Source organism: Nothobranchius furzeri, chromosome 14, assembly GCF_043380555.1.
Source record: "Nothobranchius furzeri strain GRZ-AD chromosome 14, NfurGRZ-RIMD1, whole genome shotgun sequence".
In the NCBI taxonomy this organism is placed as follows: domain Eukaryota; kingdom Metazoa; phylum Chordata; class Actinopteri; order Cyprinodontiformes; family Nothobranchiidae; genus Nothobranchius; species Nothobranchius furzeri.
In genome coordinates this window covers 32110946-32253731 of record NC_091754.1, presented here as the reverse complement: position 1 = coordinate 32253731, position 142786 = coordinate 32110946, and the positions used below count along the sequence as shown (strand labels likewise).

Genomic DNA, 142786 nt, shown 5'->3' with positions numbered 1-142786 from the left:
TTTTCTTATCAGTAACAGAAACAACGTTTTGATAAAAGAAGATGGTAATTTGATTGTTACTGAAAAAAAATTCTTTTAGTAACGCGGTTATTTTAAACGGCGTTATTCCCATCACTGCTCTGTTGCGTCTACAGCGGGCAGTGATTGAGACAGTGAGAACACTGAGGGTCTCCGCCCACCCGGCCAATCATCATTGTGTTTGTAAGTGCGTTACCGACACCTCTCTCTCCCTGGCTGCAGCTGAAGTGTGGCGTCAGAAAGCCTCACACTGTTGATCAACGTTCGACAAGCACATAGTAACGCACAACCTTCCATTCCCAGTAACGGTAACGGCGTTGCAACAGTGGGAAAAGTAATTAATTAGATTATTCCGTTACCCAAAGGCGTTATTCCCGTCACTGGCCGCGACTGTTTACAACATACATTACTACGCGGAACAGCTTTACGGCACAAACCCAGCCACAGTATTGATAACTTTAAAGCATTATTGATCTTACAATATTGTAATAAATAGCATACTTACCCATTGTTAATGAATTAGTCTCACAAAACAAGATAGCAAGTCTGATCACGTGTAAACAATAGTCACTTCCCGCTTCCTGTTCTCAAGTCCTGCGTGATGTTGTGATTATCAAGCGATTTCCAAGAAGGACTCAGCGGCGGGGCACGTCCTGTGTGACCTCTTGACTCCTCAAAACCGCAGGCGCGGCGTCTGCCTCCGGTGTGCCCCAGGCTTTAGGGCCACTCCTGAAATAGCCCTGTCACCCCTGATCTTACACCTCGTTCTAAAGACATTCAGGAGCAGCCTGTCAAAATCCTCATCTCCCTCTGCTCCTCCAAATGGCAGTCCACATTCCCATCATCTTGCCAACTGGGACACCATCCCTACATCATCACACTAGTCTATAAATAGAAGACAAGACCATCTGCCTTCATTCAGTCATCGATTTAACCATCCATGTCTAGAGTTCTGAGCTTTCAAGCTGCATCAACCAACCCTCTTCTGACCAGTAAGTCAGCTTTCTTTCTTTCCAGAACACCCATACATTCTTGTTTCCCTTCGAGATATGTACAGGTGTCCGTAGATTAAACTGCATGCCTGCAGCTCCCCAAAGCTTGCTTTACCATGCTTTCGTTACACTGCAAGCTACAACTGAATTCCCTATTACTTAGTTTATTCCTCTGTTAGGTGTGATGCATCATGACAGGAGTGAACCAATAGCTCAGAGAGATAACTTGAAGCAAAGCTGTGCAGAGACTTGAACACCCATAAAAGTACCTTTAACTGGATTTCTAAAATGAACAGGCAACCAGTGCAGTGAAGCCAAAACTGGAGTAAAATGCTCCATCTTTCTTGTCCCAGTGATCAGACGTGCAGCCGCATTCTGCACCAACTGAAGCCAAGAAAGACAAGACTGGGAAACAACAAATTACAGTAATCAGGTTTTGATGTAATAAAAGCATGAATTGCTGACATTGGTGAACCTTCTGAGTTCATAAAAACTAGATTTAGTCACTGCACTGATTTGCCTGTCCAAGATAAGATCCCTGTCCAACACAACACCCATAGATGTCACCTTATGTTTCAAAGAAGAATCCAGCTAACGAAAGTCAACTGCACAGTCTCCAGACAAAGCACTAGGACCAAAAAACTACAACCTCCATCTTCTTTTCATTAAAAAGAAGGAAGTTCAAGAACATCCATTGTTTAACCTTACCAAGACATTCTGAGAGAGAATTCCATCACTGATGGTGGTCTCTCTTAAAGGGGATGTATACCTGGATATCATCTGCATAGCAGTGAAAATGACACCCCTATTTCCTGAAAATCTGACCCAAAGGTAACAGATACAATGAAAACAATACAGAACCTTGAGGAACCCCACAAATTAATCAAACATTAGAAGAAGTAAAATCACCCGAGACACTGAAGGATCTATCTGCCAGGTGATACAAACCAGTCCACAGCAACTCCACGAACACCCACAATATAAAAGCATTACAGCTGCTTTTGTCAAATCAAAACCAGAAATTATGACACGCAAAATCTCATGTGATCTTGCGTGATCTGATAGAACGCAGCGACTACCATGTCAATTTAGCTCAATATTTGTAAAACTGATGGAAGCCGTATCTTCTCAGTGCTGGGACCAAGGCACCGGTACAAGCTATCAGCCGACGTGAAGCAGGCCCAATCGCTTGACAGTTCTAAGAGGCGACAAAAAGGACACTTGCTTTCTCTGGCATTTGGATATGTAGGCCAAGATAAGATAGGCAGCCTTGGTTTGATTGTTTATTGTATCTGATGGTGGAAACAAGGCTTGTTTGGGATTTTTTTTTTATCTCTTAACTGTACTTGAGAGATTTTAGTGGTATTTTAATTCTGATTTTTGTTGTTTTTGAGTTGGTGTACAGTGCTTTGCTCGTCCTCCCAGGCATGTGAAAGCACTTTATAAAAGAAGTTAAACTTGAACTTGAATTTTTGTACCTGCTAACGTGACGGCCATCTTGAATGGGATTGTAGATATACATCTAGTGATTACCGTCAAAACCTTTCATGTAAGTCCGTCTGGTGGTTTGTGGGAAATGTGTAACCCCCCCCCCCCCCCCCCCCCCCACACACACACACATACAAAAAATTTGCTTGTCTTTGCCCTTCACCCCCTGATGAAAAACCAGCACAGACCAGCATAGGTGTTACCACCTTTGTTTTGGTGCTCGTACCCTGGACTGCCATACTGGACCAGTATCTTATGAAACCAGCTAAATCAGCACTAAAACACTACAAGAGCTGGCCTATGCTGTTTTTTTTTCAGCAGGGCTGACAGCCAGCAATAGCTATATTTGATTGATTGATTTAATTTATTTAAGTGTCATACACCATTAAGGGTGCCCAGCCCACACGGGCTGTTTGTTGTTTTCAAACAACCAATACATAATTTCAGCTTCCTGCTTCCAAAATAAATCGGGATTTTTCGACTGGATAAATTCAAATAAGGACTTTGTCAAATTACAATACAAGGAACAATGAAAGATAAAATGGAATTCATTCTCAACCACATTGGAATCACAAAACTCGCATAGACGTCGAGAATCCCAAGGTATTCCTTTAAATCGTCCCACTTCCACTGCCAAAGGGAGGGTGCCCTTATTTGAGCACAGAGAGATCTTTGTCTTCTTGTTAATTTACATTTGAGATATAATTCTGTATATAATCCCTTTTAAATTGTACATAATTTCTAAGTTTTGGTTTATTCCAAATATCCTTCTTCCATTGTTCCCTGTATTTAACATCCAACTCCTGTCTGACACAAGTAATGTCACATTTTAAGTTATTTTGAAGAATTATGCCCATGTCTAAATTTACTAAAATAACTGAAATATCTCTAAACCTTGGATGAAAATTTGTTTTATCCCAGGTTTATGTTTTACCAAAGCAGCAATAAAATGTCAGGGCCATCTTAAGTCAAAAAGAAGCATCTATTCCTGTTTTTGTGTGGAAACATGCTGTTCCTCCTCTCAAAACCTTGAGTCACTCCTTAGGGGCAGATACAAGCCCCCCCCACCCCACCCCCCCACCCCCCCACCCCCACCCCCACCCCCCTAATCGTGCCTGATGGCTCAGAGCATCAGGGTGAGATATTCATTCAGTTCCTGGCTGTGGTTTACTAATTCACAGTCAGCCAGTGACTCATGACACATTACAACACAGTCAATCTTTGCTTCCTGAGCAGTGGCAACAGCTTCCAAGAATCAGCAGAGCTGTGGGTGTTTTAGGAATTTTACTGGATGGGCAAAAAGTATATCCAGAAAATCCCTTTGACTCAAACCTTATAGATACAAATAAATGCTGTGAATATAAACGTAGAAAAGAAAAATCACAAACTTATCTGAAACTTGCTGAAATACCTTACCTGTGTGTTCTCTGGATGCTTTCAGAATGACAATAAACATTTAAAATGCAACATTAGAGCAAAAATGAAGTTTGAAAAATGATGATTTATCTATCCATCCATTTTACCCCTGGAGTATCCCCCCCTCCGGAGGGGACATGGTTGAACACTTTCTTATGATTTATGGACAATCCTTTGGCGAGCACAGTAGTCCAATAACAAAGCACCACTTGGGTTCAGATGGGGGGGGGGGGGGGGGGGGGGGGCAGTCCTCGCTACCACACCTCTCCACGGCTCACTGAGTGTTGAAGTCCCCCAGCCAAATATGGGAGTACCATAAAGGAGCGCTCTCCAGAACCCTCTTCCAAGGACTCAAAGAGGGTTGGTACAGGTACCAAGATGGAGAACAACAAGTATGCCTTCCATGTTTCTTCTTAGGAGCAACTCCAGATTGGAAGAGTGTCCGTCTCCTCCTTAGGAAACTTGCTCCGAAGCCAGAGCCATGCTTCGAGGTGAGTCCAAATATGTATACCTATATTTAGACCCGGTGCTTAAAGCTTTGGCGGACTCAGTCTGCACAGCAATCCAGCACAGCAAGACCCAGGCAGCTCCCCAACAAACTATCACCTTTGTTAAAGCAGGTTGTAGGCACAATACCGCCGGCCCAGCTCCCAAGGGGGGTTTCTCTCTACCGCTCGCGATTAGCAGTTTCAAGTTGATGTAGGTAGACAGCTCAAGTTCCCAGAAAACATCATAGCTACGTCTCTCTACCCAAATATGGTGATAACATCTGAGTCCACCAAGCAAGTGGTCATCCTAGAACTGACAGTCCCTTGGGAAGACTGTATCGAAGTGGCCCATGAGCGAAAGAGGGCCAAGTATGCAGAGCTGAGCTCAGAGTGCCGGAACAATGGCTGGAAAGTTTGTTGTGAGCCTGTCGACATTGGGTGCTGAGGCTTTGCTGGCCACTCACTGCTGCAAAACCTCAAACTCCTTGGAGTAAGAGGACTGCAACTGAAGAAAGCCACCTAAACCATCCTCAAGGCCGCAGAGAGGGCCTTGGGGTGGCTGTGGATCCACAGGGGGGATCCATGGAGCTATAGGCCACTTGGACACAAGCTTGGGACTGATCAACCCCAGCTGGGTCATCTGGGTGAGGGTGTATGAAGATTACAGACCGGACACACCCTATGACCCCGGGTACTTCACTGATGGCATGTCCAAGTAGTACTGGAAGGTGTATTCAAATTCATACCTGGAAACTCTCAATCTCACACACCAGTTCAGACTCTTTCCAGACACGAGAGGTGACATTTTACATCCCAAGAGTGAGCTCGTAGCCAAGGATCAAACCGCCTTCAGCCACCGCCTTTTTTATAATTCACCCAATCCCATTGGCTCCTCCCAGGAATGGTGCACTCATTTGAAAGGGGACTTACATCTCCTCTTCGGGCTGTACTCAGCCAGGCTCCATGGGTGAAAGCCCAGCCACCAGGCGCTCGCCAGCATTCCCCACCTCCAGGCCTGACTCGGGGGGGGGGGGGGGGGGGGGGGGGGTGAGAGAAGGAACACTGTTTCCATTTATTGTGATCATCATAAATTGTCATAAATTGTCTTTGTGCTGCACTTTTCCTGATCCCTCGTCTAGGACCAGTTTGCCATGGGTGACCCTTCTAAGGTATGAAGCTCCACACAGCTAAACTCCTTGGATCATTGGAACACTCAGAGCCCTCCAACAGAAAGGGTGGCAGCCCAGGGAGGGGGATGATTCAAAATTTTTTGAGTTACAAACATGTTAACTCGGTATTCTCAGTAGAAACTGGATTTAACCAATAATGACACATTCTTCATGTGCAATATTAAAATTACATTTCCAGATTTAGAAATATAAAAATAATAGAAATCCAAAACAATCAACAGGTATACTTAACAAGTTCAGCTTTATTTTTATCACATAAAAAAGGCAATGTATGTAATCCATCTAAATCTGTTTTGGCAAATGGGTTTTGAACACAAACACTCAGCCCACCCATCAGGTCTCTTCCCTGAGATGCTTCTGCTGGAACCCGAAATCAGCGATGCCGGCCGAACCAAGATTATGCTAAACTGCTTTCACAATTTTCTATGTCCAAATGTCTTTTGTTGTCCGTAACTTCAAATTGTGTTTATCTTTTTAGGACTCTGGTAGTTTGTCCTAAAGCTGAAGTGGTAGCAGCCGGCTGTTTCTCCTTCACTGATATTGCTGAGCAGAGGACCTCTCACATCAGTGGTGTTCTGTTGATAAATACGTGGGTGTGTAATTAACGGAGTACCCAGGAAAGTATGGAAGTGTGTCATTATATATTCAATTCAATTCAATTCAAGTTTATTTATATAGCGCCAAATCATGTCAAGAGTCGTCTCAAGGCACTTCGCATAGTAAACATTCCAATACAGGTCAGTTCATTAAGCCAATCAGTGAAAAGTTTCCTATATAAGGAACCCAGCAAAGCATCAAGTCACTGACTAGTGTCAGTGACTTTACAGCAATCCTCATACTAAGCAAGCATGCAGCGACAGTGGAGAGGAAAACTCCCTTTTAACAGGAAGAAACCTCCAGAGGATCCTGGCTCAGCATAAGCGCCATGACTCACTGGGGATCGAGAAGACAGAGCAGACACACACACACGCCAACACCAACACCAACCCACCCACACACACACAACATATATACCAAGTAGTGTTTCTATGGTTACATTGTGGTTTCTTAGTAAATATTCTATTTGGCGAGAGATAAACTTTATTGTATTTATCCTAGTGAATCCATAATTAAACAGGTAAACTAGTAGTAGCACATTCAATGTCAAAGAATGTAAAATGTTATTATCAGGAGAGGGAGAATGTTTAAGTGGTTAGCAGCAGTGTTCATGCTGATGGCCCCCTCCACAAGGCTACCACGGCTCAGCAGAGCATCATTGTAGCTTCTTCTGGGGAGAATAACACTTAGAGAAAAAATAAAGTTAACAGCTGAAATTGCAGGTTTACTGGTGGTTCCCTGTATTATTTCCTGCTGTTCGAGAGTGAAGTGCTCAGTTGGGAACATATGGAACAATCAGGTGATTATTAAGAGTTTTATATCTGAGAAGGAGGATCTTAAAATCTATTCTGAATTTAACAGGCAACCAATGTAAGAAGCTAAGACAGGAGAGATATGATCTCTCTGTCAGGTTGAGAGGATGGTTAGGACCCAAAATGCAGAAACCAGGATGACACAAGGCAGGAGTAGATGTAAAGAAAAAAATCCTTTTATTTGTAGGATGATTCTAAAAAAAAACTTAAATCCAAAAGGGCAGGAAGCCAAAGTCCAAAAAACCCAGGGACTGATCAGGGGATCAAAGGTACAAAACAGAAGCTCAAAAACTGAGCACAGACACAGGCAAAACTCTGGGGAGGAACAGACCAACGCAGACACAAAACAACACTGACAAACAACAATGGACCGACAAGAACAATGAGACAAGGAGAGGCTTTATACACTGGGGCTGGAGTGATAGGAGACGAGGAGCAGGTGTGTGGAGAACTGGCACAGGTGAAAACACTAATGAGGAGAGGAGCAGAGCAGGACACCAGACCTGACTGGGAAGGACAAACAAACACACACACACACACACACACACACACACACACACACATACACATACTGACACACACATAAACTCACACACACATATACTGATCTGGAGAACAAGAGGCTGGAGCTACAACTAGAGGGGCTGAGGATGACTGGATGACACAGGACCTGGGAGAAATGATTTTAAAGGGCTACAACATAAGACACACAACAGAGATGCCGACAAAGGACACATGAGGGCGCTAAGAGAACACAAAAGGGAATCTAGAGAGGGATGGAGAAACATTAGGAGACACATGAGGAAAGACGCAGACAAAGGACACATGAGGGCGCTATCAAACACAAAAGGAGAACCTGGAGTGGGAGCTGGAGGGGCTGGGGAACAAAGGGACACAGAACATGACAGCCTCTTTTTAATTCTCATCAGAACTCTAGCTGCAGCATTTTGGACAAGCTGAAGACTTTTAACTACACTCTGTGGACTTCCTGAGAGTAATGAATTACAGTAATCCACTCTTGATGTAATAAATGCATTAACTAGTTTTTCAGCATCACTCCTGGAAAGGATGCTTCTAATCTTAGCAATATTCCGAAGGTGGACAAAGGAAACCCTACAAACCAGTTTAACATGGAATTTGAATGACATGTCTTGGTCAAAGATCACACCAAGGTTCCTTACTTTGTTCTTGGAGACTAATTTAATGCCATTCAGGTCAGGTGATTGACTCAGCAATTTCCTTTTCTGAATTGCAGGTCCAAAGGTGAGAACTTCAGTCTTGTCTTGATTTAAAAGCAGAAAGTTTTGAGTCATCCACTTTTTATGTCTTCAAGACAAGCCTGTAATCTAACTAACCGATTAGGTTCATCAGGGTTAATGGATAGATATAACTGAGTATCGTCAGCATAACAGTGGAAGTTTATCCCATGCTGTGAAATGATTTCACCAATTGGAAGCTTATATATATTGTAAAAAGAATTGGTCCAAGCACTGAACCCTATGGTACTCAACAAGTAACCCTGGAGTATAAAGATTTGCCATGTGCATTTACAAAATGAAATCTATCAGACAGGTAGGGTTTAAACCAGCCTAGCACTGTTCCTTTGATCCCTACACCATGTTCAAGCCTTTCTGAAAGAACATTGTGATCAACTGTGTCAAAAGCAGCACTGAGATCTAGCAAGACTACAACAGACACAAGATTCTTATCTGAGGCCATGAGAATATCATTTGTAACTCTCACTAATGCAGTTTCAGTGCTGTGATACTCTCTAAAACCAGACTGAAATTCCTCAAACAGATCATTAGTGTTTAGATGCTCAATACTTGGTTGGCCACTATTTTCTCAAGGACTTTGGATAAAAATGGAAAGTTAGATATTAGTCTATAATTCATTGGGTCATCTGGATCCAGAGAAGGCTTCTTAAGTGAAGGTTTGATTACAGCAACCTTAAAATCCTGTGGTACATATCCATTTACTAAGAATACATTACTTATATCTAGAATGGGGGCAGTAACCAAGGAAATGCATCTTAAAAGAATTCGTTTGGGATTGGATCTAAAATGCAAGTGGAAGGTTTAGATTAAGCTAATAATTTTGATAACTCAGAAAGCTCAAATGGATCAAAACGGTTCAAACACAGATGAGGTTCTACAGTTACCTCTGATGCTGCCTCACTTACTGAGGAAGAAGAAATAACATTAGGGAGGATGCTAATGATTTTATTTCTAATAGAATTAATTTTACTCATGAAAAATCCCATAAAGTCGTTCCTGCTGAGGGCTAAGGGAATAGATGGTTCAGAGCTATGATTCTGTGTAAATTTGGCAACTGTACTGAAAAGTAATTTAGGATTATGCTTATTCTCCCCAATTAGCGATGAAAAATAAGCAGTTCTAGCTTGTCGAAGCTTATTTTTTTATAAAGCACAAGACTATTTTTCCAGGATAAGTAGGACTCCTGGTTGTAGAGCACCATGTTCTCTCCAATTTTCTAGAGTTTTGTTTTAAAGTTCATAAATGAGAATTAAACCAGGAAGCCAACTTCCTGTGCTTGATTACCTTCTTTTTCAAAGGGACAACATCATCTAATGCCACACGTAAAGAAGTAGTAACACTATGAACTAGATCATCAATTTGTGAAGGTCTAGAAATGAAAATATTTCCCTCTGCTATGCACGTTCCTCTGAGATACTGAAGACAATAAAGATGGAACAGTTGATTTAAAAGATGCAACAGCATTGTCAGATAGAGACTGACTATTAACCCCTTGCGTGTGACGTAGTGCTCTTTGGCATGTGCCATGACGGACGGCGGAAGTGGACTGCATAAACAGTGTGGGCGGCAGTAAACGACCTGTGGGAGAGCATTTTAGTTTAATTCGCATGATTTTCTGGAAAAAATTGTCATATCTTGCTGTGCAGTGGGTTGCTCTAACAGGCAAGGTTATAAAACTAATTTAGCATTTTACCGTATTCCTGCCGATGAAGATAAAAGGTGGCTATGGCTAGCAGCTATCAATCGGAAGGAGCGGCAGCCCTCCAAGTACACACGGATTTGCAGTGAACATGTTTTGATAGGCAAAAGTCTTGTTTTCTTTTTAGAATATCGTCCGTCTTTCATGACACGCTTACTAAAGCTGTCATTGACGTGAGTAGTCACCATCTACCACCATACAGTGCTAATCCCTCAAACTTTTTGGTGTGTATGTGACAGAATAGTCTGGTATACAGCTATACCTTTCTGGATCAGTACCTAATAATATGCGTTGATATTTCTGATATCTTTTATCTGGGTAGAAGTGTGATGACCCCTTGTCACCTAATTATGTGCCATCTGTATTTGCACATAATAAATCCCCTGCTAAAAGGCGAGCTCTGGGAAGTCTAAAGAAGTATGAGGTGAGACAGGCCACGAAGAAAAAGAAGAGGGAGGAGTCTTCCAGACATGACGCTGCCAGATCTCTTCTCAGTCTCTCAGCTGAGGTCTCTGGGTCAGTGTTCGTTGCAGACGGAGAGGAGACTGAAAAGGAGCCTGCTAATACTTATATAGTTGACAACTCAAAATGTGATGCTATGTGCCAAACAGCACTAACTTTAGAGAACATCAGACCCCTTCAGTTTGAGTGTCACTAACTCTGGGACAAGACTTTTGCTCTACAAGAGAAGCTCAACTCAGACATTCTTGATCAGGCAAGCTGGGATGACATGAAGTTCAGTTTTAGAGAGGTTGAGTTGGAGATGGTGGGATTTCATCCATTTTGATATGTCAGAGAGACCGTTTGAAATTCGTGCAGAGACAGTGTGGTTGTCCGGTGGAAATGACAGATAGAGCTGGGTATCATCTGCATAGTGTCACCACGTGCCGGTGAACGCAGCCGAGGTGAGGCGAGGATCCAGACGAGGTGAGGAAGACAGGCAGACAGGTAGGAACGTTTAACACTGACTTTAATTTGGAGCACGCAGGACATAGAAACAATGATCCGACACAAGACACAGAACAGAAGGGGTTTAAATACACGAGGGTCGGGAGATAAGGTGATTGGGAAACGAAAGGCAGGTGGGAGCAATTAACGGAGACACAAGGCAGAACCAAACGGGGAGACAGGACAGGGTGTGACACATAGCAGTGGTAGGAGAAGTCATGTGATCGAACGATCTCACCCAGTGAGGTGGTGTATATGGCAAAGAGAAGAGGTCCTGGTACAGAGCCCTGGGGGACTCCTGTGGCAAGATGGTGCACGGTAGAGGATTGCCCAAGCCAAGATACACTGAATGATCGTCCTGTGAGGTACGATTGAAACCAGGCGTGTGCTTTCTCTGTGATGCCCATGCTAGAGAGCGTAGACAAAAGGAAGCCATGGTTGACACTGTCAAATGCAGCCGATAAGTCGAGCAGGATAAGCACTGAGGATTTGGTAGTCGGTCTAGCTTCTTTTGAGGATTCGGTCACTGCTGACAGAGCAGTTTCAGTGGAGTGGCCCTTTTTGAAGCCAGATTGGTAAGGGTCAAGCAGACAGTCAGTAGTTCAGTTTTAGAGAGGTTGAGTTGGAGATGGTGGGATTTCATCCATTTTGATATGTCAGACAGACAGTTTGATATTCGTGCAGAGACAGTGTGGTTGTCCGGTAGAAATGACAGATAGAGCTGGGTGTCGTCTGCATAGCAGTGTTTGCAGAAGCCATGTGAGCGAATGATCTCACCCAGTGAGGTGTTGTATATGGCAAATGATATCAGCCACTTCTCTTTTGTGTCAGTACACACACACACACACACACACACACACACACACACACACACACATATATATATATATGAATTTGCTCTAATTTCTTTATCAGATAACGTAATGGATTATTTTAATCTGAATCCCCTCGTGAAGTTTTGTATTGAGTCTGTTATTCTCTTTTTATTCCCTAAAAGAAAACTTCAGACATGAATATCTTTAAAAGATTAAAGTTACAAATCATACACAACAACAGTTATATTGTAGCACTTACATCAATGCATGCATAAGGTGGGGGGTAATACCACAGTGTTTTTTTGTTCCTCATCCTTCTGCTGCATGGAGATTGTGCCTGTCACTGCTCATGTTTACACCTCCCTTCACCAGTGGAGGGTGTTGCTATCCTGTGACTCACACTGACTGAACACTGGTCACCGTGCGTTAATATGGGATGGTTTCCACCACAGAGCTGACTGGATATTGAGTCGTGCCAGAATGTTTACTCTTCTGTTACAGTAGAGTAATGATGAGGTATGCATTCACTAATACTTGAAGTCACTTAGACAACAATAACAATAATAATAATAACAATAATTATAGTAATAATAATAATAATAATAATAATAATAATAATAATAATAATAATAATAACAATAATAATAATAATAATAATAATAATAATAATAATAATACTTTGATTTGTTAGTAATAGCTGTTTCTAACACCTCCAAATCTGGACTCACTAACAATGAACTAAGAAATTACATAAATGTGAATTAACACTCTCACCTAAGAGTTATGAAAACAACTGATTTTATTATCATTTTTGCTTTAACATCTTACATTTTTACATCCTAAGACTAAAGTTAAAGCTCTGTCCTTTGCCACCCGTAGCTTTAACAGTGGTCTTTGTGTCGGCTCCCACTAGAATCAAACCACAACCCCTAGATGAAAGGGTGAAATTATTATTGGTATTGTCATATGAACCCCCTCAGCCCGTCAAAACAGGAAACCCGTAATTGGATGACAGTGTTTTGAGCAATCTCCTAAGAGCTGAAAGCGCTGTGAGCTCCCCGAACAACTTGAGCCTCATCGACCCTGTGAGATGTGTCACAGCGGGTCATTTTAAAGGTGAGGTCAGCCAGAGTTATGGGTTAATAAGGGGAGGAACATCGATGAGTCTCTGCAACAAAGTAATGGCGGACCTGCCCATTAGTGTCTTGTGAAAACTCCCAACAATCCTTTTTTGCTGTTTAAGTTAACATGTTATTTTGTTAGTTTCAGTCTTCTTAAGTTAATATTTAGGTTATTTTCTATTATTTAAAATCTTCCAAAGTTGTAATGAGGCTCTAATCTTGTTTCAGCATTGTGTTTAGACATTCTATTTGTTCTTTGATGTTTGATTTCTAGCTTTGTTGGTGTGAGATTGCTGTTCTTCATTATAGTCTCACCTGTTGCTCATTCCTGATCAGATCATTCTGTTTCTCTGTCTCAGATCCAGTTATCCTGTGACCTTCCAGCGTTTGGTTTTCTGTTTATTTGCTCTATTGCCAGCTAATTATTCATTATTGAACAGCCTTCCAAGTCCACAGTTGGGTCTGCAAATTCCTACTGCACTTCACAAATTTCTGGTATGGCTTTGAAACAGAACTTAATTGATACATGATTGATTTTGTTTACATATTTGATGATAAAATATCCACCTATGTTTATGTTTTGCTCTTCGCATTGTGTTTCAACATTTCTGGACCTGATTTTGTCATCAAGGCTGAATCTAAAGAAAACTCAGAGAAGTAAACCCAATCCATAAAATAAAAACACCCCTGTGCAAACTGGGAATCTTGGAATGAGACTCGGAATTTACCCATAGCCAAAGACTTAAAAAAAATCACCTGCTGTGTCCGACAATCAAGTGCAGCAGGAATTTATAAATATTTCTGTCAAAATTACTATTTAATGGTGAAACGATGGCACACTAAAGAAATATATCGTAATGATATATGGCAAGCAGTGAAATTTATGACAGGCATAGCCTCTGGTGTTGGCTGTGCTCACACTCGCCTTCGGCTCATCAGTCGAGGCCCTGCAAGAACCTACAAACATGATAGATATTTTTGACTTTTACACAGAAAAATTCTTCAAAATAGCCAAAATACCATTCTAAATTGAAATTTTCATTTAATTACAAAATAATTAATTGATCCCAGAAATAAAATAGATTAATGTAATTCATGACGTTTAAAGTGACAGTGTGTAGTTTCCCTGGTGACAGGGGGCAGTACATAACTAAATCACGGCAAGCAAGCATTATTTTTGTGTTCGAGTAAGACCTTATCAACAGATGGCCATTAGGGTCAAAAATCCCTGGGAGTGCAACCTCCAGCTAAATGACAAACACATCAGACTCCCTTTCATCCCTGGCAACAAGTTAAGAGGTAAATGTGTAAAAAAAACAACTTTTAATATTGGTGAAAGTTTTGTAACCATTTGTTACAAATCAGTAAATGTGTTTTGACCTCATGGGCATCCGTAGAATGAAACATAGAATCCAATATGGCATCGCCTAGAGACTTAGACCCATAGATATGTATACTGTATAAACACTAGATAGAGAAAACGGAAGTCGAGGGCGTAGCTAAACGGCGGCCATCTTACCTCAGACAGAAGACCCGCTCGCTCTCAATGGTAGCAGCTGGAAGGTGAGACATCAGCTTAAACAAAAACACTCTTAACTCGATGAAATATTAACAAATTTACAAGCGGTTTGCCTTGTTACAACCCTTAGAACACATGGGCTTGAGACGACATACTTGCACATGTTGAAATTAATGCTTTTGCTTTTGAAAGTGACTTAATTGTGAACCATGTGTCCCACCTGGGCTATTTGCATGTTACTCAGGTTGAGACCACAATCGATATTTTACGTGGTTCTACAAAACCATTACCGACTTTACGACAGCCCAATTGTTGTCTAAATGGCTGTTTGTGGATGTTTCTGTATTTATTAGCTGTCTATCTTGGCTTAGAAATGACGAGGCTATGGTGGGTGCACTGCTTAGCAAAACAAAGTTGACTATTTACTTCAGTGGGAGTCGCTTGTTTTATTTTAAATAAATTAATGCTAAATTGCCCATGATTTTCAATTGTCTTACATTGAGATAGATTAAAACAGGACATTTCTGGATTTACGTTTGCAGAAATACACCTTTATTAATTGGGAAGCTTGAGGGTCAACATGCCTGAATTTCGTGCAGCCTACGGATGCTCGAATCGCTGCTGTGACAAACTGAGACAAAGTGGGATCACCGTTCATCTGTACCTGTTGCAAAGAAAACCTATACTTGTACATTATTCAGTGTCTTAATTGTTTTTATGTCAATAAAAGAATTTGAAACTGCTGTTCCATTGCTGCTGCTACCTTCTTCTATTCGTTGTTTATCTGGTTTCATGAATGTTAAAAATCTCCTTCACAAGATCAATCCATTCTCCATCTATCTTATTTATTACTGTAATCCATCTTATTCATTAACCTAATCTTTCTTTTGATTATTTCCTAACTTTTTCAGAAAGCATTTCCAAAGAGCCTATAATTAATAAACAAAAGTCAATAAATAAGAAAACAAAAGTTAAGAAATAGTGAAAATACAAAATAATTTGCTGGGTTAAATTTTATGGCTGGCGGGCCGGTTCTGGCTGACAGAATTAATTTGGGTGTCAGTTGTCTTTTTTGTTGGGGTGCACATTTTATATCTGTGTTCTGTTTATGTGGGCTTTACCTCAAAAGAACCTTGAAATCTTGTCTCTAAACAAATCCTATTTCACAAACCAGGAATATATGTATATATATATATATATATATATATATATATATATATATATATAGAGAGAGAGAGAGAGAGAGAGAGAGAGAGAGAGAGAGAGAGAGAGAGAGAGAGAGAGAGAGAGAGAGAGAGAGAGGGGGAGATAATAGATGATAGATGATAGATAAATCCATATAATTTAATAATAGGCTTTGTAAACTTTAAGTGACTGTAGCTTACAACTAAATGTGTTATGTGGAGTGAAAGAACAGGAATTTCTGGGCCAAACCCATCTTGTTTCATAGACACATCTCTGGCATTTATAACAAATCAAACCTTTAGAAAATCGCTTGAAAATTGAGCAAGTTAGAGTTATTTAAATAGTACATGCACCATACACCCTAATGTCACGAAAGGGGGCAGCTGTCTGAGGTAAGATGGCCGCTACGTTCCTACGTCACATCCCATTAGCGAACAGCGGGGACGAGGCATCTAGTGTTTGTCAACATGTCTATGCTTAGACCCACAACATTTTAATGGATATTTCCAGAGATTAATGGTAAAACCTACACATTGTCACTTTAAAGTAAATAAAATATTAAAAATCCCTCCTAGCTACAGTTAAAAGCTGGGTAGTATCACAGCTGTCTGACACAAATCCTGGATATTAAAACAAAAAACAACAAGCAGTTTGGGAAGAACATTTCCTACGACTCAACCTAGATGTGTGTGCAGACATGGACAAAAGTGTTTGTACCCTTTGGTCAATTAGAAAAAAGAAAAAACACAGTAGCCACAGAAATACTTTCAATCTGACAAAAGTAATAATAAATAACAATTCTAGGAAATTTAAACAATGAAAGTCAGGCATTAATTTTCAGTCATGCTTCAACTGAATTATTAAAAACTATTAACTCATGGAACAGGCCTGGAAAATAATGATGGTACCCCCAACTGATTCGGCCAAATCGGTGGAAAAAGCATTTTGAAACCATCTTCTCTTTTGAACTCGAGGTCAAAGCCTATCTTCAATGCTGCGAGTGATTTCAGACACAACGACTCTTTTAAGAGCCACCCAACACCTCAGACAGACATCTAACCTGCAGGCCCAGGTTGCATCTCATGGCCGGTGAAAGCTGAATTCAAGGGGAGCTACGACTCTTTGGGTTCTCGTGGTCTCGACGTCCGGTGACTCACCACTCAGGTCGCCCTTCCTCCGGACCGCCAGGAGTGACACATACAAAGGGTATCGTAGACTCTGCACTAGGGGTGCTCCGATTGATCAGCCACAGATAATTTTCAGCCGATTTTCCTGCAAAAGTGAGTGATCTGTGATCGTCAATCACTGCCTTTCATTCCCATCTGGCACTTGCCCTCACTCTTCCCGGCCGGTAGAGGCGCTGTAGTTTACCCTTCTGCTTCTCCCCGCTTAGTGCGTATGCGCGTGGTGGCAAATCAGCAAAGACAAACATGTCTGCCGTGTGGAACTTCTTTACGGTGTGTGAGAGTGATATTAAGTTTGCGTCTTGCAACACTTGCAACGAAAACATACTCCGCGGAAGGCTCACGACTCCGCCATCTCCGGTTCGCCACTTTTCACAAAATCTTCTGGTTGCCACTGGTCCTGGTGGTTTTTCTTCTAGTTCGACGAGTTTTCTTTTGAAAGGCTGGCGGACTCTAGTTAAAAACCGCCACATTTCACCGCTAGTTTTAACACGAAGCTAACTGCTAACTTGATAAACTGATTGAATGGGATAGGTGGAAATGACGTTGGATGCGGCGTTCACGTTTCGCGTACGTTTGTGTACGTTGCATGCAGGCGGGAGGAGTATCAGAAATCCATGGAAGATGACTGATAAACATAACTAATTTGGTGCAAACGTTTACTCGCCAGGTGGCAGGTAGAGCTCAAAAATTTACTCGCCAAACGGAGCCATTTGCTCGCATTTGGCAAGTGTTAATTTCGGACCCTGTATATATATGCTCCCAACTGGTAAAATCATTAGACAGCATGGGATAAACTTCCACTGTTATGCTGACGATACTCAGTTATATTTATCCATTAACCCTGATGAACCTAATCGGTTGGATAGATTACAGGCTTATCTTGAGGACATAAAAAATTGGATGACTCTAAACTTTTTGCTTTTAAATCAAGACAAGACGGAAGTTCTCATCTTTGGACCAGAAATCCAGAAAAGGAAATTGCTTAGGCAATCATCTGACCTGAATGGCATTACCTTAATCTCCGAGAACAAAGTAAGAAACCTTGGTGTTATCTTTGACCAGGACATGTCATTCAAATCCCAGGTTAAACAGGTTTGTAGGATTTCCTTTTTCCACCTTCGGAATATTGCTAAGATTAGAAGCATCCTTTCCAGGAGTGATGCTGAAAAACTAGTTCACGCATTTATTACATCAAGACTGGATTACTGTAATTCATTACTCTCAGGAAGTCCACAGAATGTAGTTAAAAGTCTTCAGCTTGTCCAAAATGCTGCAGCTAGAGTTCTGATGAGAATTACAAAGATAGATCATATCTCTCCTGTCTTAGCTTCTCTACATTGGCTACCTGTTAAATTCAGAATAGATTTTAAGATCCTTCTTCTCACATATAAAGCTCTTAATAATCAAGCTCCATCATACATCAGTGATCTGATTGTTCCATATGTTCCTAACCGAGCACTTCGCTCTCAGACTGCAGGTCTACTGGTGGTTCCCAGAATATCTAAAATTAGGATGGGAGGCAGATCTTTTAGTTATCAGGCTCCTCTCCTGTGGAACCAGCTCCCAGCCTTAGTCCGTGAGGCAGACACTTTGTCTACTTTTAAGAATAGGCTTAAAACATTTTTATTTGATAGGGCCTATGGTTAAAATCTGATGTTAGCCTAAATCTGGACAAGTGGGGGAGTACAGGGAGGTGGAGTGTACAGTCGGTAAAGACGGCTCTCCCTTGCCCTGACTCCAACATGCCTCCATCTAAATAGGATGGATTATCCTGAGTTATCTCTGTAGTTATGCTGCTATAGGCTTAGACTGCTGGAGGATACACTGACCACTTTTCACACTCTACTGCTTTCTTCTACAGTCTGCTCTTTAACTGTATTATTTTCTGCAATTTCAGCTGTTAACTTTATTTTCTCTCTAAGTGTTTTTCTCCCCAGAAGACGCTACAATGATGTTCTGCTGAGCTGTGGTGGCCTCATGGAGGGGGCCATCGTCTAGCACACTACAGCTAACCACTAAAACATTCTCCCTCTCCTGATAATAACTTTTTGCTTTCCTTGACATTGGATGTGCTACTACTAGTTTATCCATTTAATTATAGATCCACTAGGATAAATGCAATAGTTCATCTCTCACCAAATAGAATATTTACTAAGACGTCACAATATAACTATAGACACATTACTTGTCTTTGTGTGTGCGCGTGTGTGTGTGTGTGTGTGTGCGTGTGTGTGTGTGTGTGTGTGTGCGTGCGCACGCGCCTGCTCTGTCTTCTCGATCCCCAGTGAGTCGTGGAGGATGGCTGCTTATACTGAGCCAGGATTCTCTGGAGGTTTCTTCCTGTTAAAAGGGAGTTTTCCTCTCCACAGTCGCCTTATGCTTGCTTAGTATGAGGATTGCTGAATAATCACTGACACTAGTCAGTGACTTGATGCAATTTGCTGGGTTTCTTATATAGGAAACATTATTTCTGATTGGCTTAATGAACTGATCTGAATTGGAATGTTTATTATGTGAAGTGCCTTGAGACGACTCTTGTCGTGATTTGGTGCTATATAAATAAAATTGAGTTGAATTGAATTGAAATAATAAATTTCTTCTTCATACATTCTTCTGCAATGCCCTGGTCCTGTAGAATGAGCCCTGGCATTTTTACTGTGATTGCCTGTTTTTCTGTAAAATCACAGAAAAAGAGAGCTGCTCGGGTCGAGCAGGCTGCTTCATGCGCGTTCACGCTCAGGCGTAGCCCGTAGCATTTGCTATCCATAGCTTTAGCAGCAGAGAGAGAGGTAGTGCCATTTTGTCGCTGTTCCTAATGCCTAGTGACAAACCTAGCTACATTTCTGAGGACCCTTAGCTACTTTCTGTGGAACTTTCTTCTAGATATTTCCTGCAAATTAGCAACAAAATAGCCATTTTCGCTCCGAACCATTCTTTGAACGTTGTTTCAGCTGTCATCAAGGATGTAAATGTTACAGATACAAAAGATGTCACTATAGTGCTTTAGCTCACCTAGTAGGACGTCAGAATCTCATGCAGAAGACCTGTGTTCAATTCTGGGTGTGAACATTGTTTAGAGTTTCTTTTTTACATTAATGGTATATTTTTTTTACAATAAGATGCCCAAATTCTTATTTGAGATTCGCCGAACGGCATTGAATTCACAGATAAAAAAAGATGTGGGTTCAACTTTCATTTTGGAACAATTTTTCAAGCAAGGGAAGGGAATGATCTGAGCATGCAGGAGGACTGACCCATCATAAACCTTTGTCGGCTGTGCTGAAGAGAAAGGTACAGAACCAAATTATTTAATTAATTAGCTCTTAATTAATTCTCCTGTCCTCTGTCCTCCAGGACACACACACACACACACACGGGACTGTCTCAGCTGTTATTTTCGTTAAGGAGTGTGCACGTACAGCAGGTGCGCCTCGTGCATGAGCCTACTATTGAAGCTGCCGTTACGCTTTTGGCCTGAGGGGGCATTCGCGAGCATAAAAAATTCAAAACTCCGTAAAGTCCCTTTAAGAACAGTTTTACATCTAGCTTCCATTACATTTTACGCATCACATTAAATCACTTCATATCCATTACATTACATCATCATTCATACCTTGTCTTGTATAATCTTTAGTTTAGGAAAATAGAAATAAATTCATTTTTATAAACTAAACTTGACTCTGTCTGAATTAATATGAAGTGTGTTTATGGTCCCTGAATAAGTCAAAGAAACTAAAGTCTTCTGATTAAACATAAAAGATCAATCAGGTTGATCTTTCATAATTAAATGGAATATCACATCTTATTAATCATTTGTTACATATGTAGCCACTCCTTAACGCAACACCAGTCTAGGTATATCTTTTGCACGTTCTTGTTGTGTTTGTCTTCAAATTCCATTTTTGGTTCATTTTTCAAACACAGATAAGGTTTTTTCTTTACCTTGCTGACGTTTCATTTGCAGCTGCAAATAGACACCTGTGCTGCTAATTAGTGGACATACCTTGAATGAACATGTCCCTTTGGTTACATTATTTCAATCTTTTCTTCAGGTACCATAATTTTTGTCCATGTCTGTAAAAATGTTGTGTGTGTTTCTTTAGCTTCAGAACTTGAAAATCAGATTTTTCTCAGTTTGCCTGCTTGGTTTTCTATAATCCCTTAAGTGGGAATGGGGGGTAAGGGGTATCGATTTGGTTATCATGTTTTTACGTAATCAAATAGCAGCACCTCCACCTTTAGGGAAAACATGGCTCCAGCTCTAATAGGCCTAAACAAGCGGAGGCAGCAATCAAGAAGAATTCAGCATCTGAACATCACAATACGTTTGTAAGGATGAGGCAGCTGTTTCCACCAACCAATCAGTCTAAAAGGCTGTACTGGAAGCCACCACACTGCAGGACGCTTTCCCATCATGGCACCAAACATCTGCACAGACAACACACGCGTGTGCATCTATGTTACAACAGGGAGATACATGCTAGGATCCTGGGAAACGAAAGGGTAATTTTTTTCATTTTTGAGCGCTATGTTGCCTCAAGACACCAACGCTCATATTACTGTGAAACAACCACAGTGCGTGTACGTATTTGTAACAAGAAGCCAGCATCAAACCTACGTGGGATCCAAAAAACATGGCTTGGAAGTTTTTCTTTAGACCTTTATTTCTCTCACACAATTCTTCCAGTTAAAAAACCTCAAACGTTTTATTTCTACTCCATTTTAACAGGGTTATTGTCAATTTTAAAGCAATAACTTGTCTAAAACTGTAAGAAAAACACTATATATATGTTTCTGTTGGAATTATTATTATTACTTGAGGCTGAGGCTCAGTGAAGCCATTCAGTGTATTCTTATACCTCAAGTCTTGGAAAACAACAGTTTGTCCCTGAGGGTTTGTCTTCCTAAATAATTGCTGCTGAAGCCAGTGTTCTCAGAGGGAATGTGGAGATTTCCAGCTCCCATCCATTAATGGGTGGGAAGACAGACAACCTGTACAAAAACATAGGAAAGAACATCACCAGCGTTTCTCTTTAATCCACATTAGCAGCAGTTCTTGGCATTAAAGCATAGAAGTGTGGACCAAGGTGGAAATCTATTGTGATGCAATGTAATGTGATAATCTCATAGGGCTGGGGGTAAACGATTATTTTTAAAACGATTATTCTGACGATTATTTTATCGAATAGTCGACTATTCTAATGACTATTTAGAAAATTAATCTAATGATTATTTTTCTATTGCACAATTAACAAAAACCAGAAAATCTCAAATAAATTCCTCAAAAAATTGATAAATTCTTACTGTAAGAGAATAAACACTACAGGCCTTCCATTTTGTATAACACTGCTTTTATTGTGTTGCGGTTGGTTATGTTCTGGTGACGTGTAGAACTTGGGAGTGCAGGCTGCTGCCTGAGAGGTGGTAGAAGATGGAGTGTCTCCATGCTGCTTTGTTTTGGTCACTTATGTGTGTGAGGCGAGTGGTCTTACGGGTTAAACCAAACTCAGGTGATATTTTACACTAAACCGAAAACCCACAACACTCTAAATGTAATAAGAGGGAGATCTACACCACAAAAAAGATGAACTCTAAACCAAAACGTAACAGCTTATCCCAACTCAAGAAGCTGTTAGCGAAGATGCTAACAGTAGCTTTACCAACGTTAAGTTCAAGTTACCAAGTTTAAATAAACCAAAAACACCCAGCAGCAAACAGACCAGCACGGAGGAGAGACTGCTACCACCAAAACAGCTCTCCTCATGTCTGAAAGAAGCTCCTTAATGAAGGGAGAAGCGCTCCCGGTGATTTTCTACATCTGCGATAGACACGAAGCAGCGCATCTGACCCCGGAAGTTGTTGTCCGTTGCCGGGAGACGAAGGGGCAAAACAGGAAAATAATCTAGTAGTGGACGGACGTTGTTCCGGGTCTTCGGTATTTGGCGGAGATTTTAGTGAAGGCCGAGAAGAGGGCGAACTAGAGGAAAAACGGGCAGATTCCTCCTCTATTTACAAACTCCTGGGGATGCAACAAGTGGGCGCGGTGCGTCGACTTCCGGATCTGACGTCGACAAATTTTTAGAATCGAGCCGTCGACTTCGTCGAGGCTTCGCTACAGCCCTATAATCTCATATGATAATGTCTTACTGAGAATAATCCTATATGATATATATCCTGTGCAGATGAGAGAAGAGACAGAAAAAGGTGCGCCAAAGAAAGTAAACTAGATTTAAACGAGGTGTTTAACTGTCTGCTTGTGGCATTTGGCTTTACCACGGAATAATAATGTGCCTTGTTTTAAGTTTTCATGGAGTCTTAACTAGAGACGTTGGTATTAAAATGATTTTCTGGGAATTAACTTTGAAATATCGTGCACATATCAAACTCCTCAGCTACTTCTCTCGCTCTAAATGTCTAAATATGACGGATTCTGTGTTTCGTTTTTGAGTGTTGTGACATGTTTAGCACAACTTGTGAAGAGGTAGAAATGTGCCCTGGGCATGGACGTAATTTTTTTTTTGGGGGGGGGGGCACATGTCCCACCCACTTTTTCAAAAGTTAAGTTTTGACCCCTGCACTTTTTACCATCCAAAAACAATATTACACTATATTAAAATAACACTGGTTGAGCTCTAGGACCAAGCGGAAAACAACTGTTAGTATTGAAGCCCGTTTCCCATTAGAACATACTGTGCCCCCCCCCCCCCCCCCCCCCCCCCACCATGGCCCTGAGTGTTTGTCAGGATTATCTCAGAGAGAATAAGATTCAGCTGCTGTTGGTGAACAAATAAATGTGGCACTGTTTCCCATTGCCTACTTAAACTGAAGTAGTTGTGTCACAATTCAGTAGGAGGAGGTCGAATCCAAAATGCAGAACCCAGAACACTCGAGGCAGGAGATGTTGTAAAACAATAAATTCCTTTTATTAAGGAGGAGAAGCAAAACCCAAAAAGCATGAAGAACCTGAGACACTCGAAGAGGACAAAAACAACGCTGACAAAAATCAATGGACCGATAACGCAGAGAGACACAGACAGGGTATATGTACAGGGGCTGGGTGATAGGAGACGAGGGGCAGGTGCGTGGGAATTGGGCACAGGTGAAAACAATGACTGAGGAGAAGCAGAAATAAGCAGGTGAGAAAACCAAATCTAATCCTGAAAACCAGAGCTACTGAAATAACCAAACTTAACTAAAAGCATTGTAGAAACAAAGACACAGGGCGATCTAAAAATCAGAAAATAAATGATCTAAGTGGGGAAAGGAACACGTACACTAAGGGAGACAGGAGAACTGAAACACTAAACCAAAAGGTGGAGAGAATGGAGAACATGAGGGAAACCAGGAGGGAGCTGGGGACAAAAGGGGCACAGAAGACAAGAGGACACAGAGCATGACAAGTTGTCATATTTTCTAAAATAATGTTTTAATTTACAAATGCATGACAAGAAATACGAGATGCTGGTTACCTAAAATAATTTAGTTTTTCTTATCTTTGCATGGGGGGGCTCCATTTGTTATTGGAAACTAAGGGCTGGACTACACCAGTATGTGGGATATAGGTAAATAAGCCAATATGAAACATCCCAAGTCAAAAGCCAGGTTCACTGAGAAATGTTCTTTTTGAAAATATGATCAGTCTCTTTGAGTTTAGCATGCAGGCTAAATGTGAAAACAGTCTTCTACCCTATTTCCCGCATTAGTTGCCGACAAAAAATAGATGAGGAAATGGTCAGGTCAGAAAAACCCCATACTATAAATCAACATTCAAGGACTCACCCATCTTGGCTCGCGACAGGGAAGGCTGCTGTTGATTTTTGCAGCCAGGACAGAGCAGAGCGCATCTCAGCTAATAGATGCTAACTGTTAGCATTAGCGACAGCAAGCATTAGCTTGTGTTGTTAGTGGAGATGAAACGTCAGTGATGCAGAGCTTCTGTTTGCCAGTCAGAGACGAGATGTTCAAACATCTCGAATAATGATGAGTAATCCTGTTGTTTTCTGCCCCCCTCTCCTCCGGCTAACTTCCGCTTCCTGAAACAGGAGCGCCAGAGCTTTATTTCCATGAACGACTCACAAGGCATACACTGAGAAAGAAATGTTTGTAAAAGCAAGTGTATGCCCACTTCAACGATTCACTATGTCACCAACAGCGAGGAGAACAACCAAGACTTCAAAGGAAGACTGGAGGAACAGTAAAGAGATGATGGATCGTTCCATTTCTAGACCTTTTGGCACCTCCTGAGGAACCACACGGGTCTCTTACATCCTTGATCTGCTGCGTTTTGGTCAGTCATCTCCAGAACATCAGGCATCCATCCTTAACTACGTGAGAGTGGCTTTCCTGGAGATCACTGTTGTTCCATCTCGAGGGTGAACTATTACGATCACCATGGCAAATGGTAAATGGTCTGTATTTGCATATAGCGTCTTTCTAGGGTTCTACAACCCCCCAAGGCGCTTCACAACACTATCAGTCATCCACCCATTCACACACACATTCGCACACTGGTGGTGATAAGCTACAAAGTAGCCACAGCTGCCCTCGGGTGCACTGACAGAAGAGAGATTGCCGAACACTGGCACCACCGGTCCCTCCGACCATCACCAGGAGTCAAGGCTGGTTAAGTGTCTTGCCCAAGGACACAACAGCAGCATTCTCTGGAAAAGGAGCCGGGATTGAACCTACAACCTTCCGATTTGATTACTGGACGACCCTCTCTACCTCCTGAGCTACCACGTTCCTGTTATCTTTATTAGTTTTTGAGTCTTCACTTGAGAACTAAACAGGCACACACATGTCCAACCTCCTCAGCCATCACCAAACTCATCTCCTGCTTCAGTTTACACCAAAGGATTCTCTTTGGTCCTTTTGCCAGTAATGAAAACCAATGTGATGAGCATCTCTTCATGGTGTTTCTTAAGGTTTTCCAGGCACATCGCACTCGGTGGAAACCCTGAATGAAATTTCAGATCTCACTTTCTATGATCTGAATAAAACTGCAGTGGGACCCACGGGGAATCAGGTGCCAGGTTTGTGACCAAATGTGATCCTGAAGCTGTTCCTCCAGTCTACCTGATCAGAGCAGTTAATCCTTCACCATGATAACACGCTGCAGATCACAACAGCAGCCGACAGCAGGTCTGCCATCTGATCGGCTAAATAAAACAACAGACACCATCGTCTGTCTGTCTGTCTGTTGCATTCACATGCAGCAGCAGAGGACACCGTCTGTTGTAACTGAATATTAACAGTGTAGATGTAACCTTTTCAGTGTGAAGTTTAAGGTTTGTTTTGTTTCAAGCAGCCAGACTTCTTGTTCAACGATTTTAAACTATTTTTTTTCTGAAGGTCTGTTACAGAGGCCCTTTGGACTTTGAAGGTGTTTTCACTCCTTCTGGGTCCAGTGTTTCCTGAAGAACATGAGGAAAGGTGGAGGGACAATAAGTGTTAGATGAAAACATACCAAATGATAGCATAGAATAACCTATAAAAGTCCTGAAATCATCATCCTTCTGAGCACGTTTTCAGCTCCTGAAACGCCATGAAATCTCCTTGTTGGGTCTTAAATACATTTATAATACATTTGTGTTTAAAGCTGTTATAGCAAAGCTACTAACAAGCTCACAACCTCGGGTATCTTCCCTGAGACGCTTCTGCCACAACTGGAAACTCACAACGCCAGAGGAAATGAGATGGTGCTAAACACCAGTCCCCGTTTTCTAGGTCCAAATGTCTTTTGTTGTCTGTGACTTCAAATGGTGATTTTCTTTTTGAGACTCTGGTATTTTGTCCTAAAGCTGAAGTGGTAGCAGCCGGCTGTTTCTCCTTCTCTGATGTTACTGAGCGGAGAACCTCTCACATCTGTAATGTTCTCCGGCTCTCGGAGGGTGCAGACGCTTTTCTTCTGCTCTCCTCCATATCTTATCCTCAAGGCCTTTGTCTGTCTGTGTGTGCTGGGTGCACGGCTGCTTATGCATTTTTTCTGGAAACTGGAAACTGAAATTCACTAAAATGGATCTCGTCAGTTGGTCTCAACGCGGTTGATAAAATTTTTTCAACGATGAGAACGGGAGAAGGGGCTCCCGGAAGCCCCTCCGAGACAGACCAGCTGTCTGTGGAGGACTCTGAACACGTGTGGATATTTGTGGTGTTGGTGTCGGGTTTCCTGCTGATCGGCCTTGGAGGCTACCTGGCTTACCGGAAAATTAACGAGCTGTCGAGGAATATTGGCCGGATCCCCGAGCTCAGAGATGGATTGCACCACGCTGTGAATTCACAGACTCACATAATTGTCGAGATGAATTGTAAGCAGGGTTTCCCTTACATAGGCGTAACCGTGGTGGGCCGCCACAGCTGAAATCCCACCGCCACGCCTACAAGATCCCAGTTTTTTTTTTTTTTTTTTTTTTTTGCGCCGTTTCCCGAAGAAGCAGTGAGAACTACTATGTTGTCGCTTGTGATCACAGCCTGGCGGCAGCAAGGAGGAGCAGGCAGGGCAAGGTGAAGTTGCAGCATAAGTTACTGAGTTTAAAATTAGAAAGGTAGCAGTGGATATGATGCTTTTTGGTTTACATTTTCAATAGCATTAAGATAAACGAGTGTTGACAATCTTGACAGGTTTTCCTCCCCCCACCAGGCTAAGCATCACTTGTTCATGTAAAATGTATTTATTTTTTCGTGTCTGACTTTAACCGCATCTAATACTGTATTACGGCGTGAGCGTAACAGCGACAACTTAAGATTGATGTGTGAGCAGCCTGAGAGGTCGGGTTTTTTCATCTGAACCCTTAAAACCTCCAGCAGGCTATGCTGCACTATTGACGTGTTAGTTAGCGCTGCGCGCTAACAACAAAGAAGAGGTGTTATTTTCCCGCTTCAGAAGAAGCGTCCAACGTGTTTTTATGCTTTCGCAGAGACATGTCACGTCCAGTGGCGGCTGGTGAAAAATATTTTTGGTGGGGCTGTGCTATTTTTTATTTTTAAACAAACTTGTGCTTTCTGAGCTTTGTGCACAACTTCACTATTTCCTGAATTAAGCACAGCTCTTTTATTTCCTGTCTTATATCATTGGACAAACTGATTAATCCAGTGTGTCTGACTATTGGCACACTGCCTTGCGGACCAAGGTTGAAAAATACTGCATTAAATTGCACATAAAATAACATGACCATAAATGGTAAATAGGCAATGCAAGAGGCAAGTAACAAAAACATTTTGTTTAATTTCAACATTTGAGTGAACACGAAAAATTATGAGCAGGTCACTGTTACAGTAATGGTAGTAAACACTAGACAAAATGCCAGAAATTTACACTGTTAAATATTTCTGGAGTGTTGTGCTGAGGTCAACTTTATACAAAGATCAAGTGGATGCATTTGTGTGTGTCTGATACCTCATTTGTACAGAAATTTTGCGCTTCTGTCCTTCTGAGTGGCAAAGCTCTCGATTAGCTTTTTATTGAAGTCAGGAATGTTTGTGACAAGCTTGTTTTTCCATGGAGAGCATGGCAAGAGCATTCAGCCCATCCTGTGTCATGGTGTTCCTCAGGAAAGTCTTAATCCTCTTTAAAGTAGATAAATAAAAAAACAACAGATAAGTACATAGGAAACACTTTCATAGGAAATAATGTCATCAGTATCCTCTTACAAATGTCATATTTCCCAGTTTTTGGGACAATAAAACATTTCTGATTCTCAATCAGATGTTTTTACATTTGAGGTAAAAACATCTAATTGAGAATCAGAAATGTTTTATTGTCACAAAAGCTGGGAAATTTGTTTGCTGCAGCAGAAGTGTAACAAGTAAAATGGAATCAGATTGATGTATGTATAAATTTACATGAAATACACATTTACCTGATTAAATATGAATAATAAGTATGTGTGTTGAAATTAGTTTTTACAGTTATTGCACATTAAACATGTTATTAAACAAATGTCCCAGTTTGTGGGACAACCGAGGATTTCTGATTCTGATTGTCTTGTTCACAGAAATGTAATGTACAGCTTACCTCTGCACCCAGCTGCTGTTGTTCTCCCTGGCCAAACGTCCTCCGTTTCCCTCGTCGAGCTGCATGGCAATGTTAGCTCTGCCTAGCATGGCTAGCTTCACCGTGTTGTTGTCCATGTGTGCCCGGGATGACTCGTGTTTCTTCACCTTCTCCGAAAAATGTTTCATGTCTGTAACTCCTGACTCAATCCATGCCTTATCTGTCCCAGCCGTTTTGAATAACAAACACGGAAAGCAAAATAACGCATTAGCTTGATTGCATCCAGATAGCCAAGCCTTCCTGGTGTACCAATTTCGGGAGAAGCCTAGTGTGTACAGTTTACCTCTCTCCTTCTCCTGCTGGCTTATCTTTACGTCGGGCTGATCTGGTCCAAGCTCTTTGACATTAAGTTTTTCCACCATAGTTCTCCTCTCAAACGGATACTGGAGAAGAGACCGAACTGAATTCAGTGGCTGCTGAGATCCGGTATCCATGCTGGTTGTAGTCACTGGCGGCGTCCATGTTACATCTGCGTCACGACCAAAAACGACTCTGCCGAGTTCTACCGAACACCAACGAAAGCCTTTGGCGGTAGCTCTATCGCCCATCATGCTTCTGAAACAACGTCGACGCTGATTGGATACATTCCCATTCCTACCCTTTGATTTTCTTGTCAGCAATTGGACGGCTGGTTGGGCAATTGAAACACAGCCCACAGCCTCCACCGCTCAGCAGAGACCGGCAGAGACCAATATATATATATATATATATATATATATATATATATATATATATATATATATATATATATGATTTATTTTTGTTACAAAACACACAATTAACTTAGAATATGTGATTATTGTTAATTTTATTTATTTTTTTAAACAAAAATTAAAAACACTGGGGAAAACCGGGGGGGGGGGGGGGGGGCAGCGCCCTATCGCCCTCTACTGGCCAGCCGCCACTGGTCACATCGCTAAGCAAGCAGAGCACGACGTCGCCTCGGCTCGTTCACCGCTGAGCCGGACTGAGCTCTATAACATTGACCCAGCACAGCCACTGGGTCGTTGGAGCTGCCCCGTAACTGCCTGATGGAAAACCAGTGGGTTTCATCAGACTCGTAATGTTTCTTGTTTTTGCTGGGGACCCCCTGTATTTTACCGCTCCCTCCTGCAGTCTTCCCCTATTAAAATTTAAAATGATTCTGTAAATTCCGTGTATCAATAGAAAAAATCTCTGTCTCTGCCAGCTGCAGTAAATGTAGTCTTCAAATAATAAATAAGAGGTGCATTTACCTGTGTATCTGCTTCGATCCGCATTAGTGATATTCTCAGCACCAGAACAGTGAAGCAAAGAAACAGATTCGTGAGTTTGTTATAATTTTATTTATTAGGTGCATCTAACCTGTTCTATTTTTCTCTGAAATGAGATCAAATCAGTGCTTCTATGGGTTGTCTCCACTCTGCACTAGAAATTTTTACTTTATTTAGAGACGTGTCATAATTTCTCCCCAAGCCTGGGCAGGACTGCGGGAAGACCGCTGAAACGTTCCAGGGTCACTGCAACCCTCCAACCCTCAATGCTCCTCCCCCTATCCACACTGAGGTGACATGTGCTGCTTATCGTGGCCTGAAGTAGGGATAGTCCCAACCCACCACACCACCTAGTGGACACTTATGTTGTGTTGTCTGACGTCTGTTGCATACCTGTCTGAGGTGTCTTTTTGGTGGAGGGTAACTCTGAAGTGCCTTTTTTTCCCTCCACCTGAACCAATCCTCATGTAACCCTCTTACCTCTATTAAGGTAGCGCGACTCATGGTTGCGAATGACCACAGTCACCAATTCTTGTCATGTGTCTTGCCCATGTATGTCTGATCTCTTAATTGTGTGTACTGAAACTCTAATTTCCCTCTGGGATTAATAAAGTATCTTTGATTGATTGATTTATTGATTGATTGTTTGATTGAGTGATTGATTGATTGATTGAAGACCAACAACCAGGTTGTCCGAAACGTGTTATTGATGGCGGGTTTGAGACAAATGCAAGAGAACCACTTTATTATTATTATTATTTTTTTTAAATCTCCATGATATATTTACTCTATAGATATAATGAAAATATAGAGAGGCAGAGAAATGTTGTTTTAGAATAATTTCTTTTCCAAATTTACTATTGCAGCTTTAAAGATCCCATTTAAAACTTGATCTTTGCTAAATTTTCTGCTGAGTAAATAACACAGTTTCCTGTTTTGACTTTGGGAAACGTTTTATATAAAAAATGACGGGCCTTAGCAACAGGAACCCACCTTGGTTGTTGGTCGAGGGTTTTCAGCAGCAGCAGCATTCACAGCACCGGAGATTGCGCCGTCTAAAAATATCAGTAATAATTTCTGTTTTTAATGTTACATAAACACAAATTAGTTTCCACAAACGCCACGCAGATTTCAAATAAATCACTCGTCTACTTGAACAGAAGAACCGCTTGTCTGCTTCCGGAATCAAGACTCCTGAAAAGTGCTGGCAAGATGAACCTCTGCACATTATCACCTATTGAATAAATACTACATTTTTTCACCATTTTGGGAAATAATTAACAGTTAAACAATGTTTTAAAACACTATTTGTCAGAATCAAATATGAAAATGCATCTAAAGAGTTGAATGAAAATGATCCATCACAGGATGATGGAAATGAACGGAGGTTCTGAAACAGTGAGAGAAGCTCAGACCAGTACAAGGTCAGATGAGCTGAAACAATGGCAGAACTCCTCCAGAACTATGAAGTAGGCTGACAAAGACGTATTCCTGCTGAAGGGGCTTCTAGCTTTTGGAGAACTTCTGTTATAATGTCATGGTGAAGTCTGATGTCTCTTTATTGCTCCAGGTCAGAACTTGGTAAACTTTCATTATGCCTCACTAGAATGAGGATTTACTGCTGGACAGTAAAGGCTGCAGCAATAATAGTTGTTGCTGTCATTATTTTAAACTGTGTGATGCATAGTTTTAAAGCAACACAGTCCTACCTGCGCGTGGCGTTGTGACGTAAAAGCCTTTTACATCAGCCCAGTGTTCCCAGTCAGCTTAAGCAATAGTGTGTGCGCGCGCGCTGGTGTTGGAGTTGCGCACGTGGGGGTGATGGTCGGATCGGTGTGTGATTGGTCAGCGGTAAGGACGTCTGACAGGCGGAAAAGTATTTTAAACTGCTGCGGGTAGATCAAAGATCAGAACACAGCGAGCCGAGCCCAGCCGAACCGAACCGACGCGAGCCGAGGGTCGTTTACCAAGAGGAAGAGGCGCGAGGATGAATCTGCCAACTGTGCGACAACTTTTTCTTTTGTGTTTATTCGGTATTTTTGGATGTTTGAACACAGGTGAGTCCATGTGTCAGTTAGCTCATATCAACATTTAAAAATGACAGAAAACAGAAAATAATAATCTGGGATGTGATCGGAGCCCCGGAAAAACGCGGTTTAGCTCTAATCCGGTGCAAACTGTTGTTTTGTATCAGTGTTGAATCATTTAGACACAACACCGGCAGTGAATGTGAGAGTGTGTGAATAATGTAAGAGCCTAGAAAAGCGCTATGCAAATCCAATCTTTAATAATAATAATTATTATAATTATTATAATTATTATAAATGCTATTATTGTAAATATTAGTTATTTAAAAAAATCTATATTATTATTGTTGTTATTATTGTCATTATTAATAATAATGTTGCTGTTATTATTATAACTCTTATTATTGTTGTTGTTACATAGATAATGAATGAAAGAAATATTTAGAACACTTTTTTTCCTTATAATATTTCTTATAATAATATTTAGTCATGTGTGTGTGTGTGTGTGTGTGGGGGGGGGGGGGTAAAGATCAATTGACAACTTTAAAGACTTAATAGCTCTCTATAACAGATGACTGACCTGAAACAAAGGGTTAAGGGTTCGTTGTCTTCCAGGATATATTAGTTTAATTTTCTTTGGCATTTTGCAAAAATTCAGCTCTTTGTTTCCACAGGACACGTAGAAAGCACATTTAGAGAGAATCAATACATAATCTGAGTTCGGCACAAAAGTGCTGCAAATTTAATGAATCAGTGCAGCGAAAGAAGCTTTTATACATAATGTATGGCATGCAGCATCATGACACTATTAGGTAAGAGTTGTTACACAAATACAAACAAACGCTAAAGTGACCATTTTTTTAAATCAACCCTGATTAAGGACTTTTAAATAGGTCTTTAACTCAAGGTCACCATTTAAATTTAAATAAATAAAACAATTCAACTGTTTTTGTTTTTTTCTGGAAACAAATCAAGTCTGTCATGATCAAAGACAGGTCGATTCAAACATGCTTAGCTGAGACCAAGCATGCTCATTTAGTCCGAAGCCATAGCCAGTCTGTTGGAAATCAAACCAAACCAGAAGGAAAACATGGTGTAAATCTGAGTTAGACGCTGAGCAACTGAGAACAATCGTCATGTAAGAGGTGACAGGTGGGCGTGGCAAAGTCAGCAGAGAAGAGGAATGATGGACATTAAACGTACATTAGAGAATTCTGACTAAATGTAAATAAAATGTGTTTACATTATTTTAGAGCACTTATAACTGATTTGTTAGGTCCTATTAACATGTCATGTGTTCTTTATCCAGGGGCCAGCCGATTCGATCAGTGGGAGGATGAGAGGGCGCTACGACAGGTGGTAAAAACATCCTCATTCATTCGTTTTTCATTCATCACTAGAAAATTTTTCAGTTTTTCTTCATTAGATGTTGAGTCATCATCAGCAAATAAACAGTCAATAAACCACTGAAGCTAAGACAATTAGATTACCTCAATATGTGTCCAAACAGCCTCACCAGCGTGGAAGGAAACGGTGCTGTGAGACTTTACGTTGGCTTTATTGTCTGTTATGAAACCATAAATAAGTGCTGAGCGCTGTGACGGAGTGTGTTTGTCTGCAGGTGCGAGGGATCCAGACTGAGGATTTAAGCAACATGCTGTGGAGAGACCAGAATCAAGTAAGAGTCCAAGTGAAAAATTCTCATCTGTTTTCCTGCTGAAGTAGAAATGATCAGTTTGACGTGTGGAGCTCTTCTGCAACAGGTGGAAGGATGAGACAAGGTTGTATTTTCTAAAAATGTTATCATTTCACAAGAAATGTTAAAATCAGCCATTAGAATCTGGATTAGGACGATTCACAGTGAAAAAGAATGACATTTTTCTCTTAATTGTAAAAAAAAGAGCATTCTGGAGGTTTTTTTAATAAACACGAGAGCTTTCCGCTACCTTCATGTAAAGATGATTTCCTGTTGAGATTATTACATTTCTTTGACTCAAAGACAGAAAACAAATCTAAACTTGTTTTGTTTCATTAGCTGTGCAAAAGAGGTAAATGCAACGACTAAAGCACGACAAAGAGCAGATAGTTCTTTATTATGTATTAACAGGGTTTGTGTTTTACAGGAACAAGTCCAGAACATTTTCAAAAGAGTAAGTTGCTATTCTCATTTGATCCTCTTTTCTGATGGATGTTTTATTCACGTTCGCAACATTTTATCCTCCAGTTTCTGTTTCACTACTCCAAAGCACGCAACTCTGTTGGAGCTGTTCAGCAAGAGGTGATTATATAAGTTTTACGGTTTCAAAATATAGTTTCCCATCATTTGATCCTATAATATATTTCTTCTGTCAGTCTCACTCAGTTCACCCACTGATGCGACTTTCACCCAAACTGTCCCAGAGGAGAAAGAAGAAGGTTCTGCTTGTGGTGAGGAAACACAGTCTTTGTGTTTTAAATGTGTTAAAATCAGACAAAACGTTCATGGAAACGTAATGGAACTGTCCTGATAGTATTTTAAAGTTTGTTTTTACATAAAAGTTTTAAAATGTCCTAACTTACTTCCCTGAATGGCCTCAGTTTGGAGAAATAGTTGAAGTCCTACAGGACTGATGAGCTAACGGCTAGTTTGAGTGTAGTTTAGACTAGTCTGTGGTCCGCCTCAATCTTAATGTCAAAGCGGTTCACGCAACATCATTTTATAAACCTTTACTTTTATCATTAACACGAAATTACCTGCAGCATAACTGCTGTTAATCCAGGGACAAAGTCCAGTGATGGTACAACTACATGATGTTTTAAAGGGACTTTACGGAGTTTTGAATTTTTTTGCTGAGGCCAAAAGCTCCAGCACACTAGACTCAAGCCTGGTTTATGCTTCTCCGTCAGCTCCGCAAGGGACAGACACGCACGGATTGACGGAAGCGTTTTGCTCTCATACGTCTCTGTCTCCTGGAGAGTGTTGCAAAGCAATTGCCCGGCAGGACAACAGAGGGCGTAGCGCTGTTCTGTGGTATCCTGTCATAGCCTAGTGAACTAGACCAAATTCTTGCATTGCAAAGAATGTCTAGGCATGCTCCATTGGAACCTCAGCAGCTCCTACCAGGACTCTGGCTAGCCAATCACAGCTCTCTAGAGGGGTTTCAAACACATAAAGAGCTGTGATTGGTCCATAATGGTGGGCCAATCATAGTGCTCTATCTGCTTAGTGAACAAATCACAGAGCTTTATCCGCTTTGTGGGCCAATCAGGGCACTCTATATGCCTGGTGGGTGGGATGATGCAACAGAGTGAAACAAGAGTATGTCACATTCATTGTCCAGTGGAATGCGGAGATCATTTGAAAGACAACGGTAGAACCCGCCCCACAACCGAGAGCCGTCAATGGAGCGTGGCCAGACTAAAAATTACATTTATTTAGTCTGGCTTGCCAGGCTAATCCTGTCATGTATCGGTCCAAGATCGTGTTTATATTGTGTTTTTTGTGTATATGAGACTTAACACGGACATATTTGTCTCTCATTCTCCTACCTCTTCATGCGCTCCCCACCTCTAAACCCACGTTTCCTGTCATTTCCATCCACAAATAAAATGCTTGCTGCGCATCTTTCCACTCCTCCAGTCACGGGGAATTTTAAGAGTTTTTTCGCGAGGTATTCTTCAAGCTTCTCCGTGTCTGCCGCTAGTTATCCTCGGCTCTCTTTGCAATGGCGGCGCTGTAAACAACAGCGGCATCCTGACCAATCACAAGCTTGCGTAATCCGTCTCGTTCGACGGATGTTTAAAAACGTGGGCTCGACTCCGTACGTACTTGCGTGCCTGTTGGAGCCCTATGCAAGGACGGATAATGGCGTTGCGTGTCTCCGCACTGACGCAGACGGAGAAGCATAAATCAGGCTTCAGTGGTTAAATCACCTGTGCAACAGCTCATCAGGCTCTGCAGAAGCCTGTTGATCACCTGCTGATCAAAATCAGGAGTGTTGAAGCAGAGTTGGATACCGGCCCTCGAGACCAGGAACTGAATAGTTCTGACGAAGGGCGCACCGATATTCAAGTGTGGACCTTGGCCCCGCCCCTTTGCCCTTCGCCGAAGTTTGTGCACACTTCAGGTTTTGTGATTATTTCCCTGTAAAAATGACTTATTGCCCCTTTAACCCTTTGAGGTAGAGATTAGTGATAGAAAGTCCGTGTTCAGGGTCGATCCACTACTATTCGCCATCTCTGCTTCTCATTAAACAGAAGATTCGAGATCTGCCGGAGGGGGTGTTGTAGAAGATGAACCAAAGGGAAGAACAAGCATAAGGAGGAGAAGCTGGCAGCTGTGCCTGTGGACCGAGAATCATGGATTCTGAGTGACACGGCCTCCCTGGACCATTGTCCAGAAGAAACTACTTTCTGTGAGCGAGAAATAAACGACATGTAAATATAAAAAAACTGCTCTTTGTTTCGAACACATGAATTACACTGAAGATTGGAGCAAAGTGGCGACTCACGTTTTAATGAAGCAGAATTAAACGTTGCTTTTGTAAAATATTTATCATGTAATAAAAAAGTGAGTTTTTGTCTTGGATGATTCTGTAAAAGTGCTTTAACGTTAAATCTAATGACAAAAGAGTGACTTTCTTTGACTTGTAAAAAAAAAAAAAAAAGCTGAGCGGTTCAATGGGTTCATAGAGTTTGAGGCTCAGCCCACGTGCCTTTGAGCAGGACAGAACCCTGCTCATTGTTAAATATATTTAAAATGAGAAATAACCACAGGTCTGAATGGGAGGCCCGCTTCTCTGCTGCAGATTTAACGTCTGAACGTCTCCTCGTGGAAGTCGACAGCACTCTTCTTTTTAATCGTCCTCAGAGTCGCTGTCTTCTCGCGTAGGGAGTGAACTTCTGATTGATGACATTAACTTGTCTTCGATTTGTTTCTTGGGGTTTTCTTCCAGGTCCGTCTTCACCGCTCCGGTTTCTGATAACCTCCACTCCAGCTCTGGAAGAGAAGCACAGAAACACTTAAGCTGGAGAACAAGCAGATAAACAAAAACGATCAACAGCTCGTCAGAACGGTGGTAGTCAGACACGATGTTTAAACGTTGAAATCATCTCAGGTTTCTTATTACAGGGACGAGCCTAAACAGTAACTTGGTGAGTCTGGTCTGGTTTAATAAATCAGACCTACCTTCGACTTTGAGGTTCATGCCCCCAAACACCAGAGGACCGATGAACTGGGCCTTCATCTCCCCCTCAAAGTAAACAAAGATGGTGGGCAGGTTCCGGTCGGGGTAGTTGGGGATGCAGGTGGTGGAGATGGACTTAAGAAACTTGGTCTGAGGAAACTTCCTGGCCAGCGTGTTCAGGTGTTGGTTGATGAGGGTGCACAGAGGGATGCTGGGACAGAGAGACCAGGCGGATCGGTTAGTGCTGAAATCACCACACTGATTCAGATTCAGCAGCATGTTTTCTATACATAAAGCTTTCCAGATGTTTATGTAAAACATCCAGGTCTAGCTTTGGTCTTAACTCACCCCTGCTTGTAGAGGTGCAGCACCACCCATATTCCCTCTCCAGCCTTGTTGACCTCCTTGACGTAGTCCTGTCCAGAGATTTCCCCCAGTTCTCCAAAAGCGTTCTTTATCTGAGCCGCTTTCCACTCCGCAAGACGCTTCTGTCTGGAAGGAGATGCAGCTTGCATCAGCACACAGCCACGGAGAGAGAAATGCATCAGGAATAGAAGAAATTATAAGATTCAGAATTAAAGCGTTGACTTGATTTCCTAGATGTAATCGAGTAAAAACCAACCATATGGGAAAGAGATTTTATTTTTACTGGTGGATGACGGTGGCTCAGGAGTTAAGTGCTCGCCCCGTAATCGGAAGGTTGCAGGTTTGAGCCCCGCTCAGTCTGTCGCTGTCGCTGTGTCCTTGGGCAAGATACTTAACCCACGTTGCCTGCTGGTGGTGGTCGGAGGGACCGGTGGCGCCTGTGCTCGGCAGCCTCACCTCTGTCAGTGTGCCCCAGGGCAGCTGTGGCTACATCGTAGCTCATCCCCACCAGTGTGTGAATGTGTGTGTGAATGGGTGAATGACTGATTGTGGGGTTCCAGAACTCTAGAAGGCACCATATCAGATACAGGCCATTTACTAGGGATGCACCGACATGACGTTTTTGGGCCGATATTGATTTTTACATAACTGTTATGTCTGATACCGATTTATGCTTCTGAAATCAGCAAATTTTGTATAGACTGACATTATGTAAGCCGAATTTGTGAATATTTTGCTATTTTTCTATAAAATGGAATTTGCAAGATGTTATTCACACACACACACACACACACACACACACAGTCACAGGACTAAACTAAACACATCCTCACCCTCTCAAACAGATACACAAACGGAAACAAGATGGAAAAAATTTGGGTTTTTAATGTCAGCCCCGTTTTACTTATTGGACCAATACCGATATGTTCAAAAATGACTAACATCGGCTGATACCGATATATTGTGCATCCCTAAATTTCACCAGGGTTTTGTTTTGTCAAATGTACAATAAAGTGCATCAGGCACCAAAAACCCGACAGATAGTTATTGAGTTTTGATCGCCCAGTTCTCCTGTTGAACCACTTACCTGTACATCTCAATGGCAGCTTCATCCTCCTCTCCAAACTCGTCTTCGTTCTCCTCCAGCTCATCCAGAGTCATACTCTCATATGTTTTAACTGCACAAACAGCAGACGGCCTCTAATCCACAAATAATCTTACAATTTCTGATTTTATGGGATTGAGATAAGCACAAACATAAAATAATATGACTAATGTAAAAAAGTATGTTAAAATATGAAAATACATTTAAAATCAATGTGGGTGAAACCCTTAAACAGTCATGTTGAAGCCTTCATACCGACAGATTGTTGCTGGAGGGCCAGCTCCTCCTCCTCTTCATCCTCTTTAGGAACTTCTTTGGGGGGGAGGATGCCTTTCTTCCTCAGGATATCGTTCCACTCCGTGTCTTCATTTGGGTTCTTTTGATGAAAACATAATTAATCATTCACACAACGACAAATGTAATAGAATTAATTATAACTTCTGTTTGTGTCTGTCTAACAACTATAAGCTTAAAAAACAAATCAGATGATTTAATTACTGAAAATACATTATAGCTATTGGCCATCAGTAGCCTTTAATAAAACGTGCTTCATTTTATGTAATTAAACACTTTTATTTCATCTGCAACGAAAACAATGAGGATAATGAAAGTGAGGGCCAATAATCAACAGTTAGGCACGTGGCACTTCTACTTTAATTGACATGTTTCAGGAAAAGAAGAAAAGTCCAAATGGTTTAACCAAAATCTGTGTTCAGACTCACGGACATTTATATAAGTCAGTGAACATTTAAAGCGAACTTTAGTTTGAATATTCAAAAAAGACAATTTAAACCCACGATCTGTGGGGGTTTTTGTCCAAAAGTAAAGGACGGATTAAACAAAACTTTTCACATCTCTTCGGTTTTACTTGATATTATTCTCCTGCTCAGGGATCTGATTAAACTGTTAACACGACAACGACACGCCCATTGCTACTTTGTTCAACGATAAAAACATGTACACATAATTTTCACCACCGTTGAACCGCCACTTTCGCTAACGAAAGCTGTTTAAAATCCAAACAAAACCAAACAAACCTGCATTTTGACAAATGAAAGAGTCCCTTCTAAACCACACCACTGCTCCTTTCCAAACCGGAAACAGAAGGAAGTCCGCGTGGGCAGATCCGGCAGAAACAAGAAACTGTAGATTTTATTTTAATCTACTTAGCCCGGAAATGCTGTCATTTAAATTGAATAGTATTGTGAAGCGAATAGAAATATTTTTATTTAAAATACTGTAAAGTAATCAGCGATTTCGAAACAAAAAATAAAAGAGGAATATTTAATTGTGTGGAAAGACAATAATACAAGTAACACCAACTTCCTGCGAGGTGCGATATGACCACATAAGGAAAGAGAGAGAAGCAATCCATTTGTAGCAGCTGGGAACGGAACCAGACAGGTGCTATTCAGGAAGGCCGGTACCGGACCCGAACCTGCCTCTCTCCGTTTTACTGAATTAAAAAAATAACATTTCACTGGGTAAAATAAAACACATCGACAATATTTGCTAATGGAAAATGTTTGCTGATAATAACAGTGTACTACATTCCCAAAGTGCAAAAACAAGTGGATTTAATTAGTGCTCGTTGTTTTCACTATTTACGAAACCAATATTACAGCTCCAAAATGAACGGGTTCTCTGTCATTTATCGAGTTTTTTCTTCAAGTTGCTCATTTATTAATTAACCACACGACATTTGAGTTGTTTCTATTAGTTGTTAAATAAATCATAACAACAATTCAGCGGAGAAAACAGGTTAGACCAAACTTGATCAGGTAAACCTTGATATTTCCTAGAACACCAGATTAGTGAAGAACGTTAACCTTCTGTTGGATAAATGTCGCCCTCGTGTGGCTGATTTAAGTTTTTACTACATGTTGGCTAAATCAGTTTCTAATGCTTGTAATGCAAAAACCAATCTTAATTAGAAATAAAAACAGCTCATTTAATTACAGAAGTATTATTTAGGGTTTACACAAACACGTGCGCGCGCACACAGATTAAAAAATGACGCCCTTTTCAAAAGTACTCTAATTCAACGAGCCTTAATGTTTTATTGATTCACATTCGAGTTTTTCCTAAATTACACTAAATTAATTTGTGTAAAAATGTTTCTAGCAAAAAGCAAAATCATTTAAACAAATTATAATTCTCTGAATATAATCTGTTTAAGGTCTCAGTTTTAATCTAATCACATACACAATGGTAGGTTATTTATTATAAATGAATTAATTTGGTTTCTTTTTGTGTGCTATTTATAACCACCACCGCATCCAATGAGGAAAGGGCAAGAAAATTTTTACCGGAACTCGTGGAAGGGAAAGTTGGTGAAGAGAGAAAATAAAAATAGGGAGGTCTCACTCTGACATTGTTTTTAAAAGCCATCACGTTTCTTTCACGCGATGTGAAGTTCAAATTTACAGTTTTCTCTGAGAAAAACTTTTATCATTCTTTTAACATTAACCATTGGTCTGTTAATTATTCATCTTTTGTTTTGTCTTCAGAAATAAAATTAATATATATAAAAAAAGAAATGCATGCTTAATCCCTTGATGGCAGCTCGCTATTTGTTATTAAATTGCATTCATACCATTGACCTAATCTCTGTATTGTATCTGGTGAAAATAAATCTAATTATGGGTTTGTTTAAAACCATCATGAGAACCAACCCAAACCACTAATAATCAATGGGTTAAACGCTATTTAGAAAACAGAGAACAATATGTTCAGATAAATAACAATAAACCAGAACTGCGAGATATTAGTTGTGGAGTACCACAAGGGTCGGTCCTTGGACCTAAACTGTTCAACTTGTTTATTTATGACCTGGTAAATGTGTCTGAGCTACTCGGTTCTGTTTTGTTTGTGGATGAGCCATTGTTTTATTCAGGGTCAGATATTAATTAACACAAGTGATAATGAACTGATAAAAGTTAAAACCTGGTTTGATGTAAACAGATTAACACTTAATCTTAAAAAAACAAATTTTATTTTATTTAATGACAACATTGATTTATCATTAAAAATAGACAGCATGGAAATTCAAAGGGTAAAAGAGACCAAATTTTTAGGAGTAATGAGTGATGAAGCTCTAACCTGGAAATCACATGTTGGTTATATATTGGATAACCAATGTTACTAATGTTGGATAAACATTAGACTTTCATATATATTAGATTCATTACACATGTAACATCCAGCAATGGTCAGTTTTTAGGTACAGTTGACCATCCAACATCAGGTCAAAAAGGAGACACGAGACTGCATGCGTCCCCTCTAAATCAGCCTGCCTCCATCACACCACCTGGAGAACAGAGCCTGCAACTCTGACAGAGATAATGAAATGTCAACAATAACATTCTCTCCTCAAGGTCAAATCCTACAGGATTCTTCATGTGAACACTCGCAGCCCGGATTAGTTGCTAAATCAAAGAATGATTTCCTAAATCATATAGGAACTTCTACAACTTATAAGCTAGATAATCAGTAAATAAACATTTGTTTATTGCTACTTATAATAATTATAATATAATTAAATGCTTTCATTAATCTGTGCTCAATGATTGAAGGTTGAAATTAATGTTATGTTGTGATTACAATGATTGATTGCATGCTTACTTGACCAGGTCATAACATTTGCACTCACACAAGAACAAAGTAAGGTAAAGTTAAACCCATGACACATAGATAGTCCTTTACCCAGATCAGAGCTTCCAGTATCAAAGAAGGCGCGTTTCTGAGTTGTCTTGGTAACATTCCTAAACTTGTCAACCTCTGGTTGGCTACACAAATCATAACATGAGGACATTAAAATCAGATTATGCTGGTGGTTCCTCAGTTCTAGAGAAAGCTTCAGACCGGCCACCTGAAGCAACATCCTCTATAACCACCAAAGCTTTTGACACGTCATCAAAACCTTTTTGCACCTGCGAAGCTGATAAAGCAAACCAGCTCCTGTAGAATGAGCTGATATTGTTTAGACTCCTTAAGAGTCCACCAGAGACGCTTCCATCCGTCGGTCGTGACCCGAAACATCTCTGGACTGAAGGGTCGGTGCCACGGTTTTCTACATCCCTCCAGTGCCAGAGGTCATCCGGCCTCTCTGACCTTCGGATCCACCAAGAGGGTCTCAGAAAACGGGTGAAGTAGACATGACAGATTACGTCAGATGTGTTTTTAACACAAACCAAATTCTTTTACATCCAGAACTCAGCGCTCCTAGATACGGAAGTTCTGACTAACATCGCATTCACACATAGATTCATACATCACATTTAGTTCCATCCATCACAGTAAATATTAGTGAACCTGTCATGTTTTAATTGTTGGTAAAATAAATTCTTACTTTTATAAACCTGACTGTTTTCTAAATCAAAACAAAGTGTGTACAATCCCTTAATAAACAAAGAATCATAGAATCTTCTGATTAAAGCACAATAAAGACCAGGCAGGGTTGATATTCTATATTTAGATAGAGTATCACAGCTTATTGGTCATAAGTAGAGGTAATACATACATATATATATATATATATATATATATATATATATATATATATATATATATATATATATATATATATATATATATAGCTCTTAAAGCACTCAATTTACCAAACCCTACACACATAACTGAAGTAGTTCAAGCCTTTTATTGTTTCTAATAATGATGATTGTGGCATACAGCTCATGAAAACCCAAAAACCCTATCTCAAATAATTAGCATATCATGAAAAGGTTCTCTAAACGAGCTAGTAACCTAACCATCTGAATCAACTAATTAAATCTAAACACCTGCAAAGATTCCTGAGGCTTTTAAAATCTCCCAGCCTGGTTCATTACTCAAAACCGCAATCATGGGTAAGACTGCCGACCTGACTGCTGTCCAGAAGGCCATCATTGACACCCTCAAGCAAGAGGGTCAGACACAGAAAGAAATTTCTGAACGAATAGGCTGTTCCCAGAGCGCTGTATCAAGGCACCTCAGTGGGAAGTCTGTGGGAAGGAAAACGTGTGGCAGAAAACGCTGCACAACCAGAAGAGGTGACCGGACCCTGAGGAAGATTGTGGAGAAGGACCGATTCCAGACCTTGGGGGACCTGCGGAAACAGTGGACTGAGTCTGGAGTAGAAACATCCAGAGCCACCGTGTACAGGTGTGTGAAGGAAATGGGCTACAGGTGCCGCATTCCCCAGATCAAGCCACTTTTGAACCAGAAACAGCGGCAGAAGCGCCTGACCTGGGCTAAAGAGAAGCATCACTGGACTGTTGCTCACTTTTCTTTTATTGTTCGGATGAAATATGCTAATTATTTGGGATGGGAATTTTGGGTTTTCATGAGCTGTATGTCAAAATCATCAATATTAGAAACAATAAAAGGCTTGAACTACTTCAGTTGTGTGTAATGAATCTAATATATATGAAAGTCTACCGTTTATCAGTACATTACAGAAAATTATGAACTTGTTCACAATATGCTAATTTTTTGAGAAGGACCTGTAAAAGGTGAAGTGACCAAAGCCATTGCAGTATTACATAATGTAAATTATACCGAATAGTTCTGAATGCACTGATTCATCCATATTTAAGTTATTGTGTAGAAATCTGGGGAACTGCATATAGAACTTCTACACAACCACGGTTTATTTAGCATAAAATTAAATTATAGCAGACTTATTAATAATAATCACAGTATAAAGCTAATATAGGTACATTGCCAAAATAATTCAGCAATTGTTTGAAAAGAGGGAAATTAGTTATATGTTGAAGGGAACTGTGAAGTCTTCAAAAAGCCCAGATTTAGAACCAGAATGAAGGAAATGAGTGTTTTGGTGATCAGTGTGAAATTATGGAATTGTCTGAGAAGTGAAAGAGTCAAGAACTCTAAAAATGTTTAGATAACATATCAGATCAAGTGTGTTGGGTGGATATGAATGTGAATAATGTCTGTGGCTATAACTGAAATATGGACAAGGAAATGTGACAGAAAGAACTTCGAGGGAATGCACAAAGAGATTTGTTATTTTTGTTTAAAAAGGGGACAGAAATGATGTTTTCTTCCATCTGCTCCTTTTCATTCAAGTTTGTATTGTGTTTATATGCATTTTTTAATTTATTTGTTGTATTTTTAATTGGATGAAAGACATATTTGAAGAAAAAACTGGGTCAAAAGTCAATTTTTCAGAAGTTGCTGAGGTAGTGAAACAACTACACAGCGGCAGAGACCCGGGGGCGGATGAGATTCGTCCTGGGTATCTGAAGGCTATGGATGTTGTAGGGCTGTCGTGGTTGACACGTCTCTGCAACATTGCGTGGTCATCGGGGGCAGTTCCTGTGGAGTGATGGTGGTCCCCATCTTTAAGAAGGGTGACCTGAGGGTGTGTTCCAACTATAGGGGGATCACACTCCTCAGCCTCCCTGGAAAGGTCTACTCCAAGGTACTGGAGAGGAGGGTCCAATCGATAGTTGGATCTCAGATTGAGGAGGAGCAATGTGGTTTTCGTCCTGGCCGTGGAACTGTGGACCAGCTCTATACCCTTGCAAGGGTGATGGAGGGGGCATGGGAGTTTGCCCAACCAATCCTCATGTGTTTTGTGGATTTGGAGAAGGCTTATGACCGTGTCCCCAGGGGCACCCTGTGGGGGACGCTCCAGGAGTGTGGGGTGGGTGGCTTTCTGTTAAGGGCCATTCAGTCCCTTTACCAGAGGAGCGTGAGTTTGGTCCGCATAGCCGGTAGTCGGACCTGTTCCCAGTGAGGGTTGGACTCCGCCAGGGCTGCCCTTTGTCACCGGTTCTGTTCATTACCTTTATGGACAGAATTTCTAGGCGCAGTCGTGGTGTGGAGTGTGTCGAGTTTGGTGGCAGGAGAATCTCATCTCTGCTTTTTGCGGATGATGTGGTCCTCCTAGCTTCATCCAGCTCTGACCTTCAGCTCTTGCTGGGTAGGTTTGCGGCCGAGTGTGAAGCAGCTGGGATGAGGATCAGCACCTCCAAATCTGAGACCATGGTTCTCGACCGGAAAAGGGTGGCTTGCCAACTCCGGGTCGGGAGAGAGGTCCTACCTCAAGTGGAGGAGTTTAAGTATCTCGGGGTCTTGTTCACGAGTGAGGGTAGGAGGGATCGGGAGATCGACAGGCGGATTGGTTCAGCGTCTGCAGTGATGCGGACGCTGATCCGATCTGTCGTGGTGAAGAGGGAGCTGAGCCAGAAAGCCAGGCTCTCGATTTACCGGTCGATCTACGTCCCAATCCTCACCTATGGTCATGAGCTTTGGGTAATGACCGAAAGAACGAGATCGCGGATACAAGCGGCCGAAATGAGTTTCCTCCGTAGGGTGGCCGGGCTCAGCCTTAGAGATAGGGTGAGGAGCTCGGACATTCGGGAGGGACTCGGAGTAGAACCGCTGCTCCTCCGGATCGAAAGGAGTCAGTGGAGGTGGTTTGGGCATCTGGTCAGGATGCCTCCTGGACGCCTCCCCGGGGAGGTGTTTCGGGCATGTCCTGCCGGCAGGAGGCCCCCGGTTCGACCCAGGACACGCTGGAGAGGTTACATCTCCAATCTGGTCCGGGAACGCCTTGGGGTCCTGCCGGAGGAGCTGGTGGAGGTGGCCGGGGAGAGGACGGTCTGGAGCTCCCTAGTTGGGATGCTGCCCCCGCGACCCGGCCCTGGATAAGCGGAGGAAGACTACGACATCAATTTTTTTTTTATCTTCACACACACACACACACACACACACACACACACACACACACACACACACACACACACACACACACACACACACACACACACACACAGAGCGCCTCGCTAACCCTTCTCCTGAGGCGCTAAATACAAGATTCCTTCTTAAATCCTAAAACGTCCCCTCTTGCTCGTGGATCACGTGATCATACAGGAACAGCAGATACGCTGCAGAGTCACGCATCCTCCTCGAGAGACGACCTTTGGACAGTGTGTACAGCTGCTAGTCGGGGGTGAGGCAACAGCAGTCGCCTCGGAGTCCGAAATCCTGCAGCTGTCCGGCGAGCAGGAAAACCATGGAAAACCTGGAACTCCGCCGCTGTAGGGTGCACTAGACCGCTCCCCAACCGGAGGACAGGCGGGAGGGGACTCCGTGTCCCTCCGCAGCGGAGACCGAGAGGCGTAGGGCTGCCCCTCCGGCGGCGGTTCCTCCCTGCTGGAAGAAATGTGGCTGAACCCGGAGGAAGTTCTGCTGAAAAACGCTCTGAAGCTCTGGGTGACCGAGAGGAGCAACGACTTCTTCCTGCTGCAGAGGAGGAGAGGCCATGGGGAGCCGGGGAGCCGGATCACAGGTAACCAGGACAGGGACAGGGACACAGCCGGTAAACAATAAAACCTAGGGCTCAGCAGGCAGGTTAACCAGGTGCGATCAGGGGGGCGGGGCCACATCTAGATCTGACATACTTTGCTGTTCAATCAAAGCTTTGGTTAAGCTTTGGTTACCATGGAAACCTGCTCTGAAGCTGACCCCAACAACAACACGACCCCCCCCCCCCCCCCCCCACACACACACACACACACACAGGCCTTAAGGTGGACTGCTTAATTCCCAGCAAATACATCGGGTTGACTCCTTTAGAGCTTCTTTAAATCAGCAGTGGTCGGTTCAGAGTAAAAGTAAACATTCGTGTAGACTAAAAACTTAAAGCAGACTGTTTAGGAGCGTTCTGTGCACATAAACAACTTTTTATAAATCCAAAGTCTCCCAGTGAACATCCTCAGCTTCCTCAAACTCTGTCTTTTCAAACCGGTGTTTCCTATCGACATCATCCTGTAACATTATTTGCATTCTGCCTGTCTTTGTGTGTAATGATGGAGCTCAGACCAGACATGCTGCAGCTGGTGTGAGAAGACCGACCCGCCGGAAGCAGAGCTCCTGAGCAGGAGCAGCTGCAGCTGCTCTGTCTGCCTCCTCCGTGTGCTTCTGTACCAACGTCTGCATGAGTGACTCAACACGGAGGAACTCGTCCAGAACATGGCCCATGAAACAGAACAGGAGACACTTCCTCCTCAGTCTCTTCTTTATGCAGGCCTTTATTCCTCTTTCTTTCCCACAGTGAGAGGGCTGAAAGGTCCACAAGCATCGTGATGTTGTTGAGGGAAATGATTCCTTGTAGAACAGATGAAGGGGAGCGTTTCAGACAAGAGTGGAAGGTGGAGTTTGGCTTTTTAAGAAGAGCTGTGGTCTGAACATGAAACCAGCGGGATCTTATCTGTTGTTTTACGTTTGACCAGTTGGACTTTTTCCCACTCTGATATAAAAACATTTACAGTCTTATAGGTGTGACAGCAGATGTCAGACCCGGTGACCTTTGTCCCCGCGGCAGCTTTTTATTTCGGCGAGGACCTTTGCTCAGATGGTTTATGGTGGTTTTCCTTTTCTGGAGAGGCGTCTCCGGGCCGTGGTGGCAGATGGATGGTTCCGGGTTGCCGGGCTGCTGGGTTTGCAGCGTCAGGCAGGTCCACAATAAATCTAAGATGTGGTTCATGCTGGGCTGACAGCCAGAGCAACCTGCTGGAGGAGTTTCACCTCGGAGAGAAACGGGACACAACTCTCTTCAGTAATCATTACGTGAGCATCTACAGCTGATTAACTCTGGAGTTTACCTGCACAGGAGCACGCCGCTACTGGCAATTAATCAGTGACAGCAGAGAGGCTGCATTCCTCCCTGACTGATAGAAATCAAGCCACATTCACCTGATGTGTGTGTGTGTGTGGCGGTTAGACTATCTGTGCTTCCAGAAGATGAAGCCTTGATGGTTGAGGCCATTGGAGATCCTAAAGAGACTTCTATCTGCCCACGGTCCATTTCAGTCCACCTGAGTTAGAATGCAGGGCACCACTGAAGTCTGTGTGCGTCTGGAGGACATCTCTGAAACATCAGCGGTGATGACTGGAGCTGCAGCTTTGTCTGAACAGACTGCAGACAGCCGGATTTTAGCGTTACAGCTGCACTGATTGCCCTGTGAAGACAGAGACATCCCCTGACTCATTATCTTGCTGTAGGATTGATCCAAGTCCAACTAGGACATCACCATACGAGTCAACAAGTCAAAATCCTGCAAAGCAGCTAGAGACCACCACACTTCCTCTGTGGATTCAACAGATGACCAAAGTCCTGTGGTGAAATTCCAGCTAAAGCCTTCAGTAGGAGTTCGTTTTTCTTATTCTGACTTGTCAGCGATGATTTGCTTCCGCATCTGAACCCGTCAGACTGCATCGTACCTCCTTATCTTGTCTTGAAGCTGTTGTCCTGTCTACCAAACAAGCTGTTGTCCATCCTCTTCCTCTCAGAGCTGCTCTTTTTACACAAATGCTGCTCAGATGGTGTTTCCACACAGACCGAGGGTTAACTAGTCAATCGTAGAGTAATGGGGACATGTCGGACCCCTGTGGGAACTGGCTGCACCGGCGTTCAGCCAACCACCCGAAAGCCTTCACTGATGCACGGCAGTTGACATGAGCCGTGCACGTTTCGCCATCTTTGCAGGTCTCCTGGTGGGGGCGCTAGACACGGTGCTGGACTCCAATGCCAGGGTCACACCATTCCGCATCCTGCTGCAGGTCCCAGGCTCTCAGACCAGCTGGGTCATCGCAAGTGGTGAGATCAGCCATCACGCCTGAACCTCCGTTAGCCGTCTGATGATGGCGGTTACCCTCAGCTGGTCCCTCTGCTTGTCTTCTCCAGGAGCCGCCATAGAGGAGGTGAATAAGCACTGGGACTGGCTGGTCCACAACCTGCTGCACTCTCTGTTGGTGTTTGAGAACAAAGAAGATGCTGCTAGCTTTGTCCGAGGAAAAGTTAAGGTCTGAAGGATGTAACTAAAGTAAAATCTTCCCATGTTACTTTAGCTAAAGTCCTAAATACTTCTGATGGTGGTCTGGGATCCAGGGTCTTATTGCAGAGGACGCTCGGGGACGGCAGGCTGCCCAGGAGGAGGATCCGGAGAAGTTCAGAGACGCCCTGCTGAAGTTCGAGCGGCACTTTGGCCTCCCTTCATCAGAGAAGCTGGTGACGTTCTACTCCTGCTGCTGCTGGAAGGGCCGCGTGCCTCGGCAGGGCTTCCTTTACCTCAGCATCAACCACATGGCCTTCTACTCATTCCTACTTGGGAAGGAAGGTCCGTCCACCACTGAGACCCTATTAAAACGAACCTTCCTGTAGTTGGGTTTAGATCCTGTTGCGTTCTGGCTCCTCTTCTAGTCAAGTTCGTGATTCCCTGGGCGGAGGTGACGCGGCTGGAGCGGGTCTCTACCGCTCTGATGACCGAAGCCATTCGGGTCACCACCCGACAGCGGCAGAGGGAGTTCTCCATGTTCTTGAACCTGGACGAGGCCTTCGGGGTCATAGGTCAGCTGGCTGACATCACCCTGAGGCGGCTGCTGGACAGCGAAGGCCTGGAGCTGGACTGGGTTCTACAGCAGCCGGCCCGCATCACCAAGAGGTGGGTGTCTCTAATTCTGTCCCTGTACAAACAACTCAGTGGCAACAGGAAGTGGCTGTTGTCACAAGCACACTTCCTGAAAGCAGATTAATAAACAGCAGCTCTCTACCACAACATAGTGTCTGTAGATCACCTAAACCGGTGAGAAATACGTTCAGCGAGCAGAAACAGGAAAATTCTGACACTGAATCATTTTATTAAGATTTACGTCTTTTATTTAAAACAGTTCTAGTTAATTTTAGCTCATTTCCTTCATGTGAAAGGTCACAGTTACTGTTTAGACACCTGCGTAATGATTCGTTAGTTACTTCTTACGTAATGAACCATAACATGTGAGATTCCATAGGAATATGAAATATCAATCTGAAGGACCTTGGAATATTACTTTTTATTCTCCCTCTCCAGATAATAACGTTTTGCTTTCCTTGACGTTGGATGTGCTACTACTCAGAACAATGGTGTCTAAAGCTGATCTTGAGTTGATTATTCACGCGTTTACATCATCCCGTTTAGACTACTGTAATAGTTTATTTTCTTGTCTAAACAAAAAAGAGCTGTCCCGCTTACAACAAGTCCAGAATTGTGCAGCTAGAATTCTGACTCGTGACAACAGAAGGGCCCACATTACCCCCATTTTAAAAGCTCTTCATTGGCTTCCTATCACATTTCGCATAAATTTTAAAATTCTTGTGCTGACTTTCAGAGCGCTGCATGGTCTGGCTCCATTGTATGTTCGAGACATGCTCTGCCCTTACACGCCTTCTCGCAGGCTGAGATCTATGGATCAAAACCTTTTAATGGTCCCACGTACTCAGTTCAGGACACGAGGAGATCGCTCATTCCAGGCCGTCGCTCCTAGGCTCTGGAATGAGCTACCTCTGTCTTTACGCTCAATCGACTCAGTTGATGTTTTTAAGAGCAATCTTAAAACCCATTTGTTTCTCCAGGCATTTTAAACTTAGTCTCATTCAGATTGGTTTTATTTGACACTGTATATTGTGGCTGTATTTTACTGTATTTATATGTTGTTGCCTTTTAACTTGTGAAGCACTTTGTGACCTTTTTGTCTGTGAGAGGTGCTATAGAAATAAAGTTACTTACTTACTTACTTACTAGTTTACCCGTTTAACAATAGATCCACTAGGATAAATACAATAAAGTTTAACTCTCGCCAAATAGAATATTTACTAAGAAATCACAACGTAACCATAGACATATTTCTTGGTGTGTGTGTATGTGTGTGCGTGCGCGTGTGTGTGTGTTCTGTCTTCTCGATCCCCAGTGAGTCGTGGAGGATGGCTGCTTATACTGAGCCAGGATTCTCTGGAGGTTTCTTCCTGTTAAAAGGGAGTTTTCCTCTCCACTGTCGCTAAATGCTTGCTTAGTATGAGGATTGCTATATAGTCACTGACACTAGTCAGTGACTTGATGCAATTTGCTGGGTTCCTTATACAGGAAACATTATTTCTGATTGGCTTAATGAACTGACCTGAATTGGAATGTTTATTATGTGAAGTGCCTTGAGACGATTCTTGACATGATTTGGCGCTATAAAAATAAACTTGAATTGAATTGAACCAGAAGATCGAAACTTTATTGCGGGGATTAGGTAACACTTCGTATTAACCCAGAGACAAGAGAGAGAGACAGGAGTTTTAAAGTTTAAGATTTATTTCTAAACAATTTAAAACAAGGCTAACTCTAAACACTGTGTGATGAATGGATCTAGGTGTGAATGAGGCAAGATGGATGGTGTAAATGTGGAATGTTGTTATCAGAACTCTCGTTTCCGGAGAAGCCTTAGTTCTGTGTGGGAGCGAATGTTTTGCTCTAAACTATAGTGGAGTTTCAAAACCACATTCAGACGCCATATTGCCATTCTACATACCCTTGAGGAGACCTCCATTGTAGATCCAGAATGCCAGGTCCTCTGACCCGCCTCTTGGTACCAGAGCCAATGAAACAGCGTACGGTAGGGTCAGTGAGTTCAGCTGTACTCTGAAGGAGCGTTGCGTTCAGGTGTAGCTTGCAACAGGTTTTATTATCTGGCTTGTCAAGGTTCTTTGTGGTTAAAAAGTTACGAGTGGCCGGCTCGAAACTCTAGAACGTTTGAACTGAGCTAAGGGTGACGTGGGAGTTGGTTTTATAATTCAGATGTTTTGATTTGTGGTCGAATCAGAATTTTACAACCAAAAGGGGGTTTGTATAAACACCGCACAGACCACGCCATGCGTCAGAAAGGAAAGCTCTGATTGGAAAGACAAAAGGAATGTGTCATGTGATCTTAACATTACTTGTGTCATAGGAGTGTCTAGTGCATCTGTGCCAAGTTAATTCTTATACAAATACTACTTATTACTAGGGCTGGGGGTAAACGATTATTTTTAAAACGATTATTTTGACGATTATTTTATCGAATAGTCGACTATTCTAATGACTATTTAGACAATTAATCTAATGATTATTTTTCTATTGCACAGTTAATAAAAACCAAAAAATCTCTAATAAATTCCTCAAAAAAATTGATAAATTGTTACTGTAAGAGAATAAACACTACAGGCCTTCCATTTTGTATATCACTGCTTTTATTGTGTTGGTTGGTTATGTTCTGGTGACGTGTAGAACTTAGGAGTGCAGGCTGCTGCCTGAGAGGTGGTTGGAGACGGAGTGTCTCCATGCTGCTTTGTTTTGGTCAGTAATGTGCGTGAGACGAGTGGTGTTACGACTCTTCCTGGGGAGTTTGGCTCGTGTGCAAAAAGGAAGGGACAATAACGGGATTTAAAAGTTAAAATGATGATCAGGTTTATTTACAACTACAAAAAATCATAAATCTTTCCATCCACAGGTTGGGAATAATAAAACTAATTCTGCCTGTGGGGAATTAAAACAAAAGTACAAATAAGTAGGGATGTCCCACTGGGCAAAGATTACTGGGTTCTGGACCAAAATAAGAATCTCCAAAGGTCCAAACTCTAAACTGGGTGGTTAAACCAAACTAAAGGTGATATTTTAAACTAAACCGAAAACCCACAACACTCTAAATGTAATAAAAGGGAGATCTGCACCACAAAAAAGATGAACTCTAAACCAAAACGTAACAGCTTATCCAAATGCAAGAAGCTGTTAGCGAAAATGCTAACAGTAGTTTTACCAACATTAAGTTCAAGTTACCAAGTTTAAATAAACCAAAAATACCCAGCAGCAAACAGACCAGCACAGAGGAGAGACTGCTACCACCAAAACAGCAGCGCATCTGACCCCGGAAGTTGTTGTCCGTTGCCGGGAGACGAAGGCGGGCAAAACAGGAATGGGATCTAGCAGCGGGCAAACATTGTTCCGGGTCTTCGGTATTTGGCGGGGATGTTAGTGAAGGCGGAGAAGAGGGCGAGCTAGAGGAAAAAAAGGCAGATTCCTCCTCTATTTACAAACTCCTGGGGATGCAACAAGTGGTCGCGGTGCGCCGACTACCGGATCTGACATCGACAAATTTTTAGAATCGAGCCGTCGACATCATTGACGCTTCGCTACAGCCCTACTGATTACAGTATTATAATTCTAGTAATTAACATTGTCATTTCACAGATTGATTTACATTGGGCTCACATTATTATTGGGACTAACAGACGTTATTTAATTATTTATTAAAAAGAAGAGTAGAGTCATGAGACCTTGAGAGAGTAGGTTGTTGAGGGAGACTGTGTCTCCCCAGCTTGAGCACAGCAGGCATGACCTTTAGGTCAGAAAACAGTCATTTCATTCCGCTACACCTAACATGTTTTAATATTTGATCATGTGTGCAAAAGAACCTGAAAAGAGGAACAACAAATGAAACGCGCTGCTGGTCGAGGTAAAAAATAAACCAAAACAGGAAGTAAGAAATCAAGTGAAGGTGGTACTGCGGCTGAATACAACCACTCAAAGGCTTTTTTATAACATAAAGCACATCATCATCATCATCATCATTATTATTATTATTATTATTATTATTTTTAAGGTTAGCTTATTCTATTGTTTCCACCCATAACTGGATTCGTGTCTTGTTTAAGGACTGATAATACACATAAACGTCCATGCTTGACCCGCAGAAAAGCCCGATTGAATCTGAAACGATGTTGAGACATCGTTGTTGCAGTGTTGTTGTTCCTGTGTGTCTTCTCTCCTGCAGGATCTTAGAGGAGCAGGCCATCCGAGAGTACGTCCTGGCTTTGTTTCGACTCCCTCGGGGGGAGAAGCTCCACGAGGTGGCCTCGTGTTCGGTGTGGACTCCACACGCTCGCTGCCACACGGCTGGGATGCTCTACACCACCGATGGCTACATTTGCTTCTCCAGTCGAGAGGAAGGCTGCTGCACCCTCCTCATCCCCCTCTCTGAGGTACCAGCTCACCAGTCCCGTAGGACGCTAACTGTTCAGAAGGTGGTTGTTTGTAACTTTTAGACAGAAACTGCAAATAGTTTTTTTTTTGACTTTCTGCCCGTTGAATCGTCATTCCAGCTCAGGAAGCAGGAAGTCATCTTCCTCTCTACCGTGGTTGGACGCGTGGAGGAACTGATGGTTTTACCCTCTTTAGGTTTTATCCATAGAGAAGGCGGAGAGCACCAGCGTCCTTCCCAACCCGGTAATCGTGAGCGTGCGGACCAAAAAGGCCTTCCAGCTGATAGAGCTGCAGGACAGAGACGAACTGGTGGAGAACATGAGCTCCAGACTCCGAGCCACGCAGTGGAAACAGTCCATGTTCCGCAGCAGGAAGGACAGCCGCAGCAGCGTGGTGAGAGAGCCAACACATCGGCCTCCATCTTTGCTCCGCTCCTAACATAAAACCTGCAGATCTGCGCTGATGCCTCTTTGTGAACGTGTATTTATGTATGTGTAGTAGAATGTGTGTTGTAGAATAAGATCTGTACATCAGATGAAGCTGAACCAGCTCTGCAGCACGTGTCCGTAACAGTAAAAATACAAATAATGAATAAAGTCAGCGTTGTCCTGTTTGTGTTCTGGTCAGACCTGCATGTTTTCTAGTGGTTTGACTGGTTGTTCCACCCATTAGTGTGGCTGCAGCTAAGCTAATATTTTAAAGCATGAGACTCTTCCTTCGTAGAGTTCTCCGACACCTTACTACACCTTCTACTACGACACTGGGCCCTCTGATGAAGAGGAGCTAGAGGAGCAGGTCCTTCGTAATACGGTCAACAACGAAGCTCTCATGATGGCCTTCCACCAGAACCAGCCAGGAATTGATGGAAACAAGGTGGGCGGAGTCTAATCTTCTCTTTGAACTTGTATTTCTGTAGGTTTTCATTAGAACTCGGCAGATTCACCTGTGATTGATCTGTTTGTGGTCAGAGCACGGAGGCGGTAAAGGCGCGGCTGTGGGAGGATCACTTCTTAGAGTTTGGACGCGGCGTCTACATGTTTCGTACAGAGAAGATCCAAAAGCTGGTTGCCATGGGGATCCCAGAGTCTCTGAGAGGGGAGCTGTGGATGACCTTTTCTGGTGAGAGGAAACGGAAAAGTAGGAATTGCGAAAGGTTTTGATCTGAAGCTGTGGCTTAGGATCACAGCAAACTTTTACAATGGAATGTACATAAATGATGGAAACACACACACACACACACACACACACACACACACACACACACACACACACACACACACACACACACACACACACACACACACACACACACAGAGTTTTATTTAGAAGTAGAGAAACTTGGTTTGAGTCACAATGAATAAAAAAAGCATCGGTTTAAACACTGGTTTGTTTGTATCACAGTAACTTCCTCACTCACACAGAGAAGTTCAGATTTGTGTGTGTGTGTGTGTGTGTGTGTGTGTGTGTGTGTGTGTGTGTGTGTGTGTGTGTGTGTGTGTGTGTGTGTGTGTGTGTGTGTGTGTGACTTCCTTGTGTTGAAACCATCACTGTTTGATCTGAAGAAAAGTGGTTTGTTGAAACATAAAACACAGCCACGACTCTGCTGTCACCTCCAGCCTCACATCCTGGTGGAAGAATTTGACCCACTCCTCGTTTAGAAACCTGTTCTCATTCTTGGTCTCGCCACATTTTAATCAGATTAAGATCTGGACTTTGACTGGACCGTTGTTGCAAGTAGATGTTTGTTGTTCATTTGTTGTGTAGATATTTTTGTGGCGCTTTAGGTAGGAGTCTTGTCTACAGCCCAAACCTTCATCTCTCCACCACCGTGCTGACTGCTGGGGTTAGGTGTTCTTGTGTCAAATACAGAAGTCTCTATGTTGGTGTCATCTGTCCAGAGAACATTGTTTTTGTCTTTTAGTTCATTGAGTCCTACGTTGTTGTTTTCATGTTTAGAGTAAACAGGTTTTCATCCAGCTGATTTTTACCCTTTAGTGGAGCCCTGCACTGAAGTCCTAGGCCCGTGGGTCGGCCCGACCCGACGGCCCGAGGGCCGGGCTTCAGGCCAACAACTGTGTAATTACCTCGGACACGGGCCGGGCGCCTTTATCTTTAATTGAATTCATTAAAAAAACTGAAACACTTAAACGCAGCAGCACCTGCCTGCTTCTCACGCACCGGCACCCATTGGCTCAGTTAAGGTCTGTGTGGTTTATAAATGCACCTATATAAACGAATTCTCACACTGCTGATTGAAACATGTGCCCCTATTCTAATATGCCATTTTATGTCCACTTTGCTATGTCAGAAACCATTCGTTTATTCTCATGAAAACGGCAGCATTCTATTTTTCTGTGAATAAATTCGCTCTGCAGTTAAAAAAATACAGCATTCATTGCTGTTTTTTTTCTAACTGGAGAGCGCATTTTCAGAGCGGCAGATTAAATTTACAAACGCATCCAATTAATATGGTGTTCGTAAATTTCATCTGCCACTGGAAAAATACGCTCTGTTAGAAAAAAAAAGCTGCATTGAATCTGTTTTTCTGTCTGTCTTTCTTTCTTTTTTTTTTTTTACTGCAGAACGCTTCTCACAGATAAGTAGAATGCTGAGCATTCTATCACGCTAAAACATTATGAAAGGTTAAAAAAAAGTCTGGCTCGGGCCAGAGAATGCTGAAAACCTTTTCGGACCGGGTCGGGCTGGGGCTCCACCCCCTCGGGCCGGGCCGGACACGGGCTCAGATTTTAGGCCCGTGCAAGGCTCTACCCTATAGGCCCTTTCTAACCATACTCTGTTATAATACATACTCTGTTATAATACATACTCTGTTATAATACATACTCTGTTATAATACATACTCTGTTATAATACATACTCTGTTATAATACATACTCTGTTATAATACATACTCTGTTATAATACATACTCTGTTATAATACATACTCTGTTATAATACATACCTGTGATCTGCAGATGGAAGTAGTCGTTCACATTGTAGAGTGATCTCCGTAAGCCCTTTCAGATTGATGGACAAGAGCAGCTGGGTAATTAGCTGGTCTGTCGTGTGCTGATAACACACACCTGTATGCTCCGGAGCAGAGAGCTGGTACCTTGTACATGATTCTACTGTAATTTTCTTATGTCTGAAACCTTGGAATGAGGATCAGTGTAGTTGTAGTTGCACAGGTAGAATCATTTGTTCTGTTTAGCTTGTTAAGTGCAGTCTGAGATGGTTTTTTTTCTGTGGCACATGCGAACTTTCACACACGTGTGTGCAACATTGACCGACAGATAATGGGATGAGTAAAGAAGTTTTGCCTGGCAGACCTGGATGATCTTGTCCTGCGGTCAGAGTCCGACGATCTCAGCTGGAGAGCCTGAGAAATAAATAAAGGTTTAGTCCAAAAACTGAATAATTGTAATCGCCTCTGAAACATAAAATCCTGGAAAAATTTCATCTAAACCTTGTGAACATCTTATTCCTAATGATTGGTTTCTGATCCATTCATCAAACTTCCCTCTGATGAACCCCCCCACTCCGTGCATTCCTCTCTATGTGCACAGAATGCGTGTGCTCAGCTCGGAGAATGAATGTTCTGTTTGCAAATTTCGTTGAAGGAGTTGCTTCACAGGTTCTGTTTAGAGTCTGGTTCAGTTCTTGTTGGGAAATATTCAGCTGACGGACCTGTTGGACGTGAACACAGCCTGTCCTTTGTCGGCTGGCAGAGCTGTCTGTCAATATGTTGACTTGGCCGCACATGTTTGTGCGGGGCCAGCGGAGAGACGGTTCTGGAGGTTCTGACCTGCTGTTCATAGGGTTGTCCCAGATTGTCGGTGGCACTGAGCTGCTGTGATTTTCAATTTAAGAATAAACCAATCAAGCAAAAAAAAAAAACGGCCTAATTTTTCCACCCTAAGAACACCACGCTATATTAGCTAGCATGCTAAATTGTTATATGGTTAAATAAGTGTGTGATGTTAGGAATCATGGCAGAAAAAGTGGAACAACGGGTCTAAGGAAAACTGAATCCTCACGAGCAAGGAGTCCACGTTCTGGTATTCTGGAGGTGCAGCTTGGGGGGGGCAGTTCCACCTTCAAGTACAGGAACCAGCTTCTTCCTATGCTTCCCACCTTCTCAGTGGCCTAGTGGTAGTGTCCACCCTGGCACTGGGAGCTCAGGGTGAAAACCCTGGTCGGGTCAGACCAAATGCTTTCAAAATGGGGCCCAATGCCTCCCTGCTTGACACTCAGCTTTAAGGAGTTGGGTTGGGGGTTAAACCACCAAATAGGTCCCGAGCGCAGCCACTACTGCAGCTCACCGCTCCACACGGGAATGGGTCAACGGTGGAGATGAATTTCACCAGGCTGTGTTGAATTAATGGGACGTTATTGACTTTTTCCCAGGAGCTGTCCTGCCTCGGGGCAAGAGATGATGTGTAAGGTATGGTGACAGTCCTGTGTCCCATCGTGTGTCTGATTTGTGCAGATGCATCCTCCGAGTTAGAGTCCCACCAAGGCTACTACGCTGGCCTGGTGCAGAAATCGATGGGTCAAAGCAACCTGGCCACAGAGGAGATCGAGCGTGATCTGCATCGTTCCCTGCCGGACCATCCAGCTTTCCAAAACCCCACCGGGATCGCCGCCCTCAGGAGAGTCCTCACTGCATACGCTCACCGCAACCCAAAGATCGGATACTGTCAGGTATTTACGAGGTGTGGGGGGAGGAAGGAATCTCTGCTGCAGCACGTTTGAACTTCCTGCTTCAGGGTCTGACTTTTGTGTGAACCCTCTTCTTCTTCCGTTCACATTTCTCCAGTCCATGAACATCCTGGCATCGGTCCTGCTGCTCTACTCCAAAGAAGAAGAAGCTTTCTGGCTCCTGGTGGCTGTTTGTGAGAGGATGCTGCCCGACTACTTCAACCGCAGAGTGATAGGTGAATAAAAACTAAACAGGATTTCTGTCTCTGTTGTTTCTCACTCAACTTATGATTCAAAGGCTTTTTTTCTGGGTCTTACTTCCTGTTTTTCTCAGGCTATTTTTGAAATAATATCCTCTTCCTTTGAACGTCTGCTTGTTTGTGGGAGTTTCCTCTTAAACCTTTTTTATCTCTGCATGCACAATGGATCAGACTCATTTTTACACCCCCCGGCGCGCATAAATTTACCCATTTTTCTGACCGTTTATGTAAGAGAGGTTGTCCTGGTAACAACCTGCCTTTATTGGCTGCTCAGGTGCTTATTTGTCTGTCTGTGTTTTTACAAGACATGGAAAATGTGAAAGTCCAGCCTTTGCTGCCATCTAGTGGGGTAAAGAATGATGACATGCAGTCAAGTGTTAGAAATAATCTATTTATCTGCAGTCTGTTGTCTAGGGTTTTAATCCTAACTCTGGTGTGTTATTTAGACCCTGCTGATCACGACACCGCCCTCTTGCTAACAAACAGACACGCGCCTCTCTGACTCTGGCGTTTCCTCCTGCAGGAGCTCAGGTAGACCAGTCTGTGTTTGAGGAGCTGATCCGGGAGCGTCTGCCTGAGCTGGCCGAGCAGGTCCCGGACCTCTCCACCCTCTCCTCCGTCTCTCTCTCCTGGTTCCTCACCCTTTTCCTCAGCGTCCTCCCCTTCCACAGTGCTGTTTGTGTGGTAGACTGCTTCTTCTTCCAGGGCATCAAAGCCATCTTTAAGTTGGGTCTGGCCGTGCTGGAGGCCAACGCGGCACAGCTCTCTGCGTGCACGGATGACGGACAGGCGCTTATGATTCTCACCAGGTAGCTGTGTGTGTGTTTACTTGAGCTGTTGTACACATAAGAATCTCATTCAGAGCGCATTTGTCTTTGGCGACCCCTAACCCCCCACTGTGTGCAGTTTTCTGGACCGGGTTGGAAGTGAAGAGACTCCTGGTGCAGCGTTGTGTCCGCCTACAGAGGAGAACAGCGGCAGTGACACTGACATTCCAGCTGTGGGACACATAAACATCACTGTGCTCATTAACGAGTCCTTGGAGGTGTGACATAGTGCGGTGAAAAGAAACGACTCGTATCCATATTGTCTTCTTAAGAAAACACGTTACCGTTGCTCTGTTTGAATGGATCCTTTCCTGTCTTCTCGTCAGAAATTCAGAGACCTGACAGTCCGTCAGATTGAGCGTCTTCGTTGTCTCCACAGAATCCAAGTGCTGCAGGCTCACGAGGACACCATCAAAGAAAATGCTGTGAGCCGATAAAGACGCACAGTAACTGCAGGCCTACTGTGTCATTTGATTCTTTCCTCAATGGTCCCTTTCTTTGTTTTCCTGCATAGCTGCGACTGGTGACCCCTGATGTCTCCATCTCTCCAGAAACTATGTCTGACATCTACGACCTCTTTAAGGTATCATACTTTTTTCTTAAAGTAACACTTACGTTTTCTACAGGTTGAAAGCATCATAACCACTGTTGTAAATAAGCTTGCCACGGCCTGCTGCACCTAGTGCTAATAACGAGCTCACGCTAGCACGAGCCAACTGAATGAGCCATGAAGAAAAAAGATCCAGTAACAACAAAGCCAGGTCACCATCAGTCCATCAGCTAGTTTGTATTTGAATGTCACAAATGATCATCAATAAGAAATTATTTATGGATTTGATGAAATTTTAAAACTGGGAACGTTATCTCTTCAGAAAGTGTCCTGCTTTTCCCTGTGTCCGTTCTCCAGACGGAGCACTTCATCAGCCTGTACTGGGGCGACAGCAGCTCTGCGGCAGCAGCAGAAGCAGCAGCGTGGCAGTACAGCGACTCTGGTCGCTCCTTCGTGGAGCGCCAGTATCGGCTGGACCGACCCCAGTTCAAAAGCCTGTATGGGCTGCTGGCACCGTGGCCCACCGTCTCAAACCAGCACACCGACACACTGGCTAACCGCACCTTCACCCTGCTGGACCAGGACCATGACAATCTGGTCACCTTTAAAGAGTTTAGCAGCTGGCTGGGTGAGGGGATCACAGCTGTGAAGAAACTGTAATTTAAATCTAATCCAAGAGCTAAACTCCGTCTCCTTATTTTCAGATACTTTGTACTGTGAGGAGCTGAATGAGAAAATACGGCTGCTGTATCGCCTTCACATCCCTCCAGGTTGCTCTCCTGTGAATGTTGATAAAACGCCGTTTGGGCTGCTGTTGGGTGGTAAACTTCATGCTGTTTCTGTGTCTGCAGCTCTGACTGAACATGAGGAGGATTCATCTCTCAGGAGCACCCTACTGTCCACAAACAGACCTCTCTACCTTAACAAGGAGCCCTCTGGTTGGTCCTTTGAGCACAGATGTTCATAATGTCTTCTTGAGCCTTTTTTCTAACGTGACTGACTGTGAAACAGTTCTTGCAGGAGCAGAAGAAGCAGTGAAGGACTACCAGGAGCAGCTAAAGCAGATGCTGCAGGATCTGACCAAAGAGAAGAAAAAAGATGTGGACCAGCCTCTGCCGCTCATGAATCAGGTGCTAAAACCAGAGTCGTCTAACTCATGTTTCATCTCTGATGCTATAAAAGCTCTAAATGTGCAGACTGTGGAAAGAAGGTGTGAATTTTTACCCCTTCTCCTCTTTTCCAGCGAGAGTTCATCCAGTTCTGTAAGACGCTCTACAGTATGTTCCACGGGGACCCGGAGGAAAACGAGCTCTTTCAGGCTATCGCCACAGTCACAAGCCTTGTGCTGCAGATCGGTGAGGCCAGTCACCACGGGCAAGCCAAAGGGTCAGAGGTCAGCGGCCAAGAGGAGGCAGAAGCACCGGAATGCTGGCGGGAAGCTGGAAGTCTGGCTGCAGCGAGCGAGTGGACGGTCAGCTACGCTCAGATCCTGGCGTCGCTGCTGACCGAACAGGCGCTGGTGAACTTCTTCGAGAAGCCGGCGGACCTGTCGGTGAAAATTGCCGAGGCCAAAGAGAATCAGTACCAGCAGAGGGCGGGTTTGCTCACGCTGCAGCAGCGGACCAGGTGACTGCAGTTAGAACAGAGACGGGCGGCTGGAAGCCTGACCTCCTTCACTAACGCTCACCACACGCGTAGAAGTGACTGCAGAGTTTTCCAGAGCATTCTGAGCCATTTACGTACAGCGCCACAAACCTTTAAGTTATAACCGTTTCCTTCTTCCATCGCCACGACGATGCCTTCAGTTTACCCGTAATCCTGTCTGCCACTCAAGTGTTAACAGACTAATGACTTCATAATTATTAAAAGTCCATTCACCTTGTTCCCAGGAAGCTGCCTTATTTAAAACTTTAACCAGGAAACCTTAAAAACGGCTAGTTTTCTAGGCTGAACGTGTTCTTTTTGTAATTATTTTATTACTTCTGTTTCCTCAAAATAAAATGTTTTCACACACTCACTACTCGTGTTTGTCGTTTTTAAAAACATTTTCATTCCACTAAACCTGCTGGAGTTTTCCCTGCGGTGACTCCTACCTGTGGATGTGCCACAAATGTCTGGATCTTAGCTCTCTAATGCAACGTTTGGGTCAGAGGAACCTCATTCTGTAAATGCTGGACAGTAAAACCCAACCTAAGAAGAGGCTGACAGAAAGAAGCAAACACACATGAGTGAAAGGAGGCGGAGGGCTGCAGGAGCTTGTGTGCTTTATTAGCTACTGATTAAAGGTAGAGGACAAGCCTTAGCCAGGACCTAAACAATCGGAAGGAACAAAACACACATAATAGTTTATCAGCCTTCGTGGAGGCTCAACTCTTCAGGAGTGGTTTGATCTCAGGAGACGGATGATAACCGACTCCTTTTAATCTGATTGTCTTAATCTCAGAGATTAGTGGGACAACATGAGCCCAAAGTGTTCAGAAGGAAATACTCATCAGTAGAGCTAGGACAAAAATAGTACATTAAATTACGCTATCAAGGTTTTTGAATGTACAAAGTGGTGGGTCAGGTTGTAGGTTAGCGAGACATTTATACGGAGCGGTTCCAACAATCTAACAGTCATTCACTGTAAGCATGGTGGGTTATTAGAGGTGTTTCTATGAAGCTTTCATCACATCCACAGGGAACGGGGCAGCAGACTTACCAACAAGAAAAACAACACCAATCAAATCACCGTTCAAAAGCCAGAAGAAACTAAAAGCTACAGATTGCACCGAGTCATGACTGTGACAGGAGGAGCAGCCAGCTGGCCCTGTGGATGGGTCTCGCCCACTCTGGAGGGACGATGGGCGGGCTTCTGTCTTTAAATGGCTTCCACGTAATTGGCAGGCAGCATGCCGGTCTTGCCGGTGCGCTGCACTGTTCCGTACATCCAGCCCTCGTCGATGGACTGCACGTTAACGATGACGTCACCGTCTTTGAATGACACCTCATCGCCGTCTGCTGCGGCGTAGTCGTACATGGCTCGCACGGTTTTCTATGGGAGACCAACGAAAATGAAAAATTATGTTTGTGAAGAGTGAATGTAAAAGTCATCCAGCTGTAATGTTTATTCTGAATGTAAAACCTGCTCTGATGTAATGTTAAATAATAAATGGCCTGTATTTGATATAGCGCCTTCTAGAGTCCTGGAACCCCCCAAGGCGCTTTACAACACAATCAGTCATTCACCCATTCACACACACATTCACACACTGGTGGGGATGAGCTACAATGTAGCCACAGCTGCCCTGGGGCGCACTGACAGAGGCGAGGCTGCCGAGCACAGGTGCCACCGGTCCCTCCGACCACCACCAGCGGGCAACGTGGGTTAAGTGTCTTGCCCAAGGACACAACGACAGCGACAGACTGAGCGGGGCTCGAACCTGCAACCTTCCGATTACAGGGCGAGCACTTAACTCCTGTGCCACCGTCGCCCCGTTTAAGCCGTAGTTTATTTGTTCTGAATGTAAAACTGCAACAAAGGGATGTTAACTACAGTTTTTTACATTTTGACTAAAGATGGGAGAAGGCCCTTTCCTGACATGCCTGCCCTTATTGCCTCTTTTACTCCCTTTTTGCCCAAAGTGCCATGAGGGCTAAAAATCTCCCGTCACAAACTGTGCAGCTCTTTTTACACTGATTATACTTCACATACATTTTATTCCTCTAAATACGCACAACATCTCATTTAAATAAAGGCAAGCTGCACCTGAGCCGAGTCGCTGTTTGACAGCACAGAATGAAGTGAAAACGCCTTTTTTTTAGACGGCTTTGTGAATCGATGGAGAGACACAGAAGTCGACCCATGCCATTGTGAACTTTTGCCAGTGAGTGTAACACAGGTGTGTGAGTCACTCACCCCAGTGGTGGAGGGGTGTGAGGGAACGGAGGAGACAGTGGTCTGCTGGGTGGCCACTGATGATGACCTCTGCTGCAGCTCCACAGTTTTAGCCTGCTGGTAGCCTGTAGATGGTCACAATTACACACAGGTAAGTTGTTACTTTATCAGGCACCCTGGTTTTTAAAGTTTATCTGGTAAAACATCTAAAACAATGTAACGGACTAGTAGTGATTTCGGGTCAGTACCTATGGAGCTGGTCATAAAACCATTGCTGTAGAGAGACAGGTGGTGGTCCACATCCTGGGACACCTCTGACTTCTCATCAGCCAGGCCACTCAAGGCGCTGGTGGAGCGGGAGTGCTCCTTGCTGCGGCGCTGGGCTTGTACTGTCAGAACCATGTCCAGTAGAACATTCTAGTCAGAACATTCCTGCTTCTCTGAACCTTTTCACAACCCGCTGACTGAGAGTGAGGTCAACAGCTGCTTGTTTTGTATTAAACGTTTCTATTAAACATTACAAGTACAGTGAGATCATTCTCCTTTCTTTTTGGTAATGTCACCATTTGAAATATTTCTGCTAAATAACTCTTTGAAAAGTGTTAAATTAAAGGGACTTTACAGACTTTTGAATTTTTATGCTCGCGATTGCCCTCTCAGGCCAAAAGCGTAATGGCAGCATCAATAGTAGGCTCGTGCACGAGGCGCGCATGCTGTACGTGCACACTCCTTAACGAAAATAACAGCTGAGACAGTCCCGTGTGTGTGTGTGTGTGTGTGTGTGTGTGTGTGTGTGTGTGTGTGTGTGTGTGTGTGTGTGTGTGGCCTGGAGGACAGAGGACAGGAGAATGCGCAGCTAATTAATTAAATAATTTGGTTCTGTACCTTTCTCTTCAGCACAGCCGACAAAGGTTTAAGATGGGTCAGTCCTCCTGCATGCTCAGATCATTCCCTTCCCTTGCTTGAAAAATTGTTCCAAAATGAAAGTTCAACCCACATCTTTTTTATCTGTGAATTCAATGCCGTTCGGCGAGTCTCAAATAAAAATTTGTGTGTCTTACTGTAAAAAAATATACCATTAATGTAAAAAAGAAACTCTAAATAAATTATGTTCGCATCCAGAATCGAACCCAGGTCTTCTGCATGGGAGTCAGACATCTTACAAGAATGATACTGCAAATGTTACTAGAGCTACACTCTAGTAACATTCACAGTATCTGTAACATTTATATCCTTGATAATAGCTGAAACAACGTCAAACCAAAGAACGGTTCGGAGCGAAAATGTCTATTTTGTTGCTAATTTGCAGGAACTATCTAGAAGAAAGTTCTACAGAAAGTAGCTAAGGGTCCTCAGAAATGTAGCTAGCTTTGTCACTAGGTGTTAGGAACAGCGACACAGTGGCACTGCCTCTCTCTCTGCTGCTAAAGCTACTGATAGCAAATGCTACGGGCTATGCCTGAGCGTGAACGCGCATGAAGCAGCCTGCTCGACCCGAGCAGCTCTCTTTTTCTGTGATTTTACAGAAAAACAGGCAATCACAGTAAAAATGCCAGGGCTCATTCTACAGGACCAGGGCATTGCAGGAGAATGTATGAAGAAGACATTTATTATTTCTATACATGTTTTGGCTGTCAAACTTCCATAATGCCCCTTTAAGTTAAGACTCCAATAGCGAAACATCATGAAACAAAGTGAACATTTTTTAAATTTTAGGCCAAATTGTTTTCTTTACTAAACCCTTTAATGCCTGAATTGTGAAACTATATTTGTTTTTAAATGGAACGGTTTATGTAATGCTCATTAAACAACTATAAAGTAATCAGGTGTATTTTATTATATAATTATAAAACAGTGATAGAAAACTAAAACAGGCCCTTGCCACGTGTAGTTCCTCGGCCAGAGGTGGACTGGATCTGGCAGGTTTGTGATGAAGGCACTAATCCTGATAATAATAATAATAATAATAATAATAATAATAATAATAATAATAAGTCTGAATGCTTTCACACCAGAATAGGGTTGATGCTAATTTTCAAAACCGTACCTGACATCATGTGCAGACTCCTGGACTGAATGTTGTCCTCAGCTGGATCATAATCAAACACAGAGCCGGGGTTTGTGCGCCACACACGCAGATCTGAGGATATAAACTAAGTTATATAATCTCACAAAGACCGATGGGACTCAAACTGTCTGATCCCAGCTGGTTGTGTCTGTCTCACACCAACAGTCCTCAGAGTAAAGGTGTGTGATCGTACCCGTGATGGTCTCCTGGTCATGCTCGATGGCGCGTCTCCTCTCCATCTCCACCACGCGCCTCTGGATGCCACGGTAGCTGATGTCGCTGAAGTCCTGTGTGTTCTTCTTCACACGCTCTGTCACCAGGTCAGAGGTCGTTGGAGTGAAGCTGCCCTTGCTCTTCTCAAAGTCTTCGTGGTATTTCACCTAAAGAGTACAAATTAAGACCAATGGAAGTGAGCTAGAGTCAGGGTTTACTCATCATGCATGTGAACATGTTAAGTTAGAGCTTTTTAGGAGTAACTTCTTCTGACATTAAATAATTAGAATAGATGCACGCAGCTTGAAAACAAACAACTTACACCAGAGATGATTCGCTGGGTCTCTCTGACACGCCTCATCTCAGGTGTGTCCAGAACGAAGGCAGCCTTGCCCTGCACCTGCTTACGGAAGCTGTCAGAATACATCACCTAGAAGGGACAGGAAGTAGGAAGAACATGCAACATAAAATCAACGTCTCATTGTGTTTTCACCCAAAATCAAAACGTTAGCGTCCACAGCACAAAGAAAGAAATCCAAACGCACAGAAAGTTGCTGGATTATTGATGGATTTCAGACAAATGAATTAGCAGGAAGACTTTTATCTTAATGCAAGAGTTTGAAGAGTTAGAAAATAAATAAAAATTGGCAGAAAAGTTACATTGTGATCTTCAGAGGGAGAGAGACAGGGAAAAAGATGAAGTGGTGCAGTTTGAAGAACAGAAGAGGTTAGCAGCAGCGATGGAATACCACAGCTGGTGGGATTAAACAGTTCTTCTCAAACAGCAGTCTGGATTATTAAGATTAACAAGAGCAGTTCTCAGGTCAGTTAGACAAAGGTTAACAAGAAGTTTGTCATGAAGAACATGTTCTTGCAGATGTTCTGAAGGTACCGAGCTAATGTTCTCTTGGTTCCGTTTGACTCGCTCCATCTCTGGAGTAAAGACCACAGGCGTTCCCTTGTTTGAGCTGTCCTTATACAACACCTACAGGACAGAAGCACAGCAGCCCAGAGGGACAGTCAGACACTCGAGGGAGTCTTTAACACAACACACCTTTCACACATTTGGTCTCTTGAGGCCTGAACTCTTGAAAAAAGATACAAAAGGGACATTTTCAGGAAATATTGAGACCGACTGATATTAAAGAAATTATTCCTTTAATTCAGTGAAATCTGAGTCTAAGAAACTGATTCCATAGTGGGAATGAATCACTGTGTACGACCATCCTGGTAGCTCCAAGATTTCTTTAGAAGGTTCAGACATATATAAACATTAGTCACAGCTCAGCTGAAGATGTCGCTTTTCATTTCCTGGGAAGCCGAAGTTAACGTAGCAAAATGTATCAAGTTTATGTGCAGGAAGCAAGGCTGCAGGTTAGAAACGATTCTGGAGGATTAGGAGGGATGGGAATGGAAGTGAACGGTGATGATGGTAGGGGCGGATCTCGGGAAGCTGCAGTCGGAGCCTTAAATAAAGATGGATAAAGGGGAGACAGAGATAAGTGTGAGAGATGGCAGGAGAAAGGGGGGACTAGTGATGTTCACTCTTGGTTAGGAGCACACATGGTTCGGTTTCGTTCCACTACCGAGCTGATGTGCCTCTGGGTTTCTTTGACCCGCTTCACCTCGGGTAGATCTGGTATCGCTGTGCCTCGACCCAGAGAGTCCTTGTATTTTATCTGGCGAACAAAAATTTGAGGTTTCATGCAGAGAAACAGGAAGAAAAAAATGAGGTAGATCAGTAACAGGTTTTTATAAAATGACACCACAGCAAAAGACCAAAACCAGACACACACTCTTCACCTGAAAAGATAAGCAACACTTCATGTTAGACACAAAGGAGCAGAGTACTGCAGTAAAATTAATGGGAGGAGTTTAAAATGGAAAGTTTTACATTTGAATGACTGAAGGAGGCTCAGGAGGTGTCACGTTGAGGTTAGGAGGCTTGGACCCAAAATGCAAGAACCCAGAACTACACAGGCAGGAGCGGTTGCAAAAATAAGAATCCTTTATTTTTGGAGGAGTGACAAGACAGGGTTATATACACACATGGGCTGGGTGATTAGGGAATTAGGGAGGAGCAGAACGAGGCGGGGGAGGAAACCAGACCTAAATGGGGAAGGAAGCACAATAAACTTAAGGGAGATACAACGTAGATAATCTAAAGAAAGGTGAACTCATAAACCTGAAACTAGAAACACTCTGGGTTAGATATAGGAACTTAAAGAGACCAGAACCAGAGGAAGAGGACATATAATACAGGGGATCTTAATACTGAAAATGGGTAAACTAAGTAAGAGGTGAGTGCCTAGGGGGAACATGAGGGAAACCTGGAGGGGGCTGGGGACCACAGGGACACAGAACATGACAGGAGGATTGTTACGACAGGCTTTTGAGGGAGATGAGATGCTGGAAAAGGAGAACACAGGGTCACTGCGTCAAAGTACCGTGCTAATATTTAGCTGATTGCGTTTAGCTCTCTCCATCTCTGGCGTTTCTGACACTGATGTGCCGTGTCCCACTCCTTCTTTGTAATGATGCTTTGGAAAGACAGCACAGAGGAGTCAGTTTCTACCACATCCATTGTGGATTAATTTTAACTTACAAGAAATGGACATGAGAACAAATATAGAAATGTCCGGGTAAAAAGAGCTAGTCAGGAAAAGGGCAGAGGACAGACATGGATACATTTGTTGGTACCCTTCCATTGGTCACTGGAACAACTTAAACCCAGTGGCCTCCTGCCAGCCAGACATACCTGAAACACCTCCACTGGGAGGCATCCAGTGGGCATTCTCATCAAATTCTTAACCCTCTCAACAAGGAGGAGCAGCAGCTCTACTCTGACTCCCTTCCAAACATCTCTAAGGCTGAGCCAGGCCAACCGATGGAAGCAACTCATTTCAGCCACCAAAGTGAGGATTGGGATGAAAATCAATAGGTACAGTGGTACCCCGTCAATGTTTCACAATTTGTTATATTGCAGCCATTTACTAAAATCAATTAAACACATTTTATTCCTCATTAATGAACACACAGCACCCCAATGACATAAAAACAGAGAGTTATAGAAATTTCTGCAGATTTATTAAAAAAGACAAAGTGAAACATCACATGGTCCTAAGTATTCAGACCCTTTGCTGTCACACATATATTTAACTTTCCATTTCTTCTGCTCATCCTTGAGATGGTCCTACACCATCATTGGAGTCCAGCTGTGTTTGATTCTACTGACTGGACTTGGTTAGGAAAGCCACACACCTCTCTATATAAGAGCTTACAGCTCACAAAGCATGTCAGAGCAAATGAGAACCATGAGGTCAAAGGAACTGCCTGAAGAGCTCAGAGACAGAATTGTATCAAGGCACAGATCTGGCCAAGGTTACTAAAACATCTCTGCTGCATTTCAGGTTCCTAAGAGAACAGTGGCCTCCATAATCCTTAAATGGAAGACGTTTGGGATGACCAGAACCCTTCCTAGAGCAGGTTGTTCAGCCAAACTGAGCTACCGGGGAGAAGAGCATTGGTGAGAGAGGTAAAGAAGAACCCAAACATCACTGTGGCTGAGCTCCAGAGATGCAGTTGAAGAAGGTTGTAGAAAGTCAACCATCACTGCAGCCCTCCACCAGTCAGGGCTTTATGGCAGACTGGCCCGTTGGAAGCCTCTCCTCAGTGCAAGACATGTGAAAGCCAGCATGGAGTTGCCTAAAAGACACCTGAAGGACCGTGAGATGGTGAGAAATAAGATTCTCTGGTCTGATGAGACCAAGATAGAACCATATGGCCTTAATTCTAAAAGGTATGCATGGAGAAAACCAGGCACTGCTCATCACTTGTTCAATACAGTCCCCACAGTGAAGCATGGTGGTGGCAGCATCATGCTGTGGGGGTGTTTTTCAGCTGCAGGGACAGGACGACTGGTTGTAATCAAGGGAACGATAAATGTGGACAAGTAAATGGATATCCTGGACAAGAACCTTCTCCAGAGTGCTCAGGACCTCAGATTAGGCTGAAGCTTTACCTTCCAACATGACAATGGCCCTAAGCACACAGCTAAAGTAAAGAAAGAGTGTCTTCACGGCAACTCTGTAACTGTTCTTGAATGGCCCAGCCAGAACCCTGACTTAAACCCTAGTGAGCATCACTGAAGAGACCTAAAAATGGCCGTCCACCAACGTTCACCATCCAACCTGACAGAACTGGATAGAGTCTGCAAGAAGGAATGGCAGACGATCCCCACATCCAGGTGTAAGAAACATGTTGCATCTTTACCAAGAAGACTCGTGGCTGTAGCTGAAAAGGGTGTTTCTACTAAATACTGAGCAAAGGGTGTGAATACTTAGGACCATGTGATATTTCAGTTAGTCTTTTTTAACAATTCTGCAGAAATTTCTAAATGTTTTTCTGTCAATGTTGGATGCTGTGTGTTCATTAATGAGGAAAAAACTAATTTAATTGATTTTGACAAATGGCTGCAATAAAAGAGTGAAAAATGTACGGGGTCAGACTACTTTCCGTACTCACTGTAAATTGAAAGCTTTTCTTCCTGGCTTAGCTCCCTTTTCACCACAGTAGTCTGGTTAAGCAGCCGCATCACTGTCCACTAAGTCCTGATCCTCCAGTCAATCTCCCTTTCCCTCCTTCCCTCACTCGTGATCAAGACCCAGAGATACTTTAACTCCCCCAATTGAGGTAGGACCTCTCTCCCACCCTAGAATTGGTAATCTAACCTTTTCTGGTTGACAACTATAAAGATTTATGGACTTGATCTTCCTCTCAGCCACTTCACGCTTGGCTGCAAACCTTACTGGCAAGAGTTGAATCATGCATGACTTTACCTAAAAAAATTGAATATTTTGAAATTGGATGACTGCCTGAATCATCTTGGAGTAAATAAAGCTGACAGCCACCAGCACATCACCCAATGGCAGAATGTGCACACAAAACCAGAGGGGTCCCAATATTGAACCCTGTGGAACACCCCAAGCTAGATGGGAAAAATCAGAAGACAAGACCTCCATCCCTACACACCCTATTCTGTTTGTGAGACAGGACTGAAACCAATTTAAAGCCAGGCCAGAAATTCCCATGTAATACTCGAGACATTCGTGACCCACAATATCAACCGAACAAGCAGCATGTACCTGCTGCCATCTTTTGCTAGAAGAATATTATTCAACACCTTCAGCAAAGCTATCTTAGTACTAGTGGTTTAAAACCAGATTGAAAGAGTTCTGAACAGCTATGTTCATTACAAATGCAGTCAACTGACCATAGACACATAGAGAGGGGCCTAAAAGAAGCTGGCGATGTTGCATCTAGCCCAGGTTTTTTAAAGAATGGGTGAATGATCACTTTAAAAATCATGAATTTTTCCATAAGTTGACATTCAGCACATTATAAATGAACCATTTGAAATTATTTTATTAACCATAGTGGGATTTTTCTTTGACCAACAACGTTATCCATGTTTGTGTGTTTAAATAAAAATATCACTGGGAAGAAATTCTGGGGAAAAGGAATGACTTTTAAACGTTGTTAGAATGAAAAGGGAGAAAATCAGCATTAAATAAAAAAAACTGTTCATTTAATGATTGTTACGTTAGTTAAGTTTGAGGGATACTTTCAAGGGGGAAAGTTGCTACATCAAAGTACCGTGCTAATATTTTGCTGATTGCGTTTAACTCTCTCCATTTCAGGGGTTTCTGACACGGATGTGCCGTGTCTCAGTCCTTCTTTGTAATGATGCTATGGAAGAGACAAAACAGTCACAGAAGGTGGTAGCACACTCCAGGGAAGATTAGTTTTAAATTTAGGAGAAAGAGACACATGGAAAATATATAAATATCCAGGGAACAGGAGCAAAGTGGAACAAGGGAACAGGAAATTACAGCATGTTTAGGTGAAAAACCAATTCTGGAAGACAAAACAACAACAGAGGAATGATTTTAAGGACTTGGTGAGTGAACGAAAAGAAAACAAGCCCAAAAATGGTCGGTTTTTGGTAAAAGGGGTTTGTAAGGAGGAGGCTCACTGCATCAAAGTACCGTGCTAATATTTTGCTGATTGCGTTTAACTCTCTCCATCTCGGGGGTTTCTGACACGGACGTGCCGTGTCCCACTCCTTCTTTGTAATGATGCTTTGAAAGAGACAAAACCAGTCACATAAGGTGGTAGAACACTGCAGGGTGGATTCGTTTTAGTTTAGGAGGAATGGAAAAAAAATCATCTGGAAAAAGGGAGGAAATTATAGCCATGAAATCTAAACCAACCAAAGCAGTAGCAAAAACGTTTTGCTCTGCAGGTCTTACAAGGCTAAGGAAATTATTGTTCAGGGACTAAAAGATCTTCGTGAGTTCATTCTCAGTACAAAAAGGAAGGATGTATAGAACGTGGCTAGGATAATTGAAGTATATTTTTAGGGTAGAAAGAGTTTGGGGGTATTTTCAAGGAGGAAAGTCACAGCAGTCATTTTTTTTATCTACCAGACTGATATTCTTCTGGGTGTCTCGGACCCGCTTCACCTCCGGGAGGTCTGGAATGGCTGTCCCTTGACCCACTGATTCCTTGTATTGTATCTGCTCGTTGCAAATGTCAGAAGTACAGAATGAGACAGCTGAAGGTTATGCATAATTCACAGATTAAACTGTGAGTTTTTTATTTAAAGTTTGTATGATGAGGATTATGGATCAGCCATGGACTTAAAGTATCTTTCCGGAGTTTTCCCCTTTCAGAAATTATGTATAATTTTTCAGAAATCCGTAAAAGTGATGATCTCATCATGTAATGTGATACAATGTAACCAATACGTCTTTATTTTTTTTGCTAAGAACACTCCCTGCTGCCCAGGGATCCGTGCAATAGGAAACTGAGCGCCGACCAGAACTAACCAATAGCGTTAGACTACCGCTTACTTACTTCAAGTTTAAGGAATACCTCGGCTGATGCAGCAGAACTTTTCACGGACAAGAAAGTTTCTAAAATAAAAATATGCGAGAACACAACATGACATGAGAATAATACTCGTAAAACAGCGTAGTTTGTCGGCTACAAAAAAACCCGCATCAACGGCCTTTGTGTGATATGCTTGTCAGCCACTAAATGGTGACATCAGACAAGAGAAATACTCCGGAAAGATACTTTAAAGTCCAGATGACGAAAATGTTAACGTGAGAACCCGTTATGTTATTAAACGGGAACAAATTACATGAGAAGTTAGTCCTGGTTTTATTTTTAGATACTGGTTCATGAGTTCAATATGGAGGAAAGAGGAATGATGGGGTCACTCGGAGTACCGTGCTAATGTTCCGTTGGTTACGTTTAACCCTTTCCATCTCGGGGGTCTCGGGCAAAGATGTTCCTCCTCCCAAATCTTCTTTGTAATGAATCTTTGTATGAATGAGGAACGGAAGCAGGAACCTGCGGTTAGCCTGATTTTTATACTGAACGCTATGAGTTTCATTCTCATTTCTGTTATACGTCTGGAAAAATCAGCTTGCGATCACAAATCATCATGGTAAATGTTAAATGGTGTGTTTAAGTATAGTGCCTTCTGGGGTCCTACAACCCCCCCGAGGCGCTTCACAACACAATCAGTCATTCACACACTAGTAAGCTTCATAAAACTATGACACACAACATCATACTTATACCACACAAGCTCTGCAGCAACTAGCATAAATGCTACACTATGAAATTAATTTTCAGGGATTAGTTGCATCATTTAAAATGTGTCTAATAAAGAATTCATATCAGTTTGTTAAAACAAGGAAAGACAGGCTCAAATGGAGGAAACAAGGTTAAAAAAAGAGATGTTATAGAAAAATTAAAAATGATATGAAGTAGATACCAAGCTGAAATTCTTCGTATTCTCTTTAACACGGAGTATTTCAGGCGTGTCCTTTACCGCAGACACTTTGCCCTTTATGTTTTTAAGGTCAGTCTGGTACTGATGCTAGAAGGAGAAAAACAAGAGGTTTAAATGTTTCACTGAGACAAAAACAAGAAGCATCAGAGCTAGAAGAGACAATACTTACAGAACATCCGTCACACATTACTTGATTTAGACTAACAGCACATACACAACAACACATCTTGTAATAAAAAAGCAGTATAAATGACTTAAAGGGACTTTACGGAGTTTTGAATTTTTATGCTCGCGATTGCCCCCTCAGGCCAAAAGCGTAACGGCAGCTTCAATAGTAGGCTCGTGCACGAGGCGCGCATGCTGTACGTGCACACTCCTTAACGAAAATAACAGCTGAGACAGTCCCTTGTGTGTGTGTGTGGCCCGGAGGACAGAGGACAGGAGAACGTGCAGCTAATTAATAAAATAATTTGGTTCTGTACCTTTCTCTTCAGCACAGCCGACAAAGGTTTATGATGGGTCAGTCCTCCTGCATGCTCAGATCATTCCCTTCCCTTGCTTGAAAAATTGCTCCAAAATGAAAGTTGAACCCACATCTTTTTAATCTGTGAATTCAATGCCGTTCGGCGAGTCTCAAATAAAAATTTGGGCATCTTACTGTAAAAAATATATACCATTAATGTAAAAAAGAAACTCTAAATGAACTATGTTCACACCCAGAATTGAAACCAGGTCTTCTGCATGAGAGTCCAACGTCTAAAGCACCAGCGACATCTTTTGTATCTGTAACATTTACATCCTTGATGACAGCTGAAACAATGTTCAAAGAACGGTTCGGAGCGAAAATGGCTATTTTGTTGCTAATTTGCAGGAAATATCTAGAAGAAAGTTCTACAGAAAGTAGCTAAGTGTTCTCAGAAATGTAGCTAGGTTCGTCACTAGGCGTTAGGAACAGCGACAAAGTCGCTGAGTTGGCACTACCTCTCTCTCTGCTGCTAAAGCTACTGATAGCAAATGCTACGGGCTATGCCTGAGCGTGAACGAGCATGAAGCAGCCTGCTCGACCCGAGCAGCTCTCTTTTTCTGTTATTTTACAGAAAAACAGGCAATCACAGTAAAAATGCCAGGGCTCATTCTACAGGACCAGGGCATTACAGGAGAATGTATGAAGAAGACATTTATTATTTCTATACATGTTTTGGCTGTCAAACTTCCATAATGCCCCTTTAAGCTGCATTATTGTCTCATACATGCAGAAATACCACTATCTGGATCAAACTCTGGTTTCAGCAGGAGCTTTTTGTTTTGACTTACAGTGCTGAAGTTCTTCTGGTTCTCACGGACTCTCTGCATCTCTGGCGTGTCCAGCACCGGTACATAGTGAGACATGGTTTTCTCAGCTTCCTCTTTATATTTTTTCTGCATGAAAAAGAAAAATGTTTGACCAGATGGATTCTGAATGTTTTCAGAGGGTAAAAGGCTGCAGAGAAGTGTGTTTGTATTTCAGTTTTACAGCTGGATGCATACCTGGCTGACGATGTTCCTCATCTGCTGAGCGTGGATGATGTCGGGGGTGTCAATGACGGTAGTGTAGCTGGCTCTGTCCATCTCAGCTGTCTGCTTGTACTTGGTCTGCAAATGGAAGCATCGAAAAAAACGTTTCAGCACAAACATCCCTATACATGTATCTGTCTGTGCTTTCTAACACAACAGGACCCTGACCTGACTGAGGATGTCAGTGGCGTTCCTGGCTCTCATAAAGTCAGGGGTATCTGTGGCCAACGCCAACATCCCTTTGCCTTTGATCTCCTGCTCCAGTGCCTTCTTGTACTCTCTCTGTTAACATGAAACATTGTTACACACAATAATTCTGGTTTTTCTACCTAGGAACAACAAGATTTGTACTCAATCATACTGAGGAGGGCTGCAAAACACCTACAAGGGGACAGGGAATGAAGCAGGTTAGCAGAAATGAGGATGCTTGTTTAGGGAACAAACATGGTGACTGAAGAGCAAAAAGTGTGTGAAGTTGTCAAGAAAGCAAGAACTAGAATAAGAGTCAAACCCTTTTTTAACGAAGCTTTGTTAAGAGGGGAGGGGTTTCACTAAGAGCGGGATTAAAGGAAGTCACTCGGACGAGGAGTGTGATGCCACTTCCACCACCTCTCAGTCAGCCGTACCTCACACAGGATTTGAGTGGCATTCTTTGCTCTCAAAAGCTCCGGAGTTTCCTCCAGTGCAGTTAGCCCTTTACCCTTCACTCCCTCCTCTAGATCCTTCCTGTACTCTTTCTACACGACGGAAGAAGAACAGAGAGACTGCAGAGATGGGCACACAGGCAGGCCAGGCCAGGACATACTGACATTTGCAAGTTAAGCTCAAAGTCATCAAAACCTCCTAAAACAAGAATCCTCTGCTACGATGGTTCCTGTGGTTAAGGATGATCATAACCGAGACAGTGGAGAATACTGACGACTTTGGCAAGAATCCCGATACACACACACACACACACACACACACACACACACACACACACACACACACACACACACACACACACACACACACACACGCACGCACGCACGCACGCACACACACACACACACACACACACACACACACACACAATAATCTTCAGTTCATCAATGAAACATGAACAGCAGCAACAAAACAAGAAGTCAACATGAGAGGCTCAGTGCTTCATTCATATATTTGCATGCATGTGTAACAGCTGTACAGAATGACAGATTTACACTAAGACCACAAGCAGAAAAGGTCAGTAAACACATGAGCACAACTTTAGAGTCGTTTTACTGGTAAACACTGAGTAGTTAGAACAGTCAACCATGCAAGAACTGAATTAAATCTCATACATGGGCCCAGAAAAGGCAAAGTGGGAAGGAAATACTTGTCAGATTTTTTTAAAGTGAAAAAAGCAGGAAACCCGGTTGTGATATGGTCTTAGTATGATTATAAAGAATGAGTGAAGTAAATGAAGGAAACAATGGATCGTCCTTTAGTTACCTCACTGACTATTTTGGTGGCGTGTCTGACATGAATCATGGCAGGGGTGACCTCCAAGCCTGAGAGGTTCTTTCCCCTCATGTACTCCTCAAAGTCCTTCTTATAGTCTTTCTATTGGCCACAAAGACAAGACAGACAGGGCTCAGATGGCCACATGCAAGCAGTGCTGATGCACTAGCAGCAACATCAATCATTGTGCTTTTATACACTTTAAAAGTATAGATTTGAAAAAAAATTTTTTTCAATATCCATAGTCATGGTGAAAAGAAAGCCCACCCTCCTGATATTTCCAAGCGTTTGTCTCTGCTCAGATCTAAAGGATCGATTCTATTTTTGCCGGACGCCGGAACAGAGGGCGGCGCACTGCGCCGCACTGCCGGAGCACGGCCGCAGTAGTGGAATTGCTCTGATTGACTACAACGGGACCGATTTTGCTCCGGCGTTCATGTCAGAGCGGAGCGGAGGTAGTGGAATTTGGGGGTAAGGTCTCGTTCAGCATTTCAGTGAGGTTCAGGACTGAACTTTTTCTGGACCATTATAGAACCTGATCTTTTTTCCCAGTAGTCTGTTGTAGATCTGCTGCTGTGTTTGGATCATGGTTTTGTTTAATGACTCAGTTTGATTCAAACCAACTGTTAGACAGATGGACTTGGCTCAGGGACACATGCAAGGTGTTTTATTTGGCCCCAATTGCTCCTCTGGTACCTCATGTTTCAACTTTGCTTCCCTGACACCTCACCTGAAAAGTTTGGTCAAATCACTTGGTGTAAAAATTGATGTTTCACTCAGATTTGTTGATCTCGTAAAAGGATTATTGCAACTCCCTTTTAATAGGGGTTGGTCAGAATATTCTGGTGCAAAATGCTGTAGTGCGTTTTTTGATTGGCAAAAGAAAATTTGAGCGCGTCATTCCAGTCCTGGCTTCTTTACACTGGCTTCCAATTGATTTTAGAGTTAGTTTAAAAGATTTTAATGCAGTGGGTATCTGTTATTTTACGTCAAATGTATTTTTTCTTTTATCGTTTTTATTGTTTATTTTATATTTGTGTTTTAAAGCACTTAGGTTGACTACAGTTGTTTTTAAAGTGCTATACAAATAAACTTGGTGTGGTATGGTATGCTGTGCTGTGCTGTGGTATTGCTTGGTATGTTGTGGTATGTATGGTATGGTACAGTATGATATGATGTGCTATGCTGCGCTATGGTATGCTATTCTATCGTATGGTATGGTATTCTATGGTATGGCATGGTATGGTATGGTATGGTATGGTGTGCTATGCTGTGCTATGGTATGCTATTCTATCGTATGGTATGGTATTCTATGGTATGGCATGGTATGGTATGGTATGGTATGGTGTGCTATGCTGTGCTATGGTATGCTATTCTATCGTATGGTATGGTATGGTATGGTATGGTATGGTATGGTATGGTATGGTATGGTATGGAATGGTATGGTATGGTATGGTATGGTATGGTATGGTATGGTATGGTATGGTATGGTATGGTATGGCATGGTATGGTATGGTGTGCTGTGCTGTGCTCTGGTATGGCTTGGTATGTTGTGGTATTATATTGTATGGTATGGTATGGTATGGTATGGTATGGTATGGTATGGAATGGTATGGTATGGTATGGAATGGTATGGTGTGGCGAGAAGCCCAGACCATCAGCCCTCCATCACTAACAGTTGGAGAGACCAGTTGGCCTTTAAATGCATAGACTGTTATTTATCAAGGGAGCTGTGCATTATGGCTAAAGATGCAACCATTCAAGCCGCACTTATGTAGACTTTTTGTAATTCCTCAGTCATGAACTTTGAAATCTTGACTGGCTTGGATTTGTTCCATTTTTTACATTGGTTTGAGATGAGCTTTGTTGTAAATTAGCCACTTATTTTTACTAAAATAAATGGAAACTGAATTTTAAGATCTGAGAGAGCTCTATGGTTTATTACAATTTCTCGGAGCACTACGGTGCCTGACCCTTGTGTTTTCTAACCCTGATCCTGATGACACACTGACCTGCATGTTTTCCATGTCTATGCTTCAGCACACATGATTTACATTGGCTCCTCAGGAGGACATCAAGTGCTGCAGATGCCTGTTAATCACTCATTCGTTTAAGTCAAGTGCGGTAGCAAGAAAACACTGATGTTTAAAAACGCAACATGGAAAACATGCGGGACAGTGTGCCGTGAGGACCAGGATTGGGAAACACTGCTAGATGAATTGGGTTGCAACAGCTGCTTCTAAGTAGCCTGGTAGTAGAGGACGAGTCTGGCAGGCCAGGCTAGCTTCTATGATCACTGATGTTGTCTTTGCTCCATGGTTTTGTGCTAAACTGCTTTTATAAAGAAGCTCACACAGAGGATGACGATCAGGGTGGACTTTCTTTTTCCTTTTTGTTGTACAAGGACTGACCAAAGGCATTCTCTGGTTTACAACATAAGATGATGCAATGCAAGCTGCTGGGTTAAGTTTTACAGATTCCACAGCTAGTTAAACCCTGATACAGTTTAAAACGATCCCTCCAAATAAATAAATAAATAAGAAGGTAAATATTTACTTTAAAAAATAATGAGTAACTGAATTACAATTTTGCTGTTAAATGAGTCTTTGAAGCAAATTTCAGACCAATTGGGTGAATTAAACCTGGAATTCAAGAAGCTCATCAACAGCACAAAGAAAGCAACAATAAAAAAGCATTTAAGAGTCTTTACATTTGAAAAACAGGGAGTGCCTACAGCTTGTTTTAGCGCAAAGGTGTAAAACAGCATATTTACCTGGCTCTGCAGGTGCTGGGCCTCCTTCGCTGTCACATATGTGGGCGTCTCAAAGTCCAGCATGGGTTTGCCCTTCTCCTTCTCATACTTCTCCTTGTATTTTACCTGGAACAGCCCACAAATATCCAATGTCCAAAGGTGTACGTCAACCACTGTCATGTCATCTACTGCTTTTTGTTTGTTTTTAAAAAAATCTCTTTTGTTCTATGGCCACAGGATTTTATAAAAGCTTTTAAACAACACTCACAGGACAGCAGTCCCATAACAACTATGCTTTTATGTGGGTAAGACGTTGGTTCACCCCCACCCTGAGTTTGGACCACTTACGTTGCTCTGGAGCTCAGAGGCCTCCTTGAGATGGAGCTGCTCTGGTGTGTCGGGGATCATGTGGTAGTGACCCTTACTCTCCTCAAATTTCCTCTTGTAGCGGTACTACAGTAACGTAAGGCAGCTCAGTACAACAGGTGAGAAGAAGAGTGCCTGCATGGATCTTACTCCATCACACAGCACAAAATACCTCATAGAATATTGACTTAAAAAAGTGAAAACAAAAATTCAAGGATAATTAGTAAAAAAAAAAAAAAAGGAGGTGTTTGAGTTAGGTGGTTGTTGCAGGTAAAAGTGAATTATTAGACATCATACGAGGTCAAAGTTCAGGTGGATGAAGACAAAAAATGTCAGTGAATGAGAAGGTAAGGATCACTACCAGATGAGATCTAATGGGAGGATGAATCCATGACAAGGTCACAGGTTTATGTTGACTGTTACTGGTGAAATGGTAAATGGCCTGTATTTGATATAGCGCCTTCTAGAGTCCTGGAACCCCCCAAGGCGCTTTACAACACAATCAGTCATTCACCCATTCACACACACATTCACACACTGGTGGGGATGAGCTACGATGTAGCCACAGCTGCCCTGGGGCGCACTGACAGAGGCGAGGCTGCCGAGCACTGGCGCCACCGGTCCCTCCGACCACCACCAGCAGGCAACGTGGGTTAAGTGTCTTGCCCAAGGACACTACGACAGCGACAGACTGAGCGGGGCTCGAACCTGCAACCTTCCGATTACGGGGCGAGCACTTAACTCCTGTGCCACCGTCGCCCCGTGAAGTTAAGACCTACAGTATACCATCAAACCCAGTGGGAGTGTGACAAGGTTAAAGGATGATGAAGATGAGGACAGTGTCTTACGTCACTGGAGAGTTTGCTGGTGCTCAGGCTGTGCTGCATGGACAGCGACTCGGCCATGTCGGTCACAGGTTTGTGGATCTTCTTCAGGTCACCTTTGTACTTTACCTGTGGGTTTAAATACCAGAGACCAGATTCTAAATGAACACCAAACAGATGTAAGATCAGAATCACTGATCTGAGGAAGGTTTTTCATTCCAGGAAAGCCTGCTGCATCATATTTATATCATCATAAGGTGTGAAAGGCTGGAGTCATGGAGCAGGAAGTGACTTAAGTCCATGTACGATGTGTGATGATGGTGGTTTTACCTCACTAGCCAGGTCATTAGCATCCTTCAAAGTTTTGTAAATTTTGCTCTCCTTCAGGTCAAATTGTGGCTTCTTCCCTTTCACCTCCTTATCAAACTTCTCCTTGTACTTCACCTGGTGGGGTTAGAAAGATGTTACTGGACAGATGAAGACCAGCAGTGGACGTGTCAACAGTTGAAACAGAAACGCGTACTTTACGCAATCCCATAAAAAACATCCTTCTTCCTTTCTGCACCATTTTCCATGCATCTTTGCATTTATGATTACATTTTGCAGAGGTGTGACCGAGTCACTGCTTTGCAAGTCACAAGTAAGTCACAGGTCTTTCCAGTCAAGTCTCAAGTCGAGTCCAAAGTCAGTGATGTGAAAGTCCAAGTCAAGTCCAAGTTCTTAACTTTGAATTTTCACGTCATGATCAAGTCATCTGTCCAACTTCAATTTAATGACGATGATAATAAATAAACTCCAGAAATAATGCTTCATTATTCCAGAAATATGCTCAAGTCAACATCAAGTCAACAGATGCAAGTCGATTCAAGTCGCAAGTCATTGGCTTTCAAGTCCGAGTCACGTTGTAAGTCTTTATAGATTTTATCAAGTCAAGTCAGAAGTCTGACCCGAGTCCAAGTCATGTGTCTCAAGTCCACACCTCTGAAATTTAGCTATCGCTGTGCTAATTGATCCCAGATGACAGACTCTGCTACCATTTGCAACAAAACTAGGACATTGTGGGGGGTCAGCACCGTTTGACCTTTCTGATACCGACTATCATTTGGGATCAGTTGCAGTCCATGCACAACACCAGAATGCATCTTCTACTTCACTAGGATCCTTTGATTTTAAAGATTTCTTTTTCACAGCTGATTTTCTCTTTTAAGGAAAAATGTCCAATTTAGTCTGCATGGCTTTTGTAAGATTGTCTGTAAGTTTGCAGATCTTTGCTGCCACCTAGCGCCTAGATTAAAACGATGCACAGCGGCAGTGATTGCTAACGATGCATCTAATGAAAGATCCAGGGGAAACAAGTCTTGAGAAATCACCCGCAGAGTTACCTGAGCACCTACTGCAGTAAAACACAGAGCAATAAGCCACAGCTCATCAGCAGAAGGATGAAAAAGGCAAACAAAGCTAAAGAGCACAATCAAATATCCAAATGATCCGGTCATTCATGTGACTGGATCATTTGGATCAGTTCCTCGTTGTATATAAAGCTCTTTCAACACTGCAGCGAAATCCAAATCTGCTCCGGAGCCATTCTATGGGTTGGTTGGACGACAGACAAGACAAACACGTAGCAGCAGCCCTTTGGTTTTAGGACACGAGCCTCCTTACATCACTAGTCACTGCACTCATTTTCTTAATGTGGCGCATCAGGGGGGTATCATAGGAAGATGCTCCATGGAGGGAGGTCTTGGCCTCCACCTACAAAGCGCAGCAAGATTAGGAATGAGAACACAAAGACATTATGGAGGTCGAGAGGACAGGGAAGAGATTAAAAAGACCAGTAAGGAGTGAGAGAGTGGAGGAAGATGGACAGGAAGTCAGGTTGGAGGGAGGAATGAGACACACATGATGATATGACCAGTTAAAAACATCTGCTTTCATTAAATCACAATGAGAGATTAAAACATGGATTATGATGCAAGACGGCAAAGGAAGTGCTGTAGATGAGCTGCTAGTTCTGTTTCTAGGCCAACAGGACTGCTGCTAAGCACCGCATCTTCACCAATACTACTCTGCACATTAGCAAAAAAACAAAAAACTCTGACAGCTCTCTATTGTGGGGTGGCTGCCATTGACTGGTTCAAACAATCTAATGTAACCATGAGAGAAATCGACAGCAGAAGATGATTATTGTGAGAAACCGTTAGGACAGAGATGTGTGAGCGATGGATGATGTTTGTTTGTTTTGTTGTACCTGGCTTGTCAGCTGAGACACCTGAGTTGCCAAAGCGATGTCTGGACGATTGATCAGAGAACCTCCGCGGCTGGCCTCTTCACGGGCCTTTTCCCGGTAGCCAATCTGAACAAAGAGACATCGGTGGATCAGAAACACTGCTGTCTGGTTACTGGGTGGAGCTGTAGGGCAATGGGTCACATTCAGTTTTAGTTTGGCGAGAGGCAGAGGTGGACTAGGACCAAAATTCGGCCCTGGCACAAATTGTCGGCCCTCAGTTGGCCCTCCCCATTAGGAGAGCAGTGGGGGTGGGGGGTGTTGCCGCCCGCTGACTCGTTTCTAGGCCGAAAGTGAGATCTAATATGGACTGGGACAGTTAAATTACAAGCAGGGCCAGACCGCAGCGACCGGGAGCCCTGGCCTTCCAGATCAGCTCATTCTCCACGGGCGGAGATCAGCGGGACATTAGCTACATGCTAACTCCTACGTCATCGCTCCACTGCGTTTTTCTTGCTACAAACGCCTGGAAAAACTCTGTTAGCTCTGGGTTACCATGCAGCTAATGTTCTGCAGATCATCGTCTGTGGAGTAGTGTCAGCCCAAGCTGGGCAAGCAGCCCACTTGGCTAAGCGGCCCACCGGGACAGTGCCAGAATGCCAGATAGGCCAGTCCACCCCTGGCGAAAGGTATGTTTGCATGTGTGTAATCTGTAGGAGTCAAGATCAGGTTTGGTCACTACGTAGAAGAGCGGCCTGACTTTAACATTTGAAACAGATTTTAGTCACTAGCTCACCTCACTGATCAGTTTAGCAGCCTGAGTGGCCTTCCTGATGTCAGGACGGTCCACTACGGTAGTGTAGTGCAGGCTGGCTTTGGCGTCTTTCTTGTAGGCAACCTGCAGAAGAGCAGCGTGTGAGCTAAAAACATAGCATTAGCAGCACATTTAACATTAACATCAGCTGATTTCTCTCAGCATGGATGCTGACTAAGTCAACTCACATTGCTCTGGCTCTTTGCCACATCCATCGCATGCTGAACATCTGGTGGAACAATCATTTGGTTGTAAATGGACTTCCCCTTTTCCTTCTCAAACTTCGATTTGTACTCTTTCTGTAAGGAAGAACGGACTATCAAGACACCCAGCAGGGGATCCTGGGTTTATTAATTAAAAACAAACGATGAGAAGGTTTTACCCCACTGACGAGCTTTTTGATCCCCTTGCTGTGGGCGGTGTCACGAGTCTCAGACAGGGTGGTGAAAGAGCCGGACTGCATGGCCTTCTTACTGGCCTCCTTGTATTTGCTCTGAAGAAAAGCAGAAGGAAGTCATGAGCAAACTTTCAGTAAGTTTTTGTAAATGATTTATCAGCAGGAAGATGTTAAACCGTTGTTGTTTGATCAGTCGTACCTCTGATACTAAGGTGCGCACAGCTTTGGCATGGAGAATCTGAGGAGTGTCTAAAACGGGCACGTAGTGTCCCTTTTCCTTCTCGTACTTCTCTTTGTACTTCACCTGCAGAGAGAACACGAGCAACACTTCAGAAGGGCCTTTTTGCAAACTGGAAATGAAATGAACTCTAATATTTGTGTTTCGGAGGAATCAAGTGAAGGGGCTCACTTCGCTGGCCATTTCGGCATTTTTCTTGTACATAAGGGTGTACATGTCATTAGAAACAGGTATCACACAGCCCTTCATCATCTCTTTGTCATACTTGTACTCCACCTGCAGGAGTAACAGTGTGAGAGATCCTCATGTGAAGAGAATCAAACATAAAAAAAAAAATAACCCATCACAACTGAATTAGAACTGTCGACCCACATCGCTCTGCTGCAGGGAGTTTTTGGCCGCATTGACAAAGTCGGGTCTGTCAGTTGTCCAGATCCACTTGTTCTTGGTCGCCTCGTACTTCTTCTTGTAGTCGAGCTAAAAACACAGACATGTTGAGCATTACGTTAGACACTCTGAGCTCAGTCTACCAGATCCCGTCGTCAAAGCTGCTCACGTTGCTGATGTTCTTGTAGGCCTCCTTGGCAGCACGGATCTCATGAGCTTCAGGGTCCATGTTGATCTGGGCCTTGCTCCTCTCATACACCTCCTTGTACTTCAGCTGCAGAATGCATAATAACACATCATGCATTTATGTTGTGGGTTTGGTTTGCTTTTGTGGGAAATGATCAAAGCTGCCTGAGACGTACATTGCTGGTGATCTCCTTGACTTTCTTCATGTGCTGTTGGTGTGGTGTGTCATAAGGCAAAGTGTATGCTTTCGCCTTGGTCTTGTTGTACTCCATCTTGTAGAGGATCTAAGAAGGTTAAAAGAAACAATAGAGGCTCTTAAAAAATCCTTACAACCAGAATATACCGGACAAAACCAAAAAATAAAAGCTTACATCAGTGATCTTCTTGCTGCGTTTGTGAGTTTCATACTCAGGCGTGTCCAGAACCGAGGTGAACTTATCTTTGGCTTTCTCGTACTGCTCCCTGTACTTCCACTGAAGGAGGATGAGCGAACACAACAGAGTCACTCCAGATGTTTGTATCTACTTTATAAAAATCACAATAGCTACTAAAGAATTTTCTGCTCACAGTGAAAGAAAATTTAGAGAAAACTATCCAGCAATTTTAATTCAGTTCCTCAAAGAACATTGAGAATAACAGATGCTAAATTCCTGAATTGGAAGCAAAAATGCTTGAATCAGAATCAATCTGAATACTTAGATTGATTATGCATATAAAAATACTAAAACATAATAGTATGATGCAAGAATATGTTAAGTGGTTTTCGTTTGTTTAGCTTTAATTCTCTGGAAATATCATGAACCAAAAACATGCAACAAGGATCTATACCCATCTGATAATGACTTATTGTTGTGGTGGCATGCACATGTGCATTATTGCATGCTTTATGAGTCACACGCATACACAGGTGAAAGTGAAGTTACCACGACTTGATCCGGAGGGCCATGAATCTAAGCACTGGTCCGTATGAATGAATTAGACTTGATTAGCACGTGCAAGGAGATGTTGCAATCAGAAAAGCTATCTTTGAAAAATTGTTTTATAATGAGAAAGCTAGAAAATGCCTGCAGAAAAACCTTGGTGGACTTGCACATTTTCAGTTTTCCTACAGAGCATTCACCCATCAAGTCATCATGGCTGAAGGCCGTTAACTACCAACAGGCAGGCTCGAGCTGCTGCGCACAAACATCTGCTGCTCCGTCTTCAGCCTTTATCTGCTTGTAGAGTCTGAAACGTTCAGTTATCTTAGAGCTTTTGCTGCTGACTTAGCTGAAGAAAAAAGTAAAATCACATAAATATCAGTGACTTTGGTGCTGATCTCAAATGTTGCTTTTTATTAACTACATTCTAGTGTTAGCGCAACTCTAAACGTGTAAATTATCACGGCTTTGATGCCGTTCCAGACATTTGCTTCATTTTTCACAATAAATGCATCTGTTCCAGGTACAAAAAGAAAAGTGGACGACATGTTTCTGTCTTCATGCTGTCCAACGTTCCTGTTTCTAGTTCTACGTCGGTGATCCGTCAGGCAGAAGTTCTGGTGTGTTTCAACATGAGCTCAAGTTGAATTAATTTGTGAAACGTGATGATAACGGATGAAGGGATTAACAAAGATGAAAGCATGAATCCATAAAATTACAACTTAGTTTTAGTGGATTAAATGGATGGAGAGGAGGATGGGATTTTAATAGGATGACACCACGTCCTGAAACGGCAGGAGAAATGAAGCTCTGATCTATGACTGCAGCCATAAAAGCAGGAGTATTTTTCCTGCATGTTTGTGGACACGCTTCACGGCTCTGATGGTTTACCTTACTGCCCGTAATGGACTGGCAAAGGGCTGTGAGGATGTCGGGGCGGAGCAACTCATTGCAGCCACTCTTTAGCAGATCCTTTGCTCGGGACTTATACTTTTTCTGTTCACATACACGACATACACACATAGCGTGCCATAGGTGAGAATAAAACAAACAAAAAAAACAGGCGCAACACTGGGAGAACTGGAGGAAAACTCCGGACTCCAAGTGTGACTGGTCTGTTCCCCCAGAGAAATAGATATTGCTATTATGAATAAAGCAAAATTTGGTTCTCTCTGAGTGAACAGATACAGATGCTCACTCCACACCGCAGTGCTGCAGTTTGAGTGGCAGTACAGTAACCTGCGAGGGACAAAAAGGGAGAGAGACCGTAAGTGCAGAGTCTAACAGAAGAACCGTCATGCGGCGAACACCAGCAGCAGGTCTGACGACGACCTCATGCACCAGGGTCAGAGGTCTGGACCGACTCTGGGGCAGCGGCTGAGCAGGCAGGCTGGTTGTCCGGCACAACCGGGAAGTTTACCTGGCTCATCTTCCTGTTTTCCCTGGCCAGTTGGTATCTAGGATCATCTGTGGTTATGGTAAACTTATCCTTGGTCTTCATATAATCAGCTTTGTAGAACCTCTGCTCAGAATGTCAGAAGGTGGTTAACAAACAAATATCTGGAAAGCTATGCCTCTGATGTGAGGAGACTTCAGGAAAGGAAGGAAAGTGAAAGGAAGATGTGGAAAACAGTAAACATTTCAGTCCGTTTACATTACCGCGACTCTGAAAGTCCAACAGAGACGCAGAAAAAGACACAAATGTGGTTGAAAATCTGACTGTACCTTTATCAGTACGAGCTAAGAAGACAAACAAGGACTTACCTCGTTGATGAGAGCAGAGGCGGTCTTTGCGGCCTGGAAGAAGGGGGTGTCACACGTGTACCTGAAGTTCCCTCTGTTCTTCTCAAATGAGGCTTTGTATAATCTCTGCAGAAAAAAAGAATAAAGATGGAGAAAACAAACGTCCTGTAAAACAATTTACACACTTTTAATCGAGCATCGATTCTGAAGCAAACTGCCTCATCACCTCGCTGTACAGCGACTTGTTCCTGTCAGCCAGCTGCAGCTCAGGAGTATCCCACACATAGCAGCCGATGCCCTTCAGCCATTCCAGGTCCTCCTTGTACTTCACCTGAACATGTACATAAAAATACACAGATGCAAATATTGTTTAGCAAGTGCATCGTTCTGCCAGTTACGAGTGTAACTCTGGGGTGTAAGTCACTCGTACTCACATTGCTGACGTTGTCGTTGGCCATTTTGCTGAAGAAGAACTCGGGCCGGTTAGGGATGGACTTCCACGTGCCCAGAGAGTTTATGTATTTCTTTCTGTATTTCACCTGAGTTACAGAAATCAAAAGAAAATAAATCAGGGTAATCAAAAAGACTAATTATCCTCAAAAAAAGCATAAACTTTTTAGGTATCCGACCTCGCTGATGTCATCGGTGACTCTGCGGTGGATGGTGATGTCCAGAGCATCCTTGACTGTGTGGTAGTGACCCTTGGAAAGCTCAAAGGTCTCCTTGTAGCGCAGCTGGAGGCATAACGAATAAAACACATGAAACCTTCATCAAAATTTAAATCATTAAAACACAAAAATCTACTTTAAATGTGTAACATTTTAGATTGACATGGACCAGTTAGCTAGCTGAATTCCACACAAGGATGGACGAAAGTGAGTTCAAAGTCAAACTTGAGTTTTCTGATGGGAATACTCACATCACTGGACTGCAGGTAGGCTTTCTTTGACCGGATCAGGAGAGGCGTATCAGCAATAGCAGTGTACCTGTGCTTCATCTTCTCATACTGCTCTTTGTATTTGGTCTGAAGGAGAAGTTTGAGTCGATTCAGTTCTGTACGAGGATACAACACAACGCTCCCGCATAAAAGGCAATCGGTGTGTAATTCCAGCTTCCTTGAGCATGGTTCACAGACTTTAAAGCTAATTTTAAACTGAGGCCAACTAATGTTGAGAAGCCATTCATTTGTAGCCACTTTGGTCGAATTTTGAAAATAAGTCAGTCTGGAATGACTTTCAGCTGCCACCATGTAAAACTCTTGCCCAAAGTCCCCAAAATTGAATGAGTTATAACCATTTATGTATGTGATGAGGTCAGTTAGCTATGGCAGCCATCTTGAATGGCGATCACTCCAAGGGCTAATCAGTTGTAAATGCTTTTAATCAAACTCTCATTAAAATCTGCGCAGTGGTCGGTGTGACATTTTGTTAAAAGTCAAGCAAAGTTGACAAACAGCTGAATTGAAGATTTTTAAATCAAAGATCTTGGAACGTAACGGAATGAAATGACTGTTTTCCACCAAAAGTCATTTCCCCCCTCTCCTCTGACACAGAACTAGTCTGCATGAGATATGGCCTCAAGGTCTCATGCATTTGCTTCTAAACTGCTTCTTTCCAGCTCAAGAGAAGAATGAAGAATGGACTCTCCTTTTAATAAACCAAAGAACTCTATTTTTAATACTGCTTATCAAACAAAGTGATAGTCAATAATAAGATGTGACCAATCTGTGAAATCCAAATATTAATTACTTTATTATAATCCTTTAGAATATAATAAGTAATATGACTTTAAATGTTTCCACTAGGACTTATCTCACGTAGCGTTAAGAGACAACACATTGCTTTACTGATCCAATCAGAATCTGCCAGATCTGACGGAGGCGTGGTTTTGGTGGTGTTTGGTAAATCTGTCATCTTTTCATTCGACCATAAACCAAAACATCCGAAGTATAAAACTATGCCCACGTCATCTTTAACGCCAGTTCAAAGCGTTCGAGAGAAGTTGTCGGAGTGGCCAATCCGTAACTTTCCTCTTCAGCCGAAAGAACCAACGACAAGCTGGATAAAATCTGTTGCTGTTCCAACTGCTGCAACGGTTCCTTTCAGAATAAAAGCTGAACCATCACGACCCCGTTTTGGGTCTCACTAGATGCCAACAAAACTATCGTGACCCGGAAGTTTCTCAAGACTGGTGGTTGGCTGCCGCGGCTGTTCCTACAAGCTTCGGCTCCATAAAGGTCAAACTGGACCTCTACACCTCCTGATCTAGACGGGGACTTCCGCTAAGGGTATGTAGACGACAAATGGCGTTGAATGTGTTTATGAATCTCCTAACCAATCAAATAAAAAGTTGCAATAAAAAGTTCCAATCTTCTTGTTAAACATCACCCACAGATCCATAAGATTGATTTCATATTTCCTATGGAATCTTATGTCTTATGGCTTTCAGCCACTCAGCTCCAAAACTCTGGAACACTCTACCGCCTGACCTCCGCAATATAAACTCCTTCTCAACCTTCAAGTCTCAACTCAAAACTCACATGTTCCACCTGGCTTACTCACTGTAACTGTCCTCCTTCCATCTACTCTTTTTAGTTTATTATCCATCGCACTGCTTTGACTCTACCCTTGGGAATTACTCTTAGCACTTATTTCTTGTTGTTTGCATTGCTTGCTGTTCCTTATATTTTGTCTTGTAGTGACCTTGAGAGCTTTGAAAGGCACTTGAAATAAAATGTATTATTATTATTATTATTATTATTATTATTATTATTATTAAATAACATGTAATTTAACTGATTACATGGACAATCACCGCTGAGCTGTTGGCTGCAGGATCCATACATACAAAATATGAGGATGCAGAAGACTTACATCACTGTAGACCACTTTCATTTTTCTGGCATGTTGATTATCTGGAGTGTCCTTTTCTGGAGTGAAGTGAGATCTTTCCTTTGCTGCCAGGTTTACATACTGGTACTGTAGGAGAGAGGAGTGTTGTGTAAATTAGAAGATGCAACAAATCCATTCATCAAAGGGGTCTTTTGTCTGAACTTGCCTTGTTTGTCAGCTGCTGGGCCCACTTGACTCTCTTGATGTCCACAGAGTCAGGAATGGAGCTAACCTTTGTCATTTCCTTTTTGCTGTGAGCTTTGTATATCATCTAAAAAGATCAGTTGTACACAATGATCTGGAACCTGCTGCCGTTTTCACTTTTAATGTTTTTAAAAACCAGAACAGGTGAACTCACATCACTCATGTGGGTCTTCAGCTCAGTCACACGCTTGTACTCTGGAGTATCCAGGACCACGGTGAAGTTGGCGAGGTTCTTCTTAGCTTCCACTGGGTAGCTAACCTGTAACAGTTAAAAAGAAAAAAAAAGTTTCAAAAATGATAGAAATGATTGTAAATGTAAAAAACTGCCGTCTGAAAGGAAACACCTACCCTACGCTTGGTGATATTGCGGACGTGGACCATCTCTGGGGTGTCGTACAAGAAGCAGCCGACACCTCTAAACCACATCAAATCTTCTTTGTACTTGAGCTAAAAACACAAAACCTGTTTAGATCACATGGTTTCAGAAAAAAGTTACTATTCTCTTTAGTGGATAATTGGGTAAAATTACATCGCTGGTGATCTCGTTGACATGGTGACAGTGCATGAGCTCAGGCGTGATGGGCAGAGAGATCAGCTGGCCTCTGCTGTTGTAGTATTTCTCTTTGTAGCAAAGCTGAAAGGTGAGACGGGAAACAAAAGGCGGGATTATTGGTGCATGCACATAAATAATGACTGCTGTTAGCTGCGTGGGAATATCCGCGTACATCGCTGAGGTTACGCTGGTTACTCTTGACTTGTTTGATGTCGGGAGTGTCGTAGGTTGTGTGGATCTTGTCCTTATGCTTCTGGTACGTCTCACGATACAAACGCTGAGTGAAAAGAGAGATCAGAAGGTCCAGTCAAGTAAAGATATTTCAAAGCGCTTTATGAACGGTGCAGGCAGTGCGTTCACTTACATCGTTGATGATCTTATGAGCCTTCCTTGCAGTGACAAAGTTGACCCCCTCTGGGTGAAGAGTGTACGCTTTAGCCTTCGTCATCTCGTAGGCTTCCTTGTATTTTGCCTGCAAAGTAAAACCAAGAACCGTTAGGATCCTAACACCACGAAGAGTACCGTTTAGTAAAAGAATAGGATGGAACCATGAATGACTTACGTTGCTGGTGACGACGCTGTTTATCTTGACCTGCTTGATGAGCGGCGTGTCGCTGGGCAGCGAGTAACCAGTGGGCATAAACTTCCTGTTGGCCTCTTTGTACCAGCTCTGAGAGACGACAACAAACAGGCAGATAAGCAAGCATCAGGTGTTCAACGTCCTCCAAGTTGCATCAAGTAATCCTCATTCACCTATCCACACAGTGCTTTATGTTATTTATTTGCCCTCTTCATGCATCACATCTATTACTTACAGAATAAGTAGAATACCAGGGGCATTGGGGGTACACTATCTTTAAAGGGCTGGGAATGAAATCCCAAACCTCCAAATGAGAGATACTTCTCCTACCAGGAGGCTACAGCTGCCCCCAAATACAAAATACTGAATCAGACAAAACCTCTGGAAATACTCTCATTTCTTAAAGGTGTTGAACACTCATTTAATACATTTGCAGGGGTCTATGGTAGGAATCAATGCCTTCCAATTCGTACTCAGGGGGAAAAAGCCCAGAAGCTCCTGGATCAGTGCAGACAAGTCTTCTGCAGCAGACAGAAGATTTTGGACTCTTAGTTCCTGATTTTTGGACATATTGCCTAAGATTACATGACAGCAACTCTACCACTAACCCCGTTTGCTCTGCGACATGGCCATTTCATCCCTACAAACAACACAAGCCTGGGGGAGCTTCTGCTGTGTGGTTGAATTGCTAATGCTAATGGTTAGCTTCTGCTAGCCGAGACGTTCAATGCTGTTTCCTGGATGCTGAACCAACAACAGGTCGCTAGCCAAGATGGGTGAGTCCAAGCGACCATTTGATGTAGAGAGGTTGGGCTTTTCAAATCCGAGCATTTCGTCATCTATTTTCTATCAGAAGCTAATGCAGGAGATATGTGTAGGAGACTAGTTTCACGTTCAGCCTGCATGAAAAACAGAGTGACTGTTAACTATACCTCAAAATAATCAATAAAAAATTGTTTTCTGTGTTCCACACCTTTAAATGTTAACAGAATGAATTCCTGTAAAACACAATTAATGTTTCTCATGTATTTTTGTCTATAATTTGTGTTTTCATGAAATTTAGACAAGCTTTTCTTTGCTATGGTCTTGTGCTATTACAACAAACATCCACATAAACAAACTCAACCTCTTCAGAGGACATTTGGTGAATTTTCTACAGTTTATCAGTGAAACAAAGCTCAGTAACTGCTGTGGCAGCTCCGAAAATTCCTGTTTCACACAGCTGTGATGAAAATTGCAGCATTGAATTTGGGGTGTCGCATAATTGTGTGTCTGTAAATCCACAGTGGCATTAAATACTGATAAACATGAACTTACATCACTCTGGATGTGGTTGGCCAAGCGGACTCTTTCTGTATCAATGGTAACAGCTGGAGAGGAGTTGGTGCCCTTGATGTTGGTATTGTAATCGGAACGGTAATGGAGCTGGAAGACAAAAAAAAAAAAAGAGTTGGGGATTTTATGCTTTGATTTTTCATTTAATGTGGGATGCAGTGGAGCTATTTATTTAAATTCAGATAATAATCAACAAAAAATGCACCAAAAAGTTCTTACATCACTCAGGTTCTTAGCATTCTGCTTGGATGTCTCATACACTGGAGTATCCGTCACCACAGTGTAGTCCTTGAAAGCCTGAATGCCTTTGACTCGGTACTTGGCCTGAAATGAAGCAAGAAAATCACAATCATGTGGTGAAAGTAAAGCCAGCTGACAACCAAAATAGGTGCACAAACACCAGTGAACACTCATCTTATTGGACGCATCGGTTTAAAAGCTTATTAGCACAAATAGCCAAACAGCTAAGATGAAGACGGCTCACCTCACTCTGAAGGATGCCAGCCTGCTTCACACGGAGAATCTCTGGAGTGTCCCAGGCGTAACAACCAATACCTTTCAGCCAGTTTAAGTCGTCCTTGTAGAAGATCTGGGGAGGAAAGGTATTAGTTTTCATATAGTTTCGGTTCACTTTAGCTTTAAACGCCAAACACATTTTGTTAGCTTTTGTATGTTTTGCTCTTTTCATACAAACAAAAACAACAAAAGAAATTCTTCTTTTTAAAAATGTCATTTTAAATTAGGTCTCACATCTCTCTAAACTCAAACTTCTAAATGAAACCAAACAGCATTCCACAGCCGCTGTGGTTGCACTCACATCGCTGAGTTGTTCGTTGACTTTGCGGGCTTGGACGTACACCTGCATGTCCGGCATGCACATCCACTGATGCAGATACTTGCGATAGTGGATCCCACTGACGGCAGACTGAGTGTTGCGAGCTCCCAGGATCTCCAGCATGTCTGGGGGGATGTGGTTTTTGGCTTTGGTCTTTTCGTAGTTGGCTTTGTACAGACGCTGTGAAGATGAACAGAGAGGTAGACTCCATTAAATCCAGTATTGGGAACATTACTTTTAAAAAGTAATTAGTTATAGTTACTAATTACTTCGTCAAAAAGTAACTCTGTTACTTACAGAGTTACGAGATTATAAAAGTAACTAATTACCAAGAAAAATAACTACTTAGTTACTTTTTTTCATTAAAGAATGCAAGACAAATGGGTTAATTAAACATACTTAATTTACTATAAATTACTACAATAGTGAAATATAAATGACAAACGACTGGAACATAATAAAATGTATGTCCAAATGATTTTTATAAACCTGAATAATTTAAATAAATAAGCACTTAACAGGAGGAACTACTAACAGGAACATTACACTTATCTAGACTATTAAAAGGTCACTGTGTGATATTTAACAAGACCCCAATCAGCTAAAATTTAAAATTGCAAATAGAAACACCTGTAAAGGTTCCTGAGCCTTTAAATGGTCTCTCAGTCTAGTTAAATTACAGAAATAAATGTAAGTTTGCACAGTATTTTAATTTTTCCAGCTTCACATAATTATGTGTTTTTAGTAGCATTTCTGTTGCTGCTAATCTAGTAATGGTTAAATAAATAAATAAAATCTTTTAAAATGACACTAGAAGAGGCACAAGCCTGATGGAGGACTTACATTTACTAACTTGGGTCAGACCCAACCACAGGTAGCTGAAGCTGGGTGGTAAACACACACAGGTAGTTCTAATAACACCTGAGCTCCATGACGTCTGAGACTGATGTATCAGTGCTACAGCGGGACTAAAGACATGATCGAGAACGGTTACAGCTGGATGATCTAGGAAGGTAGAAGATTGTGACATCTGAGCCATGAACAGGTGAGCGGACCTTCAGGATGTCACGCTAAGAAGGGCACAGCTGCAGTTCCACACCTGCAGCCGTAGACTAATCATCACATCTTCCTCGTTCTTCACGGGCCGTGATGCACTTGGATGAAAACATCTGCCTCTTTAGCTCCTGATCAGCTAATGACAGCTTCAACACACCGCGCTGCTTAACGAACGCATTTCCTTATCAGTAACAGAAACAACGTTTTGATAAAAGAAGACGGTAATTAATTAGTTTGCTCGTTACTGAAATTTTTTTAGTAACGCGGTTATTTTAAATTGTGTTATTCCCATCACTGCTCTGTTGCGTCTACAGCAGGCAGTGACAGTGAGAACACTGAGGGTCTCTGCCCACCCGGCCAATCATCATCGTGTTTGTAAGTGTGTTACCGACACCTCTCTCTCCCTGGCTGCAGCTGAAGTGTGGCGGTCAGAAAGCCTCACACTGTTGATCAACGTTCGACAAGCACATAGTAACGCACAACCTTCTGTCCCCAGTAATGGTAACAGCGTTGCAACAGTGGGAAAAGTAATTAATTAGATTATTCCGTTACCTAAAAAAGAACGCCGTTATTCCCATCACTGATTAAATCTACAGATCTGCATGTTTGTTTACTGAACTAATATTAGAATGCAAATAAAATAAAACAAACACACAAGGAATTTATATATATATATATATATATATATATATATATATATATATATATATATATATATATATACTTTACTCACATCAAGGACCAGTTTTCCAGCTTTGACACAACGAGCAGTGGCGGGATCATCTTCAAGTGACTTTGGCAGACTGTAGAGGGCTTTGAACTTCTCATAATCCTCCTTGTACTTCACCTAAAGGGGTAAAGAAAGTAATTTTGTTAAACTTGTTTTAAATTCAACAAACACTCAGAGGATGGTAATGTGAGAATTAAAAGTGGGACTCACGTTGCTGAGAACAATCTTCTGCTGTTTGGCGTGTTGCAGAGCGTTGGAGTCAGCTGGGATTTTGTAGCCCTTTGCTTTGATCTTGTCCCAGGCAGCTGTGTAGTTTTTCTACAGATAAGAAAATATTATTAGAAACACGTCACTGCATCTCGAAACAAGAAACAGCCCAAATTCTTTTGAAGATATATGTTTGCTCACGTTGCTAAAGAAGTGTTTGAAGTCGTGGCATCTGGCGTAATCGTGGGTGTCCAGGATGGTGGTGTACATGTGCTTCTCCTTGTGATATGCCTCCCTGTAGTTCAGCTACAAACCACAATTCAGGATTATTAGAAAATTATTGTTTCCCTAAATATTATTTATGTTACTCAAATGCTCACTTACGTCACTGGCCCAGGTGTGACCCAGGACAGCAGTCACATAAGCAGGGGTGTCAGTCACAATGGAGTAATTATGGAATTCCTTCTTGGCGTTTGCTCTGTATTTAAGCTGTTGGGATATTTAAAACAAACAAATGATCACTAAATCAATCAACTGGGCTCCAATGAGCCATATGGCGTAAGCTTTCATGGTGCTACTCACGTCACTTTGCAGCTCATAGGACTTCTTGGCACGAAGAATCTCTGGTGTGTCCCAGACGTAGCAGCCGATACCCTTCATCCAGTTCAGGTCATCTTTGTAGAACACCTATCCAACGATAATTGTTCAAAAACCATGAAAATGTGAAATTAGAGAGAAACTTTTACTATTGTTTTAATGTAATTTTTTAAAATTATTTATATTTCTTTAGTTTGTTATTCTACTGTAGAAAGTTCAGAGTGCAGCTATACTGCCTGAAACTCCAACTTCAAAATGCTAAAATGTCTTCTGTTTGACCAAAATCCTGCTGTAGTCTGCAGGGAAACTTCTTGCAATTTCTCAGCATGTTTTATCTGTCGTACCACCACCAAAAGCCATTGCACTACTCCTGATTGGCCCAATTTTTGTTGTATAATTTGCAGATTTTCTAATTAGTTGCAAAGCTGAAGAGCTTAAAATAAAAAACTCACGAGAGAACTGAAACAGGACAGCAAAAAGGGTACAGATTTCCCACAAGTATACGTCTACACACACATACATCTATGAATATTTGCTCAGTGTATTATTTTGAGACCAGTTATGTTTTGAACATACGTAAAACGTTTTGTTATGCATCAGAACAAGCATGAACCCTAACCCTACCCTAACCTGAAAAGCAGCAAAGTGTGATTATTTTAAAGAACCTCAAGCAATGGCTAGCATGGAGATGTAGTTTACGTAGGTCTATAATCTGTCCTAGAATATTGCACAGTAATTAAGTCCAGAAGAAAGACCTACATCGCTGAGAATCTCATTGGTTTTTCGGGCCCGAATAGCATCCTCCTGTTCCGGGTGGCAGGTCCACTGGTGCAGGTGCGTGCGGTAGAGCACGTCGCTCAACATGTCCTGGCACCGCTTGGCTACCTGGTTAGCGATGATGTCAGAGGGAAGGTGGATCTTGGTCTTGGTCTGATGGTAGTCCTTCTGGTAGATTCTCTGTTAGAACATACCGGTACATTATTAGGACAGAAAACAATGAAACTATCGGCTTTAATGGAACTTTAAAAAAACGTGCAGTGTCTTCTGGGTTAGTTGTCATGCTGGTGTCATGTTTCTTTATAGTTTTTTTCATCAATTTGAGAAAAGCTATTTTTTCTGTAGACTGTGGAACAAAGATCAATGTTATTTAAACATAGCTGTCTCACCAGTCCCTTATTCTTCTCCTGTTGTCCACAGCGCATGACCTCTGGGAAGTCCACTAGGGTTCCAGCCATGTAGTGACCTTTGACCTTCTCATGTTCTTTCTTGTACTTGACCTAGAGTCCAAAGATAATTACAGTCTACATTTCTTGTATATATTCCAAAGAAAACATGCTAAAAGGACACTTTCTAAACATTAGGAGTGATGACACTTACATCACTAGCAATCTCTCTGCCTTTTTTGCCGCTGAGCAGAGGGATGTACTCATGGTTCAGATGGTAGCTTGTAGCCTTGGATGCATCCCAGTTGGATTTGTAGAGTTTCTGAAAATATGAACGATAATTGGTAAAGTTAAAGACGATAAATAAAACGATAGCACACATAAAAATGAACAAACAAATATTTTCCATTACCTCACTGATGTTCTTAGCCATCTCTCTGCTATGGGCCAGTTGAGGAGTATCATCCGAACCAATGTAATGACCCTTTTCAGCGTTGAAGGTCTCCTTGTATTTCAGCTGCGGTAGAAAAAATACATTGTAAATGTAACAACTTCCTGTGAGAATTATTTAGCATCTTTGAGATCAACTCCTTAGGAGAGCAAAGTGCTGAATAACATACGTCACTGAGGTTGGCAGCATTTATTTTTGCCAAGACGATCTCTGGACGGTCCACAATCAGGGAGAATTTTCCAAATCCTTCTTTGGCATTTTTCTGGTATAGTCTCTGCACATAAAATCAAAGCAGTACGGTTATAAAAATGTGTCTGAATGAGAATCATGTGGCCGAAAACAGAGAAAAGAATCAAAGGCAGAAGGTAATGGGAACCGTACATCATTGAGAATTTCCTGGGCCTTCCTGACTTTGACGTGGTCAACAGATTCTGCTGCCACCCAACCACAGCCGCGGATCCATTCCAGATCAGCTCTGTACACGTTCTGCAGACAGAAACAATAATATTTAGACAAGAAAAAACAAAGAGTTGACAAGATTTTACTGACTTCTAAAAAAATAAGTCACTTACATCACTCTGGAGATCATAAATTTTCCTGGCCTGCACCACATCGTTGGAGTCAGGCAGACAGGTCCACTGGTGCAGGCGGGTTCTGTAGTTGAAGTCGTTGACTTGGATCTGGCATTTCTTGGCCAGTTCAAGGTTCAGCATGTCTGCTGGCAGGTTGAACTTGGTCTTGGACTTGTTGAAGTCCTTCTTGTACAGAACATCACTGGCGATCTTGCCCGAGTTCAGAGCCAGCACGATAAGAGGATCGTCCAGAACGCTGAGGGCACCGATGTGGTGACCAAGCTGTTTGCGGTATCCCTCTAAGTACTTGTGCTACATGACAAAAAAAAAGACCTGTTACTGTGTTCTTAGTTAAATAAAACAGATTGTATACTGCTGTCAATATGAAGACTCACTTTACTCTGCACTTTAGTCGTATCGATGCATTGTTTGATCGGTACAGCATCACCAGGCATGAAGTATCCCGTGGCTTTCACCTTGTCCCATGCTTCGGTGTACAGTTTCTACAGGAGACAAAAACCACTTAGCCTATTTTTCACAATGCAATGTTTCTGTAAACACTGGGAGTGTAAGGTCTTACTGGGTGGATGTTTTTAGCCACCTCTCTGGCTGTGGCAAGACTGGGAGTATCTACCAGAGAGTATTTAGTTTTGTCCTGGTGCCACGCTTCACGATACTTGGCCTGAAAATAACGAGAAATCCAAACTCAGTTATCAAAACTACAAATAAATCTGCAACAATATCTCTCATAATCCTGCAAAAAGACATCTACGTTTCATTTTAGTTTATTAAAAATACTCGCCTCATTCAACACATCAGCAGCATTCTTGGCACAAGCAAAGTCAACTCTGTCCACAGGAACTGTGTATTTCTGCTCATCCAATTTAACTCGGTAGCCTCTCTGTGTGAAGAAAATATCAAAATCAATCAAATCAAAGACACTTTATTAATCCCAGAGGGACATTAGAGTTTCAGTACACACAATTCAGAGATCAGACATACATGGGCAAGACATATGACAAGAATTGGTGACTGTGGTCATTCGCAACCCTGAGTCGCGCTATTTTAATGAGATCAGAGGGGTTTACATGAGGATTGGTTCAGGTGGAGGGAAAAAAAGGCACTTCAGAGTTACTCTCCAGCAGGAGGGCAGCTTTGCTATGCAAAACAAACAAACAAAAAAAAAAACACACCTCAAACAGATATGTAACAGACTTCAGACAACACAACATAGGTGTCCACTAGGTGGGGTGGTGTGTTGGGACTATCCCCACTTCTGTTCCTGCAGCCACGATGAGCAGCGTGTGTCACCTCAGTGTGGATAGGGGGAGGAGCATTGCGGGTTGGAGGGTTGCAGTGACCCTGGAACGTTTCAGCGGCCTTCCCGCAGTCCCACCCAGATTGGGAAAAGATACAGAGTTGAGTTGCCATAGCGACATCACATTCCACATATCTTCTGGAGGAGTTTTCGTTGGAGCCTTGCAGGCTCAAGGACGCCAGATTCTGATTAGAAATTGTTTTGGGGCCAGACAAAGATAATTTCCTCTCTGTCTTACAGTTTGTTGGTCCTCAACCTCTAAAAATCCCAATAATGAACATTAATCTATCCCAATCCGTGCTGATTCGTCCACTCTATCCTTGATGGCATCCATCTTTTGTGCCAAAGAATGAATCTCCGCCAAAGTCCCAAGCTTACGATTCATCTCGACAATTATGTGAGTCTGTGAATTCACAGCGCGGTGCAATCCATCTCTGAGATCCGGGATCAGGCCAATATTCCTCGACAGCTCGTTAATTTTCCGGTAAGCCAGGTAGCCTCCAAGGCCAATGAGCAGGAAACCTGACACCAACACCACGAATATCCACACGTCTTCAGAGTCCTCCACAGACAGCTGAGATAAACAAATCAAGTTCCACTGTTTCCAGGAGTCCATGATGTGTCCAACTGGGTCTGTCCCGGCGGGGCATCCGGGAGCCCCTTCTCATCGTTGAAAAATTTTATCAATCGCGTTGAGAGACCAACTGACAAGATCCATTTAAGTGAATTTATATAGCTTTAAGATCCAAAACAACAAACACTCCTAACAAATAACCAAGATGTTTCTTGATTCAAGTGTACTTACATCAGCGAGGATCTTCTGAGCATGCTTCACCTTCATAACATCCACACATTCATGTGGCATCCATCCACAGCCACGTATCCACTCCAGATCAGCTTTGTACACAGCCTGAGGGAAGTAAATACATCACGTTAAACAGAATGTGGGACATACTTTACCTGATATTTAAAGGGATAAAAATAAAAAAAAATGTATACTTACGTCACTCTGAAGGTCATAAATTTTCCTGGCTTGGACCACGTCGTTGGAATCAGGCAGACATGTCCACTGATGCAGATATGTTCTGTAGTTGAAGTCATTCACTTGGATTTGACATTTCTTAGCAAGCTCCAGAGTCAGCATGTCCGCTGGCAGATTGAACTTGGTCTTGGACTTGTTGAAGTCCTTTTTGTACAGAGCATCACTGGCGATCTTGGCAGAATTCATAGCCAGCATGATGAGAGGGTCGTCCTGGACACAGCGGGCGCCGATGTGGTGGCCGAGCTGCTTACGGTATCCGGTTTTGTACTTGTACTGAAACAAAGGAGGCAAAGGAATAAAAGAAAACTCAGCACTCAGCATCAACTATAAATGTGATGGTCGTTCACTACCTACATCACTAATGATGTCTCTGGAGGCTTTGGCTTTCAACACAGAGATGGCATCCTCTCTGACATTGTAGGCTTTGGCCTTCTGGTCATCCCATGACTTTGTGTACAGTTTCTGTTCAAAGCAAGAATAATAGTTAGAAAAGTCCATGCTTGGTACCAATTTCAACCTAAAATACAATAAAGATATAACAGTTATTACAGAGGTAGTAATAATGCAAACTCACGTTGCTGATAGTAACAGCGTTAACCTTGGCCAGCTCATAGGGGGGGATGTCAGGTGGTATGTGAATGACGAGCTTCTCCTTGTCCCAGACCTCCCTATATTTCCTCTGTCAGAGACATTAGACATGAATACTGGTATTTATACAGATTCCTCAGCTGCACAAATAATCAAACCCAATATTGGTCTAAAGAAATGAAAGAATTGTTTCTGTGATGAGACTTTACCACTCACATCACTGAGGTTGTGAGCATTTTGCTTGGATAGGACAATAGCCGGGAGGTCGACGGCGCTGGTGAACTTGACAGTGCTTGGGTGCTGGCGGTAGAGTCGGTCATTAAGGACAGCCTGTGCATTTTTCACTTTGATGACATCTACGGACTCGTGTGGTGACCAGCCGCATCCTTTCAGCCACTCCATATCGGCTTTGTACACAGCCTGTAAACAAGCAGAGGAGAGGGTTTTTAATGTTAGATACTTTCAGATGTTTAGTTAAACTCTTTAAATGAAGATCAGTGTAACGGAATGAAATGACTGTTTCCCCCTCTCCTCTGACACAGGACTAGTCTGCATGAGATATGGCCTCAAGGTCTCATGCATTTGCTTCTAAACTGCTTCTTTCCAGCCCAAGAGAAGAATGAAGAAAGGACTCTGTCCTTTTAATTAATCAAAGAACTATATTTTTAATAAAGCTAATCAAACAAAGTGTTAGTCAATAATAAGATGTGACCAATCTGTGAAATCAAAATAGTAACTACTTTATTATAATCCTATAGAATATAATAAGTAATATGACTTTAAATGTTTCCACTAGGACTGATCTCACGTAGCATTAAAAGACGACACGTTGCTTTACTGATCCAATCAGAATCTGCCAGATCTGACGGAGGCGTGGTTTTGGTGGTGTTTGGTAAATCTGTCATCTTTTCATTCGACCATAAACCAAAACATCCGAAGTATAAAACTATGCCCATGTCATCTTTAACGCCAGTTCAAAGCGTTCGAGAGAAGTTGTCGGAGTGGCCAATCTTCACCCAAAAGAACCAACGACAAGCTGGATAAAATCTGTTGCTGTTCCAACTGCTGCAATGGTTCCTTTCAGAATAAAAGCTGAACCATCAAGACCCAGGTTTGGGTCTTGCTAGATGCCAACAAAATTGTCGTGACCCAGAAGTATCTCACAGACTGGACTGGTCGGCAACCGCTGCTTTTCCTACCGGCTTCGGTTCCAGAGAAGGTCAAGCTGGACCTCGACATTCCTGATCTAGACGGGGACTTCCGCTAAGGGTACATAGACCGACAGAATGGCGTCGAATGTGTTTATGAATCTCCTAACCAAAGCTTAGCGCGAAGACATCACCTTCAGTTCCTATCAGAACTAATCGTTTCTTCGGATTTGTTGGTTCTGAGCAACATTCCACACTACACCATTCTCCGTCTCACTTCACCTTAGTTACACCATACATTTAGTGTTAAAGTTAGTCTAGTTTAATTTGCTTAGTAATACATTTTTAAACTTTTAAAACCTGACTCTCTCTTCAGTTGTCTCTGAATTAATACGAAGTTGTTTTCTAATCTCTGCAATAAAAAGTTCCAATCTTCTGGTTAAAATAACCCAACAGATCCATAAGATTGATTTCATATTTCCTATGGAATCCTACGTCTTATGGCTTATTAAATAACATGTAATTTAAATCATTACACAGAGGAGAGGGTTTTTAATGTTAGATGCTTTCAGATGTTTAGTTAAAACTCTTTAAATGAAGATCAGAGACCTGATAATGTTTGAAACTACAAAACTAAGCATAACATGTACAGTACAAGATTGCTACTGGTCCAAGCCTTAACTAGATATACTCACATCGCTCTTCAGGTCATAAGCCTTCCTGGCCTGCACTACATCAGTAGAGTCTGGAAGACAGGTCCACTGGTGTAGGTAAGTTCTGTAGTTGAAGTCGTTCACTTGTTTCTGGCATTTCTTGGCCAGTTCAATCGTCAGCATGTCAACTGGGAGGTTGTACTTGGTCTTGGTTTTGTTGAACTCCTTCTTATAGATGTTGTCACTGGAGATCTTGGCTACATGAGCAGCCAGCATGAGCAGTGGGTCATCTTTAACGCTGAGGGCACCGATATGATGGCCGCACTGCTTGCGGAATCCAGCTTTGTATTTGTACTGGAATTCATATAAAAACATTTTCATCAATTGCATTGTACCTTGTGTGAAAACTATTCAAATTAGCAGGGGAATTTAAAACAAAAAGCAACAAAGTGAGAATAAACTTAAGTGGGGTCGGCATAAAAGAACTTACATCACTGACGATATCACGGGATGCTTTGGCAGCTAAGACAGAAACTGCATCTTTGGGCAGGAAGTAGCCCTTGTTGATGGTGTCAACAAAACCTTCACGATAATATTTCTGGGGGAAAAAAACAAAGGTTGCTGTTAGGTTTGTTATATGCTCTAATGTTTTTCTCACTGGCTTCTGTTTTATTAGCAAACACAATAGTGTAACAGTTATGATTATAGTCCTTTAACGTGCTGTATTACCCGACTAGTGTTGAGTTTATTCTGCTGGGCGAGGACGATCTCAGGTGTGTCGGGCATGATGTGGAGGTTGGTCTTGTCATTCTCCCAGGCCTCAACATAAGCTTTCTGAAAGGAAAATGTGAAAAACAAAGTATTATGAATATATATATACTTTCAGAGAGTTTGTTTTAAAGCCCCTGGACACAGTACAGTAGGGCGAAGCGCTGCTCTTTGTACCTTGTTCATAATCTGGGCATTGGCCTGAGCGAGAGCATATGGCATGTCTGATGTTTTGGCAGTGAAGTGGAATTTGCTGGGATGCTGGCGGTACTTCCTGTCGCTCAGAATCTCAGCTGCTTTCTTGGCTTTTTCCACTTCCAGGGAACCTATTGGCACCCATCCCATTCCCTTCACCCATTCCATGTCCGCCTTGTACACAGCCTATATGCCAGAGGACAGGAAAGCAGCCCAACTAAGTCTTTTCAAAGGCGAAAAAGAATAATGCAATTTTCAAACACATTCATGCTCACATCACTCTGGAGGTCATAAGCCTTTCTGGCCTGCACCACGTCGTTGGAGTCAGGCAGACAGGTCCAGTTGTGCAGGCGGGTTCTGTAGTTGAAGTCGTTGACTTGGATCTGGCATTTCTTGGCCAGTTCAAGGTTCAGCATGTCCACTGGGAGGTGGAACTTGGTCTTGGACTTGTTGAAGTCCTTCTTGTACAGAACATCACTGGCGATCTTGGCTGAGTTCAGAGCCAGCACGATGAGAGGATCATCCTGGACGCTGAGGGCGCCGATGTGGTGACCAAGCTGTTTGCGGTATCCAGTCTTGTACTTATACTGTCAAGAGACAAATTATACAGTTACCATTATAAATGTAAACATGATACAAAATGCGCAAACCTATACATATGATACACACATCACTGATGATTTCTCTTCCGTGTTTGGCTGCAACAACAGAGACCGCATCGGGCTTCATGTTGTAGCCCTTTCTGAACATCTTCTCTACAGCTTCTCTGTAGATTTTCTGAAGCAAAAAAGACGACAGAGACACAAATCACTTAAAAACTGCTGAGGATGTCTAAAATAAACCATAACACTTAAGACGTACGTTGCTGATGTTATAAGCGTTAACTTTGGAGAGCAACAGTTCAGGAAGGTCAGGGGTCACATGGGTCTTAAGTTTGTCTGCTTCCCATGCAGAAATGTAGTTTCTCTGTGGAGAGAAGCAGAACAACAAAATTAAAACCTCAGACAGGAAACATCAAGAAGATTTATACAAAATGAGCCAAATAGCAGATTGAGATTCACCAGCTCCCTACCTTATTAATAATTTCAGCATTTGCTTTGGCTAAGACCATGGGCATGGCAGTCATATCAGATCTGAACTTGAATTTTTCTGGTTTCTGCTTATAAAGGTGGTCACTGAGAATCTTTGCAGCATTCTTGGCTTTCACTACATCCAAGGAACCAATGGGGACCCAGCCTACACCAACAACCTCATCCATGTCAGCTTTGTACACAGCCTGGGGGGAGAAAGAATCAAATATGAGATGACGCATGCAAACAGTGGCACGGCACAATAAACTCAATCTGTGACAAGGGAACCTACATCACTCTGGAGATCATAGGCTTTCCTGGCCTGCACCACGTCGTTGGAGTCAGGCAGACAGGTCCAGTTGTGCAGGCGCGTTCTGTAGTTGAAGTCGTTGACTTGGATCTGGCATTTCTTGGCCAGTTCAAGGTTCAGCATGTCCACTGGGAGGTGGAACTTGGTCTTGGACTTGTTGAAGTCCTTCTTGTACAGAGCATCACTGGCGATCTTGGCTGAGTTCAGAGCCAGCATGATGAGAGGATCATCCTGGACGCAGCGGGCACCGATGTGGTGACCAACCTGCTTACGGTATCCGGTTTTGTACTTGTACTGGTAAAATGATAAGAAAATAGTTCAAGATATAAGTAGAATTAGTTTTATTTTGAAAAATTAAGAATCAGTGACAAAAACAGATCACAGTAACATCCCAATGACTAACTGTTAAATCCTAGAAACGTTTTCTATAAAACCCTTTTTTAATTTGTCAAAGGCAAATAATTATAACCAAAGAAGCAGACACATGGCACAATACAGGCAACTCACATCACTGATGATGTCCCTGGAGGCCTTAGCTGCCTTGACGGAGACGGAGTCTGGAGGAAGGAAGTAGCCTTTACTGATGGTCTCTTCAAAACCTTGTTTGTAGAGTTTCTAGAAAAAGGAAAGAAAACAAGTGATTTGGAAGAACTGTGCTTTATCTGAGTCACGTGATGGTAATTCTTACATTTACATATTTTCTCTCAGATGTTCATATTCAGAGAACCTATCACAAAGAACTTATAGGTATAATCTGACTAAAAGGTCAAGTCACTTAATCAAAACAAGTTAACAAAATTACGTTAAATAACTTTCTAATTATTGTATAAATGATGGTAAATACATAAAAGATGGTCACAGCTGCATGACAATAGCCGCTCTTGCTGTGAGAGCTACAGCTAAGAGCAGAAATGGGTTAGGACAGACTTTTTATATCTATTTTCTTTAGTTGCAAACTGAAATGAGACTAACCTTGCTCATGTTGAGAGAGTTTTGCTGAGAGAGGACAATCTCAGGGGTGTCAGGCATGATGTGCAGTTTGGTCTTTTCGTTATCCCAAGCCTCGGTGTACAGGCGCTGCAAAAATTCAAGCACAAGTTGTCAATTTAAATAGAATATTTTTGACCAGGAATAAACATAACTTTTTAAAATCAGTTTCACCTTATTCATTGTCAGTGCATTACTCTTGGCCAGCACAATGTTCATGGCATCTACTGGACTGGTGAATTTAACAGTGCTGGGGTGCTGGCGGTACTTCCTATCACTCAAAATCTCAGCAGCCTTCTTAGCTTTGTCTACGTCAAGAGAGCCAATGGGGACCCAGCCCAGCCCTTGGAGCCACTTCAGGTCAGCTTTGTACACAGCCTGAAGAGAACAACAGCAGACTGTTTGATTTTCTTTGTTTCACCAAATCAGAGATGACCGTATATTAAAGTAAAACTAATGCTTACATCACTCTGGAGGTCATATGCAAGTCTGGCCTGCACCACGTCGTTGGAGTCAGGCAGACAGGTCCAGTTGTGCAGGCGCGTTCTGTAGTTGAAGTCGTTGACTTGGATCTGGCATTTCTTGGCCAGTTCAAGGTTCAGCATGTCCACTGGGAGGTGGAACTTGGTCTTGGACTTGTTGAAGTCCTTCTTGTACAGAGCATCACTGGCGATCTTGGCTGAGTTCAGAGCCAGCATGATGAGAGGATCATCCTGGACGCAGCGTGCACCAATGTGGTGGCCAACCTGCTTACGGTATCCGGTTTTGTACTTGTACTAACACAAATGAAAAAACAAAGTAAAATGATGCAATTACTGGCAAAAACTGCACGTTTATGTTACAGTTATCTGCTACGTTTTTATTGCTACGTAAAATGCAACATGATTTACATCACTGGCGATGTTCCTGGATGCCTTGGCTGCGATGATGGATACAGCGTCATTACGCAGATCGTAGCCCTTCTTCTTGGAATCTTCATTGGCTTGTTTGTACCTTTTCTGTAAACAAATCCAGATTAAATCAATTTGTATATTTATTAAAGGTGATACATGTTTTTACCATACTGGTAGAGTCTTTCATACCTCACTATAAATGACATTGTTGGCTTTGGCTAGTAGAACGTCCATTGCGTCTGGCATGATGTGGATCTTTGTCTTCTCTTTGTCCCAGACTTCGGTGTATGCTTTCTGCAGTTACATAACACATGAAATTTAAAATGTATAGAACATAGCTTGAAGCATTTCCTTTTTATGGTCAATCTTTGCTATAGCATATCCATGACTTGTTAAATACATTTTATTTGAGTTGCTCTCGTACCTTGTTCATAACCAGAGCATTGGCCTTTGCCAAAACTACAGGCATGTCCTCAGTGGTGCTTTTAAATTTGTAGTTGCTCGGGTGCTGACGATACTTCCGTTCACTTAGGATCTCACCAGCTTTCTTCACCTTCTCAACATCCAGTGACCCAATTGGCACCCATCCGATCCCCTGCATTATCTTCAGATCCTCCTTATACACAGCCTGAGTGAAACATCAGTGCTTCATGTGGTAAATGCAACCTACAATATCTGCTGCAACAAACCAACAACAACAAAAAACTCATACTGACATCACTCTGGAGGTCATATGCAAGTCTGGCCTGGACCACATCGTTGGCGTCAGGCAGACAGGTCCATTGGTGCAGACGAGTTCTGTAGTTGAAGTCGTTGACTTGGATCTGGCATTTCTTGGCCAGTTCAAGGTTCAGCATGTCCACTGGGAGGTGGAACTTGGTCTTGGACTTGTTGAAGTCCTTCTTGTACAGAACATCACTGGCGATCTTGGCTGAGTTCAGAGCCAGCACGAGCAGAGGGTCGTCCTGGACGCAGCGTGCACCAATGTGGTGGCCAACCTGCTTACGGTATCCGGTTTTGTACTTGTACTGTCAGAAAGTAACAAGATATACACATATTTAATATTAAGTTTCATTATAACTTTCACAAGGACACATCTACATAAGCAAAATATCATTGATTCATTTGTGTAGCTTACATCACTGGCAATGTCCCTGGATGCCCTGGCTGCGATGATGGACACAGCATCGTTACGCATGTCATAGCCCTTCTTCTTGGCATCCTCATTTTCCTGTTTATACCTTTTCTGTGAAATAGTAAAAAAAAAAAACAGAGGTAGCTTTAGTATTGATCCTTATTGAAGTACAAAAGACAGAATATCATATTGACAATACTTAACTTCATATCAGAAATTGTTTATACTCTAAGGATCAAAACTGCATGTTAATGATTTAAAAACCTACCAAACTGTAATTATAATTGTTTGCTTTGGCAAGGAGTACATCCATGGCATCAGGCATGATGTGGATCTTTGTCTTCTCGTTCTCCCAGGCTTCAATATATGCTTTCTGCAGATGTGGAGAAATGAGTACACAATGTTTCAAACCCTCTGGATATTCACTCCCATTACAGAAAAGACACCAGCGTTTTTAATTCAGTGAAATTATTCTCCACAAATAAACACTTGATAGCTCTTTGAGGATTTCTGAGAACAGACCTTGTTCATGTTCTGAGCGTTGGCCTTAGCGAGTTCCATTGGCATGTCCTCAGTGGTGAGCTTGAACTTGTACTTGCTCGGGTGCTGACGATACTTGTTTTCACTCAGGATCTCACCAGCTTTCTTTACCTTCTCAACATCCAGCGAACCTATAGGCACCCATCCAATACCCTGCATCATCTTCAGATCATCTTTGTACACAGCCTGGAAAAAGCAAAATAATTTATAAAGCAAAGATTATTTTGAAAATATTGCATTTATGAAGATAACCTCAAAATAATACTAACATCACTCTGGAGGTCATATGCAAGTCTGGCCTGCACCACGTCGTTGGAGTCAGGCAGACAGGTCCATTGGTGCAGACGAGTTCTGTAGTTGAAGTCGTTGACTTGGATCTGGCATTTCTTGGCCAGTTCAAGGTTCAGCATGTCCACTGGGAGGTGGAACTTGGTCTTGGACTTGTTGAAGTCCTTCTTGTACAGAGCATCACTGGCGATCTTGGCTGAGTTCAGAGCCAGCATGAGCAGAGGGTCATCCTGGACGCTGCGGGCACCAATGTGGTGGCCAACCTGCTTACGGTATCCGGTTTTATACTTGTACTGCAAACAAGAAGCAAAAACAACTCATCAGAACATTACAGCTGTTCTCAAACAATCACAGCATTTATTGGAATTGTATAAAACTGTGCTCCAAATCAACATCAATAACCATAAAAGCTGTAGTCATACATTTTTCTCAGAAATATTTAAATATTTTAAAGTTGTTGAAACCACAAGAAGAAATCCTTAAATTGTCTTACGTCACTGGCAATATCCCTGGAGGCCTTCGCTGCTAGAACAGAAATGGCATCATTTCGTAGGTCGTATCCCTTTTTCTTGGCTTCTTCATTGGCCTGCTTGTATAATTTCTGCAGAAAACAATCAAAACTCTCTTTAAGTATCATCCATAAAACATAAAAACACTCCAAAGAGTATAGGGACACCTGATTATCATTAAAAAGTGCTCACCTCACTGTAGATGACTTTGTTGGCTTTGGCCAGAACAACATCCATGGCATCAGGCATGATATGGATGCTGGTCTTGTCTTTGTCCCAGGCTTCAGTATAGGCTTTCTGTAAAGGTTTCAATTTTCTCAGTCTTTTGTTTTCATGTTTATTCTCATCAAGCAAACCTTGTCAGAAAATGGAAGCTCGGTTTTCTTTTGGTCAGGTAAATGTTCCGTTTTTGTCCCTGTAAGATTAACTAGTCAATTTAAAATATTCATCCATCCATCCATCCATTTTCATCCACTTATCCAAAGTCGGGTCGCAGGGGCAGTTGCCTAAGGCAAGAGGCCCAGACTTCCCTCTCCCCAGCCACTTGGGCCAGCTCCTCCAGGGGAATCCCAAGGTGTTCCCTGGCCAGGTGAGAGACATAGTCCCTCCACCGTGTCCTGGGTCTACCTTTAGGTCTCCTCCCGGTTGGATGTGCCTGGAAAACCTCACCAGTTGTACAGGGACCTAACAGCCTGTATCAGAGGGCCTGGTATCCCATACTCCCGAAGTAGCCCCCACAGGACCCCCCGAGGGACGCGGTCAAACGCCTTCTACAGATCCACCAAACACATGTAGACTGGTTGGGCAAATTCCCACGCAGCCTACAGGATCCTCCTAAGGGTATAGAGCTGGTCCAGTGTTCCACGGCCAGGACGAAAACCACATTGCTCCTCCTGAATCTGAGGTTCAATAATCCGACAGACCCTCCTCTCCAGAACCCCTGAATAGACCTTACCAGGAAGACTCAGGAGTGTGATCCCCCTGTAGTTGGAACACACCCTGCGGTCCCCCTTTTTAAATAAGGGACTGCCCCCGACGTCCACGCAATATTGCAGAGCCGCGTTAGCCAACACAGCCCCACAATATCCAGAGCCTTAAGAAACTCCAGGTGGATCTCATCCACCCCCCAGAGCCTTGCCACAGAGGAGCTTTTTAACCACCTCAGTGACCTCAGCGCCAGAGATTTGATAGGCCAGCCCAGTCCCCAGACTCTGCTTCCTCACTGGAAGACGTGTCGGTGGGATTGAGGAGGTCTTCGAAGTATTCTGCCCACCGATCCACAACGTCCTGAGTAGAGGTCAGCAGCACATCGTCCCCACTATAGATAGTGTTGGTAGCGCACTGCTCCCCCCCCCACCCCCGAGGTGCCGGATGGTAGACCAGAATCTCCTCGAAGCTGTACGGAAGTCTTGCTCCATGGTCTCATGTAACTCCTCCCATGCCCGGGTTTTTGCCTTGGCGACCAACCGAGCCGCGTTCCGCTTGGACTGCTGGTACTCGTCAGCTGCTTCTGGAATCCCACAGGCCAAAAAGACCTGATAGGACTCTTTCTTCAGCTTGACAGCATCCCTAACCACTGGTGTCCACCAGCGGGTTCGGGGGTTGCCATCACAACAGGCACCGACGATCCTGCGACCACAGCTCCGGTCGGCCGCCTCAACAATGGAGGCACGGAACAGGGTCCATTCAGACTTCATCAATTTAAAATATGATTTATTTAAAATAAATAATAAGGAAAATTTATTGTTTAAAAATAAGACAGCAGGAAATATGATTCTGTTGTTCTAAGGCTCTGAACCATAAAAAACATAAATAAACATAAAAAACATACATAAATTCATTTTAACACACATATAATTTAAATAAAGTAAATTTTCTTTTGCCAATATAATGTATTTTGCTGTTAATGTTACTGAAAATGGTTCATATGATTGTCTTCTCTTTTGTTGTCCAATAACAATGTGCAATAATTGAAAATAAATTGTAAAAGTTACTGACACAAAAACGTAAGAGGAAGAGCAAAGTGCATTATTTTAAAGCCTATTTCATCTGATTTTACACCAAACAGCAACTAAAGGATTTCTGAGAACAGACCTTGTTCATGTTCTGAGCGTTGGCCTTAGCGAGTTCCATTGGCATGTCCTCAGTGGTGAGCTTGAACTTGTACTTGCTCGGGTGCTGACGATACTTGTTTTCACTCAGGATCTCACCAGCTTTCTTTACCTTCTCAACATCCAGCGAACCTATAGGCACCCATCCAATACCCTGCATCATCTTCAGATCCTCTTTGTACACAACCTGGGCAAAACACAAGCCTGGTTAAAGGAATACATCTCCAAAAGAGTCCAAACAAAACAGCCAAAAATTAATACTTACATCACTCTGAATGCCGTATGCAAGTCTGGCCTGGACCACATCATTTGAGTCAGGCAGACAAGTCCAGTTGTGCAGACGTGTAATATAATTGGCATTGTTGACCTGAATCTGGTTCTTCTTGGCCAGTTCAAATGCCAGCATGTCCACTGGGAGGTGGAACTTGGTCTTGGACTTGTTGAAGTCCTTCTTGTACAGAGCATCACTGGCGATCTTGGCTGAATTTAAAGCCAGCATGAGCAGAGGGTCGTCCTGGATGCTCAGAGCACCAATGTGGTGGCCAACCTGCTTGCGGTAGCCAGTCTTGTACTTGTACTGCAGAAAATAGAAAGAGTTTATCACTAAGATCTGGTGACGTAAGAAGGCACAGAAAGGTGATGAAGAGGAGACACACAGACACTTACATCACTAGCAATAACAGTGGAGGCTTTGGCAGCTTGGATTGCAATGGCATCATGACGAAGGTTATGGCCCTTCTTCTTTGAGAGCTCGTTATCCAGCTTGTAGCGTTTCTGCAAAGAGGAAGACGGATAGAAGTTTACGAGGAGACTATGTCTTCTTTGGTTGCATTTCTGTGTCAAAGTCCATCAAATATCTGAAAGATATATCTCTGTGCTGCAAAATGAAGATGATACTCTACCTCACTGTAGTTTTTCCTGTTTTCCCTGGCTAGGGCAATGTCCATTGCATCTGGCATGATGTGGATTGAGGTCTTATCCTTATCCCAGGCTTTTGTGTACGATTGCTAAAAAAGAATAAATAAATTAGATGCTGGATTTCACAGCTTAAAGATGTATTTCTGTAAAATTCATTGTAAGTTTGGCCAAGTACCTTATCCATAATCTGATTGTTAGCAGTGGCCAGCGTTAGGTCCATAGAATGCATGTCTTTGGTGAATTTAAAGTTGCTGGGATGCTGACGGTATCGTTTCTCACTCAAAATCTGACTAGCTGTTTTTGCTTTCTCCACATCAAGCGAACCAATAGGAACCCATCCAATTCCTTTCATGTAAAGGTCATAATCCTTCTTATACTCATTCTAAAAATGCAATACACACAAAAGGAGAAGTCATCAACACAACCTGCATTGTCAGGTACAATAATATAGTTAAAAACTGTGAGAAGGATATTTTGATTTACATCACTAGCAATAAACTGCATGTTACGAGCCAGTTCCAGGTTCATGGCACCAGGCAGGAGCAAATTAGAGTGCCGGATCTGTCTGTAGCCAGTCATAGTCTGAGCAGCAGAGGCTTGCTTGGCCTGGACCACACTCCACATGTCCACTGGGGTGTGATACTTCAGCTTGGCCTTGTGGTAGTCCTTCTTGTACAGCTTGTCACTCTGAATCTTAGCCACCTGCATGTAGTGGACCAGGAGGGGATCGTCCTGGAGGCTGCGGAAGCCAACATGGTGGCCTCTTGCCTTCTCATAAGCCAACTTGTACTTGTACTGTGTGACACCAAATATAAATTCATTTACACAAATTGCACCGAGACTCAAAAAATGTATTTCAAGTCTATGTGTGAATGGTTTGCCAGCTTACGTTGCTGGCGATAGTGGTACCAGACTTGGCAGCTAGAATGGGGATGGCATCTGCTTTCAGGTTGTAGCCTTTATTGGCCATCTCTACCACACCAGCTTTGTAAAGTTTCTAAAAAAAAGTCATAAAAACAAAATATAAGTGTAAGCGATTGTTTTTACATCAAATACTAAGCATTAACAGCACACTGTATACGCTATTACAAGAAACAAACGTGTAACTTTAATAAGTTAGCCCTACATTGCTCATGTTGAGGGCATTAGCTTTAGCTAGGACAATCTCAGGGGAATCTGGCATGATGTGGACAGTCAGCTTGTCTTTGTCCCAAGCAGCGGTGTAAGCTTTCTGTAAATAAAGACATCAGAAAAAAATCAAAATCTTTTTCATATGTTACAAAATCATTGACGGTGGAGGGCACTTAGAGCGGAAGGTTTGCACCTTATTCATGATCTGGTTGTTGGCAGTAGCCAGAGTCAGGTCCATGGAGTCCATCAGTTTGCTATACTTGAATTGGGATGGATGCTGGCGGTATTTCTTTTCACTGAGAATGTCACCACCGACTTTAGCTGTCTCAACTGCCAGTGACCCAATAGGCACCCATCCGATGCCTCTGAAATAATTGTTCCATTCAGCCTTGTAGTTATACTGAAAAGAAACACAGGAACTTGCGATCATTGACGTGAAATGTAATGCTATCTCATGAAAAGAATGACATTTTGAAATTACAAACTCACATCACTTGAATTGAAATTCATGTTACGAGCCAGTTCCAGGTTCATGGCATCAGGCAGGAGCAAATTAGAGTGCTGGATATGTCTGTAGCCGGTCATAGTCTGAGCAGCAGAGGCTTGCTTGGCCTGGACCACACTCCACATGTCCACCGGGGTGTGATACTTCAGCTTGGCCTCGTGGTAGTCCTTCTTGTACAGCTTGTCACTCTGAATCTTAGCCACCTGCATGTAGTGGACCAGGAGGGGATCGTCCTGGAGGCTGCGGAAGCCAACATGGTGGCCTCTTGCCTTCTCGTAGGCCAACTTGTACTTGTACTGTGTGACACCAAATATAAATTCATTTACACAAATTGCACCGACAAATGAAAAATGTGGTTTAAGTCTGTGAAGACATTTTTTCAGTGGCTCACGTTGCTGGCGATAGTGGTACCAGACTTGGCAGCTACAATGGGAATGGCATCTGCTTTCAGGTTGTAGCCTTTATTGGCCATCTCTACCACACCAGCTTTGTAAAGTTTCTGTAAAATTAAAAATAAAAGCATAATGACTTTCACTCCTACCCCCATGACATTGAGAGAAATCATGACAGCTATCACGTGTATAGTGTAACTTTTCTCCCAGACAGTAAAATGTGTACTAGTTTTAAAAGTCCAGTCTATTGTTTTACATGGCTCATGTTGAGGGCATTAGCCTTGGCCAGGACAATCTCAGGAGAATCTGGCATGACGTGAACGGTCAGCTTGTCTTTGTCCCAAGCTGCTGTGTAAGCTTTCTGTAAGAAGACAAAGAAAAGAATGATCAATCTTATGAAGAAGGCAACCTTTTCGCCACATCTAATGTATAAACATGCCACATACCTTGTTCATGATCTGGTTGTTGGCAGTGGCCAGGGTCAAGTCCATGGAGTCCATAAGTTTGCTGAACTTGAAATTAGATGGATGGGTGCGGTACTTCCGGTCACTCTGAATCTCACCACCAACCTTAGCCGTTTCGACACCAAGTGACCCAATAGGGACCCACCCAATGCCTCTGATATAGCTGTTCCATTCAGACTTGTAATTAACCTAAAACAGTAATAACACATGAGTTTTGAGGTCACAGCGTAATGTGTAAGTTTAATATGGTTTTGGCCTACTTACATCACTAGCTATGTCATTCATGTTGCGACACAGCTGCAGGTGCATGTTGTCAGGAAGAAGCAGGAAGCTGTGAGGAATCTTCTTGTAGCCAGTCATAGTCTGAGCAGCAGAGGCTTGCTTGGCCTGGACCACACTCAGCATGTCCACCGGGGTGTGATACTTCAGCTTGGCCTTGTGGTAGTCCTTCTTGTACAGCTTGTCACTCTGAATCTTAGCCACCTGCATGTAGTGGACCAGGAGGGGATCGTCCTGGAGGCTGCGGAAGCCAACATGGTGACCTCTTTCCTTCTCATAAGCCTTTTTGTATTGGACCTGAAGAAAATGCAAAGCTTACATGTAGGTGATACAATGAATGTTATCAATAATTGAACGTTATTCATTGAATACATGAACTGCATACATTGCTGGCAATGTGTCTGCCCTGCTTGGCATGCAGAATAGGAATAGCATCGGGCTTCATGTCATATCCTTTGGCAATATCCTCCTGCCACTTGTGCTTGTAGTGACTCTGCAAAAGAAGGGAATTATAACTACAAGGTTTTGTTAAGCTTCTGGCGCTTTTAAATACAATTTTGTCAGACTTGCACATTAAAAAAAACATTCGGCATTCAAACCTCGCTTAGGGTCTGGGCATTGAATTTAGCCTGGAGGAACTCTGGGCAGTCAGAGGGAAGATGATAGGTGTGCATGAACTTTTCTCCAGATGCTTTGTATGCAGTCTAAATGACAGGGAGGAGAGAGATCACTTAGAGAGAAGGAGATGTGCCAATATTGCATCATCAGTAACAACTATTAGAATATAACTACGATAAGGAGGAAGCATTCTTACTTGGTCCATTTGTTTTGTGTTGGTCAGAGCTAGAGCCATGTTCATGCCATCAGTCTTGCTTGTATATTTAAATGAACTTGGATGCTGGCGGTAGCTTCTTTCATCTAAAGCAGCCTTGGCAGCTTTGGCTTTCTCAACATCCAAAGAACCAATAGGGACCCACCCTATCCCTCTGCAGTAGTTGGTATAATCTGACTTGTAGACATTCTGTCGGTATAAAGAAAAAACAAAATAGAAATCTGTTTATTAACCTAACATTACCCAGTAACAATGGAAGAACATTAAGAACATACATCACTCTGAATCTCCATCATGTTGCGACACAGCTGCAGGTGCATGTTGTCAGGAAGAAGCAGGAAGCTGTGAGGAATCTTCTTGTAGCCAGTCATAGTCTGAGCAGCAGAGGCTTGCTTGGCCTGGACCACACTCAGCATGTCCACCGGGGTGTGATACTTCAGCTTGGCCTTGTGGTAGTCCTTCTTGTACAGCTTGTCACTCTGAATCTTAGCCACCTGCATGTAGTGGACCAGGAGGGGATCGTCCTGGAGGCTGCGGAAGCCAACATGGTGGCCTCTTTCCTTCTCATAAGCCATTTTATACTTGACCTGTTTAAAAGAAAATACATGAACAATGGTTTTGTTAAAACTATTGTTAGCTGTCCTAAGATTTTAATATTAGCCCAATTCAAACATACATTACTGGCAATGTCTCTGGCAGATTTTGCAGCAACAACAGGAATAGCATCTTCCTTCACATGATGTCCCTTGAGCAGATCTTGACGATGAGCATATGTGTAATAATTCTAAAAATATATAAACAGTTATTTTACAGTCAGTCAGTCACTCATCACACATAATAATAATTATTATTTTCTTCTGAGAAATTGCAACAGACCTGGCTAATGTTGACAGCATTGTATCTGGCTTGCATCAGTTCAGGAGCATCCGCTGGAAGGTGGTAAGTGTGCATGAACTTCTCTCCGCTGGCTTTATACTCTTTCTGCACAATTTGAGGGACAGTGATGATTTATATCAATCAACAGCTTATAAAACAATGAGACTTTTATTAGAACAAAACCAAGATGATTTTTCTTCTCCTCACCTCATTCAGTATCTTTGCATTAGCCTTGGCCAGCTCCATGCTCATGGAGTCAGAGGTGCTGGTGAATTTGATTGTGGAAGGGTGCTGTCTGTACTTTGTCTCGTTCAGAGCTGCTGCTGCTGCCTTGGCTTTCTCCACATCCAGGGAACCAATTGGAACCCAGCCGATTCCTTTCATTGAGGTCTCGTACTCCATTTTATAATTATACTGTGAAAAAAAGAATGGAAAAGCCAAAGAACTGTTAAGCAATTAAGAATTTCAAGATGGTGTGTCACAAGTATCTCCAAAAAAAACTAACTTACATCACTGGAGTTGTAGTTCATGTTGCGGGCAAGCTGGAGGCCCATTGCATCAGGCAGAAGGCAATAAGTATGATGATGCTGCTTGTAGCCAGCGTAGGTCTGCACTTTTGAGGCTTGTTTAGCATGAGCCAAGCTCAGCATGTCCACCGGGGTGTGATACTTCAGCTTGGCCTTGTGGTAGTCCTTCTTGTACAGCTTGTCACTCTGAATCTTAGCCACCTGCATGTAGTGGACCAGGAGGGGATCGTCCTGGAGGCTGCGGAAGCCAACATGGTGGCCTCTTTCCTTCTCATAAGCCTTTTTGTATTGGACCTAGGAGTGCGAGCACACATACGATATTTATTACCTTTTATATTTATATGGTGTAGAGAATAAAGTGGTACCTTTGCTGTAGTTAATGCCTAAATTGACTGTGAGCATGGCTACACCCGTGAAGAAGACTTACGTTGCTGATAGCATGTCTGGCTGCTTTGGCAGCAACAACAGGGATGGCGTCAGGCTTCAAGTCATAACCTTTAGCGATCATTTCCTGCCAGGCAAGCTTGTAGTAGTTCTGAAAAATGTAATTACATAGCAAAACATTACTTTTGCAACTAGAGTGAGCCAGAGCAATCCAACAGTCTGACAAGTTTTCATGATTTCACATTTAAAGTAAGCTGGACTACTTTGTGTCATTGAAAAGGGAACTACAAGAAAACTGAAAGGAAGTTATTGGTTGTTGGGGCCACCTTGCTGATGTTGTAGGCATTGCACCTGGCCTGGAGGAGCTCAGGGATATCAGGAGGCAGAGAGTACTTCTGATGGACCTCCTCCAAACCTCTCTTATAGAACAGCTGCAAGGAGAAAAGAAAATCTCGTCTGAAACATGTCGATCAAGCCAGAACTTCCCTTCCAGCGGGAATGTTGGAAAATGTCACAAATAATTAGAATGACAGTAAACTCACATCACTCCTCTGAAGCTGGTTGACTGCGGACTGCAGCATTATGGGATGGTCGCTGATGGCTGTGAATGGGATTGTGTCCGGGTGCTGTCTGTATTTTTTCTAAAGCAGATAAGAACATGGACATCTGAGACATCTTTTACTGTGGAGACGAGTAATAGCTTGTGTCATCTAGCTGCTCACGGACCTCGTTGAGGATCTCGGCAGCTTTCTTAGCTTTCTCCACGTCCATGGATCCATAAGGAACCCATGGTGTTCCCTTAACGTACGCGTTGTATTCAGACTTGTAATCATTCTTTATGAAGAAAAACAAAACAGAAATACATGAATACCTTGTTATTACAATGGTCGTATAAATGTCTCGATTAAAACATAAAACTACAGGGTTTTAAAAACATTCAACACTAACATTATCATTTCTGTTTTATGCTGATTTTGGGTTGAATTACAGCAAAGTCCATTTCTGTAAACATCTGAAGTCTTAAATGTTTTCCACGTCCATTTCTTATTGTCTGAAAATGACCTTTAACCCTTTTCCAGACTGATGGACACCTAAATGTGCTTTTCTGAGACACATTTGGATGCTCCAAACTGTCTAAAATCCTATAACCACACATCTGATCAGTAACTGCTTATAAACAGGGTGTACGTTATTTTTACTACTACTGTAATCTGTTTCCAGTAAGATTCTGTAAGTCTTTCATACATACATCACTCTGGATGGTGTTGGCCTTCTTGGCCAGGTCCAGCAGCACGCTGTCATAAGGAAGGAAGTAGTTGGTGCTGATGCTCCTGTACCCACGCATGCTAGCGATGGACTGGGACTTCTTGGCCAAGGTGACTGAGATCATATCAAGTGGTGTATGATACTTGGTCTTGATCTTTTCATAGTCCTTCTTATATTCACGCTGTGGACACATCAGGGAGATTTTATTAGAAGGTGTCATCTGTTGTCAACTATTATATTCAGGAGGAAAGGAAGTGACGTTGAATTGAAAACAAAACTTACATCACTCTGGATTTTGGCTACGTGAACGGAGTGCAAGATTTTGGGATCGTCATTGATGCTGAGAGCTCCAACCATACGTCCCCTGTTCTTCTCATACTCCTTTTTATACTTAACCTGAAGAGGTAATAACAATAGTTGTGGGCTGAGTTATTAAAAAAGGCAGACAAGAGCTACCCAAATTCTTAAAGGCTGACGCTGAAGCGTACTCACATCACTGGCAATGTTTGTGTGAGCGCGAGCAGCAAGTATTGAGATGGTGTCGCCCTTGATCTCAAACTTCTTTGCCTTAGTTTTCTCCCAGTCGTATTTATAACAACTCTGCAAGAAGAGAATACACAAAACTCATAACTGACTGCAATCAGTCACAAATCTTTTTCTTAATGCAAACTCCTTCGGCTGGCACAAAGCGTATCAATGCATATCTCTAAATAATGTTCTTCCCTTTGCTGTCCAACAGAATTAAGATCAATTTTTGACCCTTAACTGAGAAATAAATGCAGCATGATGTGGAGACATTGGTCTCATGTTAGCTTTCTTTGTGAGGTAAAGTCACTATAATAATAAAATATACATTCAATGTCAAATTTAACAGTATATAGTGGGGCTGGACGATACAGAGAAAAAGCCTAGCGATAAAACTAATTTATTTTGATCGACAACATTCATTATTGATAATTAGGGATGTGTATTGGTGAAATTCTGGCGATACGAAACGCATCACGATACAGGGGAGATGGTACGATATATCACAATATATTGCGATACATTCAGCCGGACGGTATAAGCGATTTTTTTAGACTAAAATTATTGTAGGAAAATTCAATAAACAGTCCAAACTGATATATAACATGTTTAACATGAGGTATCTGAACCATAATAGAGGGATTTACATTCTAATAGTGGAAACAAAACACATATATATGCAAATATGTGTGTGTGTGTGTGTGTATATATATATATATATATATATATATATATATATATATATATATATATATATATATATATATATATATATATAAATAATTATTGTCCAGCCCTAGTATATATTTGTCCTTTTGCTGCCTTCCAGGACCAGGTTAGTTTTGGAAATGAGATTTATTACCTCAGTGAGTTTTCACCTGGTTTAATAAAGGCTTGATAATAAGTTTAAAACAATACTCACCTCACTCAGGTTAAAAGCGTTGACTCTGGATTGGACGAAGAAGGGATAGTCTGGAGGGAGACTATACTTGATCTTTGTTTGCTCATGCTTCGCCTTGTAATTTAACTGCAGGAGAGAAAAAAGAAGTCCTTTAAAATTCCCATTTATCTCTGTTAAGACTCGCTGTTGTATTTCCCATCGCTGGGGGGCAGTAGTGGATCAGTGGGAGGTTCTCTTACTGCTACCTAAACACTTTTCTGATGACAGATTTTATTCTGGTACAAGTGAATGCTTGTTTCTATTTTTACTACAGAGAAACGACTCTCCAGTTTCCATGGAGCTCACAGAAAGGCATCTGGGCTACATGGATGATCGAGCACAGTTAACAGATCAGCATTACTGGGGGGAGTTGATCTAGCATTGGTCTTTAAAAGGTTCCCTCAAATAAAAAGACATGGACAAGATTTTAAATCTGTATTAGGATGGTGGGTTATTTTATGTCCCGTTTTCTTGGGGACAATAACATGATACATACGTCACTTAGCTGTTTGGCGTTGATGGCGGCTTGAACGAGGACAGGAGAATCCACCACTTGAGTGAACTTTACTTTATCTGGATGTTGCCGATAAACTTTCTGCAAACAGTAAAATAAAAAAATCACATGTCATACATACAATAAATAATAGTGAGAGTAAATGTTATAAAGGAGAGCTTTCATTGGCTGTTACCCACATCACTACACTGCTGAAGCTTCTTCACTGCTTCGTATTCAGGTGTAACGGTTTGAGGAAAGAAGCATCTAGTTTTTATGTCTTCATAGTCTGCCTTATATAGTTGCTGAGGGATAGAAACGTGTCATTGGTGAGAAACACATTGTAAAATAAATTAGTACAACATTCCTAATTCATGAAGTACAGTTGAAAAAAATACATATCTTTACCTCGTTCTTCATTTCCTCGACTTTCTGGCAGTGAAGCATGTAGACGTCTTCATAGCTGCCGACGTAGTGGCCCTTCACCTCATTTTCATATTTTGCTTTGTAACGTGTCTGAAAATATGACAACGATTTAATGTGTGCATCTAAATTAGAGAAGGATTAGACAAAAGACTGCATTAGTAATACATTTTCTTACATCGGTAAACCGTTTCAGCACGGAGTCCATCTGAAACTTGGGAGTGTCACAGTAGTTGATGCTGAAACCTCTGGATTTCTCATAGTTGGCCTTGTATACTTTCTGCAACAAAAACAAAATGATTAATGAAAGAAAAGGTATCTCATCCTACAAATTTCCTTTGTTTTCTTTTTTTGTTTCAGATGAAGAATTTGATTTTTGTATAAGAAACAGATGACCTGAGAAAATGTAAGTTGTTGTTTTCAAATGACGATTTCAGGTATTAAAGACCAAGTCACCCCCTGCCAGATTCATACTCAACTCCCACTTCCTGTTTGAAAAATGCAACAAATGCTGTTGCCTAGTAGACCGAGAGGGCGGAGCCACTAACAAATACACACACTCATGACATTGTGACATCATAATGTACCATCTAACATCATAGTGTACCTCTTAGCCAATAGCGATGGCAGATTTAAATTCAAATGCAGTGCAGAGTTTTTACCTGACGACGGCGCAACACTGACAGTTTTAGGCAGATAATTTAAATTTTTACTAAGATTAACTAAAGTGCCAAATTATTGACTGAACGTGTCTACAGAGCAATTAAACACTCATTTGTATAGTTTATCAACAAAAAAAGTTGATTTGAGGGTGACTTGCTCTTTAAGTAGAGAAGGCTATCCTAACTAACTTCACTTCACGTGAAAAAGTCATTGCCCTCCTTGTAAATCGTGATTTAACTGTGCTTAGGCATATTACTTGGAGGCCTTGGTTCAGTCCCTCTAGATCCATCCAGTAGAACTAAGCAATCATTTCATTGTTTATGTTTATTTTTATTTATTTAGCAAACGCTTTTATCCAAAGTGACTTACAATTTATAACCTATAGGGCATGTTGTGGTCTGTGGGGGAAACCGGAGTACCCGGAGGAAACCCACGCATGCATGTGGAGAACACGCAACTCCACGCAGAAAGGCCGCAGCCGAGTTTCGAACCTGCAACCTTCGTGCTGCGAGGCAACAGTGCTAACCACTGCGCCACCATGCAGCCCAATAGAACCTTTCTGACATGAAGTAGGTTAAAGGATCTCAAAAAGCAACATAGTTCCAAAGATATTCAAAAAAGAATGAACCCAGGTTAATGTCAGAGGTCACGATGAGGTCATTTTGGGGAGACACTTGATTGAGGCCCATGACTTTAAGTAAAATATTCTATATGATGACAAGGTGAAAGTGGAACTTTCTGCAAGGTGTGCATCTTGTAAATTTGGTGTAACAGAAAACCAAAGAACCGACAGTGCTGGTGGTAGTGTGGTGGTTTGGAGCTGCTTTACAGCTTCAGGACTGGAACCACTTGCTGTAATTAATGAAACCACAAACTCTGCTTTCTGCTAAAAAATCCTGAAGGGGAAAATTTGACCTTTGACCCTAATCTGGCTAGTCATGCTAGAAAACCCTGTAATATCGCTAAAATAAAACAGATCCTTCACAGCAATAACACTGGCCACCGAGGGTGTTGTTGCAACCAGTTTACAGGGCAAGAACCGAGCCAGGTTGGTTAGGGAAACTTTTCTCATCTTCATCCTTTAAGCCGTACTATGAAAGCTGCATTTTTTTTTACTTACTCGGGTTATTTTTGTCCAATATATTGAAACGTTTTGCTTTTCTGTAACATTCAAGTGTAACAAATAAAAAACAGAAAAACAACAGAAGAAATCCAGATCATTTTCACAGAAGTAAAAAAATAAAAAGCAACACTGTGGTGGATCCAGATTTTACCAGATAATAGGACTAAATATATAAATAATTCTGGTGCAACAGCACTGCTAATCCCTTCTTGACGGTGAAATTACCAGCAGTAAGAAGACTAACAACTTCAAAGAATACTTTTAGTTTTTCAGCATCTTTTCTGATGAAGATCTCAGAAAGAAGGAATGCAAAATGATGAAAGATGAAGCTAAGATGGAAATAAAACAGATTCTATGATTTGTTGGACACCCACATCGCTGAGGATGGTGCCAGCATATCTGAGCTGTCTCAGGAGTGGATTCTCTGTTGCAGGGAGCGTGTTGTAGTCACACTGCGCTTTCGTTTTTTCATACTCCTTCTTGTACTGGACCTGAACACAGAGCGCAGATGAGTGTGAGTGAAAACAGGAACAGAAAAGGTTGATGAGCTTGATAATGAAACATTGCAGTCATGCTGTGTGTGAGACTTCCTGCATCAGAAGGAGCTTGGCCTGTTGACTCCCACTCAGCTCTCAGATCCACTCCATCGTGTCTTCCACATGAGAAACAATCTGCGTGTTGGTGGGCTTACCTCGCTGGCAGCAATACGAGCCTTCTTGCACGAGCTGTAGACGGGCGTTTCTGTTTGCATGAAATAAATTTGGTCTTTTGTGTCTTCATAATGTTGAGTGTATTTTCTCTGGGGAAAAAAAAACAAAAAACACAATAGTAAGATTAATCAAAATCAATGTTAGGAGTTGAGGTGTGTAAAAAGAGCACTTACTTCACTGAAGTTGTCCATTGCCATCCTGGCGATAGCTACGTCAAAGTAGGGCGTCTCACACCACTGCCCCCTCACGTTTTTATTGTAATCTTCCTTGTATTTAAGCTGTGAACAACAATGTTAAAAGATGTTTGGGCTCTAGAATACAATATATAGAGTTACAATTCAGTATGGTTCGTAAAACACAAGCAGAATAAGAAGAATCCCTGTATTTTGACTAATTTGTTAACCTGTCTATCTATTTTAATGAGGTCATTTGCAACAGAAAGAAGGTTGCTAGGTAGTTCAAATAGACTCTGCTAATGTTTGTGGACTCTATCTCCATTAGTGCACCATCTACTGCATTCAGAATCTCCCTTTTGTGTTTTGGCTCCTGAGTATAAGTGATTTCCTAAGAAAAGTCTTGAAAATTCAAAACGTGATCTGTTTAGGTTTTCTAACTGGTGCAAATCAGCTACATTCAGACACACGAGCTTCTCTGATTTTTTTTTGTGCTCTGATGAAGACTGAAAGAGTCTATGAAAAATACACATTTTCCTTAAACACTGAAATTAGAGGTCTAATGCATGCATAGGGTTTGTTGAAAAGAAGGATTGGTAACACTTTATAATAACTATGAAGGGGTAACACTTTATAATAACTACGTCTTATTTAGCCTTAATTACACATGAACAAACATGTAAGTAACTACTAACAAATAATTAATTAACAATGACTCTTAATTAATAAACAATTAACCAATGCATTAATTAATGCTTTGTTTTTAATGATTAGTCCCTTGTAAAAGCTGTTTACTCATTTCTTATTCATATGTAACAAACCATTAACAAAGTACTTTTAAGCAACTGACTAACACATTAATTAATGCTTAACTTCTAATGACTAGTTTCATGTAAAAGCTGTTAATTTATAGCTTATTCATAATTAACAAACCATGAACAAAGTTCTTATTAATCAGTTTTTGGTAACACTTTATAACTACATCTTATTTAGCCTTAATTACACATGAACAAACATGTAACTACTAACAAATAATTAATTAACTATGACTTACTTAATAAAAAACAAAGCATTAATTAATGCACTGGTTAATTGTTTATTAAGTAAGAGTCATTGTTAATTAATTATTTGTTAGAAGTTACTTACATACTTGTTCATGTGTAATTAAGACTAAATAAGATGTAGTTATTATAAAGTGTTACGGAAGGGGTAAATGATCTTCTGCAGCAGCTGCTGGGAAGAGAGTTCTGCTTACATCGCTGCGCTGATCGGCCACTCTCCTGGCAAGCTCCACCTCAGGAGGATCAGGCAGGGACGTGTACTTGGCTTTGCGCTGATCGTGACCCTTCTTATAAAGAATCTGTGGGGATAAGCAGGAGTTTTGACTGTTTAGTGACCTACCATCCTCATAAAAGTTAAACACATCTGAAGGTGAACATTTGCTTTGAGCTGAGAAGATGCAGCTGAAAAGGCCGCAGGACACATAAAACTTACTAATGCCATACATAAAGTCAGGTTGTTGAAAACGTTTTTTCCTTTTAACGCAGCGGAGAATTAAAGATAAATAACAAATTCATCTTACATCGCTGAGGACCTGCTGAGCCTTGGCCACCCTGCGCAGCTCGGGGCTGTCGGTGTACGGGTAGAACAGGGTCTTCTCCTCCTCCCAGGACTCTTTGTAAAGTTTCTGAACAAGAAATGTCATCACTTACTACAAAAATACTAAAATTATTATAGAAAGTAAACATTGTGTTTTTTTTTATTTTAGAGATGAAGCTTGGTGGTGAAATGCGATACTGGACATACGTTGCTATAATTAGCAGCATTCTTCACAGCCAGAACCAGCTCAGGAGCATCAGGTGGCAGCAGGTACTTGTCCTTGGTCTCATCCCACTTTTGTCTGTACAGAACCTGCAGGAGACATCGAGAGTAAACGGTAAGACTCTGTGTTAAAATCTTAGTGACTGACATTAGTTGACATTACCTTGCTGATCAGCTCGGACACATGCTTGACATGGTGGATCTCTCTGGCGTCACTGCCATACAGGCTGGTCGTTCGAACCTTGTTGCCTGCCATACGGTATTTAACCTGACAGGAACACGTTTCATTTACATGGAATCAACTTAGAGATATTTAGCCAACTCACACACTTCTAGTAAAACACAACATAATTCAGTGTAACTCTTGATTCAGCAACAGGACAGAGGGGCTTTCGGTGCTACCTCACTAAGCTGCTCCTGGGCCTTCCTAATGCGGATCATTTCAGGGGTCTCAGTGGAGATGGCAGGAGATGTCCCTCTGGACAGGTCATAAGCATGGCGGTACTTATTCTGCCAAGGATATCCAGTATTAAAATAAATCAGGTAATCAACATGTTTGGAACAACAGTGATACTTTACAAGTAAGTGATTAAATGGTAACACTTTACAATAAGGGTCCCTTTATTAACGTTACTTAGTGTATTATTAAGCATTATTAAACTATTAAGTAAAGTGTTAACAACTGCTTTATGCATTACATAGCATTAATAAACAAATTATTTTATGCATTATTAAGCAGTTAACTAATGTATATTACTGAACCTTAGTTAGTACAGTACTAAGCTTTAAACAACACTTGCATTATTTAATTACTTTGCATCATGTGTGTTAATTACCATGTTAGTTAATGTGGTAATTAACCTTTAATAATAATTCAAGTAACTATTTATTATGGCTGTGTATTTGCAGCAAACAAGCAATAATTACTGAATGACCTCTGGGCCCTTAGGTTCAGTCAAAGACATCAGTTAACTGCTTAATAATGCATTAAAGGATATGTTTAGCAATGCTACGTAATGCATAAAAACAGTTGTTAACACTTTATTCAATGGCTTATTAATGCTTAATAATGCACTAAGTCACATGAATAAAGGGGCTCTTATTGTAAAGTGTCACCGATTAAACTCAAAGTAGCTTCTTACATGGCTGAACAGTTCCAACATCTTCTTACTGTGGGCCAAGTATGGAGTCATGAACTTGGAAGTATCGACCTTGGCCTTCTTCCTGACTTTCCTGGCAGGCAAGCCAGACTAGAAAGAGGAAACAGTTATTATCTTTATTGGTAAAATAAAACACCTGTAAAGGAAAACAGCTTTTACAAAACAAAGTCATGTAAAGCTACCTGAACAAGGATGCCTCCTAGGCGAGGGTGTTATCAAATTCATAAGCTGCGTGAGTCCACAAGCTACTCACATTACAGTAACTGGCATTGGGAATTGTTTAGCATTAAAGTCAGTGGGCCAGGATTTTCATAAGAGGTTTATATGTGTTCAAATCATGCAGGAAAACCGATTAAAGGGGCTGAGTGTGATAAATCCAAAATAAGCCAAAGGTTATTATGAATGAGTTCAATGTGTTGGATGCAATGTTGACCTCAGTAGCTTTACAACACACACAGCAGTGATCCTAGAGCATCGTTTTTGTGTGAGACAACTTCTCTATGGACCAGTGAGGGGGCGGGGTTTAAGCATAATAAAACATAACAGAGCATTACATTAAAGTTTTTGGATACACATGTAATACAAATGTAATCACAATGAAAATATTCCATTATTGTCACATTTCATTAATTTTTTTAATGAAATACTGTGCAGACTAAATATAAAAACATGTATATATAATTTTTAATACGTTCATTTATTTCTCTCCAATCCAGTACCCATGATCCCCAAACTGGTCTTTTGCATGATGGTACAGGACACCTTGATTACATTAGTGCCTCTAGTTTAGTAATAACATATTCTAGCAACCTTTAAGTGACAGTTCACATCTTTTGAAGAGTGTTTTCTGGGGAGAAGTTGTGAACAATCAATATCTCACCACTTGTTGATAGATGCTGGAATGTTCTCGGTTTGGACAAATGTAGTTTTAATCAGATCAGCTAACATTTAGCCACAATGCAGCCAGTTAAGTCCCTGAAATCATGCCAAATGTTCAAAATATTTTAGTAGTTCATGTAATTTACACCCCACTCAGTCGTTGCACACTGGGGGGGTCTTCCTGTTGGATGTTTTCCTCTCCACTGTTGCTACATGCTCTTACTTTGTAAAGTGCCTTGAGGCGACTTATGTAGTAAATTGGCTCTATATAAATAAAATAAATGGAAGCCTTTTATTTATCATTAATTTCACATTTTATGGTGATTTCTGGAGATTTATTCAGGAGCTCCAGTCAGAAAGGCTGTGGTACCTCACAATGCAGCTAATTCCCTCTGCAAGTAACTACATAATTCTGTGTAAAATAACTATGTAATTTAATGAGAAATTAAAGGAAGTGTAAATGCTGAAAAACCTTTGCTTATGTTTTACAAAGGTGGTGTTAGGACAACTTAATCATTTTAGAACTGGCCCCAATCAAAGCAGTCATTAGTTCATCTAAATGATCAAAACCAACCTACGGTTAATCACAGGTAAGATGTTAATTGTTCACCTTTACACAGAACTGTACTTCAAATTATCTGAATTGTTCCACTAATTAGCAAGCACAAGCAGTCATTTCCTGTTGGAGGTTGCATTAAATGTTGATTTGTTTATTTTTCTACTGATTTAAAATAAAAGATTTTGAACTGTTAAGGGCCAGACATCCACACCGGCCAAGGCTGCAAACACAACGTGTGACTATGATCCATTCAGGCATGCAGACCACCCTGCCCTGCATGAACTACTGTTGTACCTTGGGAGGAGGTACTGTACCTGTAAGCCCTGAGTCTTGTGCTCAGAGTGAGATGTCGTTGTGGTTGTTGTAATCTGCTCAAAGTACTAAAAATATAGGACACACTCTGGGTTTTCAGAAATTTATAAGAAGTTATGGGAGGAACAGCACAGTATGTTTTGGATTGAGGGTGATTTTTCCCCACAGCTCTGGTGTTGGACTAGGATACCACTGCATCACATGCAGCTTTTCTATAAACTGTCCAGTGTTTTATGTTTTGTTTTAGACCGTTATAAGCTTATTACCTCTTGAATAAAAAGGGGTAAGTGAAACACGGGTAAAACCTCAGCTACAAATAAACCATGATGCAGTTGTCACAGCAGTCAAACTAAGCTAGTATTATACAGAGGATTAGGAGTTCCAACGTCGTCTGTGCTATTTGAGCTCATCTTTAATCCTTAGACTAAATTTATAAACACCAGATGACAATAATTCTATTTTTATTTGTCATTTCACACCCCATTGCTCCATTGTCCGTTGCCACAACAAGCTGTTTAGACAACTTTATGACCTCTATGATATAGATTGCAGCTATGTCTCCTTTTTACCTCCAAATCTCACATTTTCAGGCAGTTTGTGTTTATGAGAAAAGTCTCATCTTGAGTTTCCTACTTATAACCAAAAATGGAAAGAGGAGATTAGAAAAATCGAATATATTTAAAACTGAAAGCTAATGGCATGTTTAGCCATGGATGAAGTTGATTATACGCATACTTTAGAGAAAAAAACCCCACAAAGGCCATTGAAACCACTTGAAAACCACACAAGTAATATAAACTTAAAAAGAATGAAAATCGTGGTTCATCAGAAAACTAATTTAAAAAATAATGTAATTGTCCTGGACGATAATGATGGGACACTTAATACTTTGTTGCACAACGTTTTGAATGAATCGAGTTTGTGTAACTTTCAGAGAGACTTCGGCTCTGTTGACGGGTACTTTGCCTCGTTCCCTGTCTGCAGTCTCGGGTCTGAAGGCCTCCTTTTACAGATGTTTCTCCTCCTTTCACGGGTGTACAATAAAATTTAGATCAGGACTCACCAAAGGGAACATCTGAATGGTTCAGTGATGAATTCTTAGTTATCCTAGGGTGGTTTTAGCTACCCTTATGAATGAGACCAAGCTTTCTCCAGCAGTGTGGTACTCACCCTGATACCAAAAAGCACTGTGACTACTTTTCATATTTTATATAAGTAAACTGGCTGGTTAAAAGACTGAAGACACATGTGAGGCTAATGCACATGTTCCTATGATCAAACTATTTTTAATGAGGTGCTATAGTGATGCTTTGTATTTTGCTGATTTGCCGACTGGGTTGCTTGGCTCTAAACAGTAGCACAGGATTTCAAGATCCTGGTTCTGGTCTATAGGGCCTTACATGGACAAGCACCATCTTACATTGGTGATCTTCTTAGTCCCTACACCCCCAGCAGGTCCCTGAGGTCCAGTGATCAAAGCCTACTGGTTGTGCAGCACCAGGCTAACGACCAAAGGTGACAGATCATTTGCTGCTGTGGCCCCCAGACTCTGGAACTCTCTCCCCCTGAGCCTGAGATCAGTGGACTCAGTGGTCTCCTTTAAAAAGCAGCTAAAGACTCACTTGTTCAAGCTGGCTTTTGTATGACCTTCTTCACCACTCTCTCTTTATTCTGCTCTCCCCACCTATTCCACCTTCCTCAGGATCCACTGATTTCCCTCTTTTCTGTTCACTCTCTCTCTTTCTTTACATTTTTTAATCACAGTTCTATTTTTGCTCATTTTAAATATATTTCTAAACATTTTCTGAATGCTTTTTTATATTTTTACAATTTTTGTTTTTGTGAAGCGCCTCGTGATTTTTATCTTGAGAGGCACTATAGAAATGAAATCCTCCTCTTCTTCTTCTTCTTCTTCTTCTTCTTCTTCTTCTTCTTCTTCTTCTTCTTCTTCTTCTTCTTCTTCTTCTTCTTCTTCTTCTTCTTCTTCTTCTTCTTCTTCTTCTTCTTCTTCAGCAAGACAGGTGAGACGGGCAGCTGTTACAGGTAAATATGTCCTCATCAGATGAAAGCAGTTGGGGTTGGTCCTAATGGTTCTGGACACTTTTCTCATGTGGGACTCAAATTTAAGATGCAAAACCACAAATCAGAGCAATGTCTGACTTCTAAGTTGATTTTCAATAAACGTTTAATTCTAAATAGTTTTGCCTGGTTCAAGAGGTTACATTCAAAGACCATTTGGGAGCTTTCTTTTTTAATAAAATGATACAAAAAATTCCACCTCATCCTTTTGTGTAATAATGAGAAATGAGATATATCAAACGATGTGTCTGTTTGGTCATCTGTGTTTGTATGCCTAAAACCAGGGGTAGCAAGCACTGGACTTGGAGAGCCACAACCCAGCATGTTTTAGTTGTTTCCCTGCTTCTACACAGTTGATTCACCTGTTCAGCAGCTCATCAGGCTCTGTAGAAGCCTGTTAATCACCTGCTGATTAAAATCAGGTGTGTTGAAGCAGGAAACCTCTACAACCAGCTGGATAGCAGCTCTCTAGGACTGGAGTTTCCTACCCCTGGTAGGAAACCAATTAGGTTGTGGAACTTCTAGTTTAGCTTGTGTTAGGATCTGATTATCCTTCTTCCCTCCACTGTAATAAACATTGTTAAAGGTTGAGTAAGTTACGCAGAAAAAACGATTATTCTCACTCTACTGGGGATTTAGACTGTTTTTGGATTAGCCACATTTAATGCCTTAAACCATTATAAGGGCAACCAGAGCTGAGAGAAAGAACATCTCAATCATTTTTATTGACATTGGCAAGAGGCCTTAATATCTACATCTATCAGACAGGAGAGAACCATAGAAGAGATGAACCAAGACAGCTGCACCTCCCTACAACACAACACACCTCCAAGTTAAATCTGTAAACTTAGTATTGACACATCCAGCTTCCAAAACTTCTGTGCAGGAGAAAGATGAAAAAATCCAAAATAACAGAACAAACCGTTCAAATGCTAAACTTCCCTGTAAGTTCAAAAGTGTGCATGAGTTTGTTCTGCAGACTGAATTAAATAAGGCGAGACAAGCCCTTTTCGACAAGGTCATTATGATAATACTAACAATTATCATGTCCTGCTTGCTACTATTGAGAGGTTAACTAATCTCCCAACACAGTTAAACCCTGATTTTATATCCTAAACCAAGTCTAATGAGTTTACATCCTTTTTCAATGAGAAAATCATAAACATCAGATCGACCATTTATTCCTCCATGTCAAGCAACACAACCAGACCACAGCTACAATCTCACAGCAGTGTGATTAGTGCTAAAACACTGGAGAACATTCAAGGCCTTAAACTCATCTAGCTGCTGTCAACACAACCTGCCGACTAACTTCTTCAAAAATGTTTTAGCTGCTTAAAAGCTGATGAAATGAAAAGTGTTAACTGTTCCCTAATGTCAGGTATTTTCCCTAAAACACTGAAAACTGCTGCTGTTTAACCTCTAAAGAAAATTAGATCCATTAGTGATGAATAAGTACAAACCAGTCTCTAATCTCCCTTTAATCGGGAAAGTTATTGAAAATGGTAAATGGCCTGTATTTGATATAGCGCCTTCTAGAGTCCTGGAGCCCCCCAAGGTGCTTTACAACACAATCAGTCATTCACCCATTCACACACACACATTCACACACTGGTGGTGATGAGCTACAATGTAGCCACAGCTGCCCTGGGGCACACTGACGGAGGTGAGGCTGCCAAGCACAGGCGCCACCGGTCCCTCCGACCACAACCAGCAGGCAACGTGGGTTAAGTGTCTTGCCCAAGGACACAACAACAGCGACAGACTGAGCGGGGCTCGAACCTGCAACCTTCCGATTACGGGGCGAGTACTTAACTCCTGTGCCACCGTCGCCCCAACAAGAAAAAGCTGTTATGATCCAGCTGAACAACTTTTTAGAGACAAACAAGCTGCTAGATAGTTTCCAGTCAGGCTTTAGACAACACCACAGCCCTGAGACCGCACTTATTAAAGTATTAAATGATATTAATCTAAATACAGATTCAGGCAAAACATCTGTCCTGATGATGCTCAATCTCACTGCAGCTGTTGATACAGTCGACCACACCATCCTTCTTGATAGACTGGTTGAGGTGGGACTTTCAGGCATGGAAAAAGGGCAGGCATGTGGAAGACGGGGGTTATGGTCTCTCTATTGGTCATAAATCAAAGCTGATCACCATGAACATGTGAATTTCTCCAAGGCTCAATTCTTCAATCTCTACATGCTCCCCCTGGGTCAGGTCATACACAATAACAACATTATCTATCATAGTTATGCAGATGACACCCAGATCTACCTAGCTCTATCACCTAGTGACTGTGGTCCCCTAGACTCACTCAGTGTTTGGAGCAAGTCAGTGACTGGATGCAGTCACTGACTAGCTCCAGTTAAACAAAAACAAGACTTTGAAAATAAGGATAGACAAAACAAGACCTAGAGAAACTCATTCATGTGTTCATCTCCAGCAGGCTGGACAATTGCAATGGTCTTTTGACTGGTTTTCAAAAAAATGCTGTGAAGCAACTGTGGCTTATTCAGAATGCTGCTGCTAGAGCCTTAACAAGAACCAAGAGAACCGAGCACATCACTCCTGTTCTTAGATCTCTACACTGATTACCAGTAAACTACAGAATCAATTTCAAGTGCTTCTACTAGTTTATAAGTCACTCAATGGCATGCTCAATGGCATGGGGCCAGAATACATGTCAGATCTCCTTTCTGGATATACTCCCAGGAGGGCTCTGAGATCCTTAGGAAGTAGTCAGCTGGTAGAACCCAGGTCAGAACCAAACAGGGTGAAGCTGCTTTTAGCTACCATGCTGCTCACAGATGGAATCAGCTTCCTTATAACCTCAAATGTGTCCCAACTCTAGTAAGTTTTAAATCACAATTGAAAACGTTCATGTTTTCATCATGTTCTTGTGCATCACCTTCTGCACTGTAACTGCTCACCCTTTAACTTTAACTTTGTTTCTTTTTCATTTTAAAATTGTGTTTTCTGTCACGTTGATTTAAATGTTCCCGCTATTCTTGCTAATGGAAAGCACAATGAATTGCCTCTGTGTATGAAATGTGCTATACGTATAAATAAAGCTGCCTTGCCTTGCCTTAACACCGTCAACAAGGCTGCTGAACTACACCATAGTGACTCATCTAACTTTCACTCCATCGCCTTCTGCCCCCTTTTCTTCTCCCCTCTCTCAGTCTCTTTCTGGAGAGTCCGTTTCTAAATTTGTCTAAATGCCAGACAGAGAACTCCGCACTCCACCTCTCACTGCCTCAAGAAGTTAAACTGACTGAGGAATAAAAATTCCATTAAAAAACAAATAAAATAGTTTGAGATTACTATGAAATAAACATGTTCTATGCTAATTTAGAAAAGAAACTGATTACATTGTTTTCTATATTTCATGAAAACTATGTTTCTCCCCATTCTGTAGATTAAATAACAGGCCATCTTACTTGTTGTGGAAAACAGTGCACCATTTCTCCACAGTATGGATGAAAGTACTAGTGAAATCAGAGTGTATTGCTTTTGTGTCTATCCATCTGTCCCACCTCCCAAATGATTTGCATCTTTGCATCAAAGATGGCAAATCTTTTTCAACCAGTTGATATGTTATATGGGAGTTAAATGATTCAAAAATGCTTGGCGACATGCTTCGTAACTCTAAAACAACCACCAACAATCATTCAAACTCCCCTATGAGATACCAGCAGTATTCAGATTGAACAAATACGAGGCTAACTTTAACCCCATATTTCCACAGGAAATACAGGATTATCTGTCAGCCTTCTGCTTTCACTCTTCCATCGAACACTGACAAGGAGAGCATGAACATCATACATGTTTTAACAGCAATTTGAAACAGAACATAAAATATCCTGGATTGAGTGTATTTAGTTCATGCACAGTCTGAAAAAAAAAATAGGGCCAAAGAATAACTTGTGAAGAATTTCAACGGATGTCATTTGATGCAAAACACCAAAATAGTAACTTCCAGAAAATTGCTGAGCAAGTCATTTGAACTTAGCATGATCTGGCTGTGGGTACCATTAAATGGTTCCATTTGTGTCAGTAACTGGTTTGAAATGATGCAGTTAAACTATCTGAGGATGTCTGTGAAATATAACACCAGTTGGCTGTTGGCATCAGTCTCGTCTATCTAGAAACATTTACGGTTTCATTCCTTTATTGTTGGTTTCAAGCTCTATACTGTAGAACCTCACACGGGTTCTTTACAGGATCTGCCGCTGGACTCATTCAGCCAGTAAATATCCCCAATTTAATTAATATTAAATTAAAATAGTAATTTAGCAATGGAAGGAAAAAATTGCAGCTTTGCCTGGAAAGCTCATGCAAACAGGATGGGAAGCAGCTACCTACCTCCACAGATTCGTCGTCCTCCTCCTCCTCATCATCATAGTCATCATAATCGTCTCCAGTATCTGCCATTTTGGCACCGTTTTAGAAGCTCTAAACACAAGAGAGATACAAACTTTCAGACATTTCAGCTTCATGTTATGTAAAGGATGAACACCGTGCTCTGCAGGTTCAGCTTTTCTTACAAACTGAAATCAAAACTCATTTCCTGACTCAGCCTAAATAAGGTTTCACTTTATGATGCTTCCAACCCCCCCCCCCCCCCCCCACACACACACACACACACAATGACACAGAACATAAAGGCCAGATCAACGTCTGACTAGTGCAATTCAGCAGATCTCTGCAATATTTCCCGATAATAAGGAATTTTCACTTGCTATCCACAAGAGTCTCAGCCTGATTCCAACAGTTATGCGCCACTCCTAACATGAAATGTTTAAAGGAAATCAGTAAATTAATAGCTACACATTGAGAATGGTAGGTTAGGAAGCAAAGTGCATTAGGATGGGACCCCTGGCTCCAAATCTGTGAGAGGACCCCCCCCCCCCCCCCCACATACCACAACACAGCTGAGCGGACTGTGGCTCCCGGCTGAAGGTTGCCGACAGCTGCCCAACATGGCCCCTGCTATTTGACATGTAAGCTAATGCCCCAACCTGATTGGCTGACTGTGTTTAGCAAAGGGAGATGCAATGCCTTCTGAGGCTGCAGGTTAAATATAGGATGACATACTAACTACCATTTTTAGCACCTAATAGCCCTCTCTTTAAGTTAAAAAACAAAAAATAACTGTCTGAAAGGAAAAATATGCAGAAAATCGATTTAGAAAACCAAAGCAAGCAGATGCTGAAGCTTCAAGTGGAATCAAAGAGCTGCTGGTGTTTGAGACAAATCCAAAACTCAATCTGGTCTCATTTCACTTTAATCTTGTGATTGTTTGGTTATTCCTTCGAAACGCAAAAACAACAACAAAAAAAAGTTCAGTTTTTATCCCTCAGTCAATCTCATCTTGGATCCAAAAAGCAGTAAAGGATGGAGACAGTGGACATCCAAGCAGATGGAAAGCCATGCAGGGCATAAAAAACGTATATTTGAGGATTTTAATCCATTCCTTTGCTTACCGGTTAAGTTTAAGTTTAATGGTCTCCCAAGCCGCCAAAGCCTTTCCAGCCTCCCTCCAGAGAAAAGCTGGGCGACAGCACACAGCTGCACTTTCTAGCCAGGTTATCATGTGGGTGACCCAGCCAATCAGAAGTCGTTGCTCTCAGGTTTCAAAACCTAAATATACCCAAGTGATCATTTCAGAAAGGAGCACCTGTCGAGGCTAAACACATCACCGGTACAGTAATGAGGACAGCGTCACAGACAGGGGACCGTCAGCTTGCACACAACAATACAAAGTATGTGCAGCTCAGCGGTAGGCGACTGTGGCAAGGAGGATAGTTTTCCCTTTCTGAATGATTTCAACAAGACTTAGACTACCAGCTAAGCTCAATGGCCTAGTGGTATGGGTGTCCACCCTGAGATCATGGGTTCAAATCCACAGTTGGATCATACCAAATACTTAAAAAATGGGACCCAATGCCTCCCGCTTGACACTCTGCCTTAAGGGGTTGGATTGGAGGGTTAAACCACCAAATGGTTCCTGAGCGCAGACATGTCTGCAGCTCATTGCTCCCCCAGGGGACGGGGCAAGTGCAGACAACAAACTTCACCACACATCAGTAATCTTAAAGAAAGTTAAACATTCATTCACTCATTCATTCATGATGGGAGTGGATTTGATTCATGGCCTGGATGACTAAGATCTGTTGAGCTCATCTATCAGATGACCCAAAGCTGGTTGCATCCTGTTAAGAATCAGGGCAACAAGCTACAAGCCTGTGGCATAAAGAAGTGTACCCTTATTGACTTTTTGTTTGTCTTATGCAAACAAAATACAATCTTAAACTAAAATGTTTATAACACTTTAGATAACAAGTGGATCCAATGTTTGTAATTACTGGTAATGAGTTTTTAATCATCACTGTGGATGAAAATCATCCTACTTTTCTTCAACCATGAACAGCCTGTTTAAGGTCAAAGGTCAGACATTTACCCTAAAGTTTTCTGCTAGTGCAGAAGTCTTGGTTTCATCAATTACAATAAGTGGACCAGATCCCGAAGTCGCAGAGCAGCCCCAGACCATCACACTACCACCACCATGTTTGACTGTTACTTTAGCTGTTTTTACAGGACCATTGCGTTTGCAAAATGGGATTTGCCCCAGCTCCCTGGGGAGGATAAAGGTCGTTTATAAGATCAGACCGTGGCGGTAATGTGGCGCAATCGTGGCAATTTTATAAAAGATTAGGTAAAGGCGGCATAAAGGGGGTATGGGGGCAGTGACTGAGCTGCCGCAGACTTCTGTTTATCTTGGACATAACTTGCTTTTTATTGCGATTGAAACCGTGATCGTTAAGTTTTTTTTAACAAGCAGCTCCTAAAGGTGTCTGTCCCCATCAGTCCCGGTGCAGTCTCTGGTCATCTGAGCTTCAGCTCTAACAGAGAGGCTCGTGGAGCGCTGCGGCATTCCAGTTTGCCATTTCAGCTGACTTTGTTCAAAAAGCAACCCTTATTGCCTTTGTATACTTTCATTTTCAATAAATTTGCCAGCCGGAGCTCAGCAATAACTCCCCACGTCATCATGACATCTGCCTCTGTTGCGCCAGGGCGCATATGACAGACCATTACCGCAATATTACTACCAAGCGAGACGGAACAAATGCCGCAAAACGCCATGCCGGCATGGCGCGTTTATAGACATACCATTGCGGTAATATTACGCCGATTTGCCGGCATGGTGTGTCGTATAAAAGCACCTTTTGATGTTTGATTTTTAGTTTCACACTGTATAGAATGGGAAAATGTCATCCCTACAGTTTTATTTTCGTCTAATTAGAAGACAAGACATTTTCCCAGAAGTCTTGGGGATCATCTAAATGTTTTTCGAGTATATGTGAGACAGGTCTTTGTGTTGTTATTCAGCAGGGGCTTTGATCATGGACCTCTCCAGTTGAGGCCATTTTTGCCCCCATTTTCTTAAGGTTGAAGCCTGACCTCTGATTGATGTAGTTTTCACACAGGATCTGGTTACTTTCCATTACTTTTTTCTTCTTGATAACTGAAAACATTTGAAAACTATATTTTGTACTCACCCAGATTCTCCTCAGCTAATCTGTTTACTCATCGGAAACATTTTGGTGTGAAAATGTAAAAACAGGCAAAATCTAAGGGAGCAGACACTTTTATCCCAAAACTAAGACAAACCATATTGAAAAGCCTAAATATGAAATGAACTACTGCAATCTTATCTGGTGAAGATATGTTTGGAAAACTTAAGATTCTTTAGAATAAGAAAACTCAAACAGCTTCACTTCAAGTAAAAAGACAAGAAATTCTGTATTGAGAACGATTGGGGAATCAAAATGTTTGAGACATCTCCACATCTTATCTGTGTGTGAGTGTAGGTTTTTTTAGGTGCTGTGCTTTCTATCCACAATTTATACTCAGGTTATTTGGAGATCTTAAAGGGAACGCATGAGCTGAAATATCGATTATAGTGGTTGAGAAAAACTGGTTGTGGGGCGAGGGGGGCACAGGGATCAAGAGTTTGTCCTATAACCAGTGGGTTGCTGGTTCACACGCAGGATCTGCCCATGTCCGTCTTTGTCCCCTTGGCCAAAACACTTGGTCAGGGAGACCAGTGGCACGAACTGTGTGAAGCCTTGCCTCCGTCAGTGTGTCCCTGGGCAGCTGTGGCTACAATGTAGCTCATCACCACTGGTGTGTAAATGATCGTGGTGTAAAGCACTATGGAGCACATGTCTTAGAAAAGTCCTATACAAATGTACACTACTATTATCTGAAATCAGTTTGACTCCACTCTCCACTAAAAAGCAGTTAGCGATTTGAATGTTGCTGTCTGTAACAGGAATGGGAAGGTTTGTGATTCTAGGTCACTTCACGATGTTTTAATATATATTTTGTTATTTAGCACCTTACAGAAAAGGTGCCTGAGCCTATGTTCATAAATAAAGCAACATTTGAGCGGGTATTTTGCAAGTCATATTTCAAAAGCTTTGGAAATGTATTAATAACTATTTTTGTCAGAAGTTCCTCCTATAACTAGCATTTATTAGCCACTGTAATGTAGCACTCCCTGTTAGCATGCTAATGTGTGGAAATGAAAAGTCCATGCCTATTATTTTTAAAGATGGAGCATCTTTTTTTTCCTGATGTTTTACGCTGAGCTCTCACTCATTGTTGAAGGTGTAGAGTGCAACCTGTGAAACTAGACGGACAGCAGCAGCTGGAAGTCAGTCTCTCTCCAGTGGCACTGATCCTCCATTCTGTCACATGCACCAGAGGACTACTGCTTGGTCACATTTGAAACATCCCAACAGTACAGATCTGCAAACCTAAATTAGAAGAGGTGGGTTGATATAAGGTGCCATTATGAATATAGTTTTTCTATCCATTCTCAGAAACACTGAAGTCCAGTTGTATTTGCTTAGACTTGCTAAATGATTTTTCTTCATGTATTAATCGGTCTAGCAGGTAAAAGAACGACAGTCAAATAAAACACAGGGGTGATACTAAAGAGCAGCTGCAGCAGAAACAACAGCACTGGTACCGACTACACATAAAGATGTAGAACAATCCAATAAAGTCTTGTCTTTAATTAGATCAAGTTATCCAGCAAAGCAACTTGGAATAAATATGCTTGTTGCTAACAGCTAATTGTCAGATGAAGTCATGCACACTGAACTGATTCACTCTAAATCATCACTGATATTATGAACACTACATTGTTTCAATGTTAGAGCTTTAAAAAAGTTTATCCCATTTGGTTCTAAACCTCAAAAAGCATTGGTGGCAATCAGAGATGCTGCATCTATTTATACGTATCAGTTGAAACTGGAAAAATACAAATGATGGTGCAAAAGTCCTTTTATGTCAGTAATCCAGTTTAGACTGAGAGACCATCTAAAGGCTTTGCATGTGTTCTGGATTCATTAGCTGATTAGTGTGACGCTTTGTTGAACCTTTTCATAATATTGTAATTGTCTGAATTTTGATTGTGGGTTTTTCATCAGCTCTAAGCCATAATCACCACAATTATAACAAATAAAGGCTGAAATATCTGGACTTGCCTGTAACAAGTCAATATCATAAACTAGTTACACATTTTAAATTGAATTACGGACATAAAATGAGCTTTTGCACCATAATCTAGAATTTTTTGTAAGCAACAGCTTTAAATTTGTGTAGCTTCAAGAGATCCTGTGCTCTTCAGACTCCACAGATTTTATCTCGTTAATTATGACCCTCGACCGCTTTTTTTATATTCTTGACAAGTTTACTGCGACATTCCCTTTTCCCTTGAGTTAGGTTTCAT

The 142786-nt window shown here is 42.1% G+C and overlaps 5 protein-coding genes and 1 long non-coding RNA gene across 31 annotated transcripts; 3 read left to right on the top strand and 3 right to left on the bottom strand.

The window, feature by feature from the left end:
- The first annotated feature begins 5996 nt into the window (after nucleotides 1–5996).
- Nucleotides 5997–15125, top strand: LOC139062762 (uncharacterized). The gene is made up of 3 exons (XR_011516309.1): nucleotides 5997–6185; nucleotides 13221–13356; nucleotides 14923–15125. It is a non-coding gene; the product is annotated as an uncharacterized lncRNA (long non-coding RNA).
- Nucleotides 15126–28146: 13021 nt separating this feature from the next.
- Nucleotides 28147–29416, bottom strand: LOC139062636 (uncharacterized). 2 transcript variants are annotated; one of them, XM_070544069.1, is made up of 3 exons: nucleotides 29088–29416; nucleotides 28766–28964; nucleotides 28147–28317 (listed from the first exon to the last, which is right to left on the bottom strand). In XM_070544069.1, exons 1-3 carry the CDS (start codon nucleotides 29353–29355, stop codon nucleotides 28299–28301), a joined length of 486 nt encoding a protein of 161 aa, XP_070400170.1. In that variant the 5' UTR covers nucleotides 29356–29416; the 3' UTR covers nucleotides 28147–28298. The 2 variants fall into 2 exon arrangements, with proteins under 2 accessions (XP_070400170.1, XP_070400169.1); XM_070544068.1 differs by having other exon boundaries at nucleotides 28766–29416.
- A 2481-nt stretch (nucleotides 29417–31897) lies between these two features.
- Nucleotides 31898–36833, top strand: nms (neuromedin S). Of its 3 annotated transcripts, XM_054746636.2 has the most exons (7): nucleotides 31927–32114; nucleotides 33394–33443; nucleotides 33706–33762; nucleotides 34208–34234; nucleotides 34309–34362; nucleotides 34437–34511; nucleotides 36321–36833. In XM_054746636.2, the coding sequence occupies exons 1-7, from the start codon at nucleotides 32045–32047 to the stop codon at nucleotides 36351–36353; spliced, it is 366 nt and encodes a 121-aa protein (XP_054602611.1). In that variant the 5' UTR covers nucleotides 31927–32044; the 3' UTR covers nucleotides 36354–36833. The 3 variants fall into 3 exon arrangements, with proteins under 3 accessions (XP_054602609.1, XP_054602610.1, XP_054602611.1); XM_054746634.2 differs by having other exon boundaries at nucleotides 31898–32114; nucleotides 34437–36833; XM_054746635.2 differs by having other exon boundaries at nucleotides 31913–32114; nucleotides 33394–33440; nucleotides 34437–36833.
- On the bottom strand, nucleotides 36553–39877 carry pdcl3 (phosducin-like 3). Its single transcript, XM_015965890.3, has 6 exons — nucleotides 39758–39877; nucleotides 38976–39096; nucleotides 38703–38793; nucleotides 37598–37741; nucleotides 37252–37460; nucleotides 36553–37062 (listed from the first exon to the last, which is right to left on the bottom strand). Exons 1-6 carry the CDS (start codon nucleotides 39761–39763, stop codon nucleotides 36920–36922), a joined length of 714 nt encoding a protein of 237 aa, XP_015821376.1. The 5' UTR covers nucleotides 39764–39877; the 3' UTR covers nucleotides 36553–36919.
- Nucleotides 39878–46697: 6820 nt separating this feature from the next.
- Nucleotides 46698–62753, top strand: LOC107389649 (TBC1 domain family member 8). Of its 2 annotated transcripts, none has more exons than XM_054746663.2 (20): nucleotides 46698–47037; nucleotides 49237–49347; nucleotides 49435–49553; nucleotides 49639–49867; nucleotides 49951–50191; nucleotides 54357–54564; nucleotides 54761–54958; nucleotides 55289–55438; nucleotides 55534–55684; nucleotides 59056–59270; nucleotides 59386–59503; nucleotides 60051–60336; nucleotides 60434–60572; nucleotides 60681–60779; nucleotides 60869–60937; nucleotides 61262–61532; nucleotides 61609–61674; nucleotides 61756–61842; nucleotides 61925–62034; nucleotides 62148–62753. In XM_054746663.2, the coding sequence occupies exons 1-20, from the start codon at nucleotides 46911–46913 to the stop codon at nucleotides 62532–62534; spliced, it is 3381 nt and encodes a 1126-aa protein (XP_054602638.1). In that variant the 5' UTR covers nucleotides 46698–46910; the 3' UTR covers nucleotides 62535–62753. The 2 variants fall into 2 exon arrangements, with proteins under 2 accessions (XP_054602638.1, XP_015821379.1); XM_015965893.3 differs by having other exon boundaries at nucleotides 61916–62034.
- A 398-nt stretch (nucleotides 62754–63151) lies between these two features.
- neb (nebulin) lies at nucleotides 63152–138670 on the bottom strand. 22 transcript variants are annotated; one of them, XM_054746638.2, is made up of 141 exons: nucleotides 138468–138670; nucleotides 137347–137436; nucleotides 130900–130965; nucleotides 129130–129237; nucleotides 128390–128497; nucleotides 128151–128255; nucleotides 127973–128077; nucleotides 127749–127853; nucleotides 127422–127526; nucleotides 126167–126271; nucleotides 125975–126082; nucleotides 125658–125774; nucleotides 123676–123777; nucleotides 123483–123590; nucleotides 123275–123379; nucleotides 123078–123176; nucleotides 122564–122668; nucleotides 121609–121716; nucleotides 121399–121512; nucleotides 121100–121297; nucleotides 120577–120684; nucleotides 120393–120491; nucleotides 120177–120281; nucleotides 119894–120001; nucleotides 119449–119760; nucleotides 119147–119353; nucleotides 118940–119044; nucleotides 118740–118847; nucleotides 118339–118650; nucleotides 118046–118252; nucleotides 117831–117935; nucleotides 117617–117724; nucleotides 117217–117528; nucleotides 116935–117141; nucleotides 116745–116849; nucleotides 116488–116595; nucleotides 116081–116392; nucleotides 115785–115991; nucleotides 115587–115691; nucleotides 115350–115457; nucleotides 114944–115255; nucleotides 114636–114842; nucleotides 114445–114549; nucleotides 114209–114316; nucleotides 113808–114119; nucleotides 113526–113729; nucleotides 111624–111728; nucleotides 111416–111523; nucleotides 110904–111215; nucleotides 110617–110820; nucleotides 110363–110467; nucleotides 110098–110205; nucleotides 109676–109987; nucleotides 109384–109587; nucleotides 109149–109253; nucleotides 108957–109064; nucleotides 108531–108842; nucleotides 108241–108444; nucleotides 108052–108156; nucleotides 107587–107694; nucleotides 107062–107373; nucleotides 106772–106975; nucleotides 106561–106665; nucleotides 106369–106476; nucleotides 105975–106286; nucleotides 105682–105885; nucleotides 105466–105570; nucleotides 105227–105334; nucleotides 104779–105090; nucleotides 103152–103355; nucleotides 102922–103026; nucleotides 102702–102809; nucleotides 102309–102620; nucleotides 102111–102215; nucleotides 100790–100888; nucleotides 100568–100669; nucleotides 100383–100490; nucleotides 99988–100299; nucleotides 99797–99901; nucleotides 99585–99689; nucleotides 99377–99481; nucleotides 99179–99286; nucleotides 98968–99078; nucleotides 98561–98758; nucleotides 97787–97891; nucleotides 97589–97693; nucleotides 97406–97510; nucleotides 97208–97315; nucleotides 97001–97114; nucleotides 95194–95391; nucleotides 94861–94965; nucleotides 94596–94700; nucleotides 94359–94466; nucleotides 93024–93131; nucleotides 92826–92933; nucleotides 92634–92738; nucleotides 92438–92542; nucleotides 92257–92355; nucleotides 92063–92167; nucleotides 91871–91975; nucleotides 91687–91791; nucleotides 89733–89837; nucleotides 89443–89547; nucleotides 89248–89352; nucleotides 89040–89144; nucleotides 88835–88939; nucleotides 88491–88592; nucleotides 86522–86623; nucleotides 86327–86434; nucleotides 86134–86238; nucleotides 85950–86054; nucleotides 85749–85853; nucleotides 85539–85643; nucleotides 85325–85435; nucleotides 85131–85241; nucleotides 84925–85026; nucleotides 84153–84257; nucleotides 83567–83656; nucleotides 82235–82348; nucleotides 81929–82033; nucleotides 81063–81167; nucleotides 80736–80840; nucleotides 77954–78064; nucleotides 77110–77220; nucleotides 76652–76765; nucleotides 76457–76561; nucleotides 76244–76348; nucleotides 74912–75016; nucleotides 74358–74450; nucleotides 73548–73640; nucleotides 73110–73202; nucleotides 72718–72810; nucleotides 69510–69602; nucleotides 68649–68741; nucleotides 67955–68047; nucleotides 67385–67492; nucleotides 67043–67229; nucleotides 66829–66921; nucleotides 65030–65170; nucleotides 64803–64906; nucleotides 63152–63938 (listed from the first exon to the last, which is right to left on the bottom strand). In XM_054746638.2, exons 2-141 carry the CDS (start codon nucleotides 137413–137415, stop codon nucleotides 63765–63767), a joined length of 19200 nt encoding a protein of 6399 aa, XP_054602613.1. In that variant the 5' UTR covers nucleotides 137416–137436; nucleotides 138468–138670; the 3' UTR covers nucleotides 63152–63764. The 22 variants fall into 22 exon arrangements, with proteins under 22 accessions (XP_054602613.1, XP_054602612.1, XP_054602616.1 ...); XM_054746637.2 differs by lacking the exon at nucleotides 88491–88592 and adding an exon at nucleotides 87962–88066; XM_054746641.2 differs by lacking the exon at nucleotides 83567–83656.
- Between the last annotated feature and the right edge of the window lie 4116 nt (nucleotides 138671–142786).

Excerpts from the sequence above, each read along its gene's own strand:
- LOC139062636 (XM_070544068.1), bottom strand. The coding sequence starts at position 29,355 with ATGATGGGCGATAGAGCTACCGCCAAAGGCTTTCGTTGGTGTTCGGTA.
- nms (XM_054746634.2), top strand. The coding sequence starts at position 32,045 with ATGAATCTGCCAACTGTGCGACAACTTTTTCTTTTGTGTTTATTCGGT. Across the intron at positions 33,763-34,207 it reads TGTGGAGAGACCAGAATCAA|GAACAAGTCCAGAACATTTT; the intron begins GTAAGAGTCCAA and ends TGTGTTTTACAG. Across the intron at positions 34,363-34,436 it reads TTGGAGCTGTTCAGCAAGAG|TCTCACTCAGTTCACCCACT; the intron begins GTGATTATATAA and ends TTCTTCTGTCAG.
- pdcl3 (XM_015965890.3), bottom strand. Across the intron at positions 38,794-38,975 it reads CCTCCAGCAACAATCTGTCG|TTAAAACATATGAGAGTATG; the intron begins GTATGAAGGCTT and ends CTGTTTGTGCAG. Across the intron at positions 37,742-38,702 it reads GCTGCCATTGAGATGTACAG|ACAGAAGCGTCTTGCGGAGT; the intron begins GTAAGTGGTTCA and ends ATCTCCTTCCAG.
- LOC107389649 (XM_015965893.3), top strand. The coding sequence starts at position 46,911 with ATGTGGCTGAACCCGGAGGAAGTTCTGCTGAAAAACGCTCTGAAGCTC. Across the intron at positions 49,554-49,638 it reads TTGTCCGAGGAAAAGTTAAG|GGTCTTATTGCAGAGGACGC; the intron begins GTCTGAAGGATG and ends TCTGGGATCCAG. Across the intron at positions 55,685-59,055 it reads GCTGTGGATGACCTTTTCTG|ATGCATCCTCCGAGTTAGAG; the intron begins GTGAGAGGAAAC and ends TGATTTGTGCAG.
- neb (XM_054746637.2), bottom strand. The coding sequence starts at position 137,415 with ATGGCAGATACTGGAGACGATTATGATGACTATGATGATGAGGAGGAG. Across the intron at positions 106,666-106,771 it reads ATGCTGAAATTATTAATAAG|AGAAACTACATTTCTGCATG; the intron begins GTAGGGAGCTGG and ends TTCTCTCCACAG. Across the intron at positions 105,886-105,974 it reads CTTATGACCTCCAGAGTGAT|GCTGTGTACAAGGCGGACAT; the intron begins GTGAGCATGAAT and ends TCTGGCATATAG.